This window comes from Bufo bufo, chromosome 10, assembly GCF_905171765.1.
Source record: "Bufo bufo chromosome 10, aBufBuf1.1, whole genome shotgun sequence".
Taxonomy (NCBI): domain Eukaryota; kingdom Metazoa; phylum Chordata; class Amphibia; order Anura; family Bufonidae; genus Bufo; species Bufo bufo.
In genome coordinates this window covers 76324040-76468218 of record NC_053398.1, presented here as the reverse complement: position 1 = coordinate 76468218, position 144179 = coordinate 76324040, and positions in this window count along the sequence as shown.

The following is a 144179-nucleotide window of genomic DNA, read 5'->3' as shown; positions in this document are numbered from 1 at the left end:
TTGTGGATTCAGGGTCAGCTTTTAGTTTTATTGATTGCAAATTTGTTGAACTAATGGGAATTCCTATACTAGAATTGTCCACCCCGATCCAGGTTGTCGCCATCGATTCTACCCCCCTGCTAGGGGGCACGGTAAAACTCCGTACTCCGGAGGTTACCCTGTCTGTGGGGGTCTGCCACTCAGAGAAATGCTCTTTCTTTGTTTTAGAGAATATTCCTGTTCAGGTAGTCCTTGGTATGCCCTGGCTTTAGCAACACAATCCGGTCATTAACTGGAGTTCGGGCGAGTTAGAGAGATGGGGGGCCTAACTGTAGTTTTTGCTTAACCGTAGTTCAAGCTGCGGTTTCATCAGATATTATTCCTCATTTTATTTCTGATTATTCAGATGTTTTTTCCACCACTGAGACAGATACTCTCCCCATAGGTCTTATGACCTCCCCATAGGTCTTATGACTGTGTTATCGACTTGGTACCCGAGTCCAAATTTCCTAAAGGACAGATTTATAATCTTTCCGGTCCTGAGCGCAGGGCCATGAAAGACTATATCCAGGAGAGTCTCAAGAAGGGACATATTAGGCCCTCCACCTCTCCCCTGGGAGCAGGATTCTTTTTTGTTAAAAAGAAGGACGGTGGTCACAGGCCGTGCATTAACTATAGAAATTTGAATAAAATCACTATTAGGAATCAGTATTCCATCCAGGTGATTCCTGATTTGTTTAACCAGATTTTGGGTGCTTCGTCGTTTTCTAAATTTGATTTGAGAGGAGTGTATAACCTAATTCGTATTAAGGAGGGAGAGGAGTGGAAAACTGCTTTTAATACTCCAGAGGGACACTTTGAGTATCTTGTTATGCCAATTTTGCAATGCCCCAGCTGTGTTTCAGAATTTCATGAACGTCATTTTTAGAGAACTCATCGGCAAAGTTATGATTGTTTATCTCGATGATATTCTTGTCTTTTCACCTGACTGGGATTCTCATGTGTCTCACATCAGATTGGTTCTTAAAATGCTCAGGGAGAATCATCTGTCCGTTAAATTAGAGAAAATTGTTTGGAGTTCAAGAGATTCCTTATGTCGGCTATATTCTTACTCCTCATTCATTTAAAATGGATCCCAGTAAGGTTCAGGCTATCCAAGACTGGGTAAGACCATCCTCCTTAAAGGCACTCCAATGCTTTTTAGGATTCGCCAATTTTTACCGTAAATTCATAAAGAGTTTTTCTGTTATTACCAAGCCCCTTACTGACTTAACTAAAAAAGGTTCTGATCTGGTTAACTGGTCCTTGGAGGCCTGTCGGGCCTTTCATACCCTTAAAAATTGTTTTCAGATGGCTCCAGTCTTGGTTCAGCCCAATACCGAGGAACCTTTTGTGGTGGAGGTTGATGCCTCAGAGGATGGTGTGGGGGCCATCCTTTCTCAGGGGTCTTCTAACCTCACTAATTTAAGGCCATGCGCCTTCTTCTCTCGTAAGTTCTCTCCTTCGGAGAGAAATTACGATATTGGAAACCGCGAATTACTGGCCATAAAATGGCCATTTGAGGAATGGAGGCATTTTTTAGAAGGGGCTAGACACCGTGTTACTGTCGTCACCGATCATAAGAACTTAGTGTTTCTTGAGGCGGCCAAACGCCTTCATCTTAGACAAGCCAGATGGGCCCTGTTTTTTACTCGTTTTAATTTTTCTGTTACTTTCAGACCAGGAAGTAAAAATATTAAGGCAGATGCCTTGTCCCGGAGTTTTAATGCCGTCCAACCTCCTGAAACCCCCCCCCCCAGAACCCATCTTGCCGGCAAGAATCTTTGTGGCAGAAGTTTCTGCGGATCTTTCCTCTGAGATTCAATGGGCTCAGCAACTTGCTCCTCCACAAACACCGGCAGATAAGTTATTTGTTCCTGAGTGCTTTCGTTTTCAATTATTGGGTGTATGTCAAACTAATTTAATCAGTTTCTATGAGGAGGTAAGTTCTAGACTTACTAGACAGCGGCGAATCAATGGATGTCGTGTATCTGGACTTCTCCAAAGCATTTGACACTGTACCACATAAAAGGTTAGTATATAAAATGAGAATGCTCGGACTGGGAGAAAACGTCTGTAAGTGGGTAAGTAACTGGCTCAATGATAGAAAACAGAGGGTGGTTATTAACGGTACATACTCAGATTGGGTCACTGTCACTAGTGGAGTACCTCAGGGGTCAGTATTGGGCCCTATTCTCTTCAATATATTTATTAATGATCTTGTAGAAGGCTTGCATAGTAAAATATCAATTTTCGCAGATGACACTAAACTGTGTAAAGTAATTAACACTGAAGAGGACAGTATACTACTACAAAGGGATCTGGATAGATTGCAGGCTTGGGCAGATAAGTGGCAGATGAGGTTTAACACTGACAAATGTAAAGTTATGCACATGGGAAGGAATAATGCAAGTCACCCGTACATACTAAATGGTAAAACACTCGGTAACACTGACATGGAAAAGGATCTAGGAATTTTAATAGACAGCAAACTAAGCTGCAAAAAACAGTGCCAGGCAGCTGCTGCCAAGGCCAATAAGATAATAGGTTGCATCAAAAGGGGCATAGATGCCCGTGATGAGAACATATTCCTACTACTTTACAAATCATTAGTCAGACCACACATGGAGTACTGTGTACAGTTCTGGGCTCCAGTGAACAAGGCAGACATAGCAGAGCTGGAGAGGGTCCAGAGGAGGGCAACTAAAGTAATAACTGTAATGGGGCAACTACAGTACCCTGAAAGATTATCAAAATTAGGGTTATTCACGTTAGAAAAAAGACGACTGAGGGGAGATCTAATTACTATGTATAAATATATCAGGGGTCAGTATAGAGATCTATCCCATCATCTATTTATCCCCAGGACTGTGACTGTGACGAGGGGACATCCTCTGCGTTTGGAGGAAAGAAGGTTTGTACACAAACATAGAAAAGGATTCTTTATGGTAAGAGCAGTGAGACTATGGAACTCTCTGCCTGAGGAGGTGGTGATGGTGAGTACAATAAAGGAATTCAAGAGGGGCCTGGATGTATTTCTGGAGTGTAATAATCAGGGCTGCTGATAGGCCAGTACAGCTGGCCCAGTTGTACCGGGCCCGGCTGGCAGGGGGGCCCGGGCTGCCGACTCCCGACTCGTAGGGTTGCCACCCGTCCGGGATTCACCCGGACAGTCCGGGTTTGTAATCCTGTGCCCGGGTACAAGCCTTTCTTAGACCCGGGCACAGGATTATTCATTCAAACTGCAGTGTGGTCCGACCGAGACTCCGATCGCATATTTAAGCTGTCACTCCGGGTGATCAGCTGAGCGCAGCGCTCCCGAGCCTCCCCTCCTCCCTCCTCTCTCCTCCCTCCTCCAGTCTACACACTACAGTACAGTGATGCCAGGCAGCGCTGTGTTCACTCACTGTTCAGGCTCCTCCCCTCGCTCCTCCCCTGCCTCCTAGTCCCTCCCTCCCTCTCTCTGATAAGGAAGTGATGACATCAGAGAGAGAGGCAGAGGGAGCTCCGTGGGAGAAATCATTCTTCTTCTCCTCTCCAGTCCAGCTCCAGCAGCCTGCCCATGTAGTGCCCACTGTGCCCTGCCTGCAGACAACCTGACCAAGACAGTCCTGACTCCTGAGTCCTGACACCTGTCCTAGTCTGTCACTCACTTCTAAAAAGGTAGAAATATAAAACATTTGAATTGTGTAATTGTATGTAACAGTGTGGGCTTCTGTCACCCCACTAAACTCTTTTTTTTTGCCTTCTTATAATCCCTATACTGCGATATATGAATACATAATGTTATTAGTCATTTTGGTTCAGTAGATAATGAATAAAACAGATTTTTATAATATGTAAATTACCTCTCTACCAGCAGGCAGGGCGGTTACTTGCTGGTAGCATCCGCATCCTCCTATCATAATGACGCCCCCTCCTCATGTTGATTGACAGGGCCAGCGAACGCGATCGTCCTCTGGCTGGCCCTGTCTGCTATCAAGTTATTGCGCCTGCGCCGTAGCGGTCTTCAGTCGGCACAGGCGCACTGAGAGGAGGACGCTCGCTCGGCCGCTCCTTCCTCAGTGCGCCTGCGCCGGGTGTAGATGTGACGTCATTGGTGTAGGCGCACTGAGGAAGGAGCGGCCGAGCGAGCGTCCTCCTCTCAGTGCGCCTGTGCCGACTGAAGACCGCTACGGCGCAGGCGCAATAACTTGATAGCAGACAGGGCCAGCCAGAGGACGATCGCGTTCGCTGGCCCTGTCAATCAACATGAGGAGGGGGCGTCATTATGATAGGAGGATGCGGATGCTACCAGCAAGTAACCGCCCTGCCTGCTGGTAGAGAGGTAATTTACATATTATAAAAATCTGTTTTATTCATTATCTACTGAACCAAAATGACTAATAACATTATGTATTCATATATCGCAGTATAGGGATTATAAGAAGCCGAAAAAAAAAAAAAAAAAGAGTTTAGTGGGGTGACAGAAGCCCTTTAAACAGGTTTCTGAATCTGTCAATCATCAGAAAAAACGTTATGTTATGTAGCTGACTGACATTAGCGATGTGCTGATGTCAGCAGTACATAACTCCCTGCCTGCCGCTGCCGCCGTTCTCTTAAAATAAAGACTTATCATATGCTAATGAGCCTCTAGGTGCTATGAGGGCGTTCCTGCAGCACCTAGAGGCTCCGTCTATTCACCCTTTGGCAGTGGCACGCCCATGTCCAGTTGATTGACGTCCGAGTTCTCCTCTTCGTCCCGTAAATCCCGCGCCTGCGCCGAATACTAAACGGGACGGCGCAGGCGTGGGATCAGGGGCGTAACGATCGCGGTGCGACAGCGACCAAGGGTGGAGACGGGACATGGTTGGAGGCGGGACATGGGCGTGGCTGGAGGCGGGGCCTGGAAGGGGGCCCTCCCTCCCTTCTGTTCGGGTTTGGCTTGAAGAAAAGGTGGCAACCCTACTCCCGAGCCATTTTAATTTTTTTGCTGTCAGTGGGCTGGCTCCAGTAACAGCAGGCAGTGTGGGGGCGGCGCTCACTCACTGACGTCACACGCCTGCTCCTCCCACTAGGCGGCGCAGGCGCGTGACGTCAGTGAGTGAGCGCTGCCGCCCGCACTTGTTACTGGAGGCTGGAGGGTGGAGGGAGGAGGCAGGAGCTGAATGTAAGGTAGTATTTTAGTAAAGAGATGAGCGCTGTGCCTGTGCTAAAATTAAAGTTACTGTCTGCAGCCTGCACGGCTGCACCGATTTATTAATGTATACTACTGTGAGTGGGGGGGATCTATATGGATGACGTCATGACGGCACTGTTATAGGGAGGGCGGGGGATCCGTGGATGGCACTGTTATGGGGGGGGGTCTGTCATGTGGATGACACTTATGGGGGGGGCCGGGGGGTCTGTGGATGACACTTATGGGGGGGATCTGTGGATGGCACCATTATGGAGGGGGATCTGTGGATGACACTGTTATGGGGGGGATCTGTGGATGACACTGTTATGGGGGGATCTGTGGATGACACTGTTATGGGGGGATCTGTGGATGACTGTTATGGGGGGGATCTGTGGATGGCACTGTTATGGAGGGTATCTGTGAATGGCACTGTTATGGAGGGGTATCTGTGGATGACACATAGCATAAGATGCTATATACGGTATGTGTCATCCACAGATCCCCCTCTATAACAGTGCCATCCACAGATCCCCCCATAACAGTGCCATCCACAGATCCCCTCCATAACAGTGCCATCCACAGATCCCCCCATAACAGTGCCATCCACAGATCCCCTCCATAACAGTGCCATCCACAGATCCCCTCCATAACAGTGCCATCCACAGATCCCCTCCATAACAGTGCCATCCACAGATCCCCTCCATAACAGTGCCATCCACAGATCCCCTCCATAACAGTGCCATCCACAGATCCCCTCCATAACAGTGCCATCCACAGATCCCCTCCATAACAGTGCCATCCACAGATCCCCTCCATAACAGTGCCATCCACAGATCCCCTCCATAAAAGTGCCATTCACAGATCCCCTCCATAACAGTGCCATTCACAGATCCCCTCCATAACAGTGCCATTCACAGATCCCCTCCATAACAGCGCCATTCACAGACGACCCCCCAGCGCCATAAATATCACTTGTAGACAAATCTGCATGTTGTCTCAAGGCGGAGTCTGGGGAGGGGCCAAGGGCGGGGCCAGGGGTGTGGCTGAAGGAGGGATCAGGGGCTGGAGCTGAAGGGGGCCCTGTCATGTATGCTGTACGGGGCCCCATGATTTCTATCAGCGGCCCTGGTAATAATATTACAGGATATAGCTACTAGAGAGGGGTCGTTGATCCAGGGAGATATTCTGATTGCCTGATTGGAGTCGGGAAGGAATTTTTTATTCCCCTAAAGTGAGGAAAATTGGCTTCTACCTCACAGGTTTTTTTTTGCCTTCCTTTGGATCAACTTGCAGGATGACAGGCTGAACTGGATGGACAAATGTCTTTTTTCAGCCTTATGCACTATGTTACTATGTTACTATGTAATGTCATGACTCCGTGCTCTCTGGTCATCCAGGTATTGCTGCCACTAAGGAATTGCTGCTAAGGTCTTTCTGGTGGCCCACTTTGTCCAAGGATGTACGGTCTTATGTTTTGGCTTGCGATGTTTGTGCCAGGTCTAAGACCCCGAGAACACTTCCCGCTGGTGAACTACAACCACTACCCATTCCCTGAAAGCCATGGTCTCACATTTCCATGGATTTAATTTCTGATCTGCCCCCTTCTGAGGGGAAATCAGTGGTGTGGGTAGTGGTTGACCGTTTTAGCAAGATGGTGCACTTTATTCATTTAAGTAAGCTCGCTGATGCGAAGACCTTAGCATCCATGTTCATTGAACATGTGGTACGTCTGCATGGTGTCCCTGAGAATATTGTCTCTGATAGAGGCGTTCAGTTTGTTTCTGGTTTCTGGAGTGCTTTTTGTCGAAGATGCGACATCTCTTTATCCTTTTCGTCTGCTTTCCATCCACAGACCAATGGGCAGACGGAACGGTTAAATCAGGCAATGGAGCTTTTTCTAAGGTGCTATGTATCACATAATCAACTCTTATGGGTGAGATACCTCCCATTCGCAGAATTCGCTATAACAATTGAGTTAATTCTTCCACGGGGGTGTCTCCTTTTTTTTGTAACAGTGGTTTGCATCCTCGTTTTTGTTCTAGTCCCTCTGTATCCTCATTCAACCCACAGGCAGATTCTTTTACCTCTAGACTGTGCACAGTCTGGGCACAGGTTCAAACGAACCTGGAAAAGGCCCAGGAAACCCAGACGTTCCAAGGGGGTAAATTTTGTACTCGGCGATAAGGTGTGGTTGTCGACTAAGAATCTTGCTTTGAAACAGTGTTCTAGGAAATTCTCTCCGCGTTTCATTAGACCATACAATATTATTGAGGTTGTTAACCCAGTGTCCTTTAGACTTAAGCTACTCGACTCCTTTCGTATACATGATGTGTTTCATAAGTCGTTGCTTAAGAGATATGTGTCACCAGTAGTTCCGGTTAAAAAACCTCCTCCACCTGTGTAGGTTAAAGGTCAGGAGGAATTCATTCATCATCTCTAGAATTATTGATGTTAGAAAGGTTAGGAACACCTTTCAATACCTGGTCCACTGGAAGGGCTATGGACCCGAGGAGAGGTCTTGGGTCCCAGCTACTGAGATCCACACCCCGAGGCTCATCAAGAAGTTTCATGATGAGCATCCTGGGAGATTTGTACCCAAGGGCTTGGGTCTGGTGGCCCCTCATAAAAGGGGGGCACTGAAACGGGGCGCCGAAGGCTCATTCGGTCTCCCATCAGTCGCAGACCTGCTGCTTAGCTTCGGGAGCGAGAATCTGTGTTCGGCCTCGTTCCCAGGGCAGCTTTGCTAGCTGGGAGGCTCCCTGTTCCTAGGTCTGCCTTGAGCGCCGAGCTGATCACTCGGTGCTCGACTTGCCTGTCTGTCGGTCATGTGACGCTGGCGACGTCAAATGACCCTCACTCCCCACTATAAATACAGGCAACCTGCTGGCTACAGGCTGCCTGTGATTTTGGTCCCTTAGGCTGTGTATTATTATTGTTATTTAGCTTATCTTTGGATTTGACCCTTGATCTGCTTCGTGACACCTCTTCTGCCTGCTCCCTGAAACTTGACGCTACCTATCGGATTTCGACCTCGGCTTGCTTTTGGATTTTGTCTTTGCCTCTTCTCTTGTACTGACGTGACCTCCTGGACTGACCACGGCTAGTTGACCCGACTCACCCTTCCGTTTTTGGTGGTACCTTGCTAGTTCCACCTTTCTGTCCGCTCTAGTGCTACCTCTCATTGGCTGTCCGCTTCCCTGCTGTCTCTATCTCTCTGATTGCACTTACTTGGGTCAGGGATTGTCACCCAGTTGCGCCCCGTCACCTAGGGCGGGTGGTGCAAGTAGGGAGGGACAGGGAACCGGGTGGCAGCTCAGGGGGTGCACCTCCGCTCTATCTTTATACCCGTGATTCTACCCTGTGACAGGCAGCCCTGATGTAAGGCTCTCTGGGCTATATTAGTGATACATTCTGATAGGCGTTCCCCTACGCCATTTTCATTAATCCACTCCATGGCGTGTTTGCCATTTTGGTTACATGTTCCCCTACGATTTAGGGTTTACTGCCAGAATTTTACCTAGTTCTAGGAACCTCCTTTTCCTGATGGTTTACCTCGAGCCCTCAGGTGTCTTGCAATTCCCCCCTCCTGAGGCTTCCTCCATTTGCGTGTTAAACAGGGGTACCAATCTTCCCCTCAGGAGCTTTGCAGGATGACAGTTAATACTTCATTTTGTGTTATGCTTTCTATACTATTTTTCATGTACTGTTACTCAAACCTCTTTGTCATTTCTTAACCTCTCTCCCCCTCTCCTTTTACTATTAATGGAGGGATCTCATGGCATCATTTTACTACTCGCACACTTACAACTATGACATCTATTGTAGTTTCATTGTTGAACGTTAGGGGCCTGAATGAACCGAAGAAGAGATCCCAGATTCTCTCTCTCTTATGTAAAGCTAAGACCTCCATCGCCTTCCTGCAGGAATCCCATTTTAAGACGGGTAAGATGCCCAATATACCACTTATGCCTCTTCTAGCAAGGGAGTTAGCATTGCCATACGCAGACAGCTTCCGTTTAGACATATCTCCACTATTACTGACCCTGAAGGTCGTTATCTATTTGTGAAAGGTACCATAGCTGATAACACACTAATACTCGCAAACATATATGCCCCCAATAGAGGGCAAGTCCAATGGTTGCGCAACACACTTAAGCTCTTAACACAATTTAAAGAGGGCATGGTCGTCCTGGGAGGGGATTTTAACCTGCTGCTTACACCAGATTTAGACTATTCCTTTAAAAGCTCACAGATTTCACATAAATTGTTGGGCCGACTAAAAGCGAGTCTACATGAGTTGGGGGTGACAGATGTATGGAGAACTCTCAATCCCACAAGCATTGACTATACATTCTACTCTCACGCCAAATCCACTTTCTCCAGACTTGACTACCTATTCCTATTAACTCCACATGTGACATTGGTCACTGGGGCTAGTATTGGTAATATTACGTTATCAGACCACGCTCCAATATATCTTCATATTTTACTGAAAGATCTACCCAAACGGGAGTGGAATTGGCATCTAAATGAGACCTTAATAGCGGACCAATCACATATCACGCAAATAACTAAATTTCTCGCGGACACACTTTCCCCATCTATAGTCTGGGAGGCCCACAAGTCTGTCATAAGGGGAGAGCTTATAGCTTTAGGCTCAAAAATTAAAAAACAATGTACAGCAGCTCTAGACGCCCTCATGTCACAAATTTCTCGGGTTGAAGTTTACTACAAACAAACTACGACCAGGGAAAAAGCCCAAAAGCTAGCACAACTCCGTACAGAGCTTAAGAACCTGTTAAATGTCACTTCGGCAAAAATCCTTCTCAGGTCTAGATTTCGAGCATATGCTCATGGAGATAGAGGAAATAAACTCATGTCTGCTATGCTGAAAAAAACAACACTCCTGTCACGAGTTGGAGGTCCCAGGAGAGACCACCGCGTCGTCAAGCAATAAACAAACGGAAATCAGGTACAGACACATAAGAGTTTATTGCACAAACAAAAACCAGGGAAGGCAGCACAGACAAAACATGAGCTCTATGTACCGTCAGCACAGTGGGAGAAAACCCCCACTGCGCCACTGTCTAGTAATACTCCAGAGGGGCGTGACTAAGCAACTCCTGGTATTCACTAGAGCCCTAGATGGTAGGGTTAGACTTTTCGCAGGAAGTTGCCAGGGTCCACTCTGGAGCGTGAACTAGACAGTGACAGCAGGAACGAATGGACAACAGGTACCAGAAGGTACCGACGGCACATAGGCAAACATAACAGACAGGCAAATACAAAGCAGGGCAACTAATAACACAAGCAGAAATACATAGCAAGGAAACAGGAGTGACAATGAGCAGAGAAGGACTTGCTCCACCAGTGGTATACTGCGTGGCCTTGCGCATGCCACTCTGCTGCAAAGAAAGGTGCAGCAAGGACTTGCAGAACACAGACATATGAATAAACACAAAGTAACTAAAACATAACTGGCAGAACAGATAACAGAAAGACAGGAAAGAGGACGGGACATCAATGAACAAGTAGGAAACCCACAGAGCACAGACAGACAGACACGGATCCCATGGGTCAGCAGCATGGGAGAGAGAGTACAAACAGGAGCAGGACAAGACAACACACACCAGGAGAGCTGACACAGAACTGAGGAAACCTCAGCCTTAGGCCTAGTTCACACGAACGTATGGCTTTTATAGTTTTTTGCGGTCCGTTTTTCACGGATCCGTTGTTCCGTTTTTGAGTTTCGTTGTGTTTCCGTTTCCTTTCCGTTTTTCCGTATGGCATATACAGTATACAGTAATTACATAGAAAAAATTGGGCTGGGCATAACATTTTCAATAGATGGTTCAGAAAAAACGGAACGGATACGGAAGACATACGGATGCATTTCCGTATGTGTTCTGTTTTTTTTGCGGACCCATTGACTTTAATGGAGCCACGGAACGTGATTTGCGGCCAAATATAGGACATGTTCTATCTTTCAACGGAACGGAAAAACGGAAATACGGAAACGGATTGCATACGGAACACATTCAGTTTTTTTTGCGGAACCATTGAAATGAATGGTTCCGTATACGGACTGTATACGGAACACAAAAAAACGTCCCGTACACCCGCAAAAAAAACGTTCGTGTGAACTAGGACTTATATACAGGTTCCATGGAGCAGACAGAGGATTAACTCCTAATAGGAACACAGGGGAGTTAACCCATACAGAACCACAAATAACACAGGAACAAAACTTCAGCGAGGAGCACTGAACGAGCAAGGCCTGAAGGTCACAGCCAGAGATAACGACTGTGACAACTCCGATTCATTCATTTCTGCTATCAGAGACTCCTCGGGAGTGGTCCATAAATCCACCCCTGAGATAGCACTGGCATTCCAAAATTTTTATGCAGACTTGTACAATTTATCCGCCTCCTCCTCCCTCCCTACAAATCTCCCCCTCTCATTAGCAGGAGCCACTGAAGCATTCCTCTCCTCTATTAACCTGCCCAAAATATCTGCATCTTATTCCACCCAACTGACTGCCCCAATATCTTTAAAAGAAGTCTCTCAAGTATTGACATCCATCCCGTCTGGTAAAAGCCCAGGTCCAGATGGTTTCACTATGCAATATTACAAAACATTTTGTAAAACTTTAATACCTCACTTTGCAACACTATGCAACTACCTCCTCAAAGGAGGTTCACTTCTGGCTCAGGCCCTAGAGGCTCATGTCACAGTCCTGCACAAAACCAATAAAGACCCACTGGACTGCGGGAGTTACCGTCCAATATCCTTGCTCAACACTGATATTAAATGGTGGGCCAAAATCCTAGCCCAACGCATTCAGACAATCCTGCCCACCGTAATAAACAAAGTGCAGGTAGGATTCGGTAAAGGTCAACAAAAAGACTGAGTTCTAGTATTATAACAACTAGTGAGACGGACTGTCTATTACTATTGCCGAGTCTCCAGAGACACTATATGATTTCACACGGGTATTGAACACCGTATTGATTTGAGCACTGCTATTTCTATATATTTATTTCACAGGTATTCTCACGTATTTGCACTTCATTTCAGTATCAGAATCAACAGGATTGCTACATGTTACTGTTCCTTTATCACTAACCTACTGATAGTATTGATCTATCGTTTTGCTACCACTTGTCATTTACACTTATGCACTTTTGGACTGTATTTATTCTATTGTGGAGATTCACTCGGTATCAGCCACTGCTGTAACTAACTGAGTACAGTCAGTCTGCTAGTTTATATGCAGCCTGGATAGACCTTGTTCCATATTTTATATATCATTCATTTTTGGCCGGGACACCAGGCCTTCCAGCTTTTTCATCTATCAGCTATATCAGTGGACTGATATTCTTATCATTATTTTAATATTTTTTTCATTATCTATATTTTAATACCTATTTTAAGGGTCAAGTTCTGTTTAGGGTATACAATTTTATTTATGTATGGTGACCACTGTTTGTATATATCTATATACTGCTATTAATAATTTAGTGTCGCTTTGCTAACCTTGTGGTCTAGTTATAAGAGTGCCCATCCATTCTATATTACAGGATTTGTTATAGGTCGACAGGGAAAAGAGAACACGGTACGTCTGTTGCGATTAATAGCTCTTGCCCAAACTACGCAAATGCCAATGGCCTGGCTGAGTACAGACGCAGAAAAGGCCTTTGACAAAGTCAACTTGCAATATATGGCGGCGACTCTGTCAGCCTTCAGCCTCTCTTCTCAGTTCATCCAAGCAGTCTTCAAACTCTACTCTACACCATCAGCAAGGGTGAATGTTAATGGCACCTTGTCACCTCCGTTTCATATCTCAAATGGCATGCGACAGGGTTGCCCATTATCACAGGCTCTATTTCTTTTGGTGATGGAAACTTTGCTTTCCAAGATCATGCAAGACCCCGCAATTAAGGGAATTACGGTAGGCGCTCATTCACACCTGACCGTAGCATTCGCCGATGATCTCCTAGTTATGACCTCCAACCCTTTAACCACGTTTCCCAGATTAATATCCATATTTAGAGAATTTGGATATGTTGAACTTTAAAATCAATTACAATAAGTCTATGGCTTTAAATATATCATGCCCCGCTTCCATATCTAACTCACTTAAACGGGCCATCCCCTTTACATGGGCCTCCAAAAGTATACAGTTTCTGGGGATTCACATCTCTGCCAACCTGAATGACCTCTTCTCCCTTAATTATACCCCTCTTCTACAATCAATTCGATCACATCTTAAGTCCGTAAAACTTCCCTTTATCTCTTGGATAGGACGGAAATTTTTTCTTAAGGTGTATATAGTGCCTAAATTACTTTATCTCCTCCAGGTTCTCTCTATTTGGCTACCAAATTTCTTTTTCGTGGAGACTCGTATGGCATTCTCCTTCTTTCTATGGGGTGGCAAATACCACAGAATAGCCTATGCTACTCTGACTAGGGAGAAGAGATTTGGAGGCTTCGGTCTGCCAGACATACACCTATATTATAAAGCTATGCAGCTAACTAGATGTCTGGAGTTGCTGTCTCTTAACCCTGTGAGTCTCAGCACAGAAATGGAAAAATCGCTGCTAACCACCTCTGATAAAGCCATTCTTTGGGGGATCAGACCCTTTAGTAGAGAAAGAACGCACCCTGCACTTTTGAAAGGGGCACTAGCGGTTTGGACCGAGTTCTATGGTAATCGCGCTCTTCAATTCCCGTCCCCGAACCTGCCCCTAGATTTACTGCAACTACACATACATCCTCAAATTACTCAGCTCTCTGGAGTTTGGCCCCGTATTTTCATCTCTTACCTTAAAAGACATACAGATGGGAGATGGGTCTTTCGTTTGGGACGACGTATTAACCCTTCCCAAAGTCCGCACATCACCCTTTTTCCACCTACATGATTTCCGTATAGATACTAGATTAGCCTCGGTACCCCACAATCCCCAAAACCCTAAGTCTTGGCTTAAAGAACTGTTAGATCCTCTTCCCAGGAATCTGTTCTCCCTTTTGTACAAATTGGCCTGATCATATAAACTCACAGCTGTTCATTTTATACAAGCCTGGGAAAAAGAACTCTCTATCACACTTTCTGATCCGGAGAAAGCATTTATTCTAACCAACTCCCACGGCTTTAATAGATGCATCAGAATTCAAGAAAACTTGTACAAATTACTCTCCAGGTGGTACAAGACACCGGAATTTCTACATAGTATCAACCCCAATGTATCGGAACAGTGCTGGAGATGCGGGTCTGGCACGGGTCGCTCTCACATATTTGGTGGTTTTGCCATCAAACCTTTTGGATGGAAATTAAGGGGATGATCAACCAAATATGTTCCTTGTCCATCTCATTAGATCCCAAATTAATTCTACTTTGGTGCCCATCCGTCAGTTTTAGCCCTTCGAAACGCAATCTTCCCACTATGCTTATTACAGCTGCTAGGTTACTCATACCCTTATATTGGCTAAAGGATTTTCCCCCTCCTACCTCGGCCCGGATAGAAAAAGTAGATCTATTGTATAGTTTTGAGGAATTAGCCCACTGGGAGACTCACTCTCGTTCAGCCTTCCTGAAGATTTGGGGTCCCTGGAAAGCATATAGGAAGTTCTCATGAATATAGCACATTCACCAGGGTCGAGATTAACTTACTTTTGGGGGAAATACGCTCTCCTTTAGGTCTATGTTAGGGGATCCTTGGATCACTACCTTCCTTTGTTCAGTCTGGATTCGTTTTTTCTCAGCTCTGTTTATGGCCTCTAACGTTGACGACAGTTGTATTGTGCATATTGAGATCTCTCTTGCCGCCATGAGCTTCCAGTCAGCTCGGCACTCCTTCCATTTACTCCACCTTCTGATTACAAAGGACAACCCTCCCCCTTTATCTCTTCCCCATTCTCAGTCTAGTTACCCTATCCTATTCTTCTTCTTCCTCTTCCTCTCTACTTTTTGTTGCGGTGTCCAAGGTACCCGAATATGCCTTAATTGACATGTACTTGCTGATAAAGATACATATATGTAGCTCTGGTCATTATATCACAAATATCTGCTCCAACTCGCCTTAAGAACCTACTAGATACCTGGTCTTTGTTCGGATCCAATTGTCTCCAGAAGCCCACCTTCTGTTTGTTATATGTATCTTGACTTGTAATTCTACTATTATTGATCGTTGTACACAGAGATTTTTCTTGTCTACTTTGATTTCTCAAAAAAAGGAATTTAACAAAAAAAAAAAAAAAATTGTTTATTGTTACCAGAAAATGTAAAAGAAAAATTATTGAAATTTATTAAGCTGTCAACTAGGTAGAGGACAATTTGTGAATTTCCCCCGAAAATGTAACTGACAAATTTATTTATTTTTTACCTGTCTACTAGGTATAGCAGTGGTACATCACACCCAAAAATTGTTGAATTTCAACCGAAAATTTAACTGACAAATTTTTTTTTTTTTTTTACCGGTCTAATAGGTATAGCAATGGTACATCACACCCAAAAATTGTTGAATTTCAACCAAAAATGTAACTGACAAAGTAGTGAAATGACATAAAATAAAATACGTACAAATAAAATAAAAAATATTATTTATAAAGGTGGAGTTCCATATGGAGTAGGAGTTTGAGGAGGCAGTGGACGTAGCGGTGTAGGTGGAAGCGGCAGTGGAGGAGGACGAGGTAGCCAACACTGTTTTTTTTTTTTTTTTTTAAATTAGGGTACACTCCAAAAGAGTGTGAAATATCCAAAATACAAGAATGAGCAATTGCGCTGCAGTATAACAATGTCTGGTTAAGGCCGGTATACATGTCTATTCTGCATAAGGTACGGATAAGTCCTGTGGGATCCATGCCTGGTTCATTTTAATGAAAGTGAGCTTGTCCACATTGGCGGCGGACAGGTGGCTGGGCTTGTCTGTGATGATGCCCCCTGCCGTGCTAAACACACATTCAGATAATATACTGGCTGCAGGGCAGGCTAGCACCTCTAAGGCATAAAGGACAAGCTCAGGCCATGTACCCAATTTGGAGACCCAGAAGTTGAAGGGGGCAGACCCGTCATTCAGTACGTGTAGGCGTGTGCACAAATACTGCTCCACCATGTTGCTGAAATGCTGCCTCATGCTATGACGTTCCATATCAGGTGGTGGTTCTGGATGTTGTGGCGTGCTGACAAAGCTTTTCCACATTTCAGCCATGCTAACCCTGCCTTCTGAGATGCTGGCGGTGCCCCAGCTGCGTTGGCGACCTCTTCCTCTTCCTCTGCCTTCGCCTTGTGCTTCCACTGTGCTCCAGCTGTCAGGTGGCAATGCCACCAGCAGCGCGTCTACAAGCGTGTGCTTGTACTCGCGCATCTTACGATCACGCTCCAGTGACGGAATAAAGGACGGTACGTTGTCCTTGTAATGGGGATCCAGCAGCGTGGCCACCCAGTAATCAGCACAAGTTAGAATGTGGGCAACTCGGCGGTCATTGTGGAGACACTGCAGCATGTAATCGCTCATGTGTGCCAAGCTGCCCAGAGGCAACGAAAAGCTGTCCTCTGTGGAAAGTGTATCGTCTGTGTCCTCTGTATCTCACCAGCCACACACCAGTGATGGCCATGAGCTGGTTTGGGTGCCACTCTGCTGTGAACATGGTTCGTCCTCCTCCATCTCTTCCTCCTTATCCTCCACCTTGTCATCCTCTAGAACTGTGCCCTGGCTGGACAATAGTGTACCTGGCGTTTGTGGGTGCAGGAACCCACCCTCGGAGCCACTTGTGAATGACTGGCCGAAAACCTTACAAAATGATCCCTCTTCCTCCTCCATCTCCTGTGCCACATCCTCTTCCATCATCGCCAGCAGCGTTTTTTCAAGGAGGCATAGAAGTGGGATAGTTACGCTGAGAACGGCGTTATCGGCACTGGTCATGTTGGTGGAGTACTCGAAATAGCGCAACAAGAAACACAGGTCTCTCATGGAGGCCCAGTCATTGGTGGTGAAGTGGTGCTGTTCATCAGAGCGACTCACCCGTGTGTGCTGCAGCTGAAACTCCACTATCGCTTGCTGCTGCTCGCATAGTCTGGCCAGCATGTGCAAGGTGGAGTTCCACCTTGTGGGCACGTCGAATATGAGGCGGTGAGCGGGAAGGCCGAAGTTACACTGCAGCGCTGACAGGTGAGCAGCAGCAGGGTGAGAACGCCGAAAGCGCGCACAGACGGCCCGCACTTTATGCAGCAGCTGACATATTGGGGTAATTTTTAAGGAATCTCTGCACCACCAAATTCAGCAAATGCGCCAGGCAAGGGATGTGCGTCAAACCGGCTAGTCCCAGAGCTGCTACAAGAATATGCCCATTATCGCACACCACCAGGCTGAGCTTGAGGCTCACTGGCACCAACCACTCATTGGTCTGTTGTTCAAGGCCCGTCCACAGCTCCTGTGTGGTGTGGGGTTTGTCCCCCAAACAGATACGTTTTAAAACTGCCTGCGGTCGTTTATCCCTGGCTGTGCTGAAGTTGGTGGTGAAGGTGTTATGCTGACCGCTAGATATGTCCCGAATAGTTCGCCGGCGGATAGTTCCCGGCGAACATAGCAATATGAATAATAGCAGTCAGTTTCCTTCACGTGTGTGCATTTCAGGGCCTGCCAGGGCACAGTGTCACAGCAGTGCAACTCATATCTGGTGTAACAGTAGTGTACATTTAAAAAAAAACTAGAAATTTGACGGTGAAATAATAGCAGTCAGTTTCCTTCACGCGTGTGCGTTTCAGGGCCTGCCAGGGCACAGTGTCACACCAGTGCAACTCATATCTGGTGTAACAGTAGTGTACATTTAAAAAAGAAATTACAATTTAGACTGTAATGGATTGAATAGCAAGTTAGTTGTCTGCAAGAGTGTGTGTCAGGCCTACAGCGACTACTCTGCCAACTTCTGCCAGTGCACAGTGCCACTCATATCTGGTGTCACAGTAGTTTGCACGCATAGTACCAGTAATCTAAAAAAAAAAATGACAGGCAGAGGCAGGCCACCCCGAGGGGCCTTCGTGGTCGTGGTGCTGTGATTCCCTTTGGCCCTAGAATAATTCCCAGTGTTCAGAGGCCACGTACCCTGAACTCGAAAAGTTCTGAGGACATAGTTGACTGGCTAACACAGGACACCCAATCTTCTACAGCTTCCGCTCGGAACCTTGACGCACCATCCTCCTCCAGCTTAGCTTCGGGCACCTCTCAAGTTACCACTCGCCCGCCTGCCGCCACCACCAACACTAGCACCTCAGCCGCTTCACTTGATCTTTCAGAGGAGTTATTTACACATCAGTTGGAAGAAATGAGTGATGCGCAACCATTATTGCCAGAGGATGTAGATAACGGGATATGTCTCAGTCAGGCAGCATTACACACATGGACGTACGGTGTGATGGTGATGATGTTGTACCCGCTGCTGCTTCCTTTGCTGAGTTGTAAGATACAAGTGAAGCGGTTGATGATGACGATGTGTCCGTGGATGTCACGTGGGTGCCCGCTCGAAGAGAAGAAGAACAGGGGGAAAGTTCAGATGGGGAGACAGAGAGGAGGAGGAGACGAGTTGGAAGCAGGGAGAGGTCGTCGCAAGGAGCTAGTGGCATAGTCAGACATCATGCATCGGCACCCGGGGTCAGCCAGACAGCACGCCAATCAACGCATGCTGTTGCCATCACCAGAATGCCGTCATTGCAGAGCTCAGCAGTGTGGCATTTTTTTGGTGTGTCTGCCTCTGACAACAGCGATGCCATTTGCAACCTGTGCCAAAAGAAACTGAGTCGTGGGAAGTCCAACACCCACCTAGGTACAACTGCTTTGCGAAGGCACATGATCGCACATCACAAACGCCTATGGGATCAACAGATGACTACAAGCAGCACACAAACTCAAAGCCGCCATCCTCCTCCTGGTCCAGCATCTTCAGCCACGTCAACCACTGCTGTCCTCCTTGCCCCATCTCAACCATCCGCCACTCCGTCTCTCGCCTTGAGCAGTTCCTGCTCATCGGCCCACAGTCAGGTGTCTGTCAAGGACATGTTTGAGCGTAAGAAGCCAATGTCACAAAGTCACCCCCTTGCCCGGCGTCTGACAGCTGGCTTCTCTGAACTCTTAGCCCGCCAGCTTTTACCATACAAGCTGGTGGAGTCTGAGGTGTTCCAAAAATTTGTAGCTATTGGGACACCGCAGTGGAAGGTACCCGGACGAAATTTCTTTGCACAAAAGGCAATCCCCAACCTGTACTCGATTGTGCAAAAGGAAGTAATGGCATGTCTGGCACACAGTGTTGGGGCAAGGGTCCATCTGACCACTGATACCTGGTCTGCAAAGCACGGTCAGGGCAGGTATATCACCTACACTGCGCATTGGGTAAACCTGCTGACGGCTGCCAAGCATGGAATGCGTGGCTCTGCAGAGGAGTTGGTGACACCGCCACGACTTGCAGGCAGGCCTGCTGCCACCTCCTCTACTCCTCCTACTCCATCCTCTTCCATAACCTCCTCGGCTGAGTCCTCTTCTGCTGCTGCGTCTTGCTCCACATCAACGGCACCCCCCAGCTCCCCAGGGGCTATTCCACATCCCGGATTCGGCAGTGTCACGCCGTCTTGGGGTTGACTTGCCTGAAAGCAGAGAGTCACAACGGACCAGCACTCCTGTCCGCCCTGAATGCACAGGTGGATCAGTGGCTGACTCCGTACCAACTGGAGATCGGCAAAGTGGTGTGTGACAACGGAAGCAATTTGTTGGCGGCATTGAATTTGGGCAAGTTGACACATGTGCCGTGCATGGCACATGTGTGTAATCTGATCGTACAACGCTTTGTGCATAAGTACCCAGGCTTACAGGACATCCTGAAGCAGGCCAGGAAGGTGTGTGGCCATTTCAGGTGTTTCTACACGGCCATGGCGCACTTTTTAGATATCCAGCGGCGAAACAACATGCCAGTGAGGCGCTTGATTTGCGACAGCCCGACACGTTGGAATTCAACACTCCTAATGTTCGATCGCCTGCTCCAACAAGAAAAAGCCGTCAACGAGTATTTGTATGACCGGGGTGCTAGGACAGCCTCTGCGGAGCTGGGAATTTTTTTGCTACGTTACTGGACGCTCATGTGCAATGCCTGTAGGCTCATGCCTCCTTTTGAGGAGGTGACAAACCTAGTCAGTCGCACCGAAAGCACCATCAGCGACATCATCCCATTTGTTTTCGCAGGGCACGCTCCAGGAAGAAGAGTGCTGGATCAGGCCGTAGATGAGCGTGAAGAGGAAGAGTTGTGGTCACCATCACCACCACCAGAAACAGCCTTATCAGCATCGCTTGCTGGACCTGTGGCAACGCCGGAAGAGGAGTGTGAGGAAGAGGAGTCAGAGGAGGAATGTGGCTTTGAGGAGGAGGAGGAAGACCAACCACAACAGGCATCCCAGGGTGCTCGTTGTCACCTATCTAGTACCCGTGGTGTTGTACGTGGCTGGGGGAAGAACATACCTTCAGTGAGATCACTGAGGACGAGGAACGGGACATGAGTAGCTCGGCATCCAACCTTGTGCAAATGGGGTCTTTCATGCTGTCGTGCCTGTTGAGGGACCCTTGTATAAAAAGGCTGAAGGAGAACGACCTGTACTGGGTGTCCACGCTACTAGACCCCCGGTATAAGCAGAAAGTGCCTGAAATGTTACCGAATTACCGGAAGTCGGAAAGGATGCAGCAGTTCCAAAATAAATTAAAAAGTATGCTTTACACAGCGTATAAGGGTGATGTCACAGCACAACGGGAATCTAACAGGGGAAGAGGTGAAAGTAATCCTCCTCCTACCACGACCACGCCGGCAAGGACAGGACGCTTTACAGATGCGTTGTTGATGGAAGACATGCAGAGCTTTTTAAGTCCTACGCATCGCCACAGCCCTTCGGAGTCCACCCTCAGAGAACGACTCGACCGACAGGTAGCAGACTACTTCGCCTTAACTGCAGATATTGACACTCTGAGGAGCGATGAACCCCTTGACTACTGGGTGTGCAGGCTTGACCTGTGGTCTGAGCTATCCCAATTTGCGATAGAGCTTCTGGCCTGCCCCGCTTCAAGTGTCCTGTCAGAAAGGACCTTCAGTGCAGCAGGAGGTATTGTCACTGAGAAGAGAAGTCGCCTAGGTCAAAAAAGTCTAGATTACCTCACCTTTATTAAGATGAATGAGGGATGGATCCCAAAGGGACTGACAGTGGGCGATACATTCGACTAAAAAAGGCCTGGTGATGAGATGAGCTGCCTTGGATAAAAATGGTCCACACGCTGCTGTATTTTATCTCTGAATGCTGGATGACTTGCGTGACTTATCCGCCACCAACTAGGGTTCAAGCCGTAAATGTTTTAGGGCACTTTCTGCCTGGGAAACAAACATAAATTTTTCTGGCCGCTGCAACAATACCTAATTTTTCAGGCATGTGTACATGCCTAATTTTTCTGGCCTCTGGTGCTGCACTGTGGCTTCAAAAACCAAACAAAAAAAAAGGCACATACATGTGTCAATTCCCCTTCGTGATCGTTACCCTGTTGTGGTGAAGGGGCTTGCGTATCACAATGAAGCGACCACCTCTATGAGTGTGTTGGCAATGGCAATGTTGGCACACCCCAGATGATAAGGTTGTTGCTTCATTGTGAACAGACCAAAAGCGATCGGCTGGATAATTTTGCATAGAAAAAACATTAATTTTCTTTGTGATCATCTAAAGTGATCATTAAAGCCTACTAGGCCAACAATGGGCCCACACTGCAGAATCATTGTTTTCTGGGTCACTTAACTGTCACTGAACTACCTCAGCACGACCATAGGCATTGAAAAAACGAGCACGAGCACAGTCATCACTACACCAAGATTGACGCATAGAGGTATAAAATATATGTCATGAGTGTGTCAACTATTGACAACTCTTTGCGGTTGTCTAAAATCTATTCCATACACGTCCCCTGATAGGGGACGTAACAGGGATTAAACTGATAGGAATAGTACTACTTAACACACCAGGGGCGTAGCTAGAAATGCATGGGCCCCATAGCAAAAAAAATGTATGGGCCCCCCCCCCCCCCCGTGCCATCCACAGATCCCCCTCCCCTAAATAGTGCCATCAACAGATCCCCCTCCCCTAAATAGTGCCATCCACAGATCCCCCTCCCCTAAATAGTGCCATCCACAGATCCCCCCCCCCCCTAAATAGTTCCATCCACAGATCCCCCCTCCCCTAAATAGTGCCATCCACAGATCCCCCTCCCCTAAATAGTGCCATCTACAGATCCCTCTCCCCTAAATAGTGCCATCCACAGATCCCCCCCCACCCCTAAATAGTGCCATACACAGATCCTCCTCCCCTAAATAGTGCCATACACAGATCCCTCTCCCCTAAACAGTGCCATCCACAGATCCCTCTCCCCTAAATAGTGCCATCAACAGATCCCCCCCTCCCCTAAATAGTGCCATACACAGATCCCCCTCCCCTAAACAGTGCCATCCTCAGGTGCCTCCCCCCCCCATGTGCCAGTCAGTATCAGGTGCCAACCCCCCCCCCCAGGTGCCAGTATCAGGTCAGGTACCAACCCCCCTCCCCCCATGTGCCAGTATCAAGTGCCCCCCGCTCCCCTCATGGCAGTAACAGTCGGGTATTAAAAAATAAAAAATAAACACTTCTACTTACCTCCATGTCAGCGATGCGATGCAGCCTCTTCCTATGTCCCTCCCTGTATTGTGTCCCGCCCTGTATGTCCATATATGGAGTGTACATCTATACACATGACAGCTGCTCATATATTGAGATATAGCAGAGCTGAGTGTGCTGGGATAGCTGTCACATATAGATATAGCAGTGCTGGGTGTGTTGGGGCAGCTGTCATATGTATAGATGTACACTTAGCCAGCTATAACAGTAGAAGTGTCACATTTTTTCAATCAGTTGCAATGCCTCCTTTATGGTTGTGAGGGTAAATGCTTTGCCTCTGATACACTGATACATTGGAGGTTGTGGGTTCGAATCCCAGACACATCAGGAGACTTTAGAATACAGTAAGATTAGATCACATTAGCGAGGGGGCCTGATCATTAAGACCGCTGCTGTGAAGGGGGCCCTGAACATTAAGACATCGATATTTAAATAACTTGAAAATAAACTGTCGGACCCCGAAGCAGCTGCGTCCCCGGTAGTTACGCCACCTCCTGGCTGCCTGTGTGTAGTGTCTGTGTGTGTTAATAAAAAAAAAAAAAAAAAAAACTGAATGCGGTCGGACGGGGCCCCATAGCCACTGCTATGGTTGCTATGGCGATCCCCACGCCACTGTAACACACCACTCCTATCTGGTGGCACAGTAGATTGCATGCGCAGTGCCCCAAATTTTAAGTAGGAGGACCGACCAAGCATCTTTTTCCATCTCCCGGTTCCTAAAATCGATTCCATATACACATCTTCTGATAGGGGACGTAACAGGGATTAAACTGATAAGAATAGTACTACTTAACACACCACACATATTGGGATTGCACAGTACATTACACAGCGCACGCGCAGTGCCCCAAATTGGAATTAAGAGGACCGACCAAGCATCTTTTTCCATCTCCCGGTTCCTAAAATCGATGCCATATACATGTCCCCTGATAGGGGACGTAACAGGGATTAAACTGATAAGAATAGTACTACTTAACACACCCCTCATATCGGTGGCACATTAGTTTGCACGCGCAGAGCCCCAAATTTGAAGTAGGAGGACCGACCAAGCATCTTTTTCCATCTCCCGGTTCCTAAAATCGATGCCATATGCGTAACGGGGATTAAACTGATAAGAATAGTACTACTTAACAACACCACTCATATCGGTGGCACATTAGATTGCACGCGCAGTGCCCCAAATTTGAAGTAGGAGGACCGACCAAGCATCTTTTTCCATCTCCCGGTTCCTAAAATCGATGCCATATACAGGGAGTGCAGAATTATTAGGCAAATGAGTATTTTGACCACATCATCCTCTTTATGCATGTTGTCTTACTCCAAGCTGTATAGGCTCGAAAGCCTACTACCAATTAAGCATATTAGGTGATGTGCATCTCTGTAATGAGAAGGGGTGTGGTCTAATGACATCAACACCATATATTAGGTGTGCATAATTATTAGGCAACTTACTTTCCTTTGGCAAAATGGGTCAAAAGAAGGACTTGACAGGCTCAGAAAAGTCAAAAATAGTGAGATATCTTGCAGAGGGATGCAGCACTCTTAAAATTGTAAAGCTTCTGAAGCGTGATCATCGAACAATCAAGCGTTTCATTCAAAATAGTCAACAGGGTCGCAAGAAGCGTGTGGAAAAACCAAGGCGCAAAATAACTGCCCATGAACTGAGAAAAGTCAAGCGTGCAGCTGCCAAGATGCCACTTGCCACCAGTTTGGCCATATTTCAGAGCTGCAACATCACTGGAGTGCCCAAAGGCACAAGGTGTGCAATACTCAGAGACATGGCCAAGGTAAGAAAGGCTGAAAGACGACCACCACTGAACAAGACACACAAGCTGAAACGTCAAGACTGGGCCAAGAAATATCTCAAGACTGATTTTTCTAAGGTTTTATGGACTGATGAAATGAGAGTGAGTCTTGATGGGCCAGATGGATGGGCCCGTGGCTGGATTGGTAAAGGGCAGAGAGCTCCAGTCCGACTCAGACGCCAGCAAGGTGGAGGTGGAGTACTGGTTTGGGCTGGTATCATCAAAGATGAGCTTGTGGGGCCTTTTCGGGTTGAGGATGGAGTCAAGCTCAACTCCCAGTCCTACTGCCAGTTTCTGGAAGACACCTTCTTCAAGCAGTGGTACAGGAAGAAGTCTGCATCCTTCAAGAAAAACATGATTTTCATGCAGGACAATGCTCCATCACACGCGTCCAAGTACTCCACAGCGTGGCTGGCAAGAAAGGGTATAAAAGAAGAAAATCTAATGACATGGCCTCCTTGTTCACCTGATCTGAACCCCATTGAGAACCTGTGGTCCATCATCAAATGTGAGATTTACAATGAGGGAAAACAGTACACCTCTCTGAACAGTGTCTGGGAGGCTGTGGTTGCTGCTGCACGCAATGTTGATGGTGAACAGATCAAAACACTGACAGAATCCATGGATGGAAGGCTTTTGAATGTCCTTGCAAAGAAAGGTGGCTATATTGGTCACTGATTTGTTTTTTTTGTTTTTTTGAATGTCAGAAATGTATATTTGTGAATGTTGAGATGTTATATTGGTTTCACTGGTAAAAATAAATAATTGAAATGGGTATATATTTGTTTTTTGTTAAGTTGCCTAATAATTATGCACAGTAATAGTTACCTGCACACACAGATATCCCCCTAAAATAGCTAAAACTAAAAACAAACTAAAAACTACTTCCAAAAATATTCAGCTTTGATATTAATGAGTTTTTTGGGTTCATTGAGAACATGGTTGTTGTTCAATAATAAAATTAATCCTCAAAAATACAACTTGACTAATAATTCTGCACTCCCTGTACACGTCCCCTGATAGGGGACGTAACAGGGATTAAACTGATAGGAATAGTACTACTTAACACACCTTATAATAACGCAGAGAGAGGCAACGCAGAGAGAGGAATCTGAAGAAGAGGAGTCAGAGGAGGAAGGTGGCTTTGAGGAGGTGGAAGACCAAACACAGCAGGCATCCCAGGGGGCTTGTTGTAACCTTTCGGGGACCCTTGGTGTTATACGTGGCTGGGTGGAGGAAGAGACCTTCAATGACATCAGTGAGGACAAGGAACGGGACATGGCTAGCTTGGTATCCAACCTTGTGCAAATGGGGAGTTTGCGGTTGTGCAAATAGACTGTTTTGGGTTGTTTGCGGTGCGTTAAACAGGGAGTTTGGTCTGTCACTGTGAAGCGGGCGTAATTGTTACACTACCTGATCGATACAACATCATACCTGATGTTTTAAAGCACGTTATTCTAAACAATTTAGGAATGTTAGGTGATTTATGCCCTTTATAGATTAAAACCCGACTCTGAGTCAACTACGTAATTTTCCATGGGAGTTTTGCCATGGATTCCCCTCCGGCATGCCACAGCCCAGGTGGTAGTCCCCTTGAAACAACTTTTCCATCACTATTGTGGCCAGAAAGAGTCCCTGTGGGTTTTAAAATTCGCCTGCCCATTAAAGTCAATGGCGGTTCGCCCGGTTTACCGTTCGCGAACATTTGGAAATTTGCGTTCGCGAACGGAAAATTTTATGTTCGCGACATCTCTACTGACCACATGAGGAGCCGGTAGAGGATGAGGAAGCGGAGTAGGAGGAGGAAGCAACAGGAGGCAAACTGAAGCGCCCTGCAATCCTCGGTGGTGGAAGGACATGCGCCAAACTGCTATCCGCCTCAGGCCCAGCCACCACTGCATTTACCCAGTGTGCTGTTATGGAGATATAACGTCCCTGACCGTGCTTACTGGTCCACATATCCATAGTGAGGTGCACCTTGCCACAGATGGCGTTGCCCAGTGCACACCTGATTTTGTCCCCTACTTGGCTATGCAGGGAAGGGATGGCTCGCCTGGAAAATTAGTGGCGGCTGGGCACGACGTACTGTGGGACAGACACCGCCATAATCCTTTAAAACTTCAAAGGCCAGTCATTTAGAAATGCTGGCATTCAGGGCTAGGGATTGCGGGTGGGTAGGGGGGTACTTCCTCTTCCTCTCCAGCGTTTGGGAGATGGAAAGCTGAACACTTCCGTGGGAGATTGTGGAGATGCTTGGTGACCCAGGTGGTGGTGTTGCTGGCAGATCCTCTGTTTGCGGGGTGGCAGGTGGCACTGTCACTGTCACTCCAGAGGTGGATGAAGAGGCTGAGACTGCAGCAGAAGAGGAAGCAGGAGGAGCCAGAGACCTTTTCTTGGTTTTTGAGGTGTCTACTCCACTGCAGCTCATGCTTAGAACTTAAATGCCTGGTCATGCAGGTTGTGCTCAGGTTGAGAACGTTTATACCTCGCTTTAGGCTCTGATTGCACAGTGTGCAAACCACTCGTGTCTTGTCATCAGCACATTGTCTGAAGAACTGCCATGCCAGGGAGCTCATTGGAGCTAGTTTTGGTGTGCACGGTCCCTTTTGCGGTGGGCAGTAGCAGGCGTACTGTCTAGAGGATGGCCGCTCCGCTTTTGCACCCTGCTCCCTCTTCTGCTGTGCTGGTGGCTCTGTGCGACCACCACCTCTTCCTCTGAACTACATAGGTCACTCGCATGACCTTGATTCCATGTGGGGTCGAGGACCTCATCGTCCTCCACATCATCTTCCACCCAGTCTTCACCCCTGCCCTCCTTGTTGGTCTGCACACTTTCAAAAGCTCCAGCAGTTGGCACCTGTGTTTCGTCATCATCCGAGATGTGCTGCGATGGTCCTTCCATGTACTCATCTTGAAATATAAGTGGTTGGGCATCGGTGCACTCAATCTCTTCCACTTCTGTGGCAGGGATAGGTGCATGGCCCTGGGAAATCCTGCTAACAGAGTCATCAAAAAGCAGAAGAGACTTCTGCATGACTTGGGGCTCAGACTCCTTGGCTGATTTGCAAGGGGGTGAGGTGAAAGACTGATGGACATCGGCTGCAGGTGCCAACTCTGATCTTTCAGCAGGAGACTGGGTGGGAGACAATGTGAAGGAACTGGAGGCAGTGTCAGCAACCCAATCTACTATCGCCTGTACTTCTTCAGGCCTCACCATTCGTAGAGCCGCATTAGGCCCGACCAAATACCGCTGCAGGTTCTGTCGCCTACTCGCACTTGAGGAAGGGGTTTCACTTGTGCGTGTAGCTGGCACAGATCTACCACGTCCTCTCCCTGCAACAGGAGCTCCACCAGCAGCACCACGACCTGGGCCACGTCCCTTATTTGACGCTCTCCTCATATTTTTCAAATTTAGGATCTTGCCCTAAATGGTGTTTAATTAATAGCAGAATAGAACCACAGTATGTAAAGGGTGTATCTCACAAGCCCTGATCCAGACTAGGCCGCAATTAAAGATTTTTGCCCAAAATGGGTGTTTGTTTAATAACTGAATAGAACCACACTATGTAAAGGCTGTATCTCGCAATGATATCTGCAGCAAAGGCTGCAAAATAAACTTTTTTGCACAAAACGTGTGTTTGTTTAATAACTGAATATGACAGCAGTATATAACTCTTGAATTTCACACGTGCTGATGCTGCAAGGCCAGAAAAATTGTGTATTTTGCCCAAAAAAGGGTGTTTTATTAATAGAAGAATCTAACTACAGTATTTAAAGGGTGTATCTCACACGCCCTGATCCAGACTAGGCCGCAATTAAAGATTTTTGCCCAAAATGGCTGTATTTCAAATAACTGAACAGAACCACAGTAGGTAAAGGTTGTATCTCACAATGACATCTAGGACAAAAAAAGTAGACAAGTAGTAAGTATAATGAGTAACAGCAGTAATGTGGCGGCACTGCGGATCAGCGCCCCACCATGGTATACACAAAGTGGATCTATCCCCTAAGCGCACGTCACCTGCTAGCCTGTGTGAGCCTAATGGCTACATCGAGATAAGTCATCCACAGGCCAGAGGGAGACATGGGCCTAAGTAATAATACAAGTGTTACCACGCCAGCCGCATCATAAGTGTTAATGGACGCAGTGTGTGTGGATAGCATATCCACAACAACAGGCTAAATTAAATGCTCACATATGATTTTCTCATTATTGTTGAGAAGCATTTTGGTTATAATATCACAATGACATCTGCAGCAAAGGCTGCAAAATAAACCTTTTCACACAAAATGTGTGTTTGTTTAACCCCTTCAACCCCGGGCCTGTTTTCACCTTCCTGCTCAGGCCATTTTTTGAAAATCTGACATGTGTGACTTTATGTGGTAATAACTTTAAAATGCTCTTACTTATACAGGCCATTCTGAGATTGTTTTCTCGTCACATATCGTACCACATGACACTGGTGAAATGGAGTAAAAAAAAATATTTTTTATTTAGAAAAATTAGCAAATTTCCATATCTCTATTTCTCTACTTTTATAATAGATAGTAATACCTCCAAAAATAGTAATTACTTTACATTCCCCATATGTGTACTTCATGTTTGGATCATTTTGAAAATGACATTTAATATTTTTGGGACGTTAGAAGGCTTAGAAGTTTAGAAGCAAATCTTAAAATTTTTAACAATATTTCCAAAACCCAAATTTTTCAAGATCAGTTAAGTTATGAAGTCACTTTCTGGGGCTTACATATTAGAAACCACCCATAAATCACTCCATTTTAGAAACTACACCCCTCGAGGTATTCAAAACTGATTTTACAAACTTTATTAACCCTTTAGGTGTTCCACAAGAGTGAATGGTAAATAGAGATGAAATTTCAGAATTTCAGTTTTTTGGCAGATTTTTCATTTTAATCCATTTGTTCCAGTAGCAAAGCAAGGGTTAACAGCCAAACAAAACTCTAAATCTATTACCCTGAATCTGGGGTTTACAGAAACACCCCATGTGTGCTCAAAAACTGATGTATGGGCGCACAGCAGGCTTCAGAGTGGAAGGAGCATCATATGGCTTTTAGAAAGCGGATTTAGCTGGAATGGTAATTGGGAGCTATGTCACATGTGAAGACACTCTGAGGTGGCCCTACAGTGGCAACCTCCAAAAAGTAACCCCATTATGGAAACTACACCCCTCAAGGAATATTTCAAGGTGTGAAGTGAGCACTTTGACCCATCGGGCGTTTCACAGAATTAGGAAACGATTGGCTATGAAAATGAAAAATTAAAAAAATTTCCATAAATAGTTGCTTTACACCCACATTTTTCACTTTCACAAGGGGTAACAGGACAAAATGCACCCCACATTTTTTTCCCCATTTCCCCCTGAATACACCAACACCAAATATGTGCTCATAAAATGATGTATGGGTGCATGGCAGGGTCCAAAAGGGAAGTAACACCATAGGGCTTTTGGAGGACAGATTTTGCAGGATAGGCTTTTGGGACCTATGTCGCATATAAAGACACCCTGAGGTACCCCTACAGTTGAAATCCCCAAAAGTGACCCCATTCTGGAAACTACACCCTTCAAGGAATATTTCAAGATGTGTAGTGAGAACGTTGTCCTCAAAGGTAAAACATGGAATTGGCTGTGAAAATGAAAAATGTTTTTTTTTTTTCAAGAAAATGGACTTTAGCTCCAAATTTTTCCATTTCAAAAGGGGGAACTGGAGAAAATGTACCCCCTAATTTATTGCCCATTTTCTCCTGATTACAGCAATACCCCATATGTGCTTGTATACTGCTATATAGGCGTACCACAGGGGTCAGAAGGAAAGGAGCACTAAATGGCTTCTGTAATGCAGGTTTCACAGGAATAATTCACAGGCGCCATCTTGCAATTGAACACACCCTGAGGTAACCCTAGAGTGGAAACCCCCAAAAATTGACCCCATTCTGGAAACAACACCCCTCAAGGAATATTCCAAGGTGTGTAGTGAGCACTTTGACCCATCAAGCGTTTTACAGAATTAGGAAACGCTTGGCTGTGAAAATGAAAAATTTAAATTTTTTCCTACAAAAGTTGCTTTACACCCACATTTTTCAATTTCATGAGGGGTAACAGGACAAAATGCACCTCACATTTTGTTCCTCATTTCCCTAAAAATACGCCAATACCCAATATGTGCTCATAAAATGATGTATGGGTGCATGGCAGGGTCCAAAAGGGAAGTAGCACCATAGGGCTTTTGGAAGACAGATTTTGCAGGATTGGCTTTTGGGAACTATGTCGCATATAAAGACAACCTGAGGTACCCCTACAGTTGAAATCCCCAAAAGTGACCCCATTCTGGAAACTACACCCTTCAAGGAATATTTCAAGATGTGTAGTGAGAACTTTGTCCTCAAAGGTAAAACATGGAATTGGCTGTGAAAATGAAAATTTTTTTTTTTCAAGAAAATTGATTTTAGCCCCAAATTTTTCCCTTTCAAAAGGGGGGAACTGGAGAAAATGTACCCCTAATTTATTGTCCATTTTCTCCTGATTACAGCAATACCCCATATGTGCTTGTATACTGCTATATGGGTGTACCACAGGGGTCAGAAGGAAAGGAGCACCAAATGGCTTCTGGAAGGCAGATTTCACAGGAATAATTTACAGGCGCCATCTTGCAATTGAACACACCCTGAGGTAACCCTAGAGTGTAAACCCCCAAAAAGTGACCCTATTATGGAAACAACACCCCTAAAGGAATATTCCAAGGTGTGTAGTGAGCACTTTGACCCATCGAGCGTTTCACATAATTAGGGAACGCTTGGCTGTGAAAATGAAAAATTACAATTTTTTTCCTAAAAAAGTTGCTTTACACCCACATTTTTCAATTTCACAAGGGGTAACAGGACAAAATGCACCATAAAATTTTGTTCCTCATTTCCCCCCGAATACGCCAACACTCAATATGTGCTCATTAAATGATGTATAGGTGCATGGCAGCGTCCAAAAGGGAAGTAGCGCCATAGAGCTTTTGGAGGACAGATTTTGCAGGATTGGCTTTTGGGAACTATGTCGCATATAAAGACACCCTGAGGTACCACTAGAGTGGAAATCCCCAAAAAGTTACCCCCTTCTGGAAATTACACCCCTCAAGGAATATTCCAAGGTGTGTAGTGAGCACTTAGACCCATCGGGCGTTTAACAAAATTAGAAAACGCTTGGCTGTGAAAATAAAAAATGAAAATTTTTTCCAGAAAAAGTAGCTTTACACCCACATTTTTCAATTTCACAATGGGTAGCAGGACAAAATGCACCCCAAATTTTGTTCCCCATTTCCCCCGAATAAGCCAACACCCAATATGTGCTTATTAAATGATGTATGATTGCATGGCAGGGTCCAAAAGGGAAGTAGCGCCATAGGGCTTTTGGAGGACAGATTTTGCAGGATTGGCTTTTGGGAACTATGTCACACATAAAGACACCCTGAGGTACCCCTAGAGTGATAATCCCCAAAAAGTGACCCCATTCCGGAAACTACACCCCTCAAGGAATATTTGAAGGTGCGTAGTGAGCACTTAGACCCATTGGGAGTTTCACAGAATTAGAAAACGCTTGGCTGTGAAAATAAAAAATGACAATTTTTTCCTAAAAAAGTTGCTTTATACCCACATTTTTCACTTTCACAAGGGGTAGCAGGACAAAATGCACCGCAAATTTTGTTCCCCATTTACCCCCGAATACACCAACCCCATACCCAATATGTGCTCATAAAATTATATGTACGCATGGCAGAGTTCTAGAGTCAAACAGCTAAATATGCATTTTGATGACCTGAATTGGCAGACATGGATTTTAGCTGCCATGTAACATTTAAAAAATTTCCAGAGGTCCCCAAAAATGAAAAATCCCAAAAAGTGACTCCATTTCGGAAAGATCACCTCCGTGCGAACATTTTAAGTGGTGGAAAGGGTACTTTTTACCAAATAGGTATCTCACAGAAGGCAGAATTACTTGAGACAAGCATTTCATAGCACACATTTGTAAAAATTACTAGCAGACCCCAATTTTTCACTATCACAAGGGGTTAAAGGAGAAAATGCACCCCAGTATATGTTCAGTAGACTAAATAAAACGTTGCTTTTAATAAATAGGAGATAAAATGGCCCCTACTACACAAACAACGAATAAGACGTGCCCTCTCAATAGGTTTGGGCAAAAAAGACACAACATACAGACAATATCACTAGGGAGATAGGTCAGGAAAAAAGTAGAGGGTCGATATAGGGGTGGGGGCTGTAGTGTGTACTACCCACTGGCCCTAGTACCTCCCTACATGTCCTGTAGCACCCTATAAGGTATCCAAAGGACGGGGTCCAAAAAGCCCCGCAAGGGGTGGCCCAGACTGGAACTCTGATCCTAGTAGGTAGCCCAAGTAAGGCCCTCGTCAAGGTATATGACAAAGGAAACGGAGTACACACTTTGGAACACAATACTAAAAAATAAACACGAAAAAAAAAAGGGTATAACACCACCTAGACGTCCTATAGAGATCAAGGCGGGGGCATACTCAAGTGTCCCGACGCGTTTCTTCGGTTAGAGCCCCAGGATTCTTCAGGGAACACGGGGCTAGGTGTTCGCTGTAATCAATCTGTGACTAAGCTCATTTTTGGCTGCGGTCAGGGGTGGCTGTAGGCACACTGCACAGCAGGACCCAGTGTGGTGGTGTCTGCTCTGACTGCCCCTCCTGAACGATCATTATTTGTGTGAGCCAGTATATGTTCCCCATTTTCTCCCCATTTTTCAAACACCCCATATGTGCTCGTAGCCTGCTGTATTGGCACACAGCAGGCCGCTACAGGCAAAGTGTAAAATATAGTTTTTGCAGGCCTGAATTGTCAGACATGGATTTTAGCTGCCATGTCACATTTAAAAAATTTCCAGAGGTCCCCAGAAATGAAAAACCCCAAGAAGTGACCCCATTTTAGAAAGAGCACCCCCGTACGGACATTTTAAGTGGTGGAAAGGGTACTTTTTACCAAACGGGTGTCTCACAGAAGGCAGAAATACTAGAGAGAGGATTTCAAATCACACATTTGTAAAAATGAAAAAGTACTAGCAGACCCCAATTTTTCACTTTCACGGGGGGTTAAAAGAGAAAATGCACCCCAGTATTTGTTCCCCATTTTCTCCGCATTTTGCAAACACCCCATATGTGCTGGTAGCCTGCTGTATTGGTGCACAGCAGGCCGCTACAGGCAAAGTACAATTTGCAGGCCTGAATTGGCAGATATGGATTTTAGCTGCCATGTCACATTTAAAAAATTTCCAGGGGCCCCCAGAAATTAAAAACCCCAACAAGTGATCCCATTTTGGAAAGAGCACCCCCGTACGGACATTTTAAGTCGTGGAAAGGGTACTTTTTACCAAACAGGTGTCTCACAGAAAATATTATGTAGTGGTTGTTGGAAAGTGGGGATGCAAGTGAGGTGGACTAAATCAGAGATATGGAAATATTAAAGAGAGCATAAAGGATGAAATTAAAAATCCATGGATGAGTGTGGTAGGTTCGGAAGCATTCTTTCATGCAGAGGCCAGGTTTATCAGGGCAGGTGTCGCACTGATAAATGGTGTCCTTTCGTATTCCCCTTTTGTAACAAACCCAACATCTTTTTTGGGTCTTTCCCCTCTTTGCTGTTTGTGGTACTTCACGAGGGAAATGTTGTCCTGGTACAACACGGGCACCATGACCTCCTGAAGTACCCGGGCCCTCCCCTTCCTGACTTTAGAAAATTAGGGCCTTGATTACCGCCTCTCTGAACTGAAGGAAAGTTCCTGTCTGGCCTGCAGTTCTATGTAAAATGTATGCATTGTACATTGCCATCTGTACAATGTATACGGCAAGCTTTTTGTACCACACCTTAGTTTTACACATGGCACTGTAGTGCTTCAGAACTTGATCGGACAGATCAACCCCTCCCATGTGCCTGTTGTAATCAAGGATGCAGTCAGGCTTGTTGACAGGGGTAGTGGTACTTCGCACTACGCGGCAGGAGAACTGCTGTTTGTGTGAATGGTGGTTAGTACAAGGACATCCCTCTTGTCCTTGTACTTAACCGCCAGCATGTTCTCATGGAGGAGAGCCTTACTGTCACCTTTTCGGAGTAGTTGCCCTACCAGGGATCTAGGGAGCCCTCTCAGATTTTTTCGCACTGTACCGCCAGCCACAGTACCTCGGGCTTTTAGGGACATGCATAGTGGTATGCTGGTGTAATAGTTATCTACATAGAGGTGATAACCATTATCTAGCAGTCGGTGCAGTAAGTCCCACACAATCTTGGCAGTAACTCCTAGAACGGGGGGGCATTCAGGGGTTTGTATCCGGGAATCTTTCCCCTGATTAACCCGAAACCTGTAGGTGTACCCAGAGGTACTCTCGCACAGCTTGTACATTTTTATTCTGTACTGTGCCCACTTGCTGGGCAGGTACTGGCGAAATTTAACCCTTCCTTTAAAATGTACAAGGGACTTGTCTATGCTAATTTCTTTTGCTGTAGTGAACACCTCTATAAATTTTGAGTTGAGGTGCTCCAGAAGGGGTCTTATTTTGAATAGACGGTCAAAATTTGGGTTATTTTGGGGGGGGGGGGGGGGGGGGCACTGTGCAAGATCATTGTAATGTATGAATTTAAAAATGGATTCAAATCTTGAGTGGGACATGGCCATATTGTAAATTGGAGTGTGGTACAAGACATCTGAACTCCAATATTGTTCTTACAAGGCCCATATGAAGCAACAGCCCCCAAAACTTCATAATGTCTGCTGCTTTTACAGGGGTCCAACCTAGAGGTCTAGCATATGAGGATGTTGGGTTTTGAGAAATATACTGCTGGGCATACAAATTTGTTTGGGTCACGATCAAATTTATGAAATCATCAGAGAAATATATTTAAAAAAAATCTATTTCTGTGAAGCCCATGCAGTCAATCTGGATTCCAGAGTTTCCCACAAACTCTGGAATTTGGGGCTCATAATCCTCAGGCAGTGTGGACCATAGGGGATCACTGGGGGGAGAACTACTTCATCTCTCCTGGGGCGTCTCCTTGAGGGTCCCTCATCACCAGATGATGATGATGAAGGAGTTGAGGAGTAGAGGAATGTGGCATCCTTTTCTCCCTCACTTGCAGACTCCGTTTCAGAGCCAAGGATGGCGTATGCCTCTTCAGCGGAGTACATTCTCTGGGATGAATTGGACATTTTTATTTTTATTGGTGTATGTAAAGTGAATAGTGATAGGGGGTGTATGTACAGTAGTGATTTAACACGTGAGGGGACTTTTAATGAATTAATTAAAATCAAATTTATGATAAAGAAAAAAAGAGAAAAAGATAAGTGAAAGAATTAGTTAAAAATTTAGTAAAAAAAGGCTCCAAAAAATAAAAATAAAAAAGGCACTAAACCTAAGCAGACACAGTCAGTAATTGACAGTACTGACCGGCGCTCAGCAGATGGAGGACCCACGCACGCAGATGGCACGTGTGTGGGTTAAAAAATCTAAACTAGTACTAACTAAAATTGACATATATATATACACTGCTCAAAAAAATAAAGGGAACACAAAAATAACACATCCTAGATCTGAATTAATTAAATATTCTTCTGAAATACTTTGTTCTTTACATAGTTGAATGTGCTGACAACAAATTCACACCAAAAAAAAATATGGAAATCAAATTTTTTAACCCATGGAGGTCTGGATTTGGAGTCACCCTCAAAATTAAAGTGGAAAAACACACTACAGGCTGATCCAACTTTGATGTAATGTCCTTAAAACAAGTGAAAATGAGGCTAGGTAGTGTGTGTGGCCTCCACGTGCCTGTATGACCTCCCTACAACGCCTGTGCATGCTCCTGATGAGGTTGCGGACGGTCTCCTGAGGGATCTCCTCCCAGACCTGGACTAAAGAATCTGCCAACTCCTGGACAGTCTGTGGTGCAACGTGACGTTGGTGGACAGAGCGAGACGTGATGTCCCAGATGTGCTCAATTGGATTCAGGTCTGGGGAACGGGCGGGCCAGTCCATAGCATCAATGCCTTCGTCTTGCAGGAACTGCTGACACACTCCAGCCTCATGAGGTCTAGCATTGTCTTGCATTAGGAGGAACCCAGGGCCCACCGCACCAGCATATGGTCTCACAAGGGGTCTGAGGATCTCATCTCGGTACCTAATGGCAGTCCGGCTACCTCTGGCGAGCACATGGAGGGCTGTGCGGCCCTCCAAAGAAATGCCACCCCACACCATTACTGACCCAATGCCAAACCGGTCATGCTGGAGGATGTTGCAGGCAGCAGAACGTTCTCCACGGCGTCTCCAGACTCTGTCACGTCTGTCACATGTGCTCAGTGTGAACCTGCTTTCATCTGTGAAGAGCACAGGGCGCAGTGGCGAATTTGCCAATCTTGGTGTTTTCTGGCAAATGCCAAACATCCTGCACGGTGTTGGGCTGTAAGCACAACCCCCAGCTGTGGATGTCGGGCCCTCATATCACCCTCACGGAGTCTGTTTCTGACCGTTTGAGCAGACACATGCACATTTGTGGCCTGCTGGAGGTCATTTTGCAGGGCTCTGGCAGTGCTCCTCCTGTTCCTCCTTGCACAAAGGCGGAGGTAGCGGTCCTGCTGCTGGGTTGTTGCCCTCCTACGGCCTCCTCCACGTCTCCTGATGTACTGGCCTGTCTTCTCGTAGCGCCTCCATGCTCTGGACACTACGCTGACAGACACAGCAAACCTTCTTGCCACAGCTCGCATTGATGTGCCATCCTGGATAAGCTGCACTACCTGAGCCACTTGTGTGGGTTGTAGACTCCGTCTCATGCTACCACTAGAGTGAAAGCACCGGCAGCATTCAAAAGTGACCAAAACATCAGCCAGGAAGCATAGGAACTGAGAAGTGGTCTGTGGTCACCACCTGCAGAACCACTCCTTTATTGGGGGTGTCTTGCTAATTGCCTATAATTTCCACCTGTTGTCTATCCCGTTTGCACAACAGCATGTGAAATTGATTGTCACTTAGTGTTGCTTCCTAAGTGGACAGTTTGATTTCACAGAAGTGTGATTGACTTGGAGTTACATTGTGTTGTTTAAGTGTTCCCTTTATTATTTTGAGCAGTGTATATATATACACTCACCTAAAGAATTATTAGGAACACCTGTTCTATTTCTCATTAATGCAATTATCTAGTCAACCAATCACATGGCAGTTGCTTCAATGCATTTAGGGGGGTGGTCCTGGTCAAGACAATCTCCTGAACTCCAAACTGAATGTCAGAATGGGAAAGAACGGTGATTTAAGCAATTTTGAGCGTGGCATGGTTGTTGGTGCCAGACGGGCCGGTCTCAGTATTTCACAATCTGCTCAGTTACTGGGATTTTCACGCACAACCATTTCTAGGGTTTACAAAGAATGGTGTGAAAAGGGAAAAACATCCAGTATGCGGCAGTCCTGTGGGCGAAAATGCCTTGTGGATGCTAGAGGTCAGAGGAGAATGGGCCGACTGATTCAAGCTGATAGAAGAGCAACGTTGACTGAAATAACCACTCGTTACAACCGAGGTATGCAGCAAAGCATTTGTGAAGCCACAACACGCACAACCTTGAGGCGGATGGGCTACAACAGCAGAAGATCCCACCGGGTACCACTCATCTCCACTACAAATAGGAAAAAGAGGCTACAATTTGCACGAGCTCACCAAAATTGGACTGTTGAAGACTGGAAAAATGTTGCCTGGTCTGATGAGTCTCGATTTCTGTTGAGACATTCAAATGGTAGAGTCCGAATTTGGCGTAAACAGAATGAGAACATGTATCCATCCTCTGATGGATACTTCCAGCAGGATAATGCACCATGTCACAAAGCTCGAATCATTTCAAATTGGTTTCTTGAACATGACAATGAGTTCACTGTACTAAAATGGCCCCCACAGTCACCAGATCTCAACCCAATAGAGCATCTTTGGGATGTGGTGGACCGGGAGCTTCATGCCCTGGATGTGCATCCCTCAAATCTCCATCAACCACAAGATGCTATCCTATCAATATGGGCCAACATTTCTAAAGAATGCTATCAGCACCTTGTTGAATCAATGCCACGTAGAATTAAGGCAGTTCTGAAGGCAAAAGGGGGTCCAACACCGTATTAGTATGGTGTTCCTAATAATTCTTTAGGTGAGTGTATATACACTGCTCAAAAAAATAAAGGGAACACAAAAATAACACATCCTAGATCTGAGTTAATTAAATATTCTTCTGAAATACTTTGTTCTTTACATAGTTGAATGTGCTGACAACAAAATCACACAAAAAAAAAATGGAAATCAAATTTTTCAACCCATGGAGGTCTGGATTTGGAGTCACACTCAAAATTAAAGTGGATAAATACACTACAGGCTGATCCAACTTTGATGTAATGTCCTTAAAACAAGTCAAAATGAGGCTCAGTATTGTGTGTGGCCTCCACGTGCCTGTATGACCTCCCTACAATGCCTGTGCATGCTCCTGATGAGGTGGCGGACGGTCTCCTGAGGGATCTCCTCCCAGACCTGGACTAAAGCATCTGCCAACTCCTGGACAGTCTGTGGTGCAACGTGACGTTGGTGGATAGAGCGAGACATGATGTCCCAGATGTGCTCAATTGGATTCAGGTCTGGGGAACGGGGGGGCCAGTCCATAGCATCAATGCCTTCGTCTTGCAGGAACTGCTGACACACTCCAGCCACATGAGGTCTAGCATTGTCTTGCATTAAGAGGAACCCAGGGCCAACTGCACCAGCATATGGTCTTATAAGGGGTCTGAGGATCTTATTTCGGTACCTAATGGCAGTCAGGCTACCTCTGGCGAGCACATGGAGGGCTGTGTGGCCCTCCAAAGAAATGCCACCCCACATCATTACTGACCCAATCCCAAACCGATCATGCTGGAGGATGTTGCAGGCAGCAGAACGTTCTCCACGGCGTCTCCAGACTCTGTCACGTCTGTTACATGTGCTCAGTGTGAACCTGCTTTCATCTGTGAAGAGCACAGGGCGCCAGTGGTGAATTTGCCAATCTTGGTGTTCTCTGGCAAATGTCAAACGTCCTGCACGGTGTTGGGCTGTAAGCACAACCCCCACCTGTGGACCTCGGGCCCTCATATCACCCTCATGGAGTCTGTTTCTGACCATTTAAGCAGACACATGCACATTTGTGGCCTGCTGGAGGTCATTTTGCAGGGCTCTGGCAGTCCTCCTCCTGTTCCTCCTTGCACAAAGGTGGAGGTAGCGGTCCTGCTGCTGGGTTGTTGCCCTCCTACGGCCTCCTCCACGTCTCCTGATGTACTGGCCTGTCTCCATGCTCTGGACACTACGCTGACAGACACAGCAAACCTTCTTGCCACAGCTCGCATAGATGTGCCATCCTGGATAAGCTGCACTACCTGAGCCACTTGTGTGGGTTGTAGACTCCGTCTCATGCTACCACTATAGTGAAAGCACCGCCAGCATTCAAAAGTGACCAAAACATCAGCCTGGAAGCATAGGAACTGAGAAGTGGGAAGTGGTCTGTGGTCACCACCTGCAGAACCACTCCTTTATTGGGGGTGTCTTGCTAATTGCCTATAATTTCCACCTGTTTTCTATCCCATTTGCACAACAGCATGTGAAATTGATTGTCACTCAGTGTTGCTTCCTAAGTGGGCAGTTTGATTTCACAGAAGTGTGATTGACTTGGAGTTACATTGTGTTGTTTAAGTGTTCCCTTTATTTTTTTGAGCAGTGTATATAATCTATTTGTAAAATTAGAGATATGTCGCACAAGGGTGGTGGGGAATCACTTGGAGGTGCAGATAACACCCAATCTGGCAGAAGTAAATAATAAATAAGTTGTAGTGGGTCAATCTCTATAGTATTTAAAACAGTAGAATTTATTAGTATATCTAAAAAGTAGGTAAAATTCAAATAATTTATAATACAAATACATGTAGTTTAGCAGCAGTAGTAATACGTGAAATATCGCATCACAGTATTCCTAAAAAATATCTTTATAAAAAATACATCAATAGAATCCAATGGCTAGATGAGATACTGGTCATCCAGACCTACAGGGGTATAGAATTGTCCACAATGTGAAAAATGTATCAGATACGATAAATGAATAACATCCAAATGTCTTCTAAAAATCGAATCAATATGCCAGGTAATCTCCAGTCTAAAGCGCATTCAAGCGCTGATGATATACAGAGCGGCATCCCGCTCACTTGTCTGAGACAGCGGCGTCCCGCTGTATTAGTCAGATGATGCGATCGCTTGATTAACAAACTGATACAATCTTACCGGGAGGACTTCGGTGGATTTTTCTCGCCCTCGACACGGTGTGCCTCCTGTGTGGTTGGGCGCTCCGGTCTCAAGGGCTGTTGCTTAACAGAAAATATCGCGCCAACGCTGGTTATACACGTAGCCCGGCAATGAATGAGGATTTCCTCCGTACAGCAGGCGTTGTTCGCGCGACTGGATGTTGCTGAATAGTAAGTTCCACTCCTCCTCAGGTAATCGATGTACGTTTGTCTTTGCTCCAATACTGGGGGATAGTACCAAACGCGTTTCGGGGTTTAGAGAAATTACCCCTTCATCAGTGTGTGTGTATATATATTGTTAGCGGTTTTTCTTCAGGCAGGTTTATGCTGGTTATATGATGAGGCATCAGACCTCCAACCCGTGATTATTTCCCTGTGCAACGAATATCCGGTTTGCTTCTGATCAGGAGATAAATAAACAGCCCAGACTGAACTCAGGTTGTTAAATATCTGAAATCTGTATTTCACAGCACTGTATTTCACAGGGCATTTGGGGGTGTGAACATAGTGTCAAGATACAAGTGAAACTCTGTTAAATAATACTGGTATCTGCTATATACAATACATGAAAAGGGTTATTTTACATGTTGAACAGGTTGATCTAAATGCTAATAAGTTGAATGACTTGTCATAGGTTGCTGTCATTGTATTTAACATAGTAACATAGTACATAAGGCCGAAAAAATACATTTGTCCATCCAGTTCGGCCTGTCATCCTGCAAGTTGATCCAGAGGAAGGCAAAAAAAAACTGTGAGGTAGAAGCCAATTTTCCTCACTTTAGGGAAATAAAAAAATTCCTTCCCGACTCCAATCAGGCAATCAGAATAACTCCCTGGATCAACGACCCCTCTCTAGTAGCTATATCCTGTAATATTATTATACTCCAGAAATACATCCAGGCCCCTCTTGAATGTGAGGTTTGATTTTAAATAGTCTTTTGTTAAGGGAGGCTGCTATTGTGTCCAGCAACTGGCAAAGGGTCTGAGATGTGCTAATTCAGTGTACTGTATTCCACAAGAGATGAGTCTTGTATAATCTATGTATAATCTGTGATGTATCAATGGTAAAATTATGAAAAATCCCTTTCAACCCAACCATTGATCCTAACTTTTATATATATATATATATATATATATATATATAAAAACTGGATCACTGTATGTTTTCTTCCATCTAAGGCCTTGTGTGTGTGTGTATATATATATATATATATATATATATAATGTGTGACACATGAAGACACTAAAGACTATGAAGGAGATGAAAAAAAAACTTCTGTGTAATTTCGCGCACAGTAGGAAAAAATCTCCTGCATAGTGAAAAGAGAGAGAAGAAAGAAAAGTAAGAAAAAACACAAAACATCAGGCATGCAAGCTCTACACATAGATAGAATGTTCGGGTTAGACCTTTTACTGGGCTAACCCCGCCCTCCCTGGCACATGGCTGCCCAGTAATATTACAGATAGGCAGGTACATTCCACCTCATGCCTTGACCAGTAGAAGTACTTTTTATAACTGGAAGGTACTACTACCACACCCAGAACATGCGCAAATGCTCCCAAATGAATCAGACTTTTTTTTAAAAACAAATGTGGCCCTAATCGGACAACATCCATTTAATCTGGTACAAATATGCTACTGACCCAAAGTGAACCTCTGTTAGACATGGTTCCGAAAAGCGGGGATCAGTCCATGAGAAAGGTCTTTTAAAACAGGGTCGACCAAGAAAGGTGATATAGCATTCACATGGACACCAGTCCCACCAACCAATGTTTCATGTTGGGGCTCCCATGGTTCAGTGAGACCGGCATCAGTGTGCTATACTCCACCGTTGCTGATGAGGACCCGCTGGTAGTTTTCACTAAGAACATTACTCTCAGAGCCAGCAGCCATTAGATCCCTCTCAAACCAAAGGTGGCGGCTTTCACATGGGAAGTAGGGACCAGAGTGCTGATCTATAGAATTTCCCTTGCAACGACCTGACCTGATCACGCTCTCATAACCGTAACCAGGTCAGACCCTACACAGGGAGGCATATACAAAATAAACCTACATACCATTCCTAAGCTAAAAAGAAAGTCCACTATAGTCATCCTATACTTAATAAAAAATTTCAAGACAGTTCCCTCCTCTTTGTCATATGTCCCCTGTGTTCTTTGAATCTCTTGCTGAATCTTCAGTTTCCTCAGCTTGCCCTCGTCGATTGTGGTGCTCCTTGGGTGTCATTGCCTCCATGATGATGCTCCATCCTTCGGTTCGATTCTTCGGGTAGTTGACTCTGAGGGAGGTCCTGATGTGGGGAGGTGTGGCGTGGCGTTGAACGTTTAGTTGGACATCCTTTCCATCAAAGACATAAGTTGATCCGTGGTATGTCTGGTAGCTGTGATGAGGATGTGATTATCTGCACGTGACTGGGCAATCCGATCGATCAAACAACAGGAGCATCTCACCAGGATATATAGGATAAAGAGAAAAACAACAACATGAGGATATATACTCCTATTTCCTTCAACCAGTTACCTATGGAAAACAGGAAATCTCCAAAACCACCCAAAGCCATAAAAGGATTCCATCCCTCATTAGCAATAGCCCTAGCTCTCATCCCTCATTAGCAATAGCCCTAGCTCTAGAGTCAAACAGCTAAATATGCATTTTGATGACCTGAATTGGCAGACATGGATTTTAGCTGCCATGTCAAATTTAAAAAATTTCCAGAGGTCCCCAGAAATGAAAAATCTAAAAAAGTGACTCCATTTCGGAAATATCACCCCCGTGCGAACATTTTAAGTGGTGGAAAGGGTACTTTTTACCAAATAGGTATCTCACAGAAGGCAGAATTACTTGAGACAAGCATTTCATAGCACACATTTGTAAAAATTACTAGCAGACCCCAATTTTTCACTTTCACAAGGGGTTAAAGGAGAAGATGCACCCCAGTATATGTTCCCCATTTTCTTCCCATTTTGCAAACACCCCATATGTGCTCGTAGCCTGCTGTATTGGCGCACAGCAGGACGCTACAGGCAAAGTGTAAAATATGTTTTTTGCAGGCCTGAATTGTCAGACATGGATTTTAGCTGCCATGTCACATTTAAAAAATTTCCAGAGGTCCCCAGAAATGAAAAATCTAAAAAAGTGACTCCATTTCGGAAATATCACCCCCGTGCGAGCATTTTAAGTGGTGGAAAGGGTACTTTTTACCAAATAGGTATCTCACAGAAGGCAGAATTACTTGAGACAAGCATTTCATAGCACACATTTGTAAAAATTACTAGCAGACCCCAATTTTTCACTTTCACAAGGGGTTAAAGGAGAAGATGCACCCCAGTATATGTTCCCCATTTTCTTCCCATTTTGCAAACACCCCATATGTGCTCGTAGCCTGCTGTATTGGCGCACAGCAGGCCGCTACAGGCAAAGTGTAAAATATGGTTTTTGCAGGCCTGAATTGTCAGACATGGATTTTAGCTGCCATGTCACATTTAAAAAATTTCCAGAGGTCCCCAGAAATGAAAAACCCCAAGAAGTGACCCCATTTTGGAAAGAGCACCCCCGTACGGACATTTTAAGTGGTGGAAAGGGTACTTTTTACCAAACGGGTGTCTCACAGAAGGCAGAAATACTAGAAAGAGGATTTCAAAGCACACATTTGTAAAAATGAAAAAGTACTAGCAGACCCCAATTTTTCACTTTAACAAGGGGTTAAAGGAGAAAATGCACCCCAGTATTTGTTCCCCATTTTCTCCCCATTTTGCAAACACCCCATATGTGCTGGTAGCCTGCTGTATTGGTGCACAGCAGGCCGCTACAGGCAAAGTACAATTTGCAGGCCTGAATTGGCAGATATGGATTTTAGCTGCCATGTCACATTTAAAAAATTTCCAGAGGTCCCCAGAAATTAAAAACCCCAAGAAGTGACCCCATTTTGAAAAGAGCACCCCCGTATGGACATTTTAAGTGGTAAAAGGGTACATTTTACAAAACAGGTGTCTCACAGAAAAGATTATGTAGTGGTTGTTGGAAAGTGGGCATGCAAGTGAGGTGGACTAAATCAGAGATATGGAAATATTAAAGAGAGCATAAAGGATGAAATTAAAAATCCATGGATGAGTGGTAGGTTCGGAAGCATTCTTTCATGCAGAGGCCAGGTTTATCAGGGCAGGTGTCGCACTGATAAATGGTGTCCTTTCGTATTTCCCTTTTGTAACAAACCCAACATCTTTTTTGGGTCTTTCCCCTCTTTGCTGTTTGTGGGACTTCACCAGGGAAATGTTGTGCTGGTACAACACGGGCACCATGACCTCCTGAAGTACCCGGGCCCTCCAGTTCCTGACTTTGGAAAATTAGGGCCTTGATTACTGCCTCTATGAACTGAAGGAAAGTTTCTGTCTGGCCTGCAGTTCTATGTAAAATGTATGCATTGTACATTGCCATCTGTATAATGTATACGGCAAGCTTTTTGTACCACACCTTAGTTTTACGCATGACACTGTAGGGCTTCAGAACTTGATCGGACAGATCAACCCCTCCCATGTGCCTGTTGTAATCAAGGATGCAGTCAGGCTTGTTGACAGGGGTAGTGGTACTTCGCACTACGCGGCAGGAGAACTGCTGTTTGTGTGAATGGTGGTTAGTACAAGGACATCCCTCTTGTCCTTGTACTTAAGCGCCAGCATGTTCTCATGGAGGAGAGCCTTACTGTCACCTTTTCGGAGTAGTTGCCCTACCAGGGATCTAGGGAGCCCGCTCAGATTTTTTCGCACTGTACCGCCAGCCACAGTAACTCGGGCTTTTAGGGACATGCATAGTGGTATGCTGGTGTAATAGTTATCTACATAGAGGTGATAACCATTATCTAGCAGTGGGTGCAGTAAGTCCCACACAATCTTGGCAGTAACTCCTAGAACGGGGGGGCATTCAGGGGTTTGTATCCGGGAATCTTTCCCCTGATAAACCCGGAACCTGTAGGTGTACCCAGAGGTACTCTCGCACAGCTTGTACATTTTTATTCCGTACTGTGCCTACTTGCTGGGCAGGTACTGGCGAAATTTAACCCTTCCTTTAAAATGTACAAGGGACTCGTCTATGCTAATTTCTTTTGCTGTAGTGAACACCTCTATAAATTTTGAGTTGAGGTGCTCCAGAAGGGGTCTTATTTTGAATAGACGGTCAAAATTTGGGTCATTTTTTTGGGGGGGCACTGTGCAAGATCATTGTAATGTATGAATTTAAAAATGGATTCAAATCTTGAGTGGGACATGGCCATATTGTAAATTGGAGTGTGGTACAAGACATCTGAACTCCAATATTGTCTCATTTCATTTTTTTTTTACAAGGCCCATATGAAGCAACAGCCCCCAAAACTTCATAATGTCTTCTGCATTTACAGGGGTCCAACCTAGAGGTCTAGCATATGAGGATGTTGGGTTTTGAGAAATATACTGCTGGGCGTACAAATTTTTGGGTCACGATCAAATTTATGAGATCATCAGAGAAATATATTTTAAAAAAATCTATTTCTGGAATGTGAGGCCCCTCTTGAATGTGAGGTTTGATTTTAAATAGTCTTTTGTTAAGGGAGGCTGCTATTGTGTCCAGCAACTGGCAAAGGGTCTGAGATGTGCTAATTCAGTGTACTGTATTCCACAAGAGATGAGTCTTGTGTAATCTATGTATAATCTGTTATGTATCAATAGTAAAATTATAAAAAATCCCTGGATCACTGTATGTTTTATTCCATCTAAGGCCTTGTGTGTGTGTGTGTGTGTGTGTATATATACACTGTTCAAAAAAAAAAAGGGAACACAAAAATAACACATCCTAGATCTGAATTAATTAAATATTCTTCTGAAATACTTTGTTCTTTACATAGTTGAATGTGCTGACAACAAAATCACACAAAAAAAATAATATGGAAATCTAATTTTTTAACCCTTGGAGGTCTGGATTTGGAGTCACCCTCAAAATAAAAGTGGAAAAACACACTACAGGCTGATCCAACTTTGATGTAATGTCCTTAAAACAAGTCAAAATGAGGTTCAGTAGTGTGTGTGGCCTCCACGTCCCTGTATGACCTCCCTACAACTCCTGTGCATGCTCCTGATGAGGTGGCGGACGGTCTCCTGAGGGATCTCCTCCCAGACCTGGACTAAAGCATCTGCCAACTCTTGGACAGTCTGTGGTGCAACGTGACGTTGGTGGATAGAGCGAGACGTGATGTCCCAGATGTGCTCAATTGGATTCAGGTCTGGGGAACGGGCGGGCCAGTCCATAGCATCAATGCCTTCGTTGTGCAGGAACTGCTGACACACTCCAGCCACATGAGGTCTAGCATTGTCTTGCATTAGGAGGAACCCAGGGCCAACCGCACCAGCATATGGTCTCACAAGGGGTCTGAGGATCTCATCTCGGTACCTAATGGCAATCAGGCTACCTCTGGCGAGCACATGGAGGGCTGTGCGGCCCTCCAAAGAAATGCCACCCCACACCATTACTGACCCAATGCCAAACTGGTCATGCTGGAGGATGTTGCAGGCAGCAGAACGTTCTCCACGGCGTCTCCAGACTCTGTCACATCTGTCACATGTGCTCAGTGTGAACCTGCTTTCATCTGTGAAGAGCACAGGGCACCAGTGGCAAATTTGCCAATCTTGGTGTTTTCTGGCAAATGCCAAACATCCTGCACGGTGTTGGGCTGTAAGCACAACCCCCAGCTGTGGACGTCGGGCCCTCATATCACCCTCATGGAGTCTGTTTCTGACCGTTTGAGCAGACACATGCACATTTGTGGCCTGCTGGAGGTCATTTTGCAGGGCTCTGGCAGTGCTCCTCCTGTTCCTCCTTGCACAAAGGCGGAGGTAGCGGTCCTGCTGCTGGGTTGTTGCCCTCCTACGGCCTCCTCCACGTCTCCTGATGTACTGGCCTGTCTCCTGGTAGCGCCTCCATGCTCTGGACACTACGCTGACAGACACAGCAAACCTTCTTGCCACAGCTCGCATTGATGTGCCATCCTGGATAAGCTGCACTACCTGAGCCACTTGTGTGGGTTGTAGACTCCGTCTCATGCTACCACTAGAGTGAAAGCACCGGCAGCATTCAAAAGTGACCAAAACATCAGCCAGGAAGCATAGGAACTGAGAAGTGGTCAGGTCACCACCTGCAGAACCACTCCTTTATTGGGGGTGTCTTGCTAATTGCCTATAATTTCCACCTGTTGTCTATCCCATTTGCACAACAGCATGTGAAATTGATTGTCACTCAGTGTTGCTTCTTAAGTGGACAGTTTGATTTCACAGAAGTGTGATTGACTTGGAGTTACATTGTGTTGTTTAAGTGTTCCCTTTATTTTTTTGAGCAGTGTATATATATATATATATATATATATATATATATAATGTGTGACACATGAAGACACTAAAGACTATGAAGGAGATGAATAAAAATTTTCTGTGTAATTTCGCGCACAGTAGGAAAAAATCTCCTGCATAGTGAAAAGAGAGAGAAGAAAGAAAAGTAAGAAAAAACACAAAACATCAGGCATGCAAGCTCTACACATAGATAGAATGTTCGGGTTAGACCTTTTACTGGGCTAACCCCGCCCTCCATGGCACATGGCTGCCCAGTAATATTACAGATAGGCAGGTACATTCCACCTCATGCCTTGACAAATAGAAGTATTTTTATAACTGGAAGGTACACATTTGCACATTTCCCGAGAGTGCCGGTGGGTGGAGCTCAAACATGCTCATCATCCACTACCACACCCAGAACATGCGCAAATGCTTCCAAATGAATCAGCCTTTTCCAAGGTCTTTTAAAACAGGGTCGACCAAGAAAGGTGATATAGCATTCACATGGACACCAGTCCCACCAACCAATGTTTCATGTTGGGGCGCCCATGGTTCAGTGAGACCGGCATCAGTGTGCTATACCCCACCGTTGCTGATGAGGACCCGCTGGTAGCTTTCACTAAGAACATCGCTCTCAGAGCCAGCAGCCATTAGATCCCTCTCAAACCAACGGTGGCGGCTTTCACATGGGAAGTAGGGACCAGAGTGCTGAGCTATAGAATTTCCCTTGCAACAACCTGACCCGATCACGCTCTCATAACCGTAACCAGGTCAGACCCTACACAGGGAGGCATATACAAAATAAACCTACATACCATTCCTAAGCTAAAAAGAAAGTCCACTATAGCAATCCTATACTTAATAAAAATTTTCACGACAGTTCCCTCCTCTTTGTCATATGTCCCCTGTGTTCTTTGAATCTCTTGCTGAATCTTCAGTTTCCTCAGCTTGCCCTCGTCGATTGTGGTGCGCCTTGGGTGTCATTGCCTCCATGATGATGCTCCATCCTTCGGTTCGATTCTTCGGGGAGTTGACTCTGAGGGAGGTCCTGATGTGGGGAGGTGTGGCGAGGCGTTGAACGTTTAGTTGGACATCCTTTCCATCAAAGACATAAGTTGATCCATGGTATATCTGGTAGCTGTGATGAGGATGTGATTATCTGCACGTGACTGGGCAATCCGATCGATCAAACAGCAGGAGCATCTCACCAGGATATATAGGATAAAGAGAAAAACAACAACATGAGGATATATACTCCTATTTCCTTCAACCAGTTACCTATGGAGAACAGGAAATCTCCAAAACCACCGGAAGCCGTAAAAGGATTCCATCCCTCATTAGCAATAGCCCTAGCTCTCATCCCTCATTAGCAATAGCCCTAGCTCTGCCCTGAATTACAATGACCTTATCCATATGGGCCTGGACTTTATCACTAGTATCTGCGATCCAAGTCCAGCAGTCCTCTCCTATAAACTCACAGAACCCCCCCCCCCCCCCCCCCCCCCTTAGAAGCTAAAAGATAATCCAGCGCCATCTTCTCCTGTAAGGCGAGAGTTGGGTTGATGCACCTGTTGGCAAAGGAAACAAGAGCGAAATATCATCATAATCAATGTTTAATTTCTCAATCAGTTTTGCCACATATTCCTCTTGTATCTGCTGCAAGTCTCTAGGCATCAGAATTAATGGACTCATTGTCCATGGGGTTGGGAAGGGTCTCCCCATCCAAATACTACTCCTCCCTTTGACCATAGACTGTTAGCGTCTTTGGTCAACCCTTGAATCTCCCAATAAGCCATGTCTGCTGATGTTGCAAATGTTTGGAGCTGGGACAACATTATGTTATTTTCAGGCGTGAGCGGTACTAGCGGGGAATTTACCAAAACCTCGGTCGCACAATTTTGTGTGACACGGGAGACTGCTTTTGCATGCCTGTCTGCTAACCTGTTCCCCTGGGCAACTAGTGTCATTGAGGTTGTGTGTGCCTGACACTTAATGACTGCAATGGCCTCTGGGAGTTGAATTGCTGCAAGGAGATTTGAAATGATTTGTGCATGCGCTACTGGTTTGCCTGTCGCTGTAGTGAACCCTCTATGCTGCCATATTACCCCAAAGTCATGACACACTGAAAATGCGAATCTAGTGTCCGTGTACATATTTACTCGCTTGCCAGCCATAATTTCGCAAGCTCTAGCAAGTGCAATCAACTCTGCAGCTTGTGCTGATGCGACAGCGGCTGGCATGGCCTCAAGAACTCTATCGGGCAACTGTACAACTGCATAACCAGCATGAAATGTGTGATTATCTGGTCGGGTGCAGGAGCCATCTACAAAAACATCTTCTGCATCAGGAAAAGGAACACTTTGTAGGGTGGGGCGGGGGCTGGTAGTAGTCTTTTGCTATGGCTTGCCTCATGGTTTGTGTCGGGGTCAATGTTGGCCAACTATCAACAATCATTTTATACGTTTTAGCGACTTCTGGCAGCAAATTTGCAACACATGTCTGTGTATACACTAAACCCATATCATCTGCAGTTGCCAAACCTGCCTCCTCTATCCAGATTTGTCTAAATCTCTTTGAAAAATCAGAAACACTTTCCCCAGGTTTCTGTTTACATGCTGTGGCTATTCCAAAATCTTTCCTATCGCCATGCATCTTTTTTTTAATTGCGCCAATACTTGAGTCCACATTGACTCTATCTGGACAGAAGTCCGTAAAGGATAATTGGCAGGCGTGATATCTGCACTGGGTATTGCAAGAGTGTCACATGTTTCAAAATTAAAACCGCCTTCTGCTGAATCCTGATATCCTGTGACCCCCTCTAAAATATATCTATAATCCTCTACAGTATACTGTTGACCCTTACACATTCTTTTCAAGTAGGATACAGTGGCAGCGGGGGGTTTTCTGGGGTCTGATGAATTCTTAATAATATCATTTAAGACAGTGGATGGTAATGACTTCATTACCATCTGATTCCCCATTATTACAAAAGGGAATGCTTCAGCTGCTATGGGAGGGGTATCTCCTAGTTCAAAACCCTTAATCTTTGCAGCCCTTGCATATATTGTTCCACTGGGCTGTGCAGACTGTACAATAGGCTGATTAGCATGCTCAGAGAAAACCTGTTCCTCAGGTTCTCTAAAGCCAGGAACCTGTGGTAGAGTCAAGTGTGCGCATATCTCATCATCTGATTCTGTTGTTAATTTCGTTACTAAAGGGTACAATGGCACATATGGAGGTGGGTCAGGAGTTGGATTGGGGGTTCTACTTTGCTGTCTTGTATTTGAACTGCACAAATCAGTCCAAAACATTTGCACTGATATCGATGCTTGTCCACAAGTTTTCATATATATTTTATCCCAGTGAGGGTCTCCTTTGTACCACAGAAAAGTATCTATGTCATTGAGACATAGGCCCTTGATCATGGCCATATGATAGTGTGAAAAAGACCCTTCTTTTGGGAACGGGGCAGTACATTTCATTCCTTCTGTCCATTCACACATATTATGAACCCAAGGATCCGTATAAAATGGACCTAAACACCTCTGGACAAACATTTTTGGACTTTCCCCCAATTCATTTTTAGGAGACAGTTTTACCATAGAGTGATTTGCAGCAGACTTAGGAACATGATTTTCAGTTCTAAATTTTAAATTCAGTTTCTTTTTGGGATCCTTCTTAACATAAGAATTGCCCATTTTTACTTAGCTAAAATATACAGTGAGATCAGCTGAATTTGAAGGTTTATCTAAGGATGATTATGTTTGTGTTTAGTGCAAAAATACTTACTGACAAACCTTATGCTTATCAGTTTATGTGTTTGTTTTTATCTTATTTCTTCTAATTCAGGCTCATACTGCTCCTGAATTTATAGCAGATTTTAAACTATTCTGGATGGTATTACTTCTAATACAGGCTCCTACTACTCCTGAATTTATGGCAGATTTTAAACTATTGATGACCAATTTTATACCTTCAATTTCAACATGAACTCGCATACAATCTATACACAGTCTATACAGTAAAATTCAACCTTATATATATATAACGACTAAAAATGCTTAAGCAACTAGATAGCAATATACAGTTTTAGCAAAAGATATTCGTTGCACACAATACTGTTTTTCAGATTAGGGGACTCCAGACTCCTTTTTTTTCTTCAGGAATATCAGATTCCTGGGGGACCAGATCCCTCTCTTTCTTTAGGAATATCAGATTCATGGAAGATGCTTATCATAAGCGCTTACCGGGTTCAAATAATCCACTCTTACAGTATAGGGTAGTAATAATATATACAGTTGCAAGAAAAAGTATGTGAACCCTTTGGAATGATATGGATTTCTGCACAAATTGGTCATAAAATAGACAATCACAGTCTGCTTAAACTAATAACACACAAAGATTTAAATGTTACCATGTTTCTATTGAACACACCATGTAAACATTCACAGTGCAGGTGGAAATAGTATGTGAACCCTTGGATTTAATAACTGGTTGAACCTCGTTTGGCAGCAATAACTTCAACCAAACGTTTCCTGTAGTTGCAGATCAGACGTGCACAACGGTCAGGAGTAATTCTTGACCATTCCTCTTTACAGAACTGTTTCAGTTCAGCAATATTCTTGGGATGTCTGGTGTGAATCGCTTTCTTGAGGTCATGCCACAGCATCTCAATCGGGTTGAGGTCAGGACTCTGACTGGGCCACTCCAGAAGGCGTATTTTCTTCTGTTTAAGCCATTCTGTTGTTGATTTACTTCTATGCTTTGGGTCGTTGTCCTGTTGCAACACCCATCTTCTGTTGAGCTTCAGCTGGTGGACAGATGGCCTTAAGTTCTCCTGCAAAATGTCTTGATAAACTTGGGAATTCATTTTTCCTTCGATGATAGCAATCCGTCCAGGCCCTGACTCATCAAAGCAGCCCCAATCCATGATGCCCCCACCACCATACTTCACAGTTGGGATGAGGTTTTGCTGTTGGTGTGCTGTGCCTCTTTTCTCCACACATAGTGTTGTGTGTTTCTTTCAAACAACTCATCTGTCCACAGAATATTTTACCAGTACTGCTGTGGACCATCCAGGTGCTCTTGTGCAAACTGTAAACGTGCAGCAATGTTTTTTTTGGACAGCAGTGGCTTCCTCTGTGGTATCCCCCATGAAATCCATTCTTGTTTAGTGTTTTTCGTATCGTAGATTCGCTAACAGGGATATTAGCATATGCCAGATACTTTTGTAAGTCTTTAGCTGACACTCTAGGATTCTTCTTCACCTCATTGAGCAGTCTGCGCTGTGCTCTTGCAGTCATCTTTACAGGATGGCCACTCCTAGGGAGAGTAACAGCAGTGCTGAACTTTCTCCATTTATAGACAATGTATCTTACCGTGGACTGATGAACAGCAAGGCTTTTGGAGATACTTTTAGAACCCTTTCCAGCTTTATGCAAGTCAACAATTCTTAATCGTAGATCTTCTGAGAGCTCTTTCGTGCAAGGCATCATTCACATCAGGCAATGCTAATTGTGAAAAGCAAACCCAGAACTGGTGTGTGTTTTTTATAGGGCAGTGCAGTTGTAACCAACACCTCCAATCTCATTGATTGGACTCCAGTTGGCTGACACCTCACTCCAATTAGCTCTTGGAGATGTCATTAGTCTAGGGGTTCACATACTTTTTCCACCTGCACTGTGAATGTTTACATGGTGTGTTCAATAAAAACATGGTAACATTTAATTATTTGTGTGTTATTGGTTTAAGTAGACTGTGATTGTCTATTGTTGTGACTTAGATGAAGATCAGATCACATTTTGTGCAGAAATCCATATAATTCCAAAGAGTTCACATACATTTTCTTGCAACTGTATGTAAAAATATAGAATCACTTACCCGATACTGTTTTTTGGCGGATCCCACCTTCTGACACCAAACTGTTAGCGTTTTTTCTTCAGCCAGGTTTATGCTGGTTATATGATGAGGCATCAGACCTCCAACCCGTGAATATTTCCCTGTGCAACGAATATCCGGTTTGCTTCTGATCAGGAGATAAATAAACAGCCCAGACTGAACTCAGGTTGTTAAATATCTGAAATCTGTATTTCACAGCACATACTTATAGGGCATTTGGGGGTGTGAACATAGTGTCAAGATACAAGTGAAACTCTGTTAAACAATACTGTTATTTGCTATATACAATACATGAAAAGGGTTATTTTACATGTTGAACAACCTGATCTAAATGCTAATAAGTTGAATGACTTGTCATTGTATGTGAGGTGTGATTTTAACTGCTTCCCGACTGCCTAACGCAGGATTGCATTCCGGCGGCAGTTGATTCATTCCTCCTAGACGCATATACGCGTTATCTCGCGAGACGCGTGCGTTCATAGGAACTGCAGGTAAGCGAGTGGATCTACAGCCTGCCAGCGGCGATCGTTCGCTAGCAGGCTGTAGATTTGATTTTTTTTAACCCCTAACAGGTATATTAGACGCTGATTTGATAACAGCGTCTAATATACCTGCTACCTGGTAATCTGGTGGTCCCTTTTGCTTGGATCGACCACCAGAGGACACAGGCAGCTCTGTAATAAGTAGCACCAAGCACCACTACACTACACTTCCCCCCCTCTGTCACTTATTAACCCCTTATTAACCCCTGATCACCCCATATAGACTACCTGATCATCCCCCTGTCATTGATCACCCCCCTGTCATTGATCACCCCCCTGTAAGGCTCCATTCAGACATCCGTATGTGCTTTACGGATCTACGGATCCATGGATCGGATCCGCAAAACACATACGGACGTCTGAATGGAGCCTTACAGGGGGGTGATCAATGTCAGGGGGGTTATCACCCCATATAGACTCCCTGATCACCCCCCTGTCATTGATCACCCCCCTGTCATTGATCACCCCCCTGTAAGGCTCCATTCAGACGTCCGTATGTGTTTTTCGGATCCACAAAACACATACAGACGTCTGAATGGAGCCTTACAGGGGGGTGATCAATGACAGGGGGGTGATCACCCCATATAGACTCCCTGATCACCCCCCTGTCATTGATCACCCCCTGTCATTGATCAACCCCTGTAAGGCTCCATTCAGACGTCCGGATGTGTTTTACGGATCCACGGATCCATGGATCAGATCCGCAAAACACATATGGACGTCTGAATGGAGCCTTACAGGGGGGTGATCAATGACAGGGGGGTGATCACCCCATATAGACTCCCTGATCACCCCCCTGTCATTGATCACCCCCCCTGTCATTGATCACCCCCCTGTAAGGCTCCAGTCAGACGTCCGTATGTGTTTTACGGATCCACAGATCCATGGATCAGATCCGCAAAACACATACGGACGTCTGAAGGGAGCCTTACAGGGGGGTGATCAATGACAGGGGGGTGATCACCCCACATAGACTCCCTGATCACCCCCCTGTCATTGATCACCCCCCTGTAAGGCTCCATTCAGACGTCCATATGTGTTTTGCGGATCCGATCCATGGATCCGTGGATCCGCAAAACACATACGGACCTCTGAATGGAGCCTTACAGGGGGGTGATCAATGACAGGGGGGTGATCAGAGAGTCTATATGGGGTAATCACCCCCCGTCATTGATCACCCCCCTGTAAGGCTCCATTCAGACGTCCGTATGTGTTTTGCAGATCCGCGGATCCGTGGATCGGATCCGCAAAACACATACGGACGTCTGAATGGAGCCTTACAGGGGGGTGATCAATGACAGGGGGGTGATCAGGGAGTCTATGTGGGGTGAACACCCCCCTGTCATTGATCACCCCCCTGTAAGGCTCCCTTCAGACGTCCGTATGTGTTTTGCGGATCCGATCCATGGGGTGATCAACCCATATAGACTCCCTGATCACCCCCCTGTCATTGATCACCCCCCTGTAAGGCTCCATTCAGACATTTTTTTGGCACAAGTTAGCAGAAATTGATTATTTTTATTTATTTTTTTCCTTACAAAGTCTCATATTCCACTAACTTGTGACAAAAAATAAAATCTCACATGAACTCACCATACCCCTCACGGAATCCAAATGCGTAAATTTTTTTAGACATTTATATTCCAGACTTCTTCTCACGCTTTAGGGCCCCTAAAATGCCAGGGCAGTATAAATACCCCACATGTGACCCCATTTCGGAAAGAAGACACCCCAAGGTATTCGCTGAGTGGCATATTGAGTCCATGAAAGATAGAACTTATTGTCCCAAGTTAGCGTAAAGGGAGACTTTGTGAAAAAAATAAAATAAAAAAATTTCCGCTAACTTGTGCCAAAAAAATAAAATCTTCTATGAACTCGCCATGCCCCTCATTGAATACCTTGGGGTGTCTTCTTTCCAAAATGGGGTCAAATTAGGGGTATTTATACTGCCCTGGCCTTTTTGGGGGCCCTAAAGCGTGTGAAGAAGTCTGGGATCCAAATGTGTACAAATGCCCTCCTAAAAGGAATTTGGGCCCCTTTGCGCATCTAGGCTGCAAAAAAGTGTCACACATGTGGTATCGCCGTACTCAGGAAAAGTTGGGCAATGTGTTTTGGGGTGTCATTTTACATATACCCATGCTGGGTGAAATAAATATCTCGGTCAAATGCCAACTTTGTATAAAAAAAATGGGAAAAGTTGTCTTTTAGAGAGATATTTATCTCACCCAGCATGGGTATATGTAAAAATACACTTTAAAACACATTGCCCTACTTCTCCTGAGTACGGCGATACCACATGTGTGACACTTTTTTGCAGCCTAGGTGGGCAAAGGGGCCCACATTCCAAAGAGCACCTTTAGGATTTCACAGGGCATTTTTTACACATTTTGATTTCAAACTACTTCTCACGCATTAGGGCCCCTAAAATGCAAGGGCAGTATAACTACCCCACAAGTGACCCCATTTTGGAAAGAAGACACCCCAAGGTATTTCGTGATGGGCATAGTGAGTTCATGGAAGTTTTTATTTTTTGTCACAAGTTAGTGGAATTTGAGACTTTGTAAGGAACAAAAAAAAAAAATCATCATTTTCCGCTAACTTGTGACAAAAAATAAAAAGTTCTATGAACTCACTATGCCCATCAGCGAATACCTTAGGGTGTCTACTTTCCGAAAGGGGGTCATTTGTGGGGTTTTTCTACTGTCTAGGCATTGTTGAACCTCAGGAAACATGACAGGTGCTCAGAAAGTAAGAGCTGCTTCAAAAAGCGGAAATTCACATTTTTGTACCATAGTTTGTAAACGCTATAACTTTTACCCAAACCATTTTTTTATCAAAGACATGTAGAACAATAAATTTAGAGAAAAATTTAAATAGAAATGTAATTTTATTTGAAAAATTTCATTTTTTTGCAAAAAAATCAGTAAATTTCGATTAATAACAAAAAATGTCAGCAGCAATGAAATACCACCAAATGAAAGCTCTATTAGTGAGAAGAAAAGGAGGTAAAATTCATTTGGGTGGTAAGTTGCATGACCGAGCAATAAACCGTGAAAGTAGTGTAGTGCAGAATTGTAAAAAGTCGTCTGGTCATTAACCTCTTAAGGACATAGGGCGTACAGGTACGCCCTTGTGCCCTGGTACTTAAGGACACAGGGCGTACCTGTACGCCCTGTGTATTTTCGATCACCGCCGCGCGGCGGGCGGTGATCGGAACCCCGTGCCTGCTCAAATCATTGAGCAGGCACTTAGGGCAAATGCGCCGGGGGGTCCGGTGACCCCCCCATGTATGCGATCGCAGAAAACCGCAGGTCAATTCAGACCTGCGGTTTTCTGCGTTTCCGGGTTGTTCGGGTCTCTGAAGACCCGATAACCCGGAACAGGATGGTGATGGTGGTGTGATTTCACCCCACCAATCACCATCCAGCGATCCTGAGTGGTGATGGTGACATCACCACTCAGGATCGCTTTCTGATTGGTCTGTAGGCGGTCCGGCAGCAGATTCAAAAGAGGCAGGCGCTCCTCTCCTCCTCCTTTTGTGTTCCGGAGCCGGAGGAGAGAGGAGCTGCCTGCACGTGTGTCTGCCATCGCTGCCAGCACCCCACAGGATCTGATCTCTGCCCCCAGGACCCGATCTGTGCCCCAGCACCCCCCATCAGGTACATAGGGACAGCACAGGGAAAGTTTGGTTTAGGCAGGGAAAAAAAAGGGAAAGTTAGTTTCTGAACTTTTCTAAACTTTGATTGCATCACCCTAAGCTGTGTGACCCTAGACCCCCCATGGGTGCTGCCACTTGCCCCCCCCCCACCCCCTGCCCCCCCACCTTTTTTGGGGTGCATTTTTTATTTTTTTTTGTGTACGCTGACTGTGGCCGGCACTTAGTGTCCGGCCACTGTTAGCACATCGCACACCCCACCGCTGATCAACTTCGGACGGTTGATCAGCGGTTTTGAATTTTTTTTCCCACATTTTTTGCCCTTTTTTTAGTTAGTTTATTTTTATTTTTATTTTTTTATTTTAGTTTTAGGGTGAGTTTGTGAACACCCGTGCCCCCACACACACGCACACAAAATAAAGAGTTACACACACGCACATATACACGCAGACACACACTCCCCTATGGCCCGCCGGACGTTCTCGGCCGAGGAGGCATACGCCCGGCTTGCCTCCGACTCCGAGAGTCCCAGTGAGGATGAGGATGACCCCACATACCTGTTGTCATCCGCATCCTCCTCATCATCTAGCGATGATGATGAGCCCCCAAGGCGGCGGAGACGCCGCCATGGCGGAGCAAGGGGACCGCCATGTTAGGGACCCTGTGGCCCACACTAGTACGAGCAGCTCTGGGGCTCGTACTGGTTTCCCGGCCCACCAGTTAAATCCACCGGAGCCCCCTGCTGGTGAACTTGTCTGGTGTAGCCCAGAGCGATACGAGCCCGTGATTCCTGATTTTGTAGGCCAATCAGGAATCCAGATTTCCACAGTGGGCTACACTGAATATGACTTTTTTTGTCATTTTTTCAGTGACCCACTGGTAAATCTGATGGTGGAGCAGACGAATCTGTATGCCCAACAGTTCGTCGCTCAACACCCGGGCTCCTTTTTGGCCAGGCCCGGTGGCTGGACGCCGGTCAGTGCAGCCGAAATGAGGATATTTTGGGGCCTCGTGCTGCATATGGGCCTGGTCAAAAAAAACAGTGTCAGACTGGAGTGGGGACGTCCTATACCAGGCCCCACTTTACAGTACAGCCATGACACGCTCCCGGTTTGAGGCCATCCGGAAATGTCTGCATTATTCCGATAATGCAGCATGTCCCCCCCGAGGTGATCCTGCCCATGACCGTCTGTATAAGATACGGCCGGTCATCGATCACTTTGGGGCCAAATTCATGGAGGCCTATGTACCTGGAAGGGAGGTCGCGGTTGATGAGTCTCTCATTGCGTTCAAGGGGAGACTCATTTTCCGCCAGTATGTGCCCTCCAAGCGGGCGAGGTATGGCGTGAAGCTATACAAAATTTGTGAGAGTACCTCAGGGTACACTTACAAATTTCGTGTGTACGAGGGGCGAGATTCCCGGATTCAACCCCCAGAATGTCCCCCCACTCTGGGTGTTACCGGGAAACTTGTGTGGGACCTTATGTACCCACTGCTGGATAAGGGTTACCACCTTTACGTGGATAACTTTTATATCAGTATCCCCTTGTTCCAGTCCCTTGCCGCCAGATCCACGTCCGCTTGTGGGACCGTGCGGAAAAATCAACGCGGCCTCCCTGCCCACCCCCTCCAGGTACCTATCCCCAGGGGTGAGACCCGTGCCCTTACCTCTGGAAACCTGTTGCTGGTCAGGTATAAGGACAAGAGGGATGTCCTTATGCTGTCCACAATTCATGGTAACGGCATCACCCCTGTCCCTGTGCGAGGTACCGCGGCAACGGTCCTCAAGCCCGATTGTATCGTCGCCTACAATCGGTATACGGGAGGAGTTGATCTCTCTGATCAAGTCCTCAAGCCATATAATTCCATGCGCAAAACCCGGGCATGGTACAAAAAAGTTGCGGTCTACTTGGTGCAGGTTGCCATGTACAACTCTTTTGTACTAACCCGAAGCGCTGGCAGCACAGGGACATTCCTCCAGTTCTATGAGGCAGTCCTCAAGGCCCTGATCTTTTCGGACCGGAAAAGAGCAGGCCGGAGTACCTCGGGAACTGTAGGTGCCCGGATCGTCCCTGGCCAACACTTTACAGGTGTGGTCCCCCATACTGGAAAGAAGGGACGAACCCAAAAAAAGTGCAGGAGGGGGATACGGAAGGACACGACTACTCAGTGCGACACGTGCCCCGATCATCCGGGCCTCTGCATTGACGGTTGCTTCAGGGACTATCACACTTATATCCCAATTTAGCACTGACATCGGATAAAAAAAAATGGTTCTCAGACTTGAGACACCCAAAAAAACTAAAATAATTTATTAAAAGTAGACATATTAGGTATCGCCGCGTCGGTAATAATCTCCTCTATAAAACTACCCCATGACCTAACCCTCCAGATTAACACGGTCAAGGGGAAAAAAAAAAAAAGGTGCAAAAAAAAGAATTTTTTTGTCACCTTACATAATAAAAAGTTTAATAGCAAGCGATCAAAAAGTCATATAGCCCCCAAAATAGTGCCAATAAAACCGTCCGCTCATCCCGCAAAAAATGAGCCCCCACATGAGATAATTGGATAAAAAAAAATAAAAAATGACCCTTAGACTTTAGAGATACCCAAAAAAAAGATTTGTATCAAAAAAGATAATATAGTCAAAAACCTAAATAATTGTAAAAAAAAAGTAGACTTATTAGGTATTGTCGCGTCTGTAAGAATCTCCTCTATAAAAATATCCCATTAACTAACCCCCCAGATTAACACGGTTAAAAAAAAAAAAAAAAAACGGTGCCAAAACCGCTATTTTTGGCACTTTTCCATTTCAATCCGTTTTTTCCGGTAATAAAACAAGGGTTAACAACCAAACAAAACTTAATATTTATTACCCTGATACTACAGTTTACAGAAACACCACATTTGTGGTAGTAAACTGCTGTATCAGTAAAAGGGAGGCCGCAAAAGGAAAGGACCGACATGGTTTCTGGAAGGCCGATTTTGATGGCCTTTTTTATTGACACCATGTCCCTTTTGAAGCCCCCCTGATGCACTCTAGAGTAAAAACTCCCCAAAACTGACCCCATCTAAGAAACTACACCCCTCAAGGTATTCAAAACTGATTATACAAACTTTATTAACCCTTTAGGTGTTCCTCAACAGTTAATGGCAAATGGAGATGAAATTTCAGAATTTAAATTTTTGGTAACCTTGCCTCACAAAAATGTAATATAGAGCAACCAAAAATCATATTTACCCTAAAAATAATCCCCAAAAAAATGCCACCTTATCCCGTAGTTTCCAAAATGGGGTCACTTTTAGGGAGTTTCTACTCCAGGGGTGCATCAGAGGGGTTGAAACAGGACACGGTGTAAATAAACCGGTCCATAAAAATCAGCCCTCCAAAAACCAAACGGCGCACCTTTCACTCTACGCCCCGCTGTGTGGCCGTACAGTAGTTTACGGCCACATATTGGGTGTTTCTGTAAACGGCAGAGTCAGGGCAATAAAGATACAGTCTTGTTTGGCTGTTAACCCTTGCTTTGTTAGTGGAAAAAATGGGTTAAAATGGAAAATAAGGCAAAAAAATGAAATTTTCAAATTTCATCCCCATTTGCCAATAACTCTTGTGCAACACCTAAAGGGTTAACGACGTATGTAAAATCACTTTTGAATACCTTGAGGGGTGTAGTTTCTTAGATGGGGTCACTTTTAGGGAGTTTCTACTCTAGGGGTGCATCAGGGGGGCTTCAAATGGGACATGGTGTAAATAAACCAGTCCATAAAAATCAGCCCTCCAAAAACCAAACGGCGCACCTTTCCCTCTACGCCCCGCTGTGTGGCCGTACAGTAGTTTACGGCCACATATTGGGTGTTTCTGTAAACGGCAGAGTCAGGGCAATAAAGATACAGTCTTGTTTGGCTGTTAACCCTTGCTTTGTTAGTGGAAAAAATGGGTTAAAATGGAAAATTAGACAAAAAAATGAAATTCTCAAATTTCATTCCCATTTGCCAATAACTCTTGTGCAACACCTAAAGGGTTAACAACGTATGTAAAATCAGTTTTGAATACCTTGAGGGGTGTAGTTTCTTAGATAGGGTCACTTTTAGGGAGTTTCTACTCTAGGGGTGAATCAGGGGGCTTCAAATGGGACATGGTGTAAATAAACCAGTCCATAAAAATCAGCCCTCCAAAAACCAAACGGCGCACCTTTCACTCTACGCCCCGCTGTGTGGCCGTACAGTAGTTTACGGCCACATATTGGGTGTTTCTGTAAACGGCAGAGTCAGGGCAATAAAGATACAGTCTTGTTTGGCTGTTAACCCTTGCTTTGTTAGTGGAAAAAATGGGTTAAAATGGAAAATTAGACAAAAAAAGGAAATTCTCAAATTTCATCCCCATTTGCCAATAACTCTTGTGCAACACCTAAAGGGTTAACGACGTATGTAAAATCAGTTTTGAATACCTTGAGGGGTGTAGTTTCTTAGATGGGGTCACTTTTGGGTGGTTTCTATTATGTAAGCCTCGCAAAGTGACTTCAGACCTGAACTGGTCCCTAAAAATTTAGTTTTTGTAAATTGCTGAAAAATTTCAAGATTTGCTTCTAAACTTCTAAGCCTTATAACATCCCCAAAAAATAAAATATCATTCCCAAAATAATTCAAACATAAAGTAGACATATGGGGAATGTAAAGTCATCATAATTTTTGGGGGTATTACTATGTATTACAGAAGTAGAGAAACTGAAACTTTGAAATTTGCTAATTTTTCAAAATTTTTGTTAAATTAGGTATTTTTTGGTGCAAAAAAAATATTTTTTTTTACTTCATTTTACCAGTGTCATGAAGTACAATATGTGACGAAAAAACTATCTCAGAACGGCCTGGATAAGTCAAAGAGTTTTAAAGTTATCAGCACTTAAAGTGACTCTGGTCAGATTTGCAAAAAATGGCCTGGTCCTAAGGTGTAAAAAGGCTGTGTCCTTAAGGGGTTAAGGGTGTTTAAGCTAGGGGAGCTGAGGTGGTTAAATAGCCTTTTGTTAAGGGAGGCTGCTATTGTGTCCAGCAACTGGCAAAGGGTGTGAGATGTGCTAATTCAGTGTACTGTATTCCACAAGAGATGAGGCTTGTATAATCTATGTATAATCTGTGATGTATCAATAGTAAAATTATGAAAAATCCCATATATATATATATATATATATATATAGTACAGACCAAAAGTTTCGACACACCTTCTCATTGAAAGAGTTTTCTTTATTTTCATGACTATGAAAATTGTAGATTCACACTGAAGGCATCAAAACTATGAATTAACACATATGGAATTATATACATAACAAACAAGTGTGAAACAACTGAAAATATGTCATATTCTAGGTACTTCAAAGTAGCCACCTTTTGCTTTGATTACTGCTTTGCACACTCTTTGCATTCTCTTGATGAGCTTCAAGAGGTAGTCCCCTGAAATGGTTTTCACTTCACAGGTGTGCCCTGTCAGGTTTAATAAGTGGGATTTTTTTGCCTTATAAATGGGGTTGGGACCATCAGTTGCGTTGAGGAGAAGTCAGGTGGATACACAGCTGATAGTCCTACTGAATAGACTGTTAGAATTTGTATTATGGCAAGAAAAAAGCAGCTAAGTAAAGAAAAACGAGTGGCCATCATTACTTTAAGAAATGAAGGTCAGTCAGTCAGCCGAAAAATTTGGAAAACTTTGAAAGTAAGGGCTATTTGACCATGAAGGAGAGTGATGGGGTGCTGCACCAGATGACCTGGCCTCCACAGTCACCGGACCTGAACCCAATCGAGATGGTTTGGGGTGAGCTGGACCGCAGAGTGAAGGCAAAAGGGCCAACAAATGCTAAGCATCTCTGGGAACTCCTTCAAGACTGTTGGAAGACCATTTCAGGGGACTACCTCTTGAAGCTCATCAAAAGAATGCCAAGAGTGTGCAAAGCAGTAATCAAAGCAAAAGGTGGCTACTTTGAAGAACCTAGAATATGACATATTTTCAGTTGTTTCACACTTGTTTGTTATGTATATAATTCCAAATGTGTTAATTCATAGTTTTGATGCCTTCATAGTCATGAAAATAAATAAAACTCTTTGAATGAGAAGGTGTGTCCAAACTTTTGGTCTGTACTGTATATATATATATATATATATATATATATATATATACAAGGCAAAAAAATGAAGGCAGCACTCCAAATAGTGAAGAAAGTGGAAGGTTTATTCACCCAACCAGCAGCAACGTTTTTAGCTCTCTCTATGGAGCCTTTGTCCAGCTGAGTAACATGTGCATGATAACATACATAAGTAGTGGCAGTGATTAACATGATTGCAAATCCAATCAAAATGTCATAGAAACAAATAAGATAAATATATAAAAAATACAATCATATGAATAGTACAATTCATCCATACACCTAGTGTCAATATGATGGGACATAAGTGAATATATAAAAATACATAATGTAATTCATATTGTGTGAAATATATCCAAATCTTACATAATTGGTAATCATTACAACAGTGAACAGGTGTGTAAATAAAATAGAATCGATTAAAAACCTTTGAATGGATCAATGCTGGCTGAAACGACATGGTGGAGACTGCTGGCGTCCGGAAACAACAACGGCGCATGCGCCGCACTATCTGTTATCGCGAGACTTGTACAAGAGCTGAGGGTCATTATAGACCATAACAAAGATGGCCACTGTGGGAACATCGCATTAGGGCGCATGCGCAACACGGCACTGTCGCCCATCCAGTTTAGAACATCACTACATTGTAGAGCATATACCGCAGTGTTATAGCAGAAAAGCCGGTCCATGAGTCGGGGGCCGGCGGTTCAATGCCGGTCACCGTCAAGGTATCCGTATCGACAGGGGGGCGTGGCAGTCATACCGACTCCACCCCGTCGTCCAGATGTATCGGCACATCCGCACCATGACACTCATAATAGCCAACTAGTGACAAATCCAAAGTATGAATAGATCACACTGGCCAGAAAGAGCGCACGGATCCAATGCATCGGTGATCATATAAGAATGAAAATGTATACAAAAAAATTCATTAAGAGGGAAAACAGGACTGTCTGACCGTCTGTGTAATGGGTCACATTACACAGACGGTCAGACAGTCCTGTTTTCCCTCTTAATGAATTTTTTTGTATACATTTTCATTCTTATATGATCACCGATGCATTGGATCCGTGCGCTCTTTCTGGCCAGTGTGATCTATTCATACTTTGGATTTGTCACTACTTGGCTATTATGAGCGTCATGGTGCGGATGTGCCGATACATCTGGACGACGGGGTGGAGTCAGTATGACTGCCACGCCCCCCTGTCGATACGGATACCTTGACGGTGACCGGCATTGAACCGCCGGCCCCCGACTCATGGACCGGCTTTTCTGCTATAACACTGCGGTATATGCTCTACAATGTAGTGATGTTCTAAACTGGATGGGCGACAGTGCCGTGTTGCGCATGCGCCCTAATGCGATGTTCCCACAGTGGCCATCTTTGTTATGGTCTATAATGACCCTCAGCTCTTGTACAAGTCTCGCGATAACAGATAGTGCGGCGCATGCGCCGTTGTTGTTTCCGGACGCCAGCAGTCTCCACCATGTCGTTTCAGCCAGCATTGATCCATTCAAAGGTTTTTAATCGATTCTATTTTATTTACACACCTGTTCACTGTTGTAATGATTACCAATTATGTAAGATTTGGATATATTTCACACAATATGAATTACATTATGTATTTTTATATATTCACTTATGTCCCATCATATTGACACTAGGTGTATGGATGAATTGTACTATTCATATGATTGTATTTTTTATATATTTATCTTATTTGTTTCTATGACATTTTGATTGGATTTGCAATCATGTTAATCACTGCCACTACTTATGTATGTTATCATGCACATGTTACTCAGCTGGACAAAGGCTCCATAGAGAATGCTGAAACGTTGCTGCTGGTTGGGTGAATAAACCTTCCACTTTCTTCACTATTTGGAGTGCTGCCTTCATTTTTTTGCCTTGTATCTACAACTTGGACCTTGGTCACAGGTCTGATAAGGAGGATTTTTTGCACCCGCTTACTTTCTTGAGTGCTGCTTCTTTTCTTTACTTTTCTACATTTGGACCCAAAGAAGCTGAGCACCTACAACATGGATTACACTAATGGAGGTGTACACCCTGATGTATTTTCCTATACGCCTGAAGATGGAGAGAGGATATTGCAGGAGTCGGTGAGAGACATTTCCTTTTTGTCCACTTTTTCTGCCACTGATCTTAAGAAGAGATATGAAAATTAAAATAAGCGTCTCATTAGCTTGGATTTGCATCTTATAACGCTCAGTGAATACCATCTTGCACATAGGATCCCAAGGGGGATGCGTTCCCATTTAAGGCCTGATTTATTTTCAAATAATGCTGATTTTTGTTCTAGATTTGTTCAGATTTCGAACAAATATGCGTTTGATATTATTTTACTCAATGTTGAATTTTTGCAAAAAGAAAAATTAACAGTACAAGGAACTCTTGATGAATTGGCAGTTAAATTGAGAAATGTGCTATCCACAGAGGACTTTGACTCCTATATGTCTAATAGTGCACCACACTTTGATAAATTTAAGGCGGATCTACAAAGCAAAAAACGTGGCAAATGGATGCGAGATCTGAATGATTATGCAACAGGCTTTATTTACAACTGGCAAGGAGACCAAAGGAGAAATCGCAGGATGCCAGGGGAGAAATATGGATCCATTTCTCCATCCAGGAATAAAAAGTCACAGGGACACTCTTTTCGGGACAATGCTACAGATTCTCAACCAGATACCATGCCATCTGTTTCTTTTTTAGGGGCAACCCCCGAGTCGACAGGACTCGCAGAGGGGGGAGGAGACAACACAAACAGAAGAAAAGTGAAAAATGTGCAACCTCAACAGGGCAGGACTCTAAGACGCAAGACATAGGGCATGATACAGTGGTAAATATTTCCTCGGCGAATCTGAGTACTGTACAGTTATCTGTGCTAAATAAAGGTCTATCATTCTGTCCCGCAAACACCACGAAATGGTTTGATTTAGAAATGGATCTGCAGAGATTCCTACGTAATATTAAGTTAAAGGTATGGTTTGCGAATCAGGATGCTAGACCTTTATCTGAGAATGTAGGCACTAGTGAACTAAATCTGAAAAATATGGGGTTATTCCTCAAAAGTGATTTCACTCCAGTCATAGATCATCCTGCCATTGAGGCTTTTGGTCTCGCGGTTAAACGCGACATCGGAAACCTCAAACAGGATACATCCCAGCATCCATTGAAATTTGCTAATATGACTTCAGCAGAGATGTCGGCACTTAGAGATCTGGCTTCGGACCGCAGCCTCACCATCAAGTCTGCTGACAAAGGTGGTGGGGTTGTGGTCATGGACACCGGATCCTATGTGGCCGAGATCAGGGAGCAATTGGCTGACACTAAGGTGTATGAAAGGATCTATAATGATCCAAAGTTTGTGTTGCTGAGAGAGCTCAAGGATATTCTGATTGGAGCACAAGTAAAAGGTGTAAATGATGACAAAATTTTCTCATTTTTGTACTGTGATAAGCCGACAACGCCTATTTTATATACGTTACCGAAGATACACAAGTCTCTGACTCCACCCCCGGGACGCCCCATTGTCTCGGGGATGGACTCATTGTTTTGCAAAGCAGATATCTTTCTGGATAAAATCTTGCGCCCCTATGCAGTAGCATCACGTTCCTATATCAGAGATACCAATGATTTTTTAACCAAAATTGCAGACCTGTCCTTACCCAAGGGGGTGCTATTGGCTTCATTTGACGTGGTAAGCCTTTACACCTCTATAGAACACGAGTTAGGTATACGAGTCATTGAACAGATTTTAGAGAAGACACAATACAGCAGTGATTGTCAACAGTTCTTGAGCTCCTTGCTTAGGTTCATCCTGACCAGGAACTACTTCCTGTTTCAGGATGATTTTTTCCTACAATTGCGTGGGACCGCGATGGGGTCCAACGTGGCGCCGACTTACGCAAATCTTTACATGTCCCATCTTGAGGAGTCTGTCGTCTATGTGTGCCACCACTTCAGCCATGTGCTGGGGTGGTGGCGATACATCGACGACATTTTTCTGATTTGGGTCGGCGCCACGGGGGACCTCATCGACTTCCACGCTTTTCTTAACACCATTGATCCCAGTGTTAAATTTACACTGTCATATTCTGAGTCAACTATACAATTTCTAGATACTCAGGTCAGCATTCAAAATGGTAAACTAACAACTGACTTATATGTAAAACCAACAGATAAAAACACACTGTTGCGCTATGAGAGCCACCACCCAAAACCTATGCTAAGGTCACTTCCTTTCAGTCAGCTTTTCCGTGTAAAGAAAATTGTACAAGATCCATTACAAGTAGAGATGAGATTAAAAGAAATGGGTCAAAAATTCCAGATACGTGGATACCCCAAAAAACTCATTCAAGAACACACCAACAGGGTTAAATCCCTCACCAAAGAGACCATCAAGGCGGGACTAGGTGATCCTAAACGATCCCAGCCTCGGATCCCTTTTGTTTCTGAGTTCAGCACCAACAGCACGAATATTGCGGCCATTATTAGAAAGCACTGGCGAATTCTAGCCAGCAATTTTGAGCAGATTGAGGAATTCAAATCCCCACCGCTTTGCTCGTATCGACGTAGTCGCAATTTGGGCGACAGACTGGTCAAATCCGATATTGGTACATCTAGGGAGACATGTGAGACCTATTTTGGGTCCATTAGGAAGGGCTGTTACCCATGTTTCAATTGTATTAACTGCAAGTTAATGCTGAGAGGTGATACATTTCTCCATCCAATCTCAGGACAGAGCGTTAAAATTAGACAGTACCTAACATGCGACTCGTCGTATGTTGTCTACTTGCTAATCTGCCCCTGTAATCTTTTATATATTGGGGAGACCACCTGGGACGTAAAAACTCGCCTTAACCAACACCGTTATTCTACTCTAAAACAAAAAATGGATCTCCCTGTGTCAAAACATTTTGTTGAGGCCAAGCACACACAAAATGATTTGAGATTCAGAATTCTGGAACAAATAACCCCCTCCAGACGAGGAGGTGACCGCATTAAACTTCTAAAAAAACGTGAACTGTATTGGATCTACACTTTAGGCACCCTGAAACCTCAGGGTCTAAACGTGGAATTCAGGGTTGTCTAATTGCTGATTGTGCATATTCTTTCTTTCATTTGGATTGCGTATATGGAAAATAACATGTGCCTTATATTAATTGAATTTTCCCTTATCTTCTTTGTCCTATATAGGAAAATACCATGACTTCATATTATGAATGGACATATATGGTGAAGACTGGAGGAACTGTGTCGGCGATCCCTATATACAACTTTGTACTATTCTGTGATGCTGAGCAGTCCAGTGACCGTCCCTGTCTGTCTTGTGTGGCCCTGGCTCCTATTTTTGGGTCTTGGGTCACATTACACAGACGGTCAGACAGTCCTGTTTTCCCTCTTAATGAATTTTTTTGTATACATTTTCATTCTTATATGATTACCGATGCATTGGATCCGTGCGCTCTTTCTGGCCAGTGTGATCTATTCATACTTTGGATTTGTCACTACTTGGCTATTATGAGCGTCATGGTGCGGATGTGCCGATACATCTGGACGACGGGGTGGAGTCGGTGTGACTGCCACGCCCCCCTGTCGATACGGATACCTTGACGGTGACCGGCATTGAACCGCCGGCCCCCGACTCATGGACCGGCTTTTCTGCTATAACACTGCGGTATATGCTCTACAATGTAGTGATGTTCTAAACTGGATGGGCGACAGTGCCGTGTTGCGCATGCGCCCTAATGCGATGTTCCCACAGTGGCCATCTTTGTTATGGTCTATAATGACCCTCAGCTCTTGTACAAGTCTCGCGATAACAGATAGTGCGGCGCATGCGCCGTTGTTGTTTCCGGACGCCAGCAGTCTCCACCATGTCGTTTCAGCCAGCATTGATCCATTCAAAGGTTTTTAATCGATTCTATTTTATTTACACACCTGTTCACTGTTGTAATGATTACCAGTTATGTAAGATTTGGATATATTTCACACAATATGAATTACATTATGTATTTTTATATATTCACTTATGTCCCATCATATTGACACTAGGTGTATGGATGAATTGTACTATTCATATGATTGTATTTTTTATATATTTATCTTATTTGTTTCTATGACATTTTGATTGGATTTGCAATCATGTTAATCACTGCCACTACTTATGTATGTTATCATGCACATGTTACTCAGCTGGACAAAGGCTCCATAGAGAGAGCTGAAACGTTGCTGCTGGTTGGGTGAATAAACCTTCCACTTTCTTCACTATTTGGAGTGCTGCCTTCATTTTTTTGCCTTGTATCTACAACTTGGACCTTGGTCACAGGTCTGATAAGGAGGATTTTTTGCACCCGCTTACTTTCTTGAGTGCTGCTTCTTTTCTTTACTTTTCTATATATATATATATATATATATATATATATACAGTATATATATATATATATATATAGCTAGCACTAACTGATTTCTTTTTTTACTCAAAAAAAAAGAGAAAGGCTCTAGTTCAGAGCCTGAAACGTTGCATCACATGGGTGAATAAAGAAAAACATTGGAGTGCTGTTCGTATATATATATACAGTTGCAAGAAAAAGTATGTGAACCCTTTGGAATGATATAGATTTCTGCACAAATTGGTCATAAAATGTGATCTGATCTTCATCTAAGTCACAACAATAGACAATCACAGTCTGCTTAAACTAATAACACACAAAGATTTAAATGTTACCATGTTTCTATTGAACACACCATGTAAACATTCACAGTGCAGGTGGAAAAAGTATGTGAACCCTTGGATTTAATAACTGGTTGAACCTCGTTTGGCAGCAATAACTTCAACCAAACGTTTCCTGTAGTTGCAGATCAGACGTGCACAACGGTCAGGAGTAATTCTTGACCATTCCTCTTTACAGAACTGTTTCAGTTCAGCAATATTCTTGGGATGTCTGGTGTGAATTGCTTTCTTGAGGTCATGCCACAGCATCTCAATCGGGTTGAGGTCAGGACTCTGACTGGGCCACTCCAGAAGGCGTATTTTCTTCTGTTTAAGCCATTCTGTTGTTGAGTTACTTCTATGCTTTGGGTCGTTGTCCTGTTGCAACACCCATCTTCTGTTGAGCTTCAGCTGGTAGACAGATGGCCTTAAGTTCTCCTGCAAAATGTCTTGATAAACTTGAGAATTCATTTTTCTTTCGATGATAGCAATCCGTCCAGGCCCTGACTCATCAAAGCAGCCCCAATCCATGATGCCCCCACCACCATACTTCACATTTGGGATGAGGTTTTGCTGTTGGTGTGCTGTGCCTCTTTTCTCCACACATAGTGTTGTGTGTTTCTTTCAAACAACTCATCTGTCCACAGAATATTTTGCCAGTACTGCTGTGGAATATCCATGTGCTCTTGTGCAAACTGTAAACGTGCAGCAATGTTTTTTTGGACAGCAGTGGCTTCCTCTGTGTTATCCCCCATGAAATCCATTCTTGTTTAGTGTTTTTCGTATCGTAGATTCGCTAACAGGGATATTAGCATATGCCAGATACTTTTGTAAGTCTTTAGCTGACACTCTAGGATTCTTCTTCACCTCATTGAGCAGTCTGCGCTGTGCTCTTGCAGTCATCTTTACAGGATGGCCACTCCTAGGGAGAGTAACAGCAGTGCTGAACTTTCTCCATTTATAGACAATTTGTCTTACCGTGGACTGATGAACAGCAAGGCTTTTGGAGATACTTTTATAACCCTTTCCAGCTTTATGCAAGTCAACAATTCTTAATCGTAGGTCTTCTGAGAGCTCTTTCGTGCGAGGCATCATTCACATCAGGCAATGCTAATTGTGAAAAGCAAACCCAGAACTGGTGTGTGTTTTTTATAGGGCAGTGCAGTTGTAACCAACACCTCCAATCTCATTGATTGGACTCCAGTTGGCTGACACCTCACTCCAATTAGCTCTTGGAGATGTCATTAGTCTAGGGGTTCAAATACTTTTTCCACCTGCACTGTGAATGTTTACATAGTGTGTTCAATAAAAACATGGTAACAATAAATTATTTGTGTGTTAATGGTTTAAGTAGACTGTGATTGTCTATTGTTGTGACTTAGATGAAGATCAGATCACATTTTATGACCAATTTGTGCAAAAATCCATATAATTCCAAAGAGTTCACATACTTTTTCTTGCAACTGTATATATATATATATATATATATATATACACTGCTCAAAAAAATAAAGGGAACACAAAAATAACACATCCTAGATCTGAGTTAATTAAATATTCTTCTGAAATACTTTGTTCTTTACATAGTTGAATGTGCTGACAACAAAATCACACAAAAAAAAATAATGGAAATCTAATTTTTCAACCCATGGAGGTCTGGATTTGGAGTCACACTCAAAACTAAAGTGGAAAAACACACTACAGGCTGATCCAACTTTGATGTAATGTCCTTAATACAAGTCAAAATGAGGCTCAGTAGTGTGTGTGGCCTCCACGTGCCTGTATGACCTCCCTACAACGCCTGTGCAAGCTCCTGATGAGGTGGCGGACAGTCTCCTGAGGGATCTCCTCCCAGACCTGGACTAAAGCATCTGCCAACTCCTGGACAGTCTGTGGTGCAACGTGAAGTTGGTGGATAGAGCGAGACATGATGGCCCAGATGTGCTCAATTGGATTCAGGTCTGGGGAACGGGGGGGCCAGTCCATAGCATCAATGCCTTCGTCTTGCAGGAACTGCTGACACACTCCAGCCACATTAGGTCTAGCATTGTCTTGCATTAGGAGGAACCCAGGGCCAACCGCACCAGCATATGGTCTCACAAGGGGTCTGAGGATCTCATCTCGGTACCTAATGGCAGTCAGGCTACCTCTGGCGAGCACATGGAGGGCTGTGCAGCTCTCCAAAGAAATGCCACCCAACACCATTACTGACCCAATGCCAAACCGGTCATGCTGGAGGATGTTGCAGGCAGCAGAACGTTCTCCACGGCATCTCCAGACTCTGTCACGTCTGTCACATGTGCTCAGTGTGAACCTGCTTTCATCTGTGAAGAGCACAGGGCACCAGTGGCGAATTTGCCATTCTTGGTGTTCTCTGGCAAATGCCAAACGTACTGCACGGTGTTGGGCTGTAAGCACAACCCCCACCTGTGGACGTCATGCCCTCATATCACCCTTATGGAGTCTGTTTCTGACCGTTTGAGCAGACACATGCACATTTGTGGCCTGCTGGAGGTCATTTTGCAGGGCTCTGGCAGTGCTCCTCCTGTTCCTCCTTGCACAAAGGCGGAGGTAGCGGTCCTGCTGCTGGGTTGTTGCCCTCCTACGGCCTCCTCCACGTCTCCTGATGTACTGGCCTGTCTTCTGGTAGCGCCTCCATGCTCTGGACACTATGCTGACAGACACAGCAAACCTTCTTGCCACAGCTCGCATTGATGTGCCATCCTGGATAAGCTGCACTACCTGAGCCACTTGTGTGGGTTGTAGACTCCGTCTCATGCTACCACTAGAGTGAAAGCACCGGCAGCATTCAAAAGTGACCAAAACATCAGCCAGGAAGCATAGGAACTCAGAAGTGGTCTGTGGTCACCACCTGCAGAACCACTCCTTTATTGGGGGTGTCTTGCTAATTGCCTATAATTTCCACCTGTTGTCTATCCCATTTGCACAACAGCATGTGAAATTGATTGTCACTCAGTGTTGCTTCCTAAGTGGACAGTTTGATTTCACAGAAGTGTGATTGACTTGGAGTTACATTGTGTTGTTTAAGTGTTCCCTTTATTTTTTTGAGCAGTGCATATATAGCTAGCAAGCACCAAAAAAACAGTCACAGCTCGCACACTGAAAAAGTGGTGCAGAGCCAAAAAATAAGCCAAAAAAAAGCCAAAAAATGCAAAAAATAAATAAATAAAAAGGACGGAGAGGGGGGTGAAGGGGGAAGTGGGAGGGGAGAGGGGGGACAGGGACAGGGAATGGGGATCTTAAACAGCTGCAGATGAGCCAAAGATCCCTACAGCTGTGCCAGATGTTGTTATTTTTCTTCTTATTCTTCTGAAAAGCTCTGAGTGAAAAGCCCCGATTTATGTGGTAGTACCATAAGTCCCAGCCGACAACGAGCAGCACAGAAGGGCACAGGTCCTATCTGCAAGCAGTCACCAAGCTAGAATGGCTGCCTGCAGAGAGGCACCAACGGTTCTTTCTGCTGCATAGCGCTGCCATTGGCTGGAGCGTTGTTCCAGCCAATTGCAGCGGTGGGAGGGGACATCAGTGTCTCATGTCTCCTCCCTGACCTCGGAGGTGACATGGGATGATGTAATCAGCCCCAATCACCTCCGTCCCAGCCACCAACAGCACCACAGATTGGCTGATACTTGCATAGCGCTGCCCTGACCTAGTAGGAGACATGGGCTGATGTCTTCAGCCCACTCCCACCTCTAGCCGAGCCCCCCTGCAGCTCCATTCATTGCCGATGCTGCGATGGGCTCGTCTTGACTAGCGAACCAATCTCAGCGATCGGGGCTGCAGGGGGGCAGAAAAACTACTGTTCTCTCTCAGCTAAGATGGCTGACTGCCGATTAGTGCAGTCAGCTTACTCCGGTCACCGCGCAATTTGCCACGGTGACCGGAGTTATCCATGACGTACTATTACGTCACGATGCGTTAAGTCACCGACTTTCATGACGTACTAGTACGTCATGTGTAGGGAAGGGGTTAATAACTGAATATGACAGAAGTATATAACCCTTGAATTTCACACGCGTTGATGGTGCAAGGCCAGAAAAATTGTGTATTTTGCCCAAAACAGGGTGTTTTATTAATAGAAGAATATAACAACAGTATATAAAGGGTGTATCTCACACGCCCTGATCCACACTAGGCCGCAATTAAATATTTGTGCACAAAATGGCTGTATTTCAAATAACTGAATAGAACCACAGTATGTAAAGGCTGTATCTCACACGTACTTATCCAGACTAGGCCGCAATTTACGTTTTTTGGCCGAAATAGGTGTTTGTTTAATAACAGAATATGACAGCAGTATTTCACACTGACAGATGCAGCGAGGGCTGTAAAATTGGGTATTTTGGCAAAAAAAGTGTGTTTTTAAAAACCCAGAAAATTATGGCTGTATTTCTAGCTTAAATTGCACACTGACTAATCTAGATGTTGTATATTGCCAAAAAAGTGTTTATTTTAGTAACAGAATATGAAAGCTGTATATATTAACCACCTCAGCTACCCTAGCTTAAACCCCCTTAATGACCAGACCACTTTTTACAATTCTGCACTACACTACTTTCACGGTTTATTGCTCGGTCATACAACTTACCACCCAAATAAATTTGACCTCCTTTTCTTCTCACTAATAGAGCTTTCATTTGGTGGTATTTCATTGCTGTTGACATTTTTACTTTTTTTGATATTAATCAAAATTGACCGAAATTTCTGTTGTAAATGTTTTCAAATAAAACTACATTTCTATATACATTTTTCTCTAAATTTATTGTTCTACATGTCTTTGATAAAAAAATCCAATAAGTGTATATTTATTGGTTTGCGCAAAAGTTATAGCGTTTACAAACTATGGTGCAAAAATGTGAATTTCCGCATTTTGAAGCAGCTCTGACTTTCTGAGCACCTGTCATGTTTCTTGAGGTGCTAGAATGCCAGGATAGTATAAATACCCCACAAATTACCCCATTTTAGGAAGAAGACACCCCAAAGTATTCGCGGAGGGGCATGGTGAGTTCATGTATAATTTTTTTTTTTTTCACAAGTTAGCGGAAAATGACACTTTCTGAGGAAAAAAATAAAATAAAAATAAAGTTTCCATTTCTGCTAACTTCTGGCAAAAAAAAAAAAATCTCCCATGGACTCACTATGCCCCTCAGTGAATACCTTGGGGTGTCTTCTTTCCGAAATGGGGTCATTTGTGTGGTGTGTTGACTGTTCTGGCATTTTGGGCGGGGCTAAATTGTGAGCAACCCTGTAAAGCCTAGGCACTCGTTGGACTTTCAGGCCCCTTTGCGCATCTTGCCTGCAAAAAAGTGTCACACATGTGGTATCTCCGTACTCATGTTGTATATTATCCTGATGAAGGGGGCTCTCCGCCCCTGAAACGCATTGACTGTAAATAAAAAGGTTCAGTTTCTTTTTACTTCTGTGATCGCCGTACTCAGAGGAAGTAGGGCAATGTGTTTTGGGGTGTATTTTTACATATACCCATGCTGGGTGAGATAAATATCTCTGTAAAAGACAACTTTTCCCATTTTTTTATGCAAAGTTGTCATTTTACAGAGATATTTCTCTCGCCCAGCATTGGTATATGTAAAAATACATGCCAAAACACATTGCCCTACTTCTCCTGAGTACGGCGATACCACATGTGAGACACTTTTTTGCAGCCTAGGTGCACAAAGGGGCCCAAATTCCAATGAGTATCTTTAGGATTTCACAGGGCATTTTTTACGCATTTGGATTCCAAACTACTTCTCACACTTTAGGGCCCCTAAAATGCCAGGGCAGTATAAATACCCCACAGGTGACCCCATTTTGGAAAGAAGACACACCAAGGTATTCCGTGAGGGGCATGGCAAGTTCCTAGAATTTTTTTTTTTTTGGCACAAGTTTGCGGAAATTTATTTATTTATTTATTTATTTTTCTTACAAAGTCTCATATTCCACTAGCTTGGGACAAAAAATAAAATTTTACATGAACTCACCATGCCCCTCACGGAATACCTTGGGGTGTCTTCTTTCTAAAATGGGGTCACTTGTGGGGTATTTATACTGCCCTGGCATTTTAGGGGCCCTAAAGCGTGAGAAGTAGTTTGGAATCCAAATGCGTAAAAATGCCCTGTGAAATCCTAAAAGTACTCATTGGAATTTGGGCCCCTTTGCGCGCCTAGGCTGCAAAAAAGTGTCACACATAGGGTATCGCCGTACTCAGAAGAAGTAGGGCAATGTGTTTTGGGGTGTATTTTTACATATACCAATACTGTGTGTGAGAAATATCTCTGTAAATGACAACTTTTTCCATTTTTTTATACAAAGTTGTCAATTTACAGAGATATTTCTCTCACCCAGCATGGGTATATGTAAAAATACACCCCAAAACACATTGGTCTACTTCTCCTGAGTATGGCGATACCACATGTGTGACACTTTTTTGCAGCCTAGGTGCACAAAGGGGCCCAAATTCCAATGAGTACCTTTTAGGAGGGCATTTTTAGGCATTTGGATTCCAGACTTCTTCTCACGCTTTAGGGCCCCTAAAATGCCAGGGCAGTATAAATACCCCACAAGTGACCCCATTTTGGAAAGAAGACAAGGTATTCCGTGAGGGGCATGGTGAGTTCATAGAAGTTTTTTTTTTTTGGCACAAGTTAGCGGAAATAGTTTTTTTTTTCTCACAAACTCTCCCTTTCCGCTAACTTGTGACAAAAAGTTAAATCTTTCATGGACTCAATATGCCCCTCAGCGAATACCTTGGGGTGTCTACTTTCCGAAATGGGGTCATTTGTGCGGTGTGTTTACTGTTCTGGCATTTTGGGCGGGGCTAAATTGTGAGCAACCCTGTAAAGCCTAAAGGTACTCGGACTTTCGGCCCCTTTACGCACCTAGGCTGAAAAAAAGTGTCACAGATATGGAATCGCCGTACTCAGGAGAAGTAGGCAAATGTGTTTTGGGGTGTATTTTTACATATACCCATGCTGGGTGAGAGAAATATCTCTGTAAATTAACAACTTTGTATAAAAATTTTTAAAAAGTTGTCATTTACAGAGATATTTCTCACACACAGTATGGGTATATGTAAAAATACACCCCAAAACACATGTCTCGCAAGATGACGCGCCGATGCGTCTAGGAGGAACAAACCGACCGCCCGCAGGACGCATCCCTGCGTTAGGCGGTCGGGAGGTGGTTAAACTTGAATTTCACAAGTGCAGATCTGTAAAATAGTGGATTTTGCCCAAAAATTTTGTTTTTTCAAACCCAGAAAATTATGGCTGTATTTCTAGCTTAAATTGCACACTGACTAAGGCCTCATGCACATGACCGTTTATTTTTTTTCGGTCCGCAAAAACGGGGTCCGTAGGTCCGTGATCCGTGTCCGTTTTTTCTTCCGTGGGTCTTCCTTGATTTTTGGAGGATCCACGGACATGAAGGAAAAAGTCATTTTGGTGTCCGCCTGGCCGTGCAGGGCCAAACGGATCCGTCCTGACTTACAATGCAAGTCAATGGGGACGGATCCGTTTGACGTTGACACAATATGGTGCAATTGCAAACGGATCCGTCCCCCATTGACTTTCAATGTAAAGTCAGGAGTCCCTATTATACCATCGGATCAGAGTTTTCTCCAATCCGATGGTATATTTTAACTTGAAGTGTCCCCATCACCATGGGAACGCCTCTATGTTATAATATACCATCAGATTTGAGTTAGATCGTGAAAACTCATATCCGACAGTATATTCTAACACAGAGGCGTTCCCATAGTGATGGGGACGCTTCAAGTTAGAATATACTACGAACTGTGTACATGACTGCCCCCTGCTGCCTGGCAGCACCCGATCTCTTACAGGGGGCTGTGATCAGCACAATTAACCCCTCAGGTGCCGCACCTGAGGAGTTAATTTTGCGTATCATAGCCCCTTGTAAGAGATCGGGTGCTGCCAGGCAGGAGGGGGCACACCCTCCCCAGTTTGAAATTCATTGATGGCCAGTGCGGCCCCCCCCTCCCTCCCCTGTATTACTGTACATTCATTGGTGGCCAGTGCAGCCCCCCCTCCCTCCCCTGTATTACTGTACATTCATTGGTGGCCAGTGCGGCCCCCCCTCCCTCCCCCTCCTAATTAAAATACCCCCCTTCCCATCATTGGTGGCAGCGGAGAGTTCCGATCCGGGTCCCAGTTTAACCACCTCCGGACCGCCTAACGCAGGATTGCGTTCCGGAGGTGGCAGCGATGCGCAGAGTCACGCATATACGCGTCATCTCGCGAGACGCGAGATTTCGCTCAAAGCCGGCCCGCGCATGCGCATCGCGGGCCGGCAAAATTAAAAGAAGTATTTCGTCACCAGCCTGCCAGCAACGATCATTGGCTGGCAGGCTGGCGATTTTCAAAAAATCCAATCCAAAGTCATATAACAGATCATATTAGTAAATATGATCTGTTATATGGCTTGTCTGCTCCTGTGCTGGTCCTTTTCGTCGGTTGGATCCAGCACAGGAGCAGACTGAACTGTGAGTACACCAACACTACACCTTAGCCCCAGATCACCCACCTGCACCCCAATTAACCCTTTGATCACCCCTTTGATCGCCCCTGTCAATCACTAGTGAAAGGAAAAAAAGTGATCAGTGTAAACTGTCACTTTTTTTTTTTCACTGGTATTGGCTGTTAGGTTTTAGGGATAGTTTAGGCCCCTTGGTTAGGTAGTTAGCGTCAGTTAGCGCCCACCCCACCGCACCGCAGTCACTTTTATTCACTGTTTAGCGTATCGCTAATCAGCATTTGTACTTTTATAGTATCTGTAAGTGATCAAAACTGATCACGGTCAGATCTATAATAGTATTAGTGTCACCTTAGCTCGCCCTCCACCCAAAACGCAGTGTTTGCCCGATCAGGCCTGATCGGTCGCCCACACGTGCGTTCACCCACGCCCGCCCCACCGCAGTGACAAAAAATATATATTTTTTGATCACTGCACATTCATTTTACACGCACTGCGGCGATAAAAAAATCAGTTTTGATATTTTTTATCAACCGCAGCAGCCTCCGGTACTTCGCTAGCCTCCCCTTTGTAAGACAGGTTTGCTTTTTTTCTTGGGTAGTCTCAGGGAATACCCCTAAATTTAGTAGTCCAAAATGTCAAACAGGGGGTATTCTTCTGAAGAGGCCTACAGGATTCTGACTGACCCAGTCGGATGAGGAGTGGGAACCCTCATCTGACAAATCTAGCGGGTCAGAATATGAACCTGTGGAAAGCAGTGGCTCTCTGACCCAAAGTTCGGACGAGGAGGTGGAGGTCCCTGGCAGCACCAGGCGTACCCGGCCCCATGTCGCTAGACCACAGGTTACGCAGGATCCGCTTCAAGAGCAGCAGAGTGGGGCTGTCGCTGCCGGATCACGTGGTGAGGCATACACCAGCAGCGCAGCCCTTCCTGGACCTAGTACCAGCACTGCCGTACAACATGGTGAAGTAGCGAGCACCAGAAGGGCAGTTGAAGCTGGTACGGTGGCACGTGCAATAGTTACCCCGTCGCAGCCACCGCAAAGACGGGCCCGTAGAGCCCCTAGAGTCCCTGAGGTGCTGGCAAATCCTGATTGGCAGTCACCAACTTCAGCCGCACCAGTAGTTCCCCCTTTCACCGCCCAGTCTGGAGTTCGGGTTGAGACGGCTCAAATCGGTTCGGCCCTGGGATTTTTTGAGCTGTTCTTGACTGCGGAGCTCTTGGACTTAGTCGTGGCAGAGACCAACCAGTATGCCACACAATTTATAACCGCTAACCCGGGAAGCTATTATGCCCAGCCTTTCCGGTGGAAACCAGTCCAAGTTTCCGAACTTAAAATTTTTTTGGGCCTTCTCCTCAACATGGGCCTGACAAAAAAGCATGAATTGCGGTCATATTGGTCAACGCACCCAATTCATCACATGCCCATGTTCTCTGCTGCTATGTCTAGGACACGATTTGAGACCATCCTACGTTTTCTGCATTTTAGCGACAATACCACCTCCCGTCCCAGAGGCCACCCTGCTTTTGACCGGCTCCACAAAATTCGGCCCCTCATAGACCATTTCAACCTGAAATTTGCAGATTTGTATACCCCTGAGCAAAACATCTGCGTAGACGAGTCCCTAATACATTTTACCGGGCGCCTTGGCTTCAAACAATACATCCCAAGCAAGCGTGCCCGGTATGGGGTCAAATTGTATAAGCTCTGTGAAAGGGCCACAGGCTATACCCACAAATTTCGGATCTATGAGGGAAAAGATCAGACCCTGGAGCCGGTCGGTTGCCCTGACTACCTGGGGAGCAGTGGGAAGACAGTCTGGGACTTGGTGTCACCCTTATTCGGCAAGGGGTACCATCTTTATGTGGACAATTTCTACACAAGTGTGGCCCTCTTTAGGCATTTGTTTCTAGAACGGATTTGCGCCTGTGGCACCGCGCGAACTAGTCGCGTGGGCTTCCCCCAACGGCTTGTAACCACCCGTCTTGCAAGGGGGCAGAGGGCTGCCTTGTGTAACGAAGAACTGCTCGCGGTGAAATGGAGAGACAAGCGTGACGTTTACATGCTCTCCTCCATTCACGCAGACACGACAATCCAAATTGAGCGAGCAACCCGTGTCATTGAAAAGCCCCTCTGTGTCCACGACTATAATGCGCTCATGGGAGGGGTGGACTTCAATGACCAGATGTTGTCTCCGTATTTAGTTTCCCGCAGAACCAGACGCTGGTATAAGAAGGTGTCTGTATATTTAATTCAATTGGCGCTCTACAATAGTTTTGTTCTCTACAGTAAGGCTGGGAGAACAGGATCCTTCCTCAAATTCCAGGAAGAGATCATCGAGAACCTCCTTTACCCAGGAGGTTCCGTGGCCCCATCCACCAGTGTAGTTAGCCGTCTACACGAGCGACATTTCCCCAGTGTCGTTCCTGGTACCTCAACCCAACCGTCACCCCGAAAAAGATGTCGTGTCTGTAGCAGGAGTGGAATAAGGCGTGACACCCGCTATTTCTGTCCTGACTGTGCTGACAACCCTGCCCTATGCTATGGAGAGTGTTTCCGGAAGTACCACACACAGGTACACCTAGCATAGGGATCACATCTCACCAGGACAGGCACACAGGGCTATTAGGGCCCATTCACTCACAGCTGCTGCAAACCTCTCCTTTCACCTGGGATAAAGTGCATAACGTACTTCGCCACATCTTTGGGCGATTTGCGCTTTGCACATTGTCCCATGGGGAAGGAGAGGTTTGTTCTATAAAAGGTAAAAAAAACTAAACAAAAAAAAAAATACCGGTAAGTAAAAAAGTTAAATGTTCAGTTAAAAAAGTTTAAAAAAAGTTTCTATGTTCTGTTCAACAGTTAATAAAGTTATTGCTTTGCGGCCTGGTTTTTTCTTTTTTGTTTTGTTTTTTTTACCTTTCAGGTGGACCAACCGATCGACTAGCTGCAGCACTGATGTGCATTCGGACAGAAGCATTGCGCTGCTGTCAGATTACACGCAAGTCGGTGTATGCGGCGCTGCAAGACGAGATTTCTCCTCTGCAGTAAAAGATACGTTTGCCGAGGCATATGAGCTGAGGAGGTGGCGGTGTTCATATACTTTGGCAAACACTTTGTATATATATAAAAAAAAAATCCCGGCAATGATTTATTCATCCACATCGATTGATGTGAATGGAGAAATCTGGTTTGCCAGGGCATACGAGCTGAAGTGGGTATGGATGTTGGGCGGAGCTCCTATGTCCTGGCAGACGCCTTTCCCCTCCTTTTTCTTTTTTTGGCAGAGATTTTTTCATCCACATTGATCGATGCGAATGAAGAAATCTGTGCTGTTCATTTTTTTCTTTCAGCCCAGAGGCTGAACGGAAAAAAAAAATCTCATTACCCGTATGCTCAATATAAGGAGAATAGCAGAAACTCCTAATGCTGGGCATACATGTAATGATTGCGGAGACCCTCAAATGCCAGGGCAGTACAAACACCCCACAAATAACACCATTTTGGAAAGAAGACACCCCAAGGTATTCGCTGAGGGGCATATTGAGTCCATGAAAGATTGAAATTTTTGTCCCAAGTTAGCGGAAAGGGAGACTTTGTGAGAACAAAATCAAAAAAATCTATTTCCGCTAACTTGTGCCAAAATTTGTGGGGTATTTATACTGCCCTGGCATTTTAGGGGCCCCAAAGCGTGAGAAGAAGTCTGGTATCCAAATGTCTAAAAATGCCCTCCTAAAAGGAATTTGGGCACCTTTGCCCACCTAGGCTGCAAAAAAGTGTCACACATGTGGTATCTCCGTATTCAGCAGAAGTTGGGGAATATGTTTTGGGGTGTCATTTTACATATACCCATGCTGGGTGAGATAAATATCTTGGTCAAATGCCAACTTTGTATAAAAAAAATGGGAAAAGTTGTCTTTTGCCAAGATATTTCTCTCACCCAGCATGGGTATATGTAAAATGACACCCCAAAACACATTCCCCACCTTCTCCTGAGTACGGAGATACCAGATGTGTGACACTTTTTTGCAGCCTAGGTGGGCAAAGGGGCCCACATTCCAAAGAGCACCTTTCGGATTTCACAGGTCATTTACCTACTTACCAGACATTAGGGCCCCTGGAAAATGCCAGGGCAGTATAACTACCCCACAAGTGACCCCATTTTGGAAAGAAGACACCCCAAGGTATTCCGTGAGGGGCATGGCAAGTTCCTAGAATTTTTTATTTTTTGTCACAAGTTAGTGGAAAATGATGATTTTTTTTTTTTTTTTTTTTCATACAAAGTCTCATATTCCACTAACTTGTGACAAAAAATAAAAATTTCCATGAACTCACTATGCCCATCAGCGAATACCTTGGGGTCTCTTCTTTCCAAAATGGGGTCACTTGTGGGGTAGTATACTGCCCTGGCATTCTAGGGGCCCAAATGTGTGGTAAGGAGTTTGAAATCAAATTCTGTAAAAAATGACCAGTGAAATCCGAAAGGTGCTCTTTGGAATATGGGCCCCTTTGCCCACCTAGGCTGCAAAAAAGTGTCACACATCTGGTATCTCCGTACTCAGGAGAAGGTGGGGAATGTGTTTTGGGGTGTCATTTTACATATACCCATGCTGAGTGAGAGAAATATCTTGGCAAAAGACAACTTTTCCCATTTTTTTATATAAAGTTGGCATTTGACCAAGATATTTATCTCACCCAGCATGGGTATATGTAAAAAGACACCCCAAAACACATTCCTCAACTTCTCCTGAGTACGGGGATACCAGATGTGTGACACTTTTTTGCAGCCTAGGTGGGCAAAGGGGCCCACATTCCAAAGAGCACCTTTTGGATTTCATAGGTCATTTTTTACTGAATTTGATTTCAAACTCCTTACCACACATTTGGGCCCCTAGAATGCCAGGGCAGTATAACTACCCCACAAGTGACCCCATTTTGGAAAGAAGAGACCCCAAGGTATTCGCTGATGGGCATAGTGAGTTCATGGAAGTTTTTATTTTTTGTCACAAGTTAGTGGAATATGAGACTTTGTAAGAAAAAAATAAAAAAATAAAAAATCATCATTTTCCACTAACATGTGACAAAAAATAAAAACTTCCATGAACTCACTATGCCCATCAGCGAATACCTTGGGGTCTCTTCTTTCCAAAATGGGGTCACTTGTGGGGTAGTTATACTGCCCTGGCATTCTAGGGGCCCAAATGTGTGGTAAGGAGTTTGAAATCAAATTCTGTAAAAAATGACCAGTGAAATCCGAAAGGTGCTCTTTGGAATATGGGCCCCTTTGCCCACCTAGGCTGCAAAAAAGTGTCACACATCTGGTATCTCCGTACTCAGGAGAAGGTGGGGAATGTGTTTTGGGGTGTCATTTTACATATACCCATGCTGAGTGAGAGAAATATCTTGGCAAAAGACAACTTTTCCCATTTTTTTATATAAAGTTGGCATTTGACCAAGATATTTATCTCACCCAGCATGGGTATATGTAAAAAGACACCCCAAAACACATTCCTCAACTTCTCCTGAGTACGGGGATACCAGATGTGTGACACTTTTTTGCAGCCTAGGTGGGCAAAGGGGCCCACATTCCAAAGAGCACCTTTTGGATTTCATAGGTCATTTTTTACTGAATTTGATTTCAAACTCCTTACCACACATTTGGGCCCCTAGAATGCCAGGGCAGTATAACTACCCCACAAGTGACCCCATTTTGGAAAGAAGAGACCCCAAGGTATTCGCTGATGGGCATAGTGAGTTCATGGAAGTTTTTATTTTTTGTCACAAGTTAGTGGAATATGAGACTTTGTATGAAAAAAAAAAAAAAAAAAAAATCATCATTTTCCACTAACTTGTGACAAAAAATAAAAAATTCTAGGAACTTGCCATGCCCCTCACGGAATACCTTGGGGTGTCTTCTTTCCAAAATGGGGTCACTTGTGGGGTAGTTATACTGCCCTGGCATTCTAGGGGCCCAAATGTGTGGTAAGGAGTTTGAAATCAAATTCTGAAAAAAATGACCTGTCAAATCCGAAAGGTGCTCTTTGGAATATGGGCCCCTTTGCCCACCTAGGCTGCAAAAAAGTGTCACACATCTGGTATCTCCGTACTCAGGAGAAGGTGGGGAATGTGTTTTGGGGTGTCATTTTACATATACCCATGCTGGGTGAGAGAAATATCTTGGCAAAAGACAACTTTTCCCATTTTTTTATACAAAGTTGGCATTTGACCAAGATATTTATCTCACCCAGCATGGGTATATGTAAAAAGACACCCCAAAACACATTCCTCAACTTCTCCTGAGTACGGGGATACCAGATGTGTGACACTTTTTTGCAGCCTAGGTGGGCAAAGGGGCCCACATTCCAAAGAGCACCTTTTGGATTTCATAGGTCATTTTTTACTGAATTTGATTTCAAACTCCTTACCACACATTTGGGCCCCTAGAATGCCAGGGCAGTATAACTACCCCACAAGTGACCCCATTTTGGAAAGAAGAGACCCCAAGGTATTCGCTGATGGGCATAGTGAGTTCATGGAAGTTTTTATTTTTTGTCACAAGTTAGTGGAATATGAGACTTTGTATGAAAAAAAAAAAAAAAAAAAAAATAATCATTTTCCACTAACTTGTGACAAAAAATAAAAAATTCTAGGAACTCGCCATGCCCCTCACGGAATACCTTGGGGTGTCTTCTTTCCAAAATGGGGTCACTTGTGGGGTAGTTATACTGCCCTGGCATTCTAGGGGCCCAAATGTGTGGTAAGGAGTTTGAAATCAAATTCTGAAAAAAATGACCTGTCAAATCCGAAAGGTGCTCTTTGGAATATGGGCCCCTTTGCCCACCTAGGCTGCAAAAAAGTGTCACACATCTGGTATCTCCGTACTCAGGAGAAGGTGGGGAATGTGTTTTGGGGTGTCATTTTATATATACCCATGCTGGGTGAGATAAATATCTTGGTCAAATGCCAACTTTGTATAAAAAAATGGGAAAAGTTGTCTTTTGCCAAGATATTTCTCTCACCCAGCATGGGTATATATAAAATGACACCCCAAAACACATTCCCCACCTTCTCCTGAGTACGGAGATACCAGATGTGTGACACTTTTTTGCAGCCTAGGTGGGCAAAGGGGCCCATATTCCAAAGAGCACCTTTCGGATTTGACAGGTCATTTTTTTCAGAATTTGGTTTCAAACTCCTTACCACACATTTGGGCCCCTAGAATGCCAGGGCAGTATAACTACCCCACAAGTGACCCCATTTTGGAAATAAGAGACCCCAAGGTATTTCGTGATGGGCATAGTGAGTTCATAGAAGTTTTTATTTTTTGTCACAAGTTAGTGGAATATGAGACTTTGTAAGAAAAAAAAAAAAAAAAATCATCATTTTCCGCTAACTTGTGACAAAAAATAAAAAGTTCTATGAACTCACTATGCCCATCAGCGAATACCTTAGGGTGTGTACTTTCCGAAATGGGGTCATTTGTGGGGTGTTTGTACTGTCTGGCCATTGTAGAACCTCAGGAAACATGACAGGTGCTCAGAAAGTCAGAGCTGCTTCAAAAAGCGGAAATTCACATTTTTGTACCATAGTTTGTAAACGCTATAACTTTTACCCAAACCATTTTTTTTTTACCCAAACATTTTTTTTTTATCAAAGACATGTAGAACTATAAATTTAGAGCAAAATTTCTATATGGATCTCGTTTTTTTTGCAAAATTTTACAACTGAAAGTGAAAAATGTCATTTTTTTGCAAAAAAATCGTTAAATTTCGATTAATAACAAAAAAAGTAAAAATGTCAGCAGCAATGAAATACCACCAAATGAAAGCTCTATTAGTGAGAAGAAAAGGAGGTAAAATTCATTTGGGTGGTAAGTTGCATGACCGAGCAATAAACGGTGAAAGTAGTGTAGGTCAGAAGTGTAAAAAGTGGCCTGGTCTTTCAGGGTGTTTAAGCACTGGGGGCTGAAGTGGTTAATCGCTGGGGCTCCGATCGGTAACTATGGCAACCAGGACGCTACTGCAGTCCTGGTTGCCATGGTTACTTAGCAATTTTAGAAGCATTATACTTACCTGCGCTGTCTGTGACCGGCCGGGCGCTCCTCCTACTGGTAAGTGAAAGGTCTGTGCGGCGCATTGCTTATTGCACAAACCTGTCCCTTACCAGTAGGAGGAGCGCCCGGCCGGTCACAGACATCGCAGGTAAGTATAATGCTTCTAAAATTGCTAAGTAACCATGGCAACCAGGACTGCAGTAGTGTCCTGGTTGCCATGGTTACCGATCGGAGCCCCAGCGATTAAACTGGGACTCCGATCGGAACTCTCCGCTGCCACCAATGATGGGGGGGGGATTTTAATTAGGAGGGGGAGCCGTACTGGCCACCAATGAATGTACAGTCATACAGGGGAGGGAGGGGGGGCCGTACTGGCCACCAATGAATGTACAGTAATACAGGGGAGGGAGGGGGGGCTGCACTGGCCACCAATGAATGTAATACAGGGAACGGAGGGAGGGGGGGCACACTGGCCACTAATGAATTTAAAACTGGGGGGTGGTCTCCCCCCTCCTGCCTGGCAGCACCTGATCTCTTACAGGGGGCTATGATATGCACAATTAAGGGGTTAATTGTGCGGATCACAGCCCCCTGTAAGAGATCGGGTGCTGCCAGGCAGCAGGGGGCACTCATGTACACAGTTCTTAGTATATTCTAACTTGAAGCGTCCCCATCACTATGGGAACGCCTCTGTGTTAGAATATACTGTCGGATCTGAGTTTTCACAAAGTGAAAACTCAGCTCTGAAAAAGCTTTTATGCAGACGGATTGGTGATCCGTCTGTGTGAAAGTAGCCTACGGCCACGGATGCGGATGCCAATCTTGTGTGCATCCGTGTTTTTTCATGGACCCATTGACTTGAATGAGTCCGTGAACCGTTGTCCGTCAAAAAAATAGGACAGGTCCTATTTTTTTGACGGACAGGAAACACGGATAACAGCCACGGATGAACAACGGTGCATTTTCCGAGTTTTCAACGGACCCATTGAAAGTAAATGGGTCCGCAGAAAATCACGGAAAACGGAACAACGGCCACGGATGCACACAACGGTCGTGTGCATGAGGCCTAAACCTGCAAATGCACCAGATGTTGTATATTGCCAAAAAAGGGTGATTTTTTAAAACCAGATTATTAGTGCAGTTTTTCAAGCTTGGATTTCAGTGTCACAAAAGCTCAGGTGCAGTACTGGTGCACTGAGCTTGCATAAAATGGCTGCCACCTACCTAACTAACAGACAGATAAAAGTTATTTTTTTCTGTCACTGGGCTCAGGGCAGGGTAAAAAGATTGTGCCCTGCACCCACACAACTAAATGCATGTAGATCGCTGAGTTAGATTCCAGTTCTGAACAAAGATTCTCTCCTATTCTCTCCCTGAAATCACCAGAAGCATCCTCTCCCTACACTACTAACAGCAGCATGACTCCAGCTTATATAGAGGCTGGGTCACATGCTGCACTGGCCAATCACAACCATGCCATTATTAGGCATGGCTGTGATGGCTTCTAAGGGCACAGAGTTAAATGCTTGTTGATTGGCTGCTCTGCTTACTGAAATATTCGGGTTCGGGTCCGGGGTCCAAAAATCCTAAAGTTCGGTACGATCCCGAACGGTTCGCTCAACCCTATTCCCTACAGATAGATGAGACGGGTCCGTAGGAATTTTTCGGACAATAAGATCTTGGCCAATCAATTAAAAACACTACAAAAAAGATTCAGGGACAAGGGGTATCCGAAAGAGCTTATAAGAGATTCTAGGTCCCAAATTCTGAAAGAGTCGGCAGACTGTTTGAAACCCCGTACCACTACCCCTGAAACTGAATCACGAGATTTACAGTTGAATTTCTTTACCAGGTATAATTCCTTCCACAACTCCATAAAACTGATTCTTCAAAAATATTGGTCCATTCTCCACCAAGATCCAGTTATTGGCAAGATCATTCCGACTACACCTAGTACAAAACATATTGGCGCCCTTCTGTCCCAAACTCACTGTCTGCAACCGGGGTCCCTCTAATGACAATCCTGTAGGGTCACCTAAAGGTTCCTTTAGATGTGGATCTAAACGCTGTTGCCTCAGTATTTCTGATAATATCAATGTAGTGACTGTTTCCTATACTGGGGAATCCATTCCCCTTAAGCACTATATGAACTGCAACTCCAGGTATGTTGTCTATATGTTGGAGTGCCTTTGTGGCCTACAATATATAGGCCGCACTACCCAAACAGTGAGAGAAAGACTTAATAACCATCGTTCCAATATCCAGGGGGCAGTTCTTGAAACATGGGGTGTACAAACATTTTTCTGAAACCCACAAGGCAACTTCTCGGGCCTAAAACTGACCCCTATAGTTGTAGTCCCTAAATCCTACTTCCAGTTGTGCAGGCGAAGCAGAAGCGCTCCCCTAACATCATTTGCACTCTCAAACCGGTCCGGCAGATCCCGATCACGTGACCAACACTAGGTCACGTGCATACCTAACAACAGGCGCGCACGCTTGGATACCACGTGGGACGCTGACAGCCGGAGAACAGAGCTGCAAGCAACATTTGGAGCACCGACGGAAGACATCACCGCGTGGTGGGTAAGTGATCTCTGAACCCAAGACAGTACAGGACGCCGTACCGAGGTCCAGAACACCAATTCCCCCACAGGTTGTTGTTTCTTTCCTCCACAAGCATAAGCTTCACATTGTATACTATACAGGATAGTGCTTTTTTATCCATTTTTCCTTTTAGCGCTACCTTATATAAGCTATAGTCCCACATGGGACCATACTGTGTATGATTATATTTTACAAGACTTGACAACTTCTTTTTTTCGCAACCTATATATCTATCTACTTATAAAGGGACATAGACTGATCACCAACTGCTGGGAAAGGATATTATATCCATAGAAGCCCACCAGAAAAGATCCAACTCATGGTCAAGAGTACCAGTAGTACATCTTATTGACCTTTCCAACTTTTTTCATCCTGAAAAGTACATTATCTTTCACAGATTTTTTATTTCTATGTCCTAATATTTTTTATTTTTATCATACTTTTTATCATTTTTTATCACCTGTTTTACCACCTTTTTACCACCACTTTATATACTAATTATCCTAATGGACTAGACACCACTAATTTTCCCACACGGATCCATCCTAAAAAAACTGGTACCAGCCACCCCTTATCTGGCACCCACCACAAGTGCCCAGATTCCCCCACTCACTCACCTATGCTATAAAAATCCCTACCTTATTTTTAAACTAGTATTTTAAATAAAAACTACCATTATTAATCCCACATATGAGTGTGCCTGCTATCTCCTTATTTTAGACGAGAAATGTATTGGATCTATAGGTTCAATACCCTTTCCCCATCTGGTTTTAAACAAAAGTTTAGAGTATAGTCATTATAAAATGAATATGTAATATGACACTAGATGAAACCAGAACCCCTTCTGATGAAAACATAAGGCTCTAAAGCTAATAACAATAAGAACAATAACACAAACCGTTTTGATCTATGGGAATCACCCCTCTGATTGAGTCATCAAGAAAGACCTACATTGATTTGCTTATGTGTATTGTTATTATTATTATTATTTTCTTTTTCGTTTACATTTGCACCCTTTTGTTCATATGGGGATCATGCTATATCAGCTTGATCCCTGTATATACTTAGGGTTAAAATCATAAGATTATATCTATCTCAATACCTTAGGTACTTTTAACTGCCCGTATCTTCATTTTTAGATTTTTCACATATATTTAGCGCATGGATAAATACCCACATTAAGTGCACTATTTTATTTTTACGAGTATTTTTATTTTCTATTCACTGCTACGCATTTCTGCATCAAACAAAAACCTTGCTGTTATTCTTTTTTTTTTTACTTCATTCTATTTATTTTACTAGGCAATTGTTCTAATGTGACCTGTATTTGTAAATGAAAATCCCCCTTGCGTTCCACTGTGGAGTTTTTTTTATATACAATCAGGTCCATAAATATTGGGACATGGACACAATTCTAACCATTTTTGGCTCTATACACCACCACAATGGATTTGAAATGAAACAAACAAGATGTGCTTTACCTGCAGACTGTCAGCTTTAATTTGAGGGTATTTACATCCAAATCAGGTGAACGGTGCAGGAATTAAAACAGTTTGCATATGTGCCTCCTACTTGTCAAGGGACCAAATGTAATGGGACAATTGTCTTCTCAGCTGTTCCATGGACAGGTGTGTGCTATTCCCTCATTATCCCAATTACAATGAGCAGATAAAAGGTCCAGAGGTCATTTCCAGTCTGCTATTTGCATTTGGAATCTGTTGCTGTCAACTCTCAAGATGAGATCCCAAGAGCTGTCACTATCAGTGAAGCAAGCCATCATTAGGCTGAAAAAACGCAACAAACCCATCAGAGAGATAGCAAAAACATTAGGCGCGGCCAAAACAACTGTTTGGAACATTCTTAAAAAGAAGGAACGCACCGGTGAGCTCAGCAACACCAAAATACCCGGAAGACCACGGAAAACAACTGTGGTGGATGACCAAAGAATTCTTTCCCTGCTGAAGAAAACCCCCTTCACAACAGTTGGCCAGATCAAGAACACTCTCCAGGAGGTAGGTGTATGTGTGTCAAAGTCAACAATCAAGAGAAGATTTCACCAGAGTGAATACAGAGGGTTCACCACAAGATGTAAACCATTGGTGAGCCTCAAAAACAGGAAGGCCAGATTAGAGTTTGCCAAACGACATCTGCGAAAGCCTTCACAGTTCTGGAACAACATCCTATGGACAGATGAGACCAAGATCAACTTGTACCAGAGTGATGGGAAGAGAAGAGTATGGAGAAGGAAAGGAACTGCTCATGATCCTAAGCATACCACCTCATCAGTGAAGCATGGTGGTGGTAGTGTCATGGCGTGGGCATGTATGTCTGCCAATGGAACTGGTTCTCTTGAATTTATTGATGATGTGACTGCTGACAAAAGCAGCAGGATGAATTCTGAAGTGTTCGGGCAATATTATCTGCTCATATTCAGCCAAATGCTTCAGAACTCATTGGACGGCGCTTCACAGTGCAGATGGACAATGACCCAAAGCATACTGCAAAAGCAACCAAAGAGTTTTTTAAGGGAAAGAAGTGGAATGTTCTGCAATGGCCAAGTCAATCACCGGACCTGAATCCGATTGAACATGCATTTCACTTGCTGAAGACAAAACTGAAGGGAAAATGCCCCAAGAACAAGCAGGAACTGAAGACAGTTGCAGTAGAGGCCTGGCAGAGCATCACCAGGGATGAAACCCAGCGTCTGGTGATGTCTATGTGTTCCAGACCTTAGGCTGTAATTGACTGCAAAGGATTTGCAACCACGTATTAAAAAGTGAAAGGTTGATTTATGATTATTATTCTGTCCCATTACTTTTGGTTCCTTAACAAGTGGGAGGCACATATGCAAACTGTTGTAATTCCTGCACCGTTCACCTGATTTGGATGTAAATACCCTCAAATTAAAGCTGACAGTCTGCAGGTAAAGCACATCTTGTTTGTTTCATTTCAAATCCATTGTGGTGGTGTATAGAGACAAAAATGTTAGAATTGTGTCGGTGTCCCAATATTTATGGACCTGACTGTACATCTTATTTTATCTAATTTTATCTTCCCTTCTTCCCTACAGCATATAGCTATGACCTTCAAATATACCCACCAGCAGGTGACCTGATTTTATTGATTCTTCAATGCCCCTAAATGGATCTGATGCCGCATTACGGCCACTATGCCGTCCACTAGTGGAATGCATGTCCGGCCCCTGGGATTACGTAGCCGGAAGTTAAATTCCGATGCGCGTTTACAGCTATTCTTGCTATATTGATTAATATTTATGTGAATACTTGTGTCCACCTGCTGATCCAAGAAATATTGAGTCTATCCGGTCATCAATCCATAGGACGACAAGGGAAACTAACATTCTACAGGCGATCTAGGCGAGGGGGGGCTTGGCGTCAAGTGTTTTGAGGTTATCTTGCTCCACCCCCCCTGGTGAAGTGAGTGCATGCACAGTTGTGTGTATATATTTTACTAATAACATAGTAACTGCATTCACTTTTATTATTGTTTTTAATTATAGTCTCAAATGTAAAAACACTTTTATCTCATATCTCCACCATTTTAATGGGCTACACACCATAGGGCCTCCTTTCTAAATACTTTCAGGACGGTCCCATAAGCCTTTATTAGCCATAGACGTTGATTATTTTTCATTTTCCTTCTCAACACTTGATGCTCCACTGGTTTCTTTATATTTTTCTGTGTATTCACCATTCGTTGCGGCCTAGTAGTCAGGGCGGTTGAACCCTGGTTCTACTTGGTGCGAGTAGCCTCACAATCTTCTTTCCTTCTTCCCTTGGTTTTGGTTTTTGGTGTCCCTTGGTGCTCCACTTCCATTTTCCTTTTCCTTTTTTCACCCTTTTCCCCACCTTCCTCCATCCCGTACCCCATTCTATTCTCCCTAACCCCCCTTTCTCCATTCTTTCCCCGGCCCCCCCTCCATACCCCCTTTTTTTTTTTAAATGTATGGACCTCTGAATCCTCCTTTTCCTATCCCCCTCTATTTCCACCATTTACGCTCCCTTTTTTTCTATTTTTGCATACTGACAGTAGTCAGGGCTCGGTTTAGGGATTCACTAGGTGGTGGCCTTTCCCTTTTCCCTTCCCTCCTGTGTTCGGTGTGGTTTACCACCCACACCGAGCCGTTACAGTCCCCCAGCCTGAACCCATCTTCTCTTGGCCACAGGAACATAAGTCTTGCCAAGCAGGATGTCCCTGAGCAGATCTGGAATGACAGAGACAAAGTTGGCAGGATGGCGTCCGCTTTGGTATTTTTGTTGGCTGGACCAAAATGCAAAATTAAATTATACTGAGCTTGACTAGGTTTGAGACGCTGAGCATACTGAAGATAGGTCAAGCTCTTGTAGTTGTGTAAATGATGACAGGATGACAGGTGCCCTCCAGCAGATGATGCCACTTCTCCAGGGCCAGCTTGATAACAGGCAGTTCTCTGTTGCCAGTTCTCTATTCCACTCTGCCGAGGAGAAGACCTTTGAGAAGAAGCATCAGATAAGCATCTTGCTGGAGGTTCTCATCTGAGTAAGGACACCTCTGGCTCCCAAAGAGGATTCATCCACCTCCTGAAAGAATTGCTACATGACATCTGGACAGTGAAATATCATGGAGGGTGTGAAGGCCTATTTAGGCACTGGAACTCTGGATAGGTCATCAGTATCTGATCGTGGGGGTCCAACACCTGGGACCCTCGCTGATCATTTGTTTGAGAAGGCACCAGGGCTCCTGTGAGTGCTGTGGCCTTCTCTCTGCTTTTCCTAGACCAGTGACAACAGATTCATCGCCCCCTTGGTCTTTATCCTTTAAGCCCTATACAGGCATGTGGACTTTGCTGGAGGGGAACTACCAAGCATCTACCTCTCAGAGTGGTCTCTGTTTAAGAGACTGTTGACCCACTGGGGTAAAGAGACTCTGATGCAGAACACTGTACAATCAGGTAAAACCATAGTCAGGGACAGGCTGAGGTCCAAGCAGACTGCTCAGGGTTAGAATTGACATTAAGCAGAGGTCAGATCAGGCCAGATTTTCCAGCAAAAAAGCACACAGGCAGACAAACTTACGAAAGCACACTTTTGCAGAAACCTTGCAAACTGGAACCTATTGCTCAAGTACAGGGGAAGGTGAAGATTAGAGTGCACATGTGAGGCCGTTTAAGAGCCACAAACAGAGTGTGACTGCACCCTATGGCCAGCAAGAAGCAATGCTGGTAAGAAGCAGGCCGTTGACTGTGTGAAGAACCAGGATACAACTCCAGTGGCCAGGCTTGCCAGGAAGCATGAGGTGGAGACCTGCAGGTCTGAGTTGCTGGAAGAACAGTGTGTGGGAGCAGGTGAGCTAAAGGATTACTTACTATCTTTATCATTAATTTTAATTTTCAGATTTGTCTAAAGCAAATGTTGGACAAGTTGTCCAGACTCCAGAATAAAGAAAAACTCAGGTTGGCAACTCTGGAAGAGATGTGGCAGTTTCTTAGGCTCAACTTCTTTCCCCTTGTGCATTTATGGTTTCATTATCCAGCTGGAATCACCATGAGCAATACTGACTGATCGTGGTCACCAGAAGTGCTCAGTATTCACCTGAATATGAGCCTGTATGGCCATCTTTACATCATGTATACCATAACTTGCATCAGTGAGGGAGGCCTGAGAATCACTCAAAGGGGAGAAGGAGTCTAGTGACCTAGTATTTGAATAGTGAAAACTGGCATATATAGGACCCATAAACCTTGATGTGTCCTCTGTAACAAATACAATTAACAAATTATTTCCTTGTCTCATTACTGCTTCAGTTTCAGTGCTTTCAGCGTCTTAATTCATTCCTCATCATACAGTATGAACAGTGGAAATATTATACTTAGAAATATTACAAATCACTGAGAAGAAACCATATGAAATGTAAACAACAAAGGTGGTCATTTATTAAGACTGGCGTTTTGCGCTGGCCGTGGCTGCGCCTAAGTTATGTAGAGCCGCCGGCCTCTGTCTAAATGTACGCCAGCTCCCTACCCCTAAAACAGGCATAGAAAAAGATAAATGAAATGGGCCTGCCGCCCACTCCCTCTTTTTTACACATAGCGTGAGCGGGAAATAGTCGCAGATTGATCCGATCGTTAATTGCGCCGCAATCTGATTGGTCACATTCATTGGTCTTTTAACTTTGAAGGCATGCATTATTCCTTGTGCTATACTCAATACTATCCAGATATAACTAATAACAAGTAAATAAATACATGAAGTAGATTTAAGGGCCACATTTATCAAAACCTGCTTTTGTTGCTCGTAGCAACCAATCAGAGCACAGCTTTTGTTTCTTAAACTGATCTGGTAAAATTAAATCTGAACTGGGATTGGTTGCTATGGGCAACAGTTGTTTTTTACTTTAAACAGTTTTGATAGATCTATTTTTCTACATATGGATACTAATGATCTCTTTTCTTTTTGAAAGGGAGAAATACATCTTAATGACAGGTAAATTTAATGACAATAAAAAGGATAAAGATGAAACCCTATACTGTTGCAAGGCTCTTCATAAACATTTTATACAATGCTGGACATTCCCAGCACAATAGAACATCTTGCACTAAGTGTACTTTAACTAGTCATTGTGTGTCTCCTTGACTGTGAATGCATACAGTAACACTGATGGATCAGGAGCATGGTGAAGGAAAAGGCGTTAGCAGTTTTTTAGTACCATGGACAGGGATTGGAAGAGATTGAATAAAAAAAGAAGAAAATGATGGCAACAGAGGAATGATAAAAACAGATTTGTGAAGTAGATGATGCAAGAGAGGGAAAGAAGAGACTGGAAATAGCAGGGAATAGGAGAGAAAGGATTCAGCTGCAATGAGCTATGCAGTGCCACTGGCACACCGAGAAACAGAATGTAACAGAAGGGAGGGAGGATGAAAGAGGGAGAGGGAGGGATGGAGGAGAGACAGAGGAGTTTTAATAATCAGTAAAAGCTCTAAATATAGTCCTGTTGCTATTTTTAACTTACAGAACAAATGTATAGAGACTATAAAAATAAGTACATTGTACAGCATTATGTATAGATAAGTGTGTGTGTATATGTGTGTATATACACTCACCTAAAGAATTATTAGGAACACCATACTAATATGGTGTTGGACCCCCTTTTGCCTTCAGAACTGCCTTAATTCTACGTGGCATTGATTCAACAAGGTGCTGATAGCATTCTTTAGAAATGTTGGCCCATATTGATAGGATAGCATCTTGCAGTTGATGGAGATTTGAGGGATGCACATCCAGGGCACGAAGCTCCAGTTCCACCACATCCCAAAGATGCTCTATTGGGTTGAGATCTGGTGACTGTGGGGGCCATTTTAGTACAGTGAACTCATTGTCATGTTCAAGAAACCAATTTGAAATGATTCGAGCTTTGTGACAATGGTGCATTATCTTGCTGGAAGTAGCCATCAGAGGATGGGTACATGGTGGTCATGAAGGGATGGACATGGTCAGAAACAATGCTCAGGTAGCCCGTGGCATTTAAACGATGCCCAATTGGCACTAAGGGGCCTAAAGTGTGCCCAGAAAACATCCCCCACACCATTACACAACCACAAGCCTGCACAGTGGTAATAAGGCATGATGGATACATGTTCTCATTCTGTTTACGCCAAATTCGGACTCTACCATTTGAATGTCTCAACAGAAATCGAGACTCATCAGACCAGGCAAAATTTTTCCAGTCTTCAACAGTCCAATTTTGGTTACCTCGTGCAAATTGTAGCCTCTTTTTCCTATTTGTAGTGGAGATAAGTGGTACCCGGTGGGGTCTTCTGCTGTTGTAGCCCATCCGCCTCAAGGTTGTGCGTGTTGTGGCTTCACAAATGCTTTGCTGCATACCTCGGTTGTAACGAGTGGTAATTTCAGTCAACGTTGCTCTTCTATCAGCTTGAATCAGTCGGCCCATTCTCCTCTTACCTCTAGCATCCACAAGGCATTTTTGCCCACAGGACTGCCGCACACTGGATGTTTTTCCCTTTTCACACCATTCTTTGTAAACCCTAGAAATGGTTGTGCGTGAAAATCCCAGTAACTGAGCAGATTGTGAAATACTCAGACCGGCCCGTCTGGCACCAACAACCATGCCACGCTCAAAATTGCTTAAATCACCTTTCTTTCCCATTCTGACATTCAGTTTGGAGTTCAGGAGATTGACTTGACCAGGACCACACCCCTAAATGCATTGAAGCAACTGCCATGTGATTGGTTGACTAGATAATTTCATTAATGAGAAATAGAACAGGTGTTCCTAATAATTCTTTAGGTGAGTGTATATATATATATATATATATATATATATATATATATATATAGTCATAGAAACGGACAGCACTTCCAGTAGAAAATACACAGTGGTTTATTCACCCATGTGGTACAGTGAGGCAACATTTCGGCTCATACACAGAGCCTTTCTCAAGCAAAGAACACAAGTGAAGTGCAAGATATAAATATCTGTAAAGAATAAATCAAGGCAACTAGACGTACTGTAGATTTCTTGAAAATGTTTCACTTGTTCTTCCAACGAGCTTTCTCAATTCTGAGTGACTGTACAAGAATTCTGGGAATAAATATGTAACTGAATCAACAACTGGTAATTATACCCAGCATGGGGTCAAGGGTTTTGATTCCATTATCCTAATTGGAGTCAGTAGGTGACAGACTTCCCAGAAAAAGGTGTCAAGACAGCATTGTATGTGGCAGACAATAGATGTCTAGCCCCCCACCTCTATTCAAGCTTGGCTTCTCCATTTTTACGTAGATGGCCTCCTTCATGCCTCGTTTGTACCAATCGGCCTCCTTATCCAAAACACGTACTTGACTGTCTTTAAAGGTGTGACCTGTTTCTTTTAGATGTAAGTACACAGCTGAATCTTGACCAGAGGTTTTGGCTCTTCTATGCTGATCCATACGCTGATGTAGTTGTTGTTTTGTTTCGCCGATATACAGTTCTGAGCATTCCTCATTGCACTGGACTGCGTACACAATGTTGTCCATATTGTGTTTAGGCTTTGGGTCTTTGGGGTGAACCAGTTGTTGCCTTAGTGTGTTGCTGGGTTTAACCGCCTCACGACCGCCTAATGCAGGGATGCGTCCTGCGGGCGGTCGGTTTGCTCCTCCTAGACGCATCGGCGCGTCATCTTGCGAGACGCGAGATTTCCTGTGAACGCGCGCACACAGGAGCGCGCGTTCACAGGATCGGAAGGTAAACGAGCTAATCTACAGCCTGCCAGCGGCGATCATTCGCTGGGAGGCTGTAGATGCAATTTTTTTAACCCCTGAAAGGTATATCAGACGCTGTTTTGTTAGCGTCTGATATACCTGCTACCTGGTCCTCTGGTGGTCCCTTTTGCTTGGATCGACCACCAGAGGACACAGGCAGCTCTGTAAGTCGCACCAATCACCACACTACACTACACACTAATACCCTGTCACTTATTAACCCCTTATTAACCCTTGATCACCCCATATAGACTCCCTGATCACCCCCCTGTCATTGATCACCCCCCTGTAAGGCTCCATTCAGATGCCCGTATGTGTTTTGCGGATCCGCGGATCCGCAAAACACGGACACCGGCAATATGCTTTCCGCATTTTGCGGATCCGCACATTGCCAGAACTATATAGAAAATGCCTTTTCTTGTCCGCAATTGCGGACAAGAATAGGACATGTTCTATAGGCTCTACAAAAAATGCAGTGTTCGCCCGATCAGGCCTGATCTTGTGCGCACACTTGCGTTTAGTCCGCCCCACCGCAGTGACAGAATATATTTTTTTCTGATCACTGCAAAAACACTGTAAAATCGCTGCGGCGCTATAAAGATCACTTTTGAGGGGCATGGCGAGTTCATAGAATTTTTTTTTTTTTTTTGGCACAAGTTAGAGAATTTTTTTTTTATTATTATTTTTTATTTTTTATTTTTTTTATTTTATTTTTTTCTTACAAAGTCTCATATTCCACTAACTTGTGACAAAAAAATAAAATCTCACATGAACTCCCTCACGGAATCCAAATGCGTAAAATTCTTTAGACATTTATATTCCAGACTTCTTCTCATGCTTTAGGGCCCCTAAAATGCCAGGGCAGTATAAATACCCCACATGTGACCCCATTTTGGAAATAAGACACCCCAAGGTATTTTGTGAGGGGCATGGCGAGTTCATGTAAAATTTTATTTTTTGTCACAAGTTAGTGGAATATGAGACTTTGTAAGAGGAAAAAAAAAAAAAAAAAACATTTTCCGCTAACTTGTGCCAAAAAAATATATTCTAGGAACTCGCCATGCCCCTCACGGAATACCTTGGGGTGTCTTCTTTCCAAAATGGGGTCACTTGTGGGGTATTTATACTGCCCTGGTATTTTAGGGGCCCTAAAGCGTGAGAAGTAGTTTGGAATCCAAATGCGTAAAAATCGCCCTGAGAAATCCTAAAAGTACTCATTGGAAATTGGGCCCCTTTGCGCACCTAGGCTGCAATAAAGTGTCACACATAGGGTATCGCCGTACTCAGGAGAAGTAGGGCAATGTGTTTTGAGGTGTATTTTTACTTATAACCATACTGTGTGTGAGAAATATCTCTGTAAATGACAACTTTTTAAATTTTTTTATACAAAGTGGTCAATTTACAGAGATATTTCTCTTACCCAGCATGGGTATATGTAAAAATACACCCAAAAACACATTGCCCTACTTCTCCTGAGTACGGAAATACCACATGTGTGACACTTTTTTGCAGCTGAGGTGCGTAAAGGGGTCTGGGCTAAGTTCTGTTCTGCAGCCTAAGGTGTTGTCTAAGGCAGTGTTTCCCAACCAGTGTGCCTCCAGCTGTTGCAAAACTACAACTCCCAGCATGCCCGGACAGCCTTTGGCTGTGCGGGCATGCTGGGAGGTGTAGTTTTGAAACAGCTGGAGGCACACTGGTTGGGAAACACTGGTCTAATGTGTTAAATTTTCAAAAACCCAATTTTTAGGGAACAGTTCAGGTCTGAAGTCAATTTGCGAGGCTTACATAATAGAAACCACCCTAAAAATGACCCCATTCTATAAACTACACCCCTCCGTGACCCCATCTAAGAAACTACACCCCTCAAGGTATTCAAAACTGATTTTACAAATGTCGTTAACCCTTTAGGTGTTCCACAAGAATTAATGGAAAATAGAGATGCAATTTAAAAATTTCACTTTTTTGGCACATTTTTTCTCTTTTAATAATTTTTTTCCAGCTACAAAGCAAGGGTTAACAACCAAACCAAACTCAATATTTATGGCCCTGATTCTGTCATTTACAGAAACACCCCATATGTGGTCGTAAACCGCTGTACGGGCACACGGTAGGGCGCAGAAGGAAAGGAATGCCATATGGTTTTTGGTAGGCAGGTTTTGCTGGACTGTTTTTTTGGACACCCATGTCCCATTTGAAGCCCCCTGATGCACCCGTAGAGTAGAAAATCCATAAAAGTGACCCCATCTAAGAAACTACACCCCTCAAGTTATTCAAAACTGATTTTACAAACATTGTTAACCCTTTAGGTGTTCCACAAGAGGTATTGGCAAATGGAGATCAAATTTCAGAATTTAAATTTTTTGTCAAATTTTCCTTTCGAATCCATTTTTCCCAGTAACAAAGCAATGGTTAACAGCCAAACCAAACTTAATATTTATGGCCCTGATTCTGTAGTTTACAGAAACACCCAATATGTGGTCGTAAACAGCTGTACGGGCACACGGTAGGGCGCAGAAGGAAAGGAATGCCATGCGGTTTTTGGAAGTCAGATTTTGCTGGACTTTTTTTTTTGACACCATGTCCCATTTGAAGTCCCCCATGTCCCAAGTGGCCCCATTTTAGAAACTACGGGATAGGGTGGCAGTATTGTTGGTACTATTTTAGGGTACATATGATTTTTGGTTGCTCTATATTACACTTTTTGTGAGGCAAGATAACAAGAAATAGCTGTTTTGGAATCGTTTTTATTTTTTGTTATTTACAACATTCATCTGACAGGTTAGATCATGTGATATTTTTATATTCCAGGTTGTCACGGATGCGGCGATACCTAATATGTATACTTTTTTTTATTTATGTAAGTTTTACACAATGATTTCATTTTTGAAGCAAAAAAAATAATGTTTTAGTGTTTCCATTGTCAGAGCCATCATTTTTTCAGTTTTAGGGCGATTACCTTGGGTAGGGTAAGATTTTTGCGGGATGAGATGACTGTTTTATTGGCACTATTTTGGGGTGCATGTGACTTTTTGATCGCTTGCTATTACACTTTTTGTGATGTAAGGTGACAAAAAATGGTTTATTTAGCACAGTTTTTATTTTTTACGGTGTTCATCTGAGGGGTTAGGTCATGTGATATTTTTATAGAGCTGGGCAATACGAACGCGGAAATGCCAAATATGTGTACTTTTTTTTATTTATGTAAGTTTTACACAATAACAGCTTTTTTAAAACAAAATAAATGATGTTTTAGTGTCTCCATATTCTGAGCCATAGTTTTTTTATTTTATGGGCAATTGTCTCAGGTAGGGGCTTATTTTTTGCGGGATGAGGTGATGGTTAGATTGGTACTATTATGGTGGGCAAACGCCTTTTTGATCGCTTGCTGTTGTACTTTTTGTGATGTAAGGTGACAAAAAAATGGTTTATTTAGCACAGTTTTTATTTTTTATTTTTTACGGTGTTCATCTGAGGGGTTAGGTCATGTGATATGTTTATAGAGCCGGTCGATACGGACGCGGCAATACCTAATATGTATACTTATTTTTTCCCCCTATTTTTACCAATTTTTTTTAACTTTATTTGGGGAAAATGACATTTTTGTTTATTTTTACTTGAAACTTTTAATTTGTTTTGGGGAAAACTTTATTTTTTAAACTTTTTTTTCACTTTATTTTTTGTCCCACTTTGGGACTTGAACTTTTGGGCGTATATTCCTTTACAATGCATTCCAATACTTCTGTATTGGAATGCATTGGCTGTATGAGTAATACTGTGTATTACTTATACAGCTTCTGGGGCCTGTGAGATCCAGTAGACAATCAAGTGGTAAACAATAAATGTCAAACTAAAATACAGTCTATAAAAGAAAGTGTCAGGTTGCCCCGCAGACCCTTTTTTTCAAGTGCATCTAGAAAAGTAAAAACAAAAAACAGAACACAAAACCTAGACTAGATTGTTACTATAACAAAGTGCACCACGTGTAACAAAGTAAAATGTAAACTAGAACTCCACAAACTCAAAATTAGTACTAAGGCCTCTTTCACACTTGCGTTGTCCGGATCCGGCGTGTACTCCACTTGCCGGAATTACACTCCGGATCCGGAAAAACGCAAGTGTACTGAAAGCATTTGAAGACGGAACCGTCTTCCAAATGCTTTCAGTGTTACTATGGCACCCAGGACGCTATTAAAGTCCTGGTTGCCATAGTAGTAGCGGGGAGCGGGGGAGCGGTATACTTACAGTCCGTGCGGCTCCCGGGGCGCTCCAGAATGACGTCAGAGCGCCCCATGCGCATGGATGACGTGATCACATGGATCACGTGATCCATGCGCTTGGGGCGCCCTGACGTCACTCTGGAGCGCCCGGGGAGCCGCACGGACGGTAAGTACACTGCTCCCCCGCTCCCCACTACACTTACCATGGCTGTCAGGACTTTAGCGTCCCGGCAGCCATGGTAACCACTCTGAAAAAGCTAAATGTCGGCTCCGGCAATGCGCCGAAACGACGTTTAGCTTAAGGCCGGATCCGGATCAATGCCTTCCAATGGGCATTAATTCCGGATCCGGCCTTGCGGCAAGTGTTCCGGATTTTTGGCCGGAGCAAAAAGCGCAGCATGCTGCGGTATTTTCTCCGGCCAACAAACGTTCCGTACCGGAACTGAAGACATCCTGATGCATCCTGAACGGATTACTCTCCATTCAGAATGCATTAGGATAATCCTGATCAGGATTCTTCCGGCATAGAGCCCCGACGACGGAACTCTATGCCGGAAGACAATAACGCAGGTGTGAAAGAGCCCTAAGACACCCCTTGCAGATCCTCATCACTTGGTATTTATTTCCTGCACTAATACTTTGAAAGAGGAGTCTAAAGTGCAATAATCCAGAGTATAAAACCTACAAAAGTGCCAGCTTTTCAAATAAAGCTTTAAATGTAAAAGTGCCAAAAAAATAGGTACAATTTAACTGTGTATGCAAGTGATTACACATGCACAAGCTCAAAACACAACTTTACGTGCTTTTGCCTTTGCAAATTCATCAATGGTGCTGTTAAGATCCAATGTTTTGAAAACGTCATTTTCAATGGACAGCACTGATAACGATGTTAGGCCTCTTTCACACTTGCGTTGTCCGGATCCGGCGTGTACTCCACTTGCCGGAATTACACGCCGGATCCGGAAAAACGCAAGTGTACTGAAAGCATTTGAAGACGGAACCGTCTTCCAAATGCGTTCAGTGTTACTATGGCACCCAGGACGCTATTAAAGTCCTGGTTGCCATAGTAGTGGTGGGGAGCGGGGGAGCAGTATACTTACAGTCTGTGCGGCTCCCGGGGCGCTCCAGAATGACGTCAGAGCGCCCCATGCGCATGGATGACGTGATCCATGTGATCACATGATCCATGCGCTTGGGGCGCCCTGACGTCACTCTGGAGCGCCCGGGGAGCCGCACGGACGGTAAGTATGCTGCTCCCCCGCTCCCCGCTACACTTTACCATGGCTGCCAGGACTTTAGCGTCTTGGCAGCCATGGTAACCACTCTGAAAAAGCTAAATGTCGGCTCCGGCAATGCGCCGAAACGACGTTTAGCTTAAGGCCGGATCCGGATCAATGCCTTTCAATGGGCATTAATTCCGGATCCGGCCTTGCGGCAAGTGTTCCGGATTTTTGGCCGGAGCAAAAAGCGCAGCATGCTGCGGTATTTTCTCCGGCCAAAAAACGTTCCGTTCCGGAACTGAAGACATCCTGATGCATCCTGAACGGATTTCTCTCCATTCAGAATGCATTAGGATAATCCTGATCAGGATTCTTCCGGCATAGAGCCCCGACGACGGAACTCTATGCCGGAAGACAAGAACGCAAGTGTGAAAGAGCCCTTAGTCGTTCATCACTCATAGAGGATCTGAGGTAAGTTTTAATCAGCTTTAATTTAGAAAAGCTGTGTTCTCCCGATGCCACAGAAACAGGGATTGTCAGTAGTATGCGTAGTGCAATCCAGATGTTTGGGAATGTGTCAGTGAGTCTATTCTTAACAATGAAGTTAAGTACATTCAGTGGCGTTGTTGATTCTTGGGGAATAAGGCCTTGAATGTGCCAAAGCTCCTCTGCTAAGTCGATTCCACTGATAAGAGATTGGCTGTCTTTCTCTAAAGCCTTCTGTAACATCAAGCAGCATTACTTCAAATTTTCCCTTGCTGGGAGGCACTTTATGGCATACAGGAATCCCCAAACCTTGCTATGATTTTTCAACTGGTCAAAACGCTCATCCAATGACATAATTGTTGTATCCACTAAAGCATAGAAGAATTCAATTTTAAATGTCTCCTTTGGATTAGTTAAAGGTTCATCTTTCCCCTCATAATTGAATAAAGCCTTCTTCCTTCGAATGCGAGCAGATGATAAAAAAACAGGCTCAACTTCAAGCTTTTCCGCTATTTCCTTTGCAATAAGGAATGCACTTTCAAATCCAGTGTCTCTGAAGATTTGCACAAAGTGTTTACATTTCTCTATTAACTCTGTAACCAAAATCAAGTCCGCTGTTTCGCGCTGCATTGCCTTACTGACAATATTGACTTGGTACAATATCTCATACCAAACACATAATGCCATAATACATTTGAAATTGCCAACCTGCTGAGACAATGTCAGAGCTTCGTGACAGACACTTGGTTCTGCGTGTTCTTCCTCTGACAATGCAATCAATGCATCCTGTATCTCAACAAGATTATGCCTGAAAGGTTTAAGGCAGTTGATCCGACATTCCCACCGTGTAGTGCATAGAGGCTTTAACGTGAGGCCAGATACATGGTCTGTCAAAATCTTCCACCTCTTTACAGATGCAGAGAATAAAACATAAATGCGTTGAATTACTCCAAACAGCTCTAGTGGTTCCTTGCCTGACCCTGCTGCATCACCAATGACGAGATTAAGGCAATGACATCCACATGGTACAAATATGGCTCTTGGGGTAATACTTAAAACTCTTGACTGGACACCACTGTTTTTTCCTGCCATATTTGCCCCATTATCGTACCCTTGTCCACAGCAATTATCAATATCCAGTTTTTTTTTCAGATAGAAATTGAAGGAGGAAGTCAGCCAGTCCCTTTCCAGTTGTGTCATCTACTGTTTGAAACCCAATAAAATGTTCTTTTACTTTCAAATCCCCAGTGCTGTTATCCAAAAATCTAACTGTAAATGACATCTGTTCCTTGTGGCTAATATCTGGGGTGCAATCCAGGATTATTGAGTAATATTTTGCTTTTCTACAACATTCCAAAATGTCCTCAAGTACCTGTTTTGCCATTAGGTTTATTATTTCATTTTGAATTGTTTTTCCACAGTAGTGGTCTGCTGTCTCCTTTGAGGCCACACGGCGTAAGTGCTCTGCCATCACATTGTCATATTTTCCCAGTAATTCCACAAGCCCAAGAAAATTGCCATTATTGGGTGTAAAAAAACGATCTGAAGATCCTCTAAATGCCATGTTACGCTCAGTTTAAAAGTGAACAATGTTTAGTAACCTCTCCATTACTGATCTCCAATGTTTTCTTTCTTGGCTCATAAGAGATTGTAAATTGTGATCAATTGCACTTTTGGACTTCAATCTCAGTTGTGTTTCCATCCACATCTGTTGAGCTAAAAAGTGACTGCTGGAGGTTTCATGAGATTTGAGAATATTTGCCATATGTCTCCATTCTTCTGACCCTCCTGAAGACAAAGAACTTTTTGCATTCCAGTCAAATAACTTGCAAGAAAAACAAAAAGCTTTATTTGCAAATGGAGCGTACACCAGCCATCGCCTTGTCTGCTCTTCTCCACTTTCTAACTTTCGCTTATAGAATGTAGCAGAGAAGTGGCGATCATGAACATCTTTTTTAAACTCCATATTTGTTACCTGCACAGGGCCAAATTCCAAAATACGGTCAACATTCTTGGAAATTAATTTCGGCCATAAAGCAGGATCTGATAGACTTTCAGATGTTGTCTCAGAAGACACTGAGTCAGGGGGACTATTAGAAGACAGTGGGTTAGAGAGAGCACTTGAATCCAGATCTTGTAGACATGAACTTGATGTTGAAGGTTCATTCTTCTCAAGATGGACATCATCAGCTTGACTGCTGCAGCTAACGTCATCTAGTTTTTCTTCTTCAGTTGCTTCGGAAGCACTATGTGCTGATCTTCCCAAGAACTTTTTTAAAGCCCCTGCACTCTTCTGGTCCTCTAAATTCATAAGCACCTTACGTTTTCGATTTTGGGAACCGGAGAGTTTTTTGGGACCCATGATGTCACTAGGTAAGGACAAGGTACAATCAGTAATGCAAATATTAAACATACTAATCGTAAATAACAATGGCAGTTGAACAAAACCAGTTGCAAAATGTATCAGAATATACATTTGTGGTCTTCATATTTTCATGGCGAATATCATGCCTCCATTTCCGTAATGTGGAAGTAAAAAATTATGGTTTTTGACTCTTCATATTGATCCATATCGGATAATTCCTATTTTAAATGAGATGGAAGAGACCATTGTGGCATTCTATTTGGTGTAGCCAGCTGCTCAGTCGTAAATAATGCAATGCTGAGTAGTAATGCAAAGTGCAGAGATCAGTAGTAACACACAGAATGTGCAAAGTGCAGACGTCAGGAGGAAGTAACGCACAGAGTGCAGACGTCAGGAGGAAGTAACGCACAGTGTGCAAACGTCAGGAGGAAGTAACGCACAGTGTGCAGACGTCAGGAGGAAGTAACGCACAGAGTGCAGACGTCAGGAGGAAGTAACGCACAGAGTGCAGAGGTCAGTCGTAATCAGGGCCATAGTAAGGGTAAGGCGAGTGATGCACTCGCCTTGGGCGCAGCTGTGAGGGGGCGAAGCCAGGATTGGACCTGTATTGAGTAAACACAGCACCAATCTCTCCTGTTTAGTAGTGCTATTATAAACACAGAGCTAACCTCTGGGACTAGTAAGCACCCTCACTTGGTCCAATGATTATGGTATAATAACGCCAGCTATACTGTAAATCACGCGGTATAATAACGCCAGCTATACTGTAAATCACGCGGTATAATAACGCCACCTATACTGTAAATCACGCGGTATAATAATGCCACCTATACTGTAAATCACGCGGTATAATAACGCCACCTATACTGTAATTCACACGGTATAATACCGCTACCTGTAAATTTACTATCAAATATCAAACATAATTACAATAAAGTATTTTTTAACTTTCGTATTTACTGGTCCTTTAACCACTTCAGGGCCGGCCGTTGTAAAAAACGGCCGGCCGAGAGGTCTCTAGATCTGAGCGGGCGTCTTTAGATGTCCGCTCAGACACGCCCCCTAGCGCGCGCGGGAGTGACAAATGGCCGATCTTTAAAAACAGGCAGCAATGCCTGTTACCATACAAGCGATCAGCCGGCTGTAGACCCGGGCCGATCGCGTGTATGGGGTGCCGATCGGGGGTCCCCTCCGGTACACGAGCTCCCTCCGGTCCCCTCTCCTCTGCAAGAATGCGGAAGTGGTGTATATGACATCACTTCCGCATTCTTGTGTCACTCTCTAGCTTCAGAAGCTGGAAAGAAGTTGATGGAGCAGATCTGTGCTTCCTCAGCTTCTTTTGGGGGGGTCTTGGTGACATTAGGGGTCTTGCAGACCCCTGATGTCTCCATAAAGAGCACCTGTCACATATTTTGCTATCACATAGGGGGAGTTTAATTAGCCCCCGTATGTGATAGCAATAAAGTTTCGTGAAAAAAAAAAAAAGGAAAGAAAATGTTAAGTTCTCCCCCCCAAAAAAAATTTGTTACACATAAAAATGAATATAAGTCTAGGGCCATCAATCACTGATAACACTAAACTTATGAGCGGTAAAAGCTTTTAAAGCGTCGCTTAAGGCCAATTTTGGGTATGGTAGTTTTCTCACTGAGCTGAAGATGTACATCACTTTGGCTACTGCATCTTTCTTCATCTTTTTCTTCTGTGGTTTGTAAACCACTAGGTGCTGGTGTTCCAAAATATTTTTTTATTACTCCAGCACTCTTCTTGTCCTCCAAATCCATAAGAGCCTTTCATTTTCGATTCTGTGCACCTGACAGTTTTTTGGGACCCATAATGCTGCTACCTGCTACTACAAGATACGGTATCTGAATCTATGGGACTCCTGTGAATATACCATAAAAGTTTTATCTGCACTCCTATTTACCACCACATATAACACAGTGATAACTCTATGAGTACAGATAATGTAGTAGATGTCACCTGCAGTCCTATGTTACACTACAGATAACACTAGTGCTGATAATGTGGTAGTGTTACCTGCAGTCCTATGTAAAACCACAGATAACACTTATGGGCAGGGCTGAACGCGTCTTGGTCGTGGGTAAGGCATGCCGAACCTGAACTATATGGCTGGGTTGTGCCTGGAGCCACGGGCGTGGGTAGGCCTGGAGAGGGCATACCCTGTTGGAGTGTGTGAGAAAAGGGAATGGGAGGGAGGGGTAAGTGAGTCACACCACTGGAGAACAGGGGAGGCAGGTATATATAGGGTGCCGACGCCCTGCCCACAAATACAGGCGGACCTCAGCCTTAATACTTATGGGCAGGGCTGAACGCGTCTTGGTCGTGGGTAAGGCATGCCGAACCTGAACTATATGGCTGGGTTGTGCCTGGAGCCACGGGCGTGGGTAGGCCTGGAGAGGGCAAAAAGTCAAGGACACTGTGTTGACTAAATCAGTTTATTCGAATTCCTTCCACCATGCATAATCTATAATGCCAATAACTGGAAAGCCTGAGAGATTTCCCTGTGTGGATCGGGGATGTACCTGCTGAAGCAAGACGATCTCCAGCGCCCCATGGGCCGGATGACGTGAGCGGGGACCCTGTGCCTTGACGCTGCAGATGCTGCCCCGATGCAGAATGAATGGCCTGAAATGACTTTGGGGTCGTACCCGAGACCGGCCGCCAGGGAGCGGATATGGGATATAAATTGGGTTGAAGAGAGTGGCTTGTTTTTGAACGGCAGGAGAGGACTGTCAGGAGGTGCTGTTCGTAACAGGGACAATAACTTGTTGAGGATTTGGACTGGGCACCAGTTGTTCTGGGTGGGGAAATATTTTATTTTCGTGGGTGGCCCCGTCTGGCTTGTCTTGGTCAGCGGGAGGCTGAGTATGAAATGATTATTGTGCCAAGACAGCTGTTCTTTGCGGAGACAGCCATGGCCCAGCGAGCTGCCAGTGAACTCTCCTGGCCGGAGGAAGCCATAGAAGCTTAGGAACATGGCCGCTTGAATTACCGTGCTGGTGAGGGGCCCAAAAGGGTTGCCGTCCAGGGCGGCAGACAAGTCCCTGAACAACTCGCTGGATACTGGGTGCCCCTGAGAGCCGCCTTGATGGCCTGGTTTGAAAAAATGGAAAAGTGACCTGGGTTACTGAGGATGAAGTGATGTTGGAGACCTGCTAGGTATAATTTGATGGTACTGTGTGAAAGTTTTTGTTGGGAGTGACAGAAGGCTATGAACGCCAGAAGGTAGGATATTTCATCCCGGCCGTCCTGAGGATAGCGAAGCTTAAATTGATCGAACGCTTTCAACCCCGCTCTGTAGTTCCTGGACGTATTTGGGGCTAGAGACTGGCCCATGAGGTGTTTCGCCATTGAAACCAAAGCTTCTAACCCATGATTAGGGTGTGGTATGCTGGACTGAGGCCCCCGTGGGATCCGCGTCGGGCATCTCCTGAAAAAAACCCGTAAAATTAAATCTGGACGGTGCGTCTGCAGCTACATTTTTTTGGCCCTGAATGTGTTCACCTGAAAAACGGAAGTTGAGGGAAAGCGATAGCCATACTAGCCTGCGCAGCAAAGACATGATCCTGGGTGACTTGGCTCTTTGTTTGTCCAGGATGTCGACCAACGCCTGACTATCCGTGACAAACAAGACGGAGGAGTTGGCCCACTGTTCGCCCCAGACTCGAGCCGCGGCGACTATTGGGTATAACTCCAGTAGAGGAGATGACTTTAAGGCTTCTGTGTCTGAGCTTAGTTCTAGGGGCCACCCACCTGCCAACCAGTGGTTGCTGAAAATGGCTGCAAACCCGGCTGACCCTGCTGCGTCCGAAAAAACAATTGGTGAGAGCGTGGTTCGAGGGGAGATGAATAAAGCAACGCCATTCCAGTCTGCTAGAAAAGATTCCCACATTGACAGGTCTGCTCTGGCATGACTATCTAGGGGAATGGTGCTGCCTTGATCTTGAGCTTCGGGGAGAAGCTGAAGCAACCTCGACATGAATGATTTGCCTTGAGGCATGACCCTGGTCGCAAAGTTAAGCATCCCCAGAAGAGACTGGAGCTCAGTTTTGGTGACGGAATTTGCGAGTCTGGCTTTAGTTATGACTGTTCGGATCTTGGTCAGTTTTTCTGCTGGGAGCCTGGCTTCCATCCGGACAGTGTCCAGAATGATGCCTAGGAAGGTGACCTGGGTGGCTGGCCCTTCTGTTTTATTTGAAGCAATCGGAACCTGTAACTGTCTGAAGGTTTCCGTTAGCGTGACTAGGCCGGACGGGTGAGGATGTTGTTTTTCGACTATCAGGAAGTCGTCTAAATAGTGGATAACCATTGGCAAGTCACCGTGGTGGACCAAGATCCAGTGGAGCGCTTTCGCCAGCTGGTCAAAAATCCAGGGACTGCTTTTGCATCCGAAAGTGAGACAGTTTGCAAAGTAAAATTTGTTGGACCATCTGATGCCGTAGTAGCCCCAGAGCTGCGGCCGAACAGGCAGCAGCTTGAAAGCATCGGCTATGTCTGCCTTCGTGAGCCAAGAGCCCTTGCCTGAGAGCAAAATGAGTTGTACTGCCTGGTCGATGGAGGAATAACGCATCGAATACTCGTTATTAAGGTATCAGGGAATTCAGGCTTGGGGTGGAAGAAGCATGTGGAGCGGACAAGTCGTAGATGAGACGTTTTTTATTTGACGCCTGTTTAGACACAATGCCGACTGGATTAATGCGCCAGTGCTGGAAGGGGACATCAGAGAAGGGGCCCAACAAAAAACCCTTAGTGACCTCCGCTTGGAGCAGAGATTCGACCGTTTCCGGGTCCTGACTAGCGGATAGTAGGTTACGACCCTCCCAATTGGTTTGTGGAAGGGCGATTATCCCTGTATGAAACCCTTTGTGGAAGCCAGATATCAGGAAATCCACGAAGGCTCGGTCGTGGTGGTTTTCGAGGAGCCCCGACAGCAATTCGACATTGATGTCGGTTAATCATAGATGTTTGGACGTCTTCCTAGGGCACGTGGAGCGAGGGTGGGCTCTGAAACATAGTGAACAAATGTGGAGGGCCCTACATGCGTTAAAGACACAACTTCCCAGATTAAAGTTGTTGCATAGTTGGCTCTTGCCGAGGTACACTATGGGTCTCCCTAGTTTGTCGGTTGTGCCGGAGTTCCCCTGGGTTCCGGAGGGGCCGGGCCACGCCCCTTGCGGAGTAGCAGGGTTGGAGTTCGGGCACCATTCGGTGGAGTGAAATATGGATTGGCAGCTAGCGCATGTGGGAGCCCGGAGACCCGTGAAGTGCCGGCAGAAAAGTTCCATGTCCATCTCCGCCCAATTAGTGACAAACTGGAATTGGGCGAGCGCTGCTGCTGCTTTGGCGGAAAAGGACCGGTGGAAATCGTAAAAAGCCGATCCACCATATTTCTGGCCCAGGTCGGTGACCCGATATAGGTATTTGTCCAGTTCCTCCCTCCTGTCTGGCTGGGCTGAACATACCACATCCCTGTATATGCTGAAGGCCAGCACGAATTCGGGGATGGTCAACTTTCTATTCATGCGTGCGTCCTTTGCTTTCAGGACTATTGACACGTCCCCGCAATTAATCATTCGACTTTCTGGGGCGTCTAGGGACGCTATCAGGATCGATGCTAGGTTTATATCCCTCCCTGCCAAGATATCCTTTTTGAGGCTATCTGGTAAGAAATGAGATGGGGCAATCTGGGGGGGGGGGGGGCATGAGTGTACCTGGAAGAAGCTGTGGGAGAAGCAGGGATGGTGCTGGTGCCTGGGTCTGACCGGACACTGACGGCTGAGATTCCAGGACCCCCACTGGATGTCTGAGATGGAGCTGACTAAGCCATTGATGGAGGACTGGAGTTGGGCCAATGAGAGTTGAATGGACGGAAGGGAGGTTTGTTCCTCTGAGGGCCCGGCCTCTGTTGTCAGTAGCCTATAAAGTTCGGCTTTCCTGGCAGAAGCTGGATACCGAATCCCTCTTTTGTTCAGCTCCATGATCAGTCTTGGGATGGTCCAGCTCCGGAGGGACCCGTTGTTGGCCCGGCCCGAAATCGAAGAGCCTAGCATGGAACCATTGTCCTCTATGTCGGACACCTGCAACATCTTGGACCAGTCTTTTAACCGGGCCAAGACCTGCTCCTTGCGGGGCTTTGCCTGAATTGGAGACGATGGTGGTCGGTAGACACTTCTAGGAATCTGAGGGGGAACATTAAGTAGACTGAATAACGTAGCCGTGGAGGCAAGATGCGGACCGTGAGACCCTTCGCCGTCCGGGTGGCTCTTAATTAAAGGCGGGTCAGGATAGCGTGCGGGAGTGTGGAGGGCTCCGCCTGACATAGTGTGGTAGCCGGGCGGCTGGACCTGGCGGTCTAATTGTCGGCCAAGCGGTTAGTTTGTCTTGGGGAACCCGGGCGACAAAATAAATGACATGGCGGAGTCAACGGTAGCTGAACCTGGACGATCCAGGTGATGTACAACATTTAACGTGGCCTGGACGATCCAGGTAACGAACAATAACATCACAGGTATCTATGGAGGCTAGACCTGGGAGAATTAGGTGACCTACAACATTCAAAACTCGGCCTGGACGATCCAGGTAACAAACAACTGACATAGTTGAGGTCTGCTGCAGCTGGCCCGGCGGGGTCCAGGTGACGTGCAACGTCGAGCTCGGCCTGGACGATCCAGGTGACATGCAACCTTTAAACTCGGCCTGGACGATCCAGGTGACATGCAACATTTAAAACTCGGCCTGGACGATCCAGGTGGCATGCAACATTTGAACTCGGCCTGGACGATCCAGGTGACATGCGGCATTACACTCGGCCTGGACGATCCAGGTGACATGCAACATTTAAAACTCGGCCTGGACGATCCAGGTGACGTGCAAAATTGGATTCGGCCTGGGCGATCCAGGTAACATGCAATATTACACCTGGCCCGGACGATCCGGGAGCCATGCGACATTGCACATGGCCTGGACGATCCAGGCGGCATGCAACATTGGGTTCGGCCTGGACAATCCAGGCAACATGCAGCATTACATTCGGCCTGGACGATCCAGGTAACATGCAGCATTACATTCGGCCTGGACGATCCAGGTGACATGCAACATTTAAACTCGGCCTGGACGATCCAGGTGACATGCAGCATTTGATCTCGGCCTGGACGATCCAGGTGACATGCAATATTACACCCGACCCGGACGATCTGGGAGCCATGCGACATTGCACATGGCCTGGACGATCCAGGCGGTATGCAACATTGGGTTCGGCCTGAACGATCCAGGTGACATGCAACATTTAAAACTCGGCCTGGACGATCCAGGTGACATGCAGCATTTGAACTCGGCCTGGATGATCCAGGTGACATGCAGCATTTGAACTCGGCCTGGACGATCCAGGTGACATGCAGCATTTGAACTCGGCCTGGACGATCCAGGTAACATGCAGTATTACACTTGGCCCGGACGATCCAGGTGACATGCAACATTGGATTTGGCCTGGACGATCCAGGTAACATGCAGCATTACACTCGGCCTGGACGATCCAGGTAACATGCAAAATTACACTTGGCCCGGACGATCCAGGTGACATGCAACATTGGATTTGGCCTGGACGATCTGGTGACATGCAACATTTAAAACTCGGCCTGGACGATCCGGGAGCCATGCGATATTGCACATGGCCTGGACGATCCAGGTAACAAAACAGCTGATATTTCAAACTTCAAACCCTGGACTTGTGCCCTGCTGCGGAATGCTGTCCCCCGTCGCTTGCTCCGTCCCTGAAGGAGTGGGCGGCGGACGTGTGTGGGGGGAGTCGCTCGGCGCTCTGCTGGAAGTGCCTGGAGCGCCGGCGGACGTACGTGCATTCCACCGTGGCCCGCACGCGAGGCGTGCAGACTTCTCGCGGGAAGAGATCCCTGGCAGGGGACGGAGAATAAGCTGAGGGCTCCGAGCTCCCGGTACTTACTTGGGGCCTGAAGAAATCTGTCCGGAATGGTAGCGCTCTGCGATGCGAGGCTTGCGTGGAGACGAAAGGTGGCTTGCTTGCAACGGCAGCTAGATGTGGCTCCTCCTACTGAAGTAAGTGAGTCACACCACTGGAGAACAGGGGAGGCAGGTATATATAGGGTGCCGACGCCCTGCCCACAAATACAGGCTGACCTCAGCCTTAATACTAGTGCTGATAATGTGGTAGTGTTACCTGCAGTCCTATGTAAAACCACAGATAACACTAGTGTAGATCATGTGGTAGTGTTATCTTAGTCCTTAGTGTGCCTTCCTGTGTCTATCGCACGGACTCCATGCTGGCGGCGCTGCCTCCTCTTCCTTCTTCTTCCTCCGCACAGAACGTCCTGATGCAGCTGCGTCAAGACATAGGAACAGTGGGCATGGTGATGGTGACACACAGGAAGAGACACACACACACACACACACACACACAGGGACGGACACACACACATACATATGATAAATATGATCACATCACAGTTCCTGCCTGTCTGCTTTGGTAAAGCTGGGCTATGCCAGGCTTTAGCAGAGTGGGCACAGGACAGTGGACACAGGGCACGATATGTATGCAAGCACAGCTGAGCGAGTGCAGGGCAAGGGCCCGCATACACATTACTCCTCCTGCCTGTCATACCCCCCCCCACACCGGGCATTTTGGGGGCATTAGTGGTTGGATGATGCGGATTGTGCACATAGCCACCAATCATCCCCCCCCCCCCTCCTAAAGGTAACTGATGTGCCGGGGGAGAGGAATATGATTGGTGGCTATGTGCACACTCAACATCAGCAGCAAGGAGTTAAAGTCCAACCCTTAATGGCCCCCAAAATCCCTGGGGGGGGGGTTAATGTAGTAGCAGGAAAGCACACTGTCCCCCTGTCCTCTATGAGCCCCCCCTGAGTCCTCTCTGAGCCCCCCCCTCACCCATTGCACACTTTTCCCACTCCAGATGGGCCAGTGGGCTGGCAGCAGCACATCCCCCCGCCCAGTCACCATGGCATTGGCACATTTCTCCCTGTCCCCTCCAGATGGGCAGCATCAGCACATCTCTGTCCCCCCCCACCCCTGACCCCGCGTCACCATGGCATTGGCACATTTCTCCCTGTCCCCTCCAGATGGGCAGCATCAGCACATCTCTGTCCCCCCCCACCCACCCCCGCGTCACCATGGCATTGGCACATTTCTCCTCCAGATGGGCGGCATCAGCACATCTCTGCCCCCCACCCACCCCCGCGTCACCATGGCATTGGCACATTTCTCCCTGTCCCCTCCAGATGGGCAGCATCAGCACATCTCTGTCCCGTCCCCCCATCCCCCATGGCACTGTTGGCACATTCACATAATCATTTCTCCAAATAAATACCTACTTGTTCTTTTGCTGTAGAGTAGACTACTACCGTAGCTCTCTAGCTGTAGTGCTGCCGCGTGGGCCCTGCTGTGTCTGCTGGCTGGGCGCTCTCCGTCTTCTCTCTGGGGGCGGAGCTCAGTGGCAACGTTAAAAGGATAAGGGAAGACGTGCCTGTGTGGCAGCTACGCTCCAGCAGCCACTGGTCTGCTCTCTTAAAGAGACAGGCAGGCCAGCCAGGCAGCAGAGCGGAGCTCAGAGCGGACGCGGGCCCCGCCCCCTCCTCACTCCTTCAATTGTCCGGAGCGCTACCTGTGTTAGTCGGCTGCCCGCCCGCAGGATAAAGATTCACGTGAGTAGAGAGTGAGACGTCACTCCTCTCTTCTAGACTTAGTTCACGGCGGGCTGTCGGCCGCCCAGCGCACCTGTTGCTATGGCGCCCTGTGCGGCCGCACAGCCCGCACACCCCAAAGGCCGGCCCTGGCCGGACGATCAAGCGGCCGACTACCCAAAAGTAAAGGGGGAGATTTTGGCAAGACTGGGGGTAAATGTGTTGGTCTGGGCCCAGCGGGTGCATCAGTTGGGGTTCAACCCGGCTGAGCCCATGAGACCCCAGTATTATGACCTGCTCAACCTGTTGCAAAAGTGGCTACAACCTGACATGCTGAGCCCCACTGCTATGTTAGACCGGTTGTTGGCTCTGCCACTTCCTCTCCAGCAATGGATTGGCCAGGTCTCCCCAGGTAATGTGCTGGAGATGGTCGACCTGGTGGAGCGCTATGAGGCTACCCAGAACTTACAGGGGGGTTCTGTTGGGAGGGAGGCAGTCAATTCCCGTAACTCTCCACCCCAAACCATACCCGCCCTGGACGTAAGCCCTGTGGACCCCGCTCCAATAATCTCCTGGCGGTGTCGGGAGCCTGGCCATGTTCGAGCGGACTGTCCACGGCAGGGGGAACCCATGGACACGAACTATGGCTTCCGTCATTCATTATATGCCAGGAAACTGTGTGCTGTGGGTGCTCCGGAGTTTCTAAACCACCAGGTTGAGGTGGGAGACACTTCAGCGGAGGCTCTGTTAGACTCAGGAAGTCTGGTGACCCTGGTAAGCTCCGCTGATTACACCAGCCATAAGGTCGGAGTTATGTGTATACATGGGGACTTAAAAGACTACCTTACGGCTATGGTGTCTCTGTCTACGGTTTCCGGCAGGTGGATCCACGAGGTGGCTGTTGCAACCAACCTACACTATGAACTAATAGTAGGGAGAGACTTCCCGGGTTTCAAGGCACTGTGGCCTGTTCCAAGAGTGACTGATACGCATGGGACAGGGGTAACCCTCGAAGAGTGGCCCGGCTCAGGGGGGAGACCAGAACCCTGGGAACCTGAGTCCAAAGGGCCAGCGGTAGGGGTGACCGCCACTTCGGTGGAAGAGGGGGAAACAACCCCGCTAAGTGTAATGGTGGGAGACATGGAGGACTTGCCGCCGGGGCCTGAGCTGGCAGACCTCAATTTTTCCAGGGATAATTTTGGTACTGCACAACACCGGGATCCATCCTTATCGCGAGCCTGGGAAAATGTACTAATAATAGATGGTGAACCACAACAACCAGGGGCAGAGTCAGTTTTCCCCCGTTTTGTGGTTTATCAGGATATGGTGTATCGGGTAAATCAGCTGCGAGGTGAATCCGTTGAACAGTTGGTGGTACCCCAGGCTTATAGCAAACTCGTGTCAGAGTTAACCCACCAGCATGTTCTCGGGGGTCATCTGGGAATGCAGAAAACACAGGACTGGATACTACAACGGTTTTACTGGCCCAGTGTGTTTAAAGAGGTGGACGAGTTCTCTAAGTCTTGCCCGACCTGCCAGACAACTAGCCCCCAGCACCTTTTTTGCAGTCCCTTGGTACCCCTCCCGATCATTGAGGTACCGTTTGAGAAAATCGCTATGGACCTAGTAGGTCCTGTACCAAAGTCCGCTAGGGGACACCAACACATTTTGGTTGTCCTTGATTACGCTACTCGGTACCCGAAAGGCAGCGAAACTTATAGCTAAAGAGCTAATGGATATGTTCTCCCGAGTGGGGCTACCTAAAGAGGTCCTGACTGACCAGGGGACTCCTTTCATGTCCAAGGTGATGAGGGAACTCTATAAGTTACTGCATATTCGACAGTCACGGACGTCCGTGTACCATCCGCAAACGGACGGACTGGTTGAAAGGTTTAACAAAACACTAAAAACCATGTTAAAAAGGGTGGTGACCAAAGATGGAAAGGATTCGGACCTTCTTCTGCCCTATCTCTTGTTCGCAGTGCGAGAGGTGCCCCAGGCCTCTACTGGGTTCTCGCCCTTCAAATTGCTATATGGCAGACATCATCTTGGCTTGTTGGATTGTAGCCAAAGAGGCGTGGGAACAACAACCCACTGCGCATAAAAGCGTCCTGGAATATGTTACCAAGATACAACAACGGACAGAAACCGTTTTGCCTCTTGTCAGGGAACATATGGAGGCCGCTCAGCGAGCCCAGAGTAAGATCTATAATCGGCAGGCTCGGGTATGGAACTTTAACCCGGGTGATCGGGTTTTGGTTCTGGTGCCAACAGTGGACAGTAAGGGGCCCTACGAGGTACGTGAAAAAATTGGAGAGTTAAATTACAAGGTACACCAGCCGGGGAGGTGATAGTTGGAGCAGGTTTACCATGTTAATTTACTAAAACCTTGGAAGGATAGGGAAACCTGTGTGGAAGACAGCCCCTTGGCCGGGCTTTCTTGGACAAGAGATTCCGGCTCCTATGTCTGATGCAAGGAAAGCGGTTGCTACAATAAAAATTGCTGGCAGCCTCTCCTCTAAACAGGCTCTGGAGACTAGGGAGTTCGTTAGTCGGAACACGGATGTGTTCTCAGACCTCCCTGGATACACTTCCGTAATCCAACATGACATTGACACTGAGCCTCAGGCAAAAATCCAGTTAAAGCCATACCAAGTACCCGAGGCTCGGCGAAAAGCCATCTCGGAGGAAGTGCAGCTCATGTTGCGGCTTGACGTCATTGAGGAGTCTAAAAGTGAGTGGGCCAGTCCTATAGTCTTAATTCTCAAGCCAGACGGGACGTTACGATTTTGTAACAATTTTCGGAAATTAAACGAAATATCAAAGTTCGATGCATATCAAATGCCTCGGGTAGATTAACTAATTGAGAAATTAGGCCAAGCCAGATATTTTTCTGTTTTGGACCTCACCAAAGTGTACTGGCAGTTACCCTTGACGGAGGCTGCCAAAGAGAAAACTGCCTTCATTACACCAGAGGGGCTGTACCAGTATAAGGTGTTACCCCTTGGCCTGCATGGCGCCCCCGCCACTTTCCAACGTCTAATGGATATTGTACTTCGTCCACATCGGCGGTACGCCTCGGCTTACCTGGACGATATTATCATTCACAGTACCGACTGGGAAAGACACCTGCCCAAAGTTCAGGCCGTAGTGGACTCCCTTCGAAAGGCGGGACTAACAGCTAACCCAAAGAAATGTGCGATAGGGTTAGAGGAGACTAAATACCTTAGGTATGTCATTGGGCGCGGAGTCATTAAACCCCAAGTAAGCAAAATAGAGGCGATACAGAATTGGCCCCGACCTGCCACCTCTAGACAAATAAAGTCGTCGTTCCTGGGAATGGTGGGCTATTACATGAGGTTTGTCCCCCATTTTGCCACTTTAGCGGCTCCGTTGACAAGGCTCTTAAAGGGACGGAAGTCCGTGATAGTCCACTGGAATGACCAGGCGGAAGAAGCTTTCTACGCTTTGAAGTTGGCCCTGTTTGGGTCCCCGGTTTTGGTGACGCCTGACTTTAAGAGGGAATTTGTGGTGCAAACTAATGCCTTCGAAGTAGTCCTCAGTGTGTAACTGACTCAGGAAGTCAACGGGGAGGAGCATCCCATTGTCTTCCTCAGTCGTAAGCTCACTCCAGCGGAGACCGGGTACAGTATAGTGGAGAGAGAGTGCCTGGCCATCAAGTGGGCACTCGAGTCTCTCCGCTATTATCTGTTGGGGAGGAACTTCCGTCTGGTGACCGATCACTCCCCTCTCAAGTGGATGAGCCAGGCCAAAGAGAGTAATGCTCTGGTCACCAGGTGGTTCTTATCGCTGCAGAACTTTAAGTTCACAGTAGAACACAAGGCAGGCCGGTTACAGGGAAAAGCGGATGCCCTGTCCCGAGTACACTGTCTGGCGTGTGTTCACCCCCTCAGGGTTGAACAAAGGGGGAGGTATGTAGGAAGGCGCAAGGGTCAGTCATTGACGGAAGGTATGTGTCACCGAGGTTCCTGGCCTCGGTGAGATAGGAACCGGTTATTTTGTGTGTCAGCGGCAGCAAGTGCTCGCTGACACTGTTTTTTCTTAGTGTGGCTGAAAAGCCGATCCACGACGGATCTTATTGGGAGCAGCCAAAGAGCAGGGTGGCTAGCTGTTCCCCACGTCCAGGCCAGGTTTTGGGCTGGGGTTTAAAAACCCAGCCAGCAGCTCAGCTGGGTGAGGAATTATCCTCCAGGTGACAGTGGAGCTGTGGAATCTCTGTATTGGGATCTGAGGCTGTGTCTGTTTGTGAGGCTTGTGCTGGATGCATGCCTGTGACCTGTCTGGAAGGACAAGGGAATGACATCCAGGTTTGGGACTCTATATGCGGTACCCGCAGCATGGTGTGAAGTGAACACCAGGACTTGACCTTCTATTGCGGTACCTGCTGCAAGGTGTGAATGGAACACCAGGATTTAAACCAAGGTGACTTTCTTTACTGCCTTTTTGTGTGAATAAACATGGAACTTTTGCTTTTCAATGAGTTTCTGTCTGTCTGTCTAGACATCTGTCTGTCTGGACGTTCTTTATACGCGACCAAACGACTGGACCAATCTTCACCAAATTTGGCACACAGGTACATCAGGTGTCCGGGAAGGTTTTAGACCAGGTCTCAGCTCTCTAGGACGTACTGTTCCTGAGATATTCCCCAAAAATGACCCACATTAGCCAATACAAGCCTGCAAGTCTTTCTCTTCAAATCCCAAGTGCCATAAACACAGTATTACTCCAGGTTTCTAAAATAACCCAGCCATTTTTCTTTACTGCTTAAAGGGACGGGCACTGCGGAGATTACTGTTTTTAATGGGGCAGGCACAGTGGAGGTCACTGTTATTGAAGGGGCGGGCACTGTGAAGGTCACTGTTATTTAAAAGGCAGGCACTGTGGAGGTCACTGCTATTAAAGGGGCGGGCGCTATGAAGGTCCCTGTTAAAGAAGCAGTCACTGTGAAAGTCACTGTTAAAGGGGCGGTCACGGTTAAAGGTGCGGTCACTGTGAAAGTCACTGTTAATGGGGCGATCACTGTTAAAGGGGCACCCACTGTGAAAATCACTATTAAAGGGGTGGTCACTGTTAAAGGGGCGGTAACTGTTAAAGTCACTGTTAAAGGGATGGTCACTGCGAAAATCACTGATAAAGGGCGGCCACTGTTAAAGGGGGCGGTCACTGTGAAAGTTACTGTTAAAGGGGCGGTCACTGTTAAAGGGGGGCCACTGTTAAAGGAGCGGCCACTGTGAAAGTCAACGTTAAAGGGGCGATCACTGTTAAAGGGGCGTTCACTGTGAAAGTCACTGTTAAAGGGGCGGGCACTGTGGAGGTCTCTGTTAAAGGGGCGGACACTGTGGAGGTCAGGTCTCAGCTCTCTAGGATGTACTGTTCCTGAGATATTCCCAAAAAATGACCCACATTAGCCAATACAAGCCTGCAAGTATTTCTCTTCAAATCCCAACTGCCATAAACACAGTATTACTCCAGGTTTCCAAAATAACCCAGCCATTTTTCTTTACTGCTTAAAGGGGTGGGCACTGCGGAGGTTACTGTTTTTAAAGGGGCAGGCACAGTGGAGGTCACTGTTATTGAAGGGGCGGGCGCTATTAAGGTCTCTGTTAAAGAAGCAGTCACTGTGAAAGTCACTACTAAAGGGGCGGTCACGGATAAAGGGGTGATCACTGTAAAAGTCACTGTTAAAAGGGTGGTCACTGTTAAAGGTGTGGTCACTGTTAAAGGGGCGGTCACTCTTAAAGGGTGGTCACTGTGAGAGTCACTGTTAAATGGGCGAAAAAAAGAGACAATGCAGCAGCACTCTGCAAATCAGATAAAGTACAACAATGCCATAGTCACAAAAATAATGGTTACAAAAATTATGGTGCTAATGCTACACTTATTTATAAAGTGAGATGCTTGGCCAATGCATTTTGTACAAAACCATCTGAGCCCGTCTGCCGAACGTCAAGGTGATCTCTGTTAGATGGGTCCTAACACTAAATACTACCTGTTATGCGCCATAATGACCGCTATAAAATTCAGGGAGTGTTGGATCCACATGCATGTCGTGCACTCCTGATTAGCCTGTCTGCCCCATAGGCTGATTTTAATTACTTTCAGTATAAAGCTTGCTCTCACTACATTCATTGGAAGCTGTCTAGCACCAGGAAAGATATAGAGTGGGCTCGGCATGCATGTTGGTACCTGCATCCCTTGTAATGGAGGTCATTATGGCCCAAAAAATGGAAAAAGGCAGAGTGGATCCAACATGCATGTGGATCCAACACTCCCTGAATTTTATGGCGGTCATTATGGCGCATAACAGGTAGTATTTAGTGTTAGGACCTGTCTAACAGAGATCGCCTTGACGTTCGGCAGACGGGCTCAGATGTTTTTGTACAAAATGCATTGGCCAAGCATCTCACTTTATAAATAAGTGTAGCATTAGCACCATAATTTTTGTAATCATTATTTTTGTGACTATGGCATTGTTGTACTTTATCTGATTTGCAGAGTGCTGCTGCATTGTCTCTTTTTTTCCCTCTAGGTTTTTGCCATGGCAGCGTGCACCTGCGCACTGGGAGGTGCTGACTAACCCCCTTTTCTTGCAGACTGTTAAAGGGGCGGCCACTGTGAAAGTCAATGTTAAAGGGGCGATCACTGTTAATGGGGCGGCCACTGTGAAAGTCACTGTTAAAGAGGCGGGCACTGTGGAGGTCTCTGTTAAAGGGACGGGGACTGTGAAGGTCATTGTTAAAGGGGCGGCCACTATGAAGGTCACTGTTAAAGGGGTGGTCAATGCTAAAGGGGTGGGCACTGTGGAGGTCAATGTTAAAGGGGCGGCCACTGTTGTGGTCAATGTTAAAGGGGCGGGTACTGTAGATGTCACTGTTATGGGAAAACTGTCGATATCTTTTTATGACATGGAAACAAAATGAAATATATGAAATATACCCGTGCGATGCCGGGTCCTTCTGCTAGTCTCATATATATATATATATATATATATACACTGCTCAAAAAAATAAAGGGAACACATAAATAACACATCCTAGATCTGAATTAATTTAATATTCTTCTGAAATACTTTGTTCTTTACATAGTTTAATGTGCTGACAACAAAATCACACAAAAATTAAAAAATGGAAATCAAATTTTTTAACCCATGGAGGTCTGGATTTGGAGTCGCACTCAAAATTAAAGTGGAAAAGCACACTACAGGCTGATCCAACTTTGATGTAATGTCCTTAAAACAAGTCAAAATGAGGCTCAGTAGTGTGTGTGGCCTCCACGTGCCTGTATGACCTCCCTACAAATGCCTGTGCATGCTCCTGATGAGGTGGTGGACGGTCTCCTGAGGGATCTCCTCCCAGACCTGGACTAAAGCATCTGCCAACTCCTGGACAGTCTGTGGTGCAACGTGACGTTGGTGGATAGAGCGAGACATGATGTCCCAGATGTGCTCAATTGGATTCAGGTCTGGGGAACGGGCGGGCCAGTCCATAGCATCAATGCCTTCGTCTTGCAGGAACTGCTGACACACTCCAGCCACATGAGGTCTAGCATTGTCTTGCATTAGGAGGAACCCAGGGCCAACCGCACCAGCATATGGTCTCACAAGGGGTCTGAGGATCTCATCTCGGTACCTAATGGCAGTCAGGCTACCTCTGGCAAGCACATGGAGGGCTGTGCGGCCCTCCAAAGTAATGCCACCCGACACCATTACTGACCCAATGCCAAACCGGTCATGCTGGAGGATGTTGCAGGCAGCAGAACGTTCTGCACGGCGTCTCCAGACTCTGTCACGTCTGTCACATGTGCTCAGTGTGAACCTGCTTTCATCTGTGAAGAGCACAGGGCGCCAGTGGCGAATTTGCCAATCTTGGTGTTCTCTGGCAAATGCCAAACGTCCTGCACGGTGTTGGGCTGTAAGCACAACCCCCACCTGTGGACGTTGTGCCCTCATATCACCCTCATGGAGTCTGTTTCTGACCGTTTGAGCAGACACATGCACATTTGTGGCCTGCTGGAGGTCATTTTGCAGGGCTCTGGCAGTGCTCCTCCTGTTCCTCCTTGCTCAAAGGCGGAGATAGAGGTCCTGCTGCTGGGTTGTTGCCCTCCTACGGCCTCCTCCACGTCTCCTGATGTACTGGCCTGTCTCCTGGTAGCCCCTCCATGCTCTGGACACTACGCTGACAGACACAGCAAACCTTCTTGCCACAGCTCGCATTGATGTGCCATCCTGGATAAGCTGCACTACCTGAGCCACTTGTGTGGGTTGTAGACTCCGTCTCATGCTACCACTAGAGTGAAAGCACCGCCAGCATTCAAAAGTGACCAAAAAATCAGCCAGGAAGCATAGGAACTGAGACGTGGTCTGTGGTTACCACCTGCAGAACCACTCCTTTATTGGGGGTGTCTTGCTAATTGCCTATAATTTCCACCTGTTGTCTATCCCATTTGCACAACAGCATGTGAAATTGATTGTCACTCAGTGTTGCTTCCTAAGTGGACAGTTTGATTTCACAGAAGTGTGATTGACTTGGAGTTACATTGTGTTGTTTAAGTGTTCCCTTTATTTTTTTGAGCAGTGTATATACAGTACAGACCAAAAGTTTGGATACACCTTCTCATTCAAAGAGTTTTCTTTATTTTCATGACTATGAAGGCATCAAAACTATGAATTAACACATGTGGAATTATATACATAACAAACAAGTGTGAAACAACAGAAAATATGACATATTCTAGGTTCTTCAAAGTAGCCACCTTTTGCTTTGATTACTGCTTTGCACACTCTTGGCATTCTCTTGATGAGCTTCAAGAGGTAGTCCCCTGAAATGGTCTTCCAACAGTCTTGAAGGAGTTCCCAGAGATGCTTAGCACTTGTTGGTCCTTTTGCCTTCACTCTGCGGTCCAGCTCACCCCAAACCATCTCGATTGGGTTCAGGTCCGGTGACTGTGGAGGCCAGGTCATCTGGCGCAGCACCCCATCACTCTCCTTCATGGTCAAATAGCCCTTACTTTCAAAGTTTGCCCAATTTTTCGGCTGACTGACTGATCTTCATTTCTTAAAGTAATGATGGCCACTCGTTTTTCTTTACTTAGCTGCTTTTTCTTGCCATAATACAAATTCTAAAAGTCTATTCAGTAGGACTATCAGCTGTGTATCCATCTGACTTCTCCTCAACGCAACTGATGGTCCCAACCCCATTTATAAGGCAAGAAATCCCACTTATTAAACCTGACAGGGCACACCTGTGAAGTGAAAACCATTTCAGGGGACTACCTCTTGAAGCTCATCAAGAGAATGCTAAGAGTGTGCAAAGCAGTAATCAAAGCAAAAGGTGGCTACTTTGAAGAACCTAGAATATGACATATTTTCAGTTGTTTCACACTTGTTTGTTATGTATATAATTCCACATGTGTTAATTCATAGTTTTGATGCCTTCAGTGTGAATCTACAATTTTCATAGTCATGAAAATAAAGAAAACTCTTTGAATGAGAAGGTGTGTCCAAACTTTTGGTCTGTACTGTATATATATATATATATATATATATATATATATATATATAAAAATGCATTTCTGTCTGTCTGTCTAGACGTTCTTTATGCGCGACCAAACGACTGGACCGATCTTCACCATATTTGGCACACAGTTATATCAGGTGTCCAGGAAGGTTTTAGACCGGGTCTCACCTCTCTAGGATGTACCGTTCATGAGATATTCCCAAAAAATGAGCCCCCCCAAAATACAAGCTAGCAAGTTTTTCTCTTCAAATTCCAACTACCATAAACACAGTTTTACTCCAGGTTTCCATAACAACCCAGCCATATTTCTTTACTGCTTAAGGGGGCGGTCACAGTGAAAGTCACAGTTGAAGGGGCGGTCACAGTTGAAGGGGCGGTCACAGTGAAAGTCACAGCTAGAGAGGTATCCCAGCTACAGAACCAGAGACCCTGGTTGATTTTCCACCTTTCCCTGGGAAGGAACAAGGCTTGTGGGACATTTTCTAACACCTTTCCCCAGCCCAGGCCCTGCCTCTCCTTAGGGAGTTGGTAGGGACCTGGGCCATGAGCTCATGATCAGGCAAGGCCCAGGATCCTGCTTCCCGGGGTAGGCCGGCGGGGAGTAGGGGAGGTGAACTACCGGCCTCAGTATCATCAGCCTCCCTGGGGCCTGGAAGATCTGGCAGGTATGAAGTCTGTGGAGCCCCTGCAACCCCAGGGAGTGAAGAGAGCTCCACAGAAGCCATGTCCATCTTTGGCAAGAGAGGGGTAAGTACTCCTGGAGGGAAGCCAGGGCCAGCTGTAGTCGGGTGGGGTGAGATGAAGCCCCGGGAGCCGGTCACCACCTTTGGCTCCCGCATCCTGGCCTACCTTAAGGAGTATGAGGACCTTGGTTAGACCCTGAAAGTACTCCGTGAGGAGCTGAAAGTGGAAAGGCTTAAGGCGGATAGAGTTTCCAGGAGTCGACGCCCAGAGATCTCCACCAATATTAAAAAGCTAAAGGCAACAATAGCTGAGCTTGAGGAAAGGAGGGCCTGTATTTTATTAAACAGCGGGCCTTTCAAAGAGAAACTTATAAATAAAGCACGGTTTTCTGAAATGGCGTGTGGTAAAAAGTCAGAGGCTGAAATACCTGATGCAGAGGAGGAAGAGGAATCTGGGGCCAGGAGAACCTCACCTGATAGCTCTTCTTTACTGGCGGAACAAGTCAGCCTGCCTCCCACTAGCTCAGAGGATGAGGACACTGACGGAGAGAGCAGTGGTGTTGGGGGGCAGCTGATGGAGCAAATCAGGATGTTGGAGTCCCCAAGGGTGCATATGGAGAAAATGGCCTTTGGGGATGAATTGCTGGAAGATGATTCTGGCCCCAAGAGAAAAGAAAATAAGAGGAGAAAGGATGAAAAGAAGAAGAAAGAAAACAGAGTGAGTGAATCTAAAATGGTTTTTGTTCCTTACCATATGCGCTCTGGGCCGGCTGCAAAGTCGGATCAGGGCGCAGACCCCGTCAACCTCCCAGTCCCGGTCTCTGAAGTGGGATCGGGACGGAGGGGCGGGGAGAGTAAAAGATCCAAGATGGCGCCGGACGCCGTTCTCGCTAGTAGTAGCGAGAGGGGCGAGGAAGGGAGAAACAGGAAGGTAGCATCGAGGAGGGAGCACTTTGGCGTGGCGGTTGGCCACGCCCACTCCTGCCGCGGTTTTCGGTACACTGAATGTGTGTGCTGTGGATCTGCGGCGGGGTGGGGTGGCTGCCGCTGCGACGAGTGTGCATCCTGATGCCCTCCATACCCAGACTCCTGCTGCTCCCTCCGGTGCCGCTGCCTCCGTTGTGCCTGCGGCTCCGCCCACCGATGCTAAGGTATTGGTGGCGGGGAGCGGCGCTGCTGGAGCCGGGGGAGGACCGGGGGGTGTGATGGAGGGTGTGTCAGAGGGCATGGCCAGGGGTGCCTCTGAAAGTGTGTGTGCGACGGAGAAAAGCGCTGCAGAATTGCGCGCTCCAGAGATTGAAAGACTTGTTAAAGATAGCCCTCTTGGGGCTGGGCTGGTAAAAGAGGTTCCTGAGGTTATGGAAGATCTCCCGGATGTCGCCGGTCTTGCGGCCCCTGTGGCTCCGCCCACTGGTGTAACTGTATCAGTGGCTGGGGGCGGTGCTGCAGGGGAAGTGGGCGGGGGGACAGACCTGGGAGATAAAGTTAATATGGTTGAGACTGCTGGTGCTGGGAGCAGTAGTGCTGCGGCGCAGCAGCTCTCAGAGAAAGAAGAGAAACCAGAGAAAATTAAAAAAGGATATGTTTCCCCTGCTGATTTGGACAGATATGTGGCCCTGGGGTACCTTTCCCCTGTCTCTGCCCCTTCCTCCGGTGATGAATTAAGCGTTGGAGGTGGGGGGCCTGTGGTGGTCCAGGCTCAGGTCTTGGGAGCTGCAGGTGGACAAGGGGAAAGCGTGAACAATAGGGAAGATGTCACTGTTAATGATGATATAAATATAGTGAGCTTTAAGGTCCCAACTGGCCCAGCAGTGTGTGTGTGGAGGGACCCCCATATTTGGTGGTGTTAGAATCCTCTGTTGTGTCCTCTGTTGTGCCTGTAGTTGGGGGGACTGTGGGGGTGGTGGCTGGCAGAGCACCGGTGGCTGAAAAAGTTGCTGGTGCACCAGCCGGTGCCCTCATGACCCCAGTGGCCCCGGGTTGTGTGAGGTCAGGGTCATTGATGGGACTGTGGCGTCGGGCCCCGGCAGGGGGGTGGGCGCGGGGAATAGACCAGCCACTGGAAAAGTGGCTGGGCCCCCTGGTGTCGCCCCCCTGGAGGGATCTGGCGCGGCCCAGGTGGTGGGAGGTCTAGTGGGGGAGGGTGGGCCCGGTCTGGCTGCCCCTCCTGCGTCCGTGGCACCTGGCAGGAGCTATGCCAGTGTGGCATGGGGCTGCAGGAAGGGGGGGGGGTCGTCCTTCATTGTCCTCCTTATTTCCAAATGCTGGTGACGGTGACTTGCAGCGGCAACTTCTAGAGGCTCTAAGGAGAGGGGAAAGTTCCATTACGGTAGGGGCAGCAGGTGGATCTGTCCTTTTGGGTAGACAGGCACGGCCTGCGTGCCTTCCGAGAGCAAGTTTCGAGCGAGACCACCTGGTCCTCACCTACAACCGGCCCGGGTCAACCAGACGGAATGTTGTCTGTCTGAAGTGGAGAGGCGATGAAGCCTGCCCTACCAGGAAAAGGGTGGCGGAGCTTCTCTTTCAGATGGGCATCAGGGCGTGTGATATCTTTGCCCTGATGCATCCGATTGGTACCCGGGAGTTCGATGTCAGCTTTGCCCGGCCCGAGGGCCTCGAGCTCTTCTGGTCTGGGTATGAGCTGGCAAAGGACCAGCCGGATTGGAAAGGGTTTTTCGTGCAAGCGATAACCCAACAGAGTGAGGTCAAGAAGGTGACAGTTTTGACCCGTAACGAGTGACTTTCTTGTCTAGACATCTTAACATGGTTGAACAGGTACGGGGAAGTCCAGGGTCTTCCTAGTAAGAACCTAGAGGAGTACGGCATCTGGTCGGGTGCCTGGACGTTTCAGATGAAGTTGAAGCGTTCCGGGGGGTCAGTTTCCCACATACCATCTTCTGCTTTTCTCGGAAGGGATAGGATCATGGTGTTCTACAGGGGACAGCCTAAGCTGTGTTACAAGTGCGGCAGCCCTTCACACTTTAGTGCCAGCTGCCAAGTGCAGAAGTGCGCATTGTGTGGGGGTGAAGGTTATCTAGCCGCATCTTGTAAGCAGATTAGATGTAACCTGTGTGGTGAGTTGGGTCATCCATTCAGTCATTGCCCTTGCTCTATTGCTAACGTGGCTCGTGCACGCCCAGAGGTGAGCCGGGAGGCCGCCGCTGCCAAGGCGAGTAAAACTGGCGAAGGTAGTAGAGCAGAGGGTTAGCCCGTCCCAGCAGAGGCGGAATGAGAGGCGTCAAATGGAGAGGGGACAGACGGAACTGGGGTGATGTCTGTTCCCTCCCAGGAGGCTGCCTCTCCTGGCACTGAGACCCTGGGGGTAACGGCGGTGAATGAGGAACTCAGGAGACTAGCCCGTTCCGAGGAGTCTCTGTCCTCCTGCTATGAAAGTGCGTCAGAGGGGGATGTGACAGAGCCAAATAAAAGGAAATGCCTGACCAAAACAAGATTTAGCCCGGCCAGAGTTGCCAGGGAAGGTGAAGCCAGCTCCCCCCTGGATCTCTCCAATCCTGGTACTCTTCCACTGGATCTTTCCAACCGGTACCTTATCTTGGATGAGATCTCCGCCTCCACTCCTCATGGGGAGGAGGTTGAAGGTGAGGTGCCGGAGGGGCAAGAGAAGGAGCCTCTAGAAGGACCCGCGCCTCTCCCTGGTGGGGATGCAAGGTCCTCAGGGGTTGAGGCGGGTCCAGCCATTGGAAATGAGAACGACAAGGGTGGTGCGGGGGGGGGGGAGATGGAGGTGACCAATGGGATGTACAACACCGCCTCTCTCAAAAGAAACCGGGCCACCTTAGAGGACAGCCCCGGGAGGGGTAAGAAGAAGAACTGCTATACCAAGTGCTGATTTACAAGTGCATCTGAGATATTCAGGAGAATAACTTAGTCTAACTCAGAGTTTCCACTGTAGCAGAACTTCAGTGGTGTTTCTGGTGGATACTCAGACACTGTGTTTCAAAAGAGGTAATTAATTTGTTAGACACGGTATCTCTATTGTCTGATTGCAAATGATGTTGTGCATTTTCATAAATGTACAATCTTATTTGAAGATATTATAGTCTAAATATCAATGCCCATTGCCTTTAAGTGTAATCACAGATTGAACCAGAGTCTGATATTTCTCTATTGGATTGAAACAGGCCGAGATGAGGTTATGCTGAGTTCAGTTTGGGTAACATGTTTGTAGGGACATAGAGTGTATTGTCTTTTAAAATTATTGTGAGCAGATGTAGTGTATCTGTTAATACTATAATGGGTCCTACAGACATGTATCTGTGAGAGACAACCATTTGAATAGCAATGTATTATTTTACTTCATTACAAAATCATTAGGGAAGTCTACTTTGTAGAAAGCATTGGGTGGGTGAATGTCCCATTCATGGCTTCATAATTATATTCTATATATTCCTGTGTGGTGTATTTAACCACTTAAGGACCACAGGTTTATACCCCCCTAAAGACCAGGCCCTTTTTTACAAATCGGCACTCCACAACTTTAGCTGTTTATTGCTCGGTCATGCAACTTACCACCCAAATGAATTTTACCTCCTTTTCTTCTCACTAATAGAGCTTTCATTTGGTGGTATTTCATTGCTGCTGACATTTTAACTTTTTTTGTTATTAATCGAAATTTAACGATTTTTTTGCAAAAAAATGACATTTTTCACTTTCAGTTGTAAAATTTTGCAAAAAAAACGACATCCATATATAAATTTTGCTCTAAATTTATTGTTCTACATGTCTTTGATAAAAAAAAATGTTTGGGTAAAAAAAAAATGGTTTGGGTAAAAGTTATAGCATTTACAAACTATGGTACAAAAATGTGAATTTCCGCTTTTTGAAGCAGCTCTGACTTTCTGAGCACCTGTCATGTTTCCTGAGGTTCTACAATGCCCAGACAGTACAAACATCCCACAAATGACCCCATTTAGGAAAGTAGACACCCTAAGGTATTCGCTGATGGGCATAGTGAGTTCATAGAACTTTTTATTTTTTGTCACAAGTTAGCGGAAAATTATGATTTTATTTTTTTTTCTTACAAAGTCTCATATTCCACTAACTTGTGACAAAAAATAAAAGCTTCCATGAACTCACTATGCCCATCAGCGAATACCTTGGGATGTCTTCTTTCCAAAATGGGGTCACTTGTGGGGTAGTTATACTGCCCTGGCATTCTAGGGGCCCAAATGTGTGGTAAGGAGTTTGAAATCAAATTCTGTAAAAAATGACCAGTGAAATCCGAAAGGTGCTCTTTGGAATATGGGCCCCTTTGCCCACCTAGGCTGCAAAAAAGTGTCACACATGTGGTATCTCCGTATTCAGGAGAAGTTGGGGAATGTGTTTTGGGGTGTCATTTTACATATACCCATGCTGGGTGAGAGAAATATCTTGGCAAAAGACAACTTTGTATAAAAAAATGGTAACAGTTGTCTTTTGCCAAGATATTTCTCTCACCCAGCATGGGAATATGTAAAATGACACCCCAAAACACATTCCCCAACTTCTCCTGAATACGGAGATACCACATGTGTGACACTTTTTTGCAGCCTAGGTGAGCAAAGGGGCCCATATTCCAAAAAGCACCTTTCGGATTTCACTGGTCATTTTTTACAGAATTTGATTTCAAACTCCTTACCACACATTTGGGCCCCTAGAATGCCAGGGCAGTATAACTACCCCACAAGTGACCCCATTTTGGAAATAAGACACCCCAAGGTATTCGCTGATGGGCATAGTGAGTTCATGGAAGTTTTTATTTTTTGTCACAAGTTAGTGGAATATGAGACTTTGTAAGAAAAAAATAAAAAAATAAAAAATCATCATTTTCCACTAACATGTGACAAAAAATAAAAACTTCCATGAACTCACTATGCCCATCAGCGAATACCTTGGGATGTCTTCTTTCCAAAATGGGGTCACTTGTGGGGTAGTTATACTGCCCTGGCATTCTAGGGGCCCAAATGTGTGGTAAGGAGTTTGAAATCAAATTCTGTAAAAAATGGCCAGTGAAATCCGAAAGGTGCTCTTTGGAATATGGGCCCCTTTGCCCACCTAGGCTGCAAAAAAGTGTCACACATCTGGTATCGCCGTACTCAGGAGAAGTTGGGGAATGTGTTTTGGGGTGTCATTTTACATATACCCATGCTGGGTGAGAGAAATATCTTGGTCAAATGCCAACTTTGTATAAAAAAATGGGGAAAGGTGCTCTTTGGAATATGGGCCCCTTTGCCCACCTAGGCTGCAAAAAAGTGTCACACATGTGGTATCGCCGTATTCAGGAGAAGTTGGGGAATGTGTTTTGGGGTGTAATTTTACATATACCCATGCTGGGTGAGAGAAATATCTTGGCAAAAGACAACTTTTCCCATTTTTTTATACAAAGTTGGCATTTGACCAAGATATTTCTCTCACCCAGCATGGGTATATGTAAAATGACACCCCAAAACACATTCCCCAACTTCTCCTGAGTACGGCGATACCAGATGTGTGACACTTTTTTTGCAGCCTAGATGCGCAAAGGTGCCCAAATTCCTTTTAGGAGGGCATTTTTAGACATTTGGATACCAGACTTCTTCTCACGCTTTGGGGCCCCTAGAATGCCAGGGCAGTATAAATACCCCACATGTGACCCCATTTTGGAAAGAAGACACCCCAAGGTATTCAATGACGGGTATGGCGAGTTCATAGAATTTTTTTTTTTTTGGCACAAGTTAGCGGAAATTGATATTTTTTATTTTTTTCTCACAAAGTCTCCCTTTCCGCTAACTTGGGACAAAAATTTCAATCTTTCATGGACTCAATATGCCCCTCACGGAATACCTGGGGGTGTCTTCTTTCCGAAATGGGGTCACATGTGGGGTATTTATACTGCCCTGGCATTCTAGGGGCCCTAAAGCGTGAGAAGAAGTCTGGAATATAAATGTCTAAAAAATTTTACGCATTTGGATTCCGTGAGGGGTATGGTGAGTTCATGTGAGATTTAATTTTTTGACACAAGTTAGTGGAATATGAGACTTTGTAAGAAAAAAATAATAATTTCCGCTAACTTGGGCCAAAAAAATGTCTGAATAGAGCCTTACAGAGGGGTGATCAATGACAGGGGGGTGATCAATGACAGGGGGGTGATCAGGGAGTCTATATGGGGTGATCACCCCCCTGTCATTGATCACCCCCCTATAAGGCTCCATTCAGATGTCCGTATGTGTTTTGCGGATCCGATCCATGTATCCGTGGATCCGTAAAAATCATACGGACATCTGAATGCAGCCTGACAGGGGGGGGTGATCAATGACAGGGGCGGTGATCAATGACAGGGGGGTGATCAGGGAGTCTATATGGGGTGATCACCCCCCCTGGAAGGCTCCAGGGAGACGCCTGTATGCGTTTTGCAGATCCGATCCATCTATCAGTGGATCCGTAAAAATCATGCGGACGTCTGAATGGAGCTTTACAGGGGGGTGATCAATGACAGGGGGGTAATCAATGACAGGGGGGTGATCAGGGAGTCTATATGGGGTGATCGCCACAGTCATTGATCACGCCCCTGTAAGGCTCCATTCAGACGTCCGTGTGAGTTTTGCGGATCCGATCCATCTATCAGTGGATCCGTAAAAATCATGCAGACGTCTGAATGGAGCTTTACAGGGGTGTGATCAATGACAGGGGGGTGATGAGGGAGTCTATATGGGGTGATCAACACAGTCATTGATCACACCCCTGTAAGGCTCCATTCAGACGTCCGTGTGCGTTTTGCGGATCCGATCCATCTATCAGTGGATCCGTAAAAATCATGCGGACGTCTGAATGGAGCTTTACAGGGGTGTGATCAATGACAGGGGGGTAATCAATGACAGGGGGGTGATCAGGGAGTCTATATGGGGTGATCACCACAGTCATTGATCACGCCCCTGTAAGGCTCCATTCAGACGTCCGTGTGCGTTTTGCGGATCCGATCCATCTATCAGTGGATCCGTAAAAATCATGCGGACGTCTGAATGGAGCTTTACAGGGGTGTGATCAATGACAGGGGGGTGATGAGGGAGTCTATATGGGGTGATCAACACAGTCATTGATCACGCCCCTGTAAGGCTCCATTCAGACGTCCGTGTGCGTTTTGCGGATCCGATCCATCTATCAGTGGATCCGTAAAAATCATGCGGATGTCTGAATGGAGCTTTACAGGGGTGTGATCAATGACAGGGGGTAATCAATGACAGGGGGGTGATCAGGGAGTCTATATGGGGTGATCACCACAGTCATTGATCACGCCCCTATAAGGCTCCATTCAGACGTCCGTGTGCGTTTTGCGGATCCGATCCATCTATCAGTGGATCCGTAAAAATCATGCGGACGTCTGAATGGAGCTTTACAGGGGTGTGATCAATGACAGGGGGGTAATCAATGACAGGGGGGTGATCAGGAAGTCTATATGGGGTGATCACCACAGTCATTGATCACGCCCCTGTAAGGCTCCATTCAGACGTCCGTGTGCGTTTTGCGGATCCGATCCATCTATCAGTGGATCCGTAAAAATCATGCGGACGTCTGAATGGAGCTTTACAGGGGTGTGATCAATCACAGGGGGGTGATGAGGGAGTCTATATGGTGTGATCAACACAGTCATTGATCACGCCCCTGTAAGGCTCCATTCAGACGTCCGTGTGCGTTTTGCGGATCCGATCCATCTATCAGTGGATCCGTAAAAATCATGCGGACATCTGAATGGAGCTTTACAGGGGTGTGATCAATGACAGGGGGGTAATCAATGACAGGGGGGTGATCAGGGAGTCTATATGGGGTGATCAGGGGCTAATAAGGGGTTAATAAGTGACGGGGGGGGGTGTAGTGTAGTGTAGTGGTGCTTGGTGCTACTTTACTGAGCTACCTGTGTCCTCTGGTGGTCGATCCAAACAAAGGGGACCACCAGAGGACCAGGTAGCAGGTATATTAGACGCTGTTATCATAACAGCGTCTAATATACCTGTTAGGGGTTAAAAAAATCACATCTCCAGCCTGCCAGCGAACGATCGCCGCTGGCAGGCTGGAGATCCACTCTCTTACCTTCCGTTCCTGTGAGCGCGCGCGCCTGTGTGCCCGCGTTCACAGGAAATCTCGGCTCACGCGAGATGACGCCAATCGGCGTTAGTGTGACCTGGGAGCGCCGCAGAAATGACTCCTTTCGGCGTTAGTGTGACGGTAAGTGGTTAAATTTGCAACATATCTTAACCAATGACTTATATAATATGTCATCTATGTATAACAGTGTGTCGATGTGTGTGTATATATATATATATATATATATAAATAAAATTTAGAATATATATTTTATGCTGCGTATATCCCACTGACCATATAGACTTTTAAGGTTTAGAAAAGTATTGACTAAAGTCCAGCTAGGTAATAACCCTTATAAAGAGATTTAATCTTTAATAATAATTACACAACAGACAGGTCCACTGATGTCCCGATGTACATGGATCCACCAGGATAAATGCAGCTAATCACCTCGATAGGGGAGTGTCACAACTAGACAGCTGAGAAGCTCTGACAGGAGCTTTCCAGATCCTCCTCCTTGAGTTTCTTTGTTTTGGTTAAGTTCCTCATCTCGTTAGTCTATCTCAGCTGTCATGCAGTTGGACTGATTGCTTCCCTTTAAGTTCCTCCCCATGATGCATTAGGTTGCGGCTTATACAACTTCCTGGAGTGTGTGTGCATGCTGTTTCTATTCCTCAGTCCTCTGCAAGATAAGTGCTGTTCCTTTATTTGTGATTTTCTGTCTGCTGGATTTTCAGGTGACCCTGACTCCCTCCGTGTCTTGTGTAGGGAGCCGGTGGTCGTGTCCCCTCACTATTGTAGGGTCTTCAGGTATTAGATAGCCGAGGTACGTGGATATGCGCCCATCCACCTTTGGGGTGTTCGCATAGGCTGAGCAATTAGGGAGAGTGGCAGGTGTAGGGGTCTCCCGTTTGTTCCTTAGTTGTGGATCCAGTGAGTCATTAATTGTATTGCATTGTCTTGTTTCCTGTACACCATCCGTGACAGGGAGCTTTCCCTGGATGCATGCCCTGAGGCTAAGCCCTCTGCCCAGGGGCGACCCCTAGTGGTGGGGACCCCTGTCCTCGATCCTAGGCTAGCAACTCCTGTAATGCCCTATACTAAGTGGGCCAGTAGTTATCAATCTAACGGTGGACTCATGTACAACCAGACAAAAGGACCAAACACACAATAGAAAAGTATTGAAGTTATCTTCCTACTAATTGGGTTTCATGAGGAGAGCTGAATGTTATTAGTAGCCATGTGGGCAAGTTAATGAACCCGGATGTTAAGTAAAAGGAACCATTGTCCATTGTCCCTAAGAAGACAGTAGGAGATGGTGACTCCAACATGTCTAGATTAGGGGTAATTAAAATGTCAGGAAGAAACCCTTAATACTGATGAATATTCAAGAGGTTGAAAAGGTCATGATTAGATATTTAGAATTAATATTGAAATTGTTATGTGGTACAACAGTGCCATCTAGAGGCAGATGGACAATAGTACATTATTTTATAACTTATTTTCTCCAGCATATCAAGGGTTAAGATTACATCATAGTAGTATTAACATATGTTACACCCTCCTCAGTTGATTGGAAGATTATAATCCAGGAGGTGGTAACGTAAGATTTTAGGGAGGATAAGTATTGCTGGAGAAGAACATAGGGGGATCAAAACCATCAGATCAAAACCAAGAGATAAAAACGATCAGATCATCAGATCATAAGAAAGGATATCAAAAGAAACTTGAATTATATTTTGACCACTGGAGAACTCCTGAGAATTGGTCCCATCCGAAACTCTGTCCATCCTTGACTTGGTAACGTATGTTATATTTTTGCTTGTGATATTATTAAGATATTCCTCTCAGCGTATAGTCAAGAGTTCCCATATTGTGGGAACGTATAGTGTTAATCACCTCCCTAATGCTAGTTGTCCTCTTAGCAAAGATGCATATTGCTAATGGGAGATTAGACATTGTCTGAGTAGAGGAAAACTCTGGGAAATTATATTTCCATAGTCTGGTTGCTGAGTGGGATATAATATCATATTAATATCATTTATATTTTTGATTGTCATAGGCTGAGACAGAGTCAAGGGACAACATTTATTGTTCTTGTATTAATCTGTATTTTGTCATGTTATTACCTGTTGGTAAACAGAAAATCCTGAGCTTCTCTTGATGTATTAATTATTGGTCTGTTTGATAAAGAGATAGCATTTATTTCTTATCATATGTAACTTTTAATAATTCTGTGCTGGTGAGAAAGTGATAGTGGATTACACCACCATCTAGTGGTGGTTTGTTGGTACTGCGTCAATTTGTCTATCCATTGATCTTATGTCAGTTTTATATTGGATTTTTACTCATTTATAAATAAATTATTACATATATTTTGCATAATTGGTTGCCCCTTTGTTTTCATTAATTGCATAAATTAAATTTAGAGTCTCAAGATAAAAGAAAGGCATTTTATGTCCGCCTAGTGGATTTCCTGACTGATTTCCATATTTTATTATTTTATTAACATTTTTTTTAATATAAAATATTTATATTTTATATAAAAGATATACCTTGACATATATGAGGCCCCAGCGAGAACTTGAGATATTTCTATAAATTATTTATGCAAATAGTGAAAAATTCTACACTTCTTCTTAGCTTGTCAGATTGTTATTGTTATCTGTATTGATTATTGATTATTGATCAGAATCATGAGTGTAACAGGCAGCGACCCAGGTAATAGCTAGGCTATAGCAGATAGTCCATCTGACCCAGGAAAGATAATCTCTAAGGTTATAAAATATGTTTATTCCCGTTTGAAGTTAGATAAAAATATAGATGAATGGACTAATGAGCTGCAGGCAAGAGCCTATGAAGAACGTGGGGATATATGGAAGTTAGGTGGCATGGTTGATAGATACCTGACATATATGGATTTGGCAAATGAAAATACCAAGAGGGACCAACACCTCTTATGTGCATTGCCACCTGTTTTGTATGCATTGTTTGAGGTCAGTACTCTTTCTAAAGATATGTATGAGTCTATAATGGATACAAAAATATATGTATCCAAGATGGAATCAGAACTAAAATCCGCAGATGCGATGATCAAGGACTTAAAATTAGAGTTGAGCGAACACCTGGATGTTCGGGTTCGAGAAGTTCGGCCGAACTTCCCGGAAATGTTCGGGTTCGGGATCCGAACCCGACCCGAACTTCGTCCCGAACCCGAACCCCTTTGAAGTCAATGGGGACCCGAACTTTTCGGCACTAAAAAGGCTGTAAAACAGCCCAGGAAAGAGCTAGAGGGCTGCAAAAGGCAGCAACATGTAGGTAAATCCCCTGCAAACAAATGTGGATAGGGAAATGAATTAAAATAAAAATTAAAAAAATAAAAATTAACCAATATCAATTGGACAGAGGTCCCATAGAAGAGAATCTGGCTTCACGTCAGCAGAGAATCAGTTTTTTCATGCCATAGCAAAGAATCTGGCTTCATGTCAGCAGAGAATCAGTCTCTTCATGCCATAGCAGAGAATCTGGCTTCTAGTCAGCGCAGAATCAGTCTTCATGTCATAGCAGAGAATCAGGCTTCACGTCACCCACCACTGGAACAGGCCACTGTCACATATTTAGGCCCCGGCACCCAGACAGAGGAGAGAGGTCCCGTAACAGAGAATCTGGCCTTATGTCAGCACAAAATCAGTCTTCATGTCATAGCAGAGAATCAGGCTTCACGTCACCCACCACTGGAACAGGCCACTGTCACATATTTAGGCCCAGGCACCCAGGCAGAGGAGAGAGGTCCCGTAACAGAGAATCTGGCCTTATGTCAGCACAGAATCAGTCTTCATGTCATAGCAGAGAATCAGGCTTCAGGTCACCCACCACTGGAACAGGCCACTGTCACATATTTAGGCCCCGGCACCCAGACAGAGGAGAGAGGTCCCGTAACAGAAAATCTGGCCTTATGTCAGCGCAGAATCAGTCTTCATGTCATAGCAGAGAATCAGGCTTCACGTCACCCACCACTGGAACAGGCCACTGTCGCATATTTAGGCCCCGGCACCCAGACAGAGGAGAGAGGTCCCGTAACAGAGAATCTGGCCTTATGTTAGCACAGAATCAGTCTTCATGTCATAGCAGAGAATCAGGCTTCACGTCACCCACCACAGGAACAGGCCACTGTCACATATTTAGGCCCCGGCACCAAGACAGAGGAGAGAGGTCCCGTAACAGAGAATCTGGCCTTATGTCAGCACAGAATCAGTCTTCATGTCATAGCAGAGAATCAGGCTTCACGTCACCCATCACTGGAACAGGCCACTGTCACATATTTAGGCCCAGGCACCCAGGCAGAGGAGAGAGGTCCAGTAACAGAGAATCTGGCCTTATGTCAGCGCAGAATCAGTCTTCATGTCATAGTAGAGAATCAGGCTTCCCGTCACCCACCACTGGAACAGGCCACTGTCACATATTTAGGCCCAGGCACCCAGGCAGAGGAGAGAGGTCCCGTAACAGAGAATCTGGCCTTATGTCAGCGCAGAATCAGTCTTCATGTCATAGCAGAGAATCAGGCTTCCCGTCACCCACCACTGGAACAGGCCACTGTCACATATTTAGGCCCAGGCACCCAGGCAGAGGAGAGAGGTCCCGTAACAGAGAATCTGGCCTTATGTCAGCACAGAATCAGTCTTCATGTCATAGCAGAGAATCAGGCTTCACGTCACCCACCACTGGAACAGGCCACTGTCACATATTTAGGCCCAGGCACCCAGGCAGAGGAGAGAGGTCCCGTAACAGAGAATCTGGCCTTATGTCAGCACAGAATCAGTCCTCATGTCATAGCAGAGAATCAGGCTTCACGTCACCCACCACTGGAACAGGCCACTGTCACATATTTAGGCCCCGGCACCCAGACAGAGGAGAGAGGTCCCGTAACAGAGAATCTGACCTTATGTCAGCGCAGAATCAGTCTTCATGTCATAGCAGAGAATCAGGCTTCACGTCACCCACCACTGGAACAGGCCACTGTCGCATATTTAGGCCCCGGCACCCAGACAGAGGAGAGAGGTCCCGTAACAGAGAATCTGGCCTTATGTTAGCACAGAATCAGTCTTCATGTCATAGCAGAGAATCAGGCTTCACGTCACCCACCACAGGAACAGGCCACTGTCACATATTTAGGCCCCGGCACCCAGACAGAGGAGAGAGGTCCCGTAACAGAGAATCTGGCCTTATGTCAGCACAGAATCAGTCTTCATGTCATAGCAGAGAATCAGGCTTCACGTCACCCATCACTGGAACAGGCCACTGTCACATATTTAGGCCCAGGCACCCAGGCAGAGGAGAGAGGTCCCGTAACAGAGAATCTGGCCTTATGTCAGTGCAGAATCAGTCTTCATGTCATAGCAGAGAATCAGGCTTCCCGTCACCCACCACTGGAACAGGCCACTGTCACATATTTAGGCCTCGGCACCCAGACAGAGGAGAGAGGTCCCGTAACAGAGAATCTGGCCTTATGTCAGCGCAGAATCAGTCTTCATGTCATAGTAGAGAATCAGGCTTCACATCACCCACCACTGGAACAGGCCACTGTCACATATTTAGGCCCAGGCACCCAGGCAGAGGAGAGAGGTCCCGTAACAGAGAATCTGGCCTTATGTCAGCACAGAATCAGTCTTCATGTCATAGCTGAGAATCAGGCTTTACGTCACTTACCACTGGAACAGGCTACTGTCACATATTTAGGCCCCGGCACCCAGACAGAGGAGAGAGGTCCCATAACAGAGAATCTGGCCTTATGTCAGCACAGAATCAGTCTTCATGTCATAGCAGAGAATCAGGCTTCACGTCACCCACCACTGGAACAGGCCACTGTCACATATTTAGGCCCCGGCACCCAGACAGAGTAGAGAGGTCCCGTAACAGAGAATCTGGCCTTATGTCAGCACAGAATCAGTCTTCATGTCATAGCAGAGAATCAGGCTTCACGTCACCCACCACTGGAACAGGCCACTGTCACATATTTAGGCCCCGGCACCCAGACAGAGGAGAGAGGTCCCGTAACAGAGAATCTGGCCTTATGTCAGCACAGAATCAGTCTTCATGTCATAGCAGAGAATCAGGCTTCACGTCACCCACCACTGGAACAGGCCACTGTCACATATTTAGGCCCCGGCACCCAGGCAGAGGAGAGAGGTCCCGTAACAGAGAATCTGGCCTTATGTCAGCACAGAATCAGTCTTCATGTCATAGCAGAGAATCAGGCTTCACGTCACCCACCACTGGAACAGGCAACTGTCACATATTTAGGCCCCGGCACCCAGACAGAGGAGAGGTTCATTCAACTTTGGGTTGCCCCGCAATATAATGGTAAAATGAAAATAAAAATAGGATTGAATGAGGAAGTGCCCTGGAGTAGAATAATATATTGTTAAGGGGAGGTAGTTAATATCTAATCTGCACAAGGGATAGACAGGTCCTGTGGGATCCATGCCTGGTTCATTTTTATGAACGTCAGCTTGTCCACATTGGCTGTAGACAGGCGGCTGCGTTTGACTGTAATGACGCCCCCTGCCGTGCTGAATACACGTTCAGACAAAACGCTGGCCGCCGGGCAGGCCAGCACCTCCAAGGCATAAAAGGCTAGCTCTGGCCACGTGGACAATTTGGAGACCCAGAAGTTGAATTGGGCCGAACCATCAGTCAGTACGTGGAGGAGTGAGCCCAGGTACTGTTCCAACATGTTAGTGAAATGTTGCCTCCTGCTAACACGTTCCGTATCAGGTGGTGGTGCAGTTAGCTGTGGCGTGGTGACAAAACTTTTCCACATCTCTGCCATGCTAACCCTGCCCTCAGAGGAGCTGGCCGTGACACAGCTGCGTTGGCGACCTCTTGCTCCTTCTCTGCCTTCGCCTTGGGCTTCCACTGGTTCCCCTGTGACATTTGGGAATGCTCTCAGTAGCGCGTCTACCAACGTGCGCTTGTACTCGCGCATCTTCCTATCACGCTCCAGTGTAGGAAGTAAGGTGGGCACATTGTCTTTGTACCGGGGATCCAGCAGGGTGGCAACCCAGTAGTCCGCACACGTTAAAATGTGGGCAACTCT